The sequence below is a fragment of the Amaranthus tricolor genome, chromosome 4, assembly GCF_026212465.1.
Source record: "Amaranthus tricolor cultivar Red isolate AtriRed21 chromosome 4, ASM2621246v1, whole genome shotgun sequence".
Classification (NCBI taxonomy): Eukaryota; Viridiplantae; Streptophyta; class Magnoliopsida; order Caryophyllales; family Amaranthaceae; genus Amaranthus; species Amaranthus tricolor.
The window spans coordinates 31,635,439-31,779,617 of NC_080050.1; the positions used below are offsets into that span (position 1 = coordinate 31,635,439).

The window sequence follows — 144,179 nt, forward strand, 5'->3', positions numbered from 1 at the left end:
GATAGGAAACTTATAAGAATAGAAAAGTATAAATACCTTAGACCTCAGAAATAGTACACAACATTTAAAAATGGAATAAATTTTCACAGGTGACAAGGTGAGAAATTGATAATACATAACCGTATAATACAGCGTGCAACAATGTTATTAAGGACAAACATCATCATAATGGCTTTTAGCATTCCCTTCTATTTAAGGACAATTCCACATGACATTATGATGTTTGTATGTATTTCAACCATTGCATTTGCATTGCATGTATGAAACATAAGTAGTATGAGTTCGTATTACCCCACTCATGTTACATGTACTCCCAACGGCCAAGAGCCAAGAGCCAAGAACCAAAAGTTATTGAGGTAATGGCGTGTTTGTCAATTGCCTGTTGGCTTTTTAGTTGATTTGTTTGACTATTTAGAATTGTTAGCTTTTAAGCTAGCTGAAATAGCCAATTGTTTATGAAGGTGTTTGGTAAATTTAGACATTAATTGTGAGTTATTTATTAGAGAAAAAGTAGGTCAACAAACCAAAAGCCAATAAAAAAGCTAATTGGAACAACATTTTTATATTAACTTTAAATTCAGCTTTTCAGCTAGCTTTAATGGTCATTTATAAAATATTTTATTTGATGTTTAACCAACTAACAACCAAAAGCTAACTAAAAAACCAACATCTAAACACCCCCAGTATAGGGCAAAAACTTAATATACCATCATCATCATAGCCAGTGTCTCTCACAACTATGATCAGGGTCTTGGGAGGAAAAAAAGGCGTCAACTCATACTAATAAAGAAGAGTGCGGCCAAAGAATCCCTCGACTCAACAATATTCATTTTGTTTTTTACATGCTCTTATATTTGGGGTTCTTATATCCCATACAAAAATTGCTTAAATTTTAAAATAATATACACAATGCTTAAGGCAATATATCTATTGAAAAGTAATAATAACATAATGTGATTTGTTTTTAAATGCTGAAAAATATAAAAGAAAAAATTCATTTATTAATTATTATATTTCATACACATTATTTTCATAATTTTTACTACACATATGTAGTCTATTATGTGTTTATAATCAATTATTATATTAGAAATTGTATGTGCTAATCCAAAGTTATTGGCATCAATTCAAAATCATCGGTTGATCTAGTAGCTGAAAGTTTTTCTTTTACTTTTACTATAAGAATTTAATTTTCACCACCTACAGAAAAAAGTAATAATTAGTTCTTGAAACTGATTGACCCTTGCTTAAACTTAATTTTACATTTAATTTAATTGATACAAGAGATATTCATTTTATTATTTATTTTAATATTGTTTCTATTAATTTTTTTAACGTGTTAATTAAAAGAACGTGTTTAAAAAATTATTCTTTGAATTATCAATATATATATAGTATACATAATTGTTTAATTCCAATGTATTTTCTTTGTCTATTTGAATTTGACGTACTATTGTTAATATTTTTAACTGTTCTATTTCTATTTATTTGTCACACTTAGATAAAGATATAATAAATAATAACGTTGAACTTATACAACAGATTTTTCTAAAAGTGGTGTTTAAAACAGATCCGATAATCTAAAATTTACCCGACCTTGTAACCGAACTCGATTCAAATCGACTTTGAAAATGATCTACAATTCTGTAAAAAACAATATGAACAAAAAATCCAATTTCGAGCTAACCCAAAATACCTGACTCTAAATCAACCCGATTACCTAAATGAACACTTCTACGTATAAGTACTCTTATCAAAAAAATTGACAAGTATTTTTAACATATCCATAAATATATGGTGTATAGTGTATATTGTATAGTGTATAGTGTATAGTGCATATTAGAATAAAAAAATTTTAAGATTCCATTTCTTCTTCTTTTCCGAAAAGGATTGTCTCACGCTGTTTCTGTCACGTAATAATGATATTGTATTATGTATATGTACGGGTATAGCTAACCTAAAATATTACTCTATACTAAGATTAACAATAAAATTGAGTTAAACTTTATCATCCATTAATTAACTGTCACCATTTATTTAAAAATACAATTACAGAAATTATACTTGCCAATTGTAATTTGAATGTTATTACTTACTGTTTATTTAAAAATTCAATTATAAAAATTATACTTGCCAATTGTAATTTGAATGTTATTACTTTTCCGTTTTAATTTAGTGGTAACATTGAATTTAGTGGCAACATTTGAAATACTTGTACTATTTAATTATTTTTTTAATTTATGATTAATTTGTGATTTATAAGTTAAAACATAGTCAAGTAGGATCTTGTTGGATTCGTCTCGATGCAAAGATTATTAATATTATTTTTTTATAATTTTTTATTATACATAATTATAGATATTAAGAATTGAATTAGTGCATAATGTGCATTGGACCACGTGAAAAAAAAATGTTGCAATTATTTTGGAACGGAGGAAACATATATTAAACATAGATGACCAAAACATTATGAAAACGCAAATTGTTGTGAAAGACGGTCTATTCGAGAGACACATTACATGTATAGGCTAAATAGTCCAATTGATACAACTTAAAGAGGAAATAAGAATGTGGGCTTCGTGTTTTAAAGTCGTCTCTCTGAGAAACGGTATCTCACAAGAGTACCTGTTATGAAAAATGATACTTTGTAAGTTATTGAAGCCCTTTCTCCAATGCTTTATGGTTTTGTTGATTTGTTATTACAAATGGTAGGTCCAACATTTAGATGATGAACACATTTTATAAGTTATTAGAGCCAGTCTTCTTCCAATGCTATATGATTTTGAGATAGTATCTGCTTGATTTATAAAGTGTGCATCTTGTATTTTTTGATTATATACTGACATTGACAATAAGTATAGCCCAATTTATTATTACCAAAATAAAGTAAAGAAAGCAAGAAAATTTTAACACATGAATGGATGTACATTGTCAACATTGATATATCTCATATTAGAGAAAACAAAATACACTAAAAATTCCCAAGAACAAATTAAAATGAGTACTAAGTAACAATAATTGATGACAACTTAAAGATGAAATACATTAAAGTTGGATGTTGTTAATTTAAAATTAAATACATTCCCCCTTTAGAATAGATGTTGAAATTTTCTATTATTTGCATTTTATATTGATATTTATACTTTTGATTTACTACTTCTGAGTGTAGTTTCTTTGATATCTTTGCGATTTTGTAGAAGTATATATATTATTCTTTTTTTTTCAATTTAGTTTTTCTTTAACTTTTATAAATTGTATTACAATTGAAGTACATTTGAAAATAAATTGGTCAATAATGTTGTAATTTTGTAAGATACGATAATAATAGTCAATTATTATCAAATTTGACCCTAAGAATCCTTTTGACGTGAAAGGTGGGTAAACTTTATTGCAAAATTTAAGCTTTATCATTATTATGATATTTGACCCTAAAAATTAAATTTTGGCCAGAAAATAAAAGAAAACACAAAAATTGGGTTAGTTTTATCTTTTTTTGTCCCACGTCTCAATATTAAATCATATTTTTTTTAACAGAAATATATTACTATTAATTTTTGACACTATCTAAAATAAAATTTAATTTATAGTCCGCAACACAAACTTAGGACAAGTACGTGGAGTACTACTCTTTTCTCTTATTTTTTCTCGGCTTTTTAAATTTTTATATTGTGCGGCTATCTTCTTGTGAAAATGCTACATTTTTTTTCAACTTACCTTTTGATTTTCATTTATACGTTGAAGTTATCTTTTCGATTTACTATACATCTTCTTTAAACTCATGATAAAGTGTAATTAATTCGTTCACCCTTATACCGAAATTAGACATGATCAACCAATATTTAAAAAAAAAAAAATGTTACTCCCTCTAATTCACTATTAATATCTCATTTACTTTTTGGATGTTATTATTAATCTATAAGTTAAAATATAGTCAAGTGGGATATTGTTTGATTCGTCTCATTACAAGGATTATTTATATTAACTTTTCATAATTTTTTATTATGCACAATTAGAAATATTTAAAATTGAATAAGTGCATTGAATAGAATGTATAAAGCAAATAGGACATTAATAGTGAACCGGATGGAGTATATAAAAAGAGTACATAACAAATAACAATCATAATTTGATTTGATTAAATATACTTCATCTTATTAACATAATAATTTGCATCCAATTTTCTCACAGGGCAACATTACAACAAATCGCCAACCACCGTGAGAAAAAAATTACTCCTACTATTTAATAATAAAAACTAAAACCCAAAAAAAAACATGGAATTTTCCTCCAAATATTAAATTTACAAATTCCTCTCAAAACCCATGAAAAAACAAAAAATAATCTCCAAATGGGTTCCCTCTAATTAATCAAGATAATTTAAGAACTCGGAAATTATGGGTTAACCTACTAGCCGAAAAATGATTCCGCTTTCACCATCACTTGTTATACGTCGGGATTCTCCGGCCTTACTCCAATAAAAAAATTAAAAAAAACCCATGATTAATTAGTAGCTTGGATTAATTAATTAATAGAAAAACTATCTAAGAAGCATAGAAGTAAGAGATTCAAAAACATGTTCATCACAAGGGATGGTAAGACCCATTTCATGACAAAAACCAAATTCTTCTTCAGATTGGTGAAGTAAAGTTTGAAATTCAGGCCTACTTAATAAAGAAATTGGAACAATGTATCTTGTTCTATTGAACCCAACATAAACTGCAAAATGCCCTTTTGGTACATCTTCTGGGTACTCATTTTCTTGATTATAACCTTGTTTTTTGCCTAAACTTGAGCACCTTTTGAGTATTTGTTTAAGTACTGCGGTTTGTGGGAGTTTTGCTGGTTTTTTAATGGCCATTTTTGGTGGGGATTGAAGGGTTTTTTGGAGGTGTTATGAGATGAAGAAGGGATGTTTAATGGAGGGATTTTGGTGTTGAGGGAGAGGAAAAGAAGAGAAGGAGAAGTGTATATAAAGAAGAGAAGAGAGGAGAAAGACAGAAAACAGGAGCATGTGGGGTTGTGGGGGTAAAGGACAGACCACGGGTGGGTGGTTTTTGGGTACTTTGATGGCATGAGTTTTGCTTGGAAAATATTTCAACATTGAACAAAGATTTTTTTTTAATAATTAATATTATTAATTTAACATAGTGGAAAGAAAAAGGCAGAATTTATCGGGTTGATGATAATGCTGTTGTGGATATTAATTTATATATAGTAGACTGAGGGAATATATTACATGAGAAAATAGAGTTATTTAAAACAAATTTGATGATTCAATGTTTGTTCGACTTTGTAACTGAATTCGATTTAACTTGACTCAAAACACTTGATATGAAAATAATCTAATAAACACCTCGTGTGACAATCAAACTAAGGATACGTTTTAAACTACAATAGATTCGATTTTTAAAAGATTGAACAAAATAATTTTTCTTAATAAATTGATTTTTCAATTTAAAATTTGCTCATTCTCGATTAAGTTAAAGATGATACTCCTATGCCATATTTAGATCGTAACATTATGTATTTATATGTGGGTGGTTTTTAGATGAAATATTGCTGCTTTAATGAATCAAGGGGAGTATAATGAATTACAACATATATACATGCTTGGTAAATGCTTTCTTTTTAATGACTAGATTGTTTGACTGTTGACTTTTAGGTTATTAGCCGGTTAAAATTGTTAAAAAAAATACGTGTTGAAAATGGTTTTTAAGTTAGCTGATAAGTTGGTCAATGTGAAAAGTACGCTTAAAATACCATTTTTTTATTGGTTTTTAACTTAACTATATCTCTAATAAGTACTAGTTGATAACCAATAACTAATTTTACTATACAAATTCATTAACAATTGAGTTACACTACTAGCTTAACAACAAACAAACATAAAATTTTAACATAAAAAATACTAAAATAGACTAATTGGATGAGTAGAAGGGAATATATATTTAAAGAAAAAAGTTACAAGGGTGAAATTAAGTAATTAAATGAATGGGGAAGGGAGGATCATGAGAATTGAGATAGAGGAGCAAGTATATAGGGAGTGGTTATTGTGTCAAGGAATGTTCCCTTCCTCTAATTTGTTTTCTATTCTATTGGTTCATAATTCTATGAAATATCTAATATTCAATTTTTTGATAATGAAAATTACAAAAAAGGCCACTTTTCCGAATACTATTGGACACAATTTTAGAGTTTCAAGATACTAAGCTTGGATATTCGGTTTTGTCCGCTCTTTTTGTTTGGGATCATTTCCCAATTTGGAACTTTGTCTTTGGCAATTGGCATCCCAATTTACAAAAACTACCTTTAAAAATAAATAGGTTAAAATTAAAAAAAATAATTATAAAAATAGAGTGATAATTCTGATGATAAAGAAACACCTTTTGATGATATAATATATATTGCAGCCTTTTTTTTTGGTTTAGATGATTTTTTATATGGTATCAGAGGTTTATATCACGAATTTGAATTTTATATATACTCTTCTTATAGTGGACTTATTAGTGCTAAGTACCAACATACGCATTTTTAGCTTGAAGATGTACTCCTCTATCTCAGTCTAACAACTTCATTTAGTTTTGACACAAAAACTAAAAAATTGAGTAGAATGAATTAAAATAGTGAAAAAGAAAAAATATAGAGTACTGAAGTTATACCCAAAAAATACAAATAAAAGAAAATCAGCTAAATTACTAAAATAGAAAATAAAGCAAATAGAGCGAGATGGAGAAGGACTGAATTCAAGTGATCAAATAATATATAATTAGAGAAAGAGTTGAATATATTATCATAAAATAAGTTTGTATAAAAAAATAAATAGAGATTTAAGGAGGAGTAAAATCTACAAAGCCATAATAATAAATGTTAAATCCACAAATGGGCAGACTGACATGAATAAAGAGGTGGTCCATTAGATGAAAAAATAGAATGGGAGAAGTAATAAGATAGAAAAAGTAATAAGTAACTACAAACCACTTCTTACTTACTCCTCTCATCCTTTTCTGCTTAATTCAAGAATACAACATGAAGTGTACCTGAGTGTACCTCAACTTGTTCTGTTCTTCACTCTTGATGCTTGTGCATGTACTCTTATGCAACCTAACCTTGACTCTCGTTAGTGGTTCAAAATATACTTTGTATAATTTTCTTTTAACATACCTTAAATTTGAGACCATACATTTTATCAACCCTCAAAAATTATAACCATATTCAGATTAGACTTCCTTTCAACTCAAACACGCGGCTTATTGTATTATTAAATGTGGTGAAAATCAACTTTTAGAAAATACGAATCTTTTTATGGTTTTCACGTGGACTGAATGTATACTCTATTTATTATTGACATTGAAGTATATACCCTGAAAGATTGGAAATATAACCCCAGTATGATTTTCACGCAATTTTTATTTATAGTAATATAATATGAAAGTTACTTAAGTATTATAAAATGATCAAGCAAAGTTCACTTGTAAAAATAGTAGAAATAAAACATAATGTTTTCTTCTACAGATTCTAACTTGTTTTTAAAGAATTGTTTTGTCAGTGTGTAGACTGTAATTATTTTTTATTTTACTTGCGTATTAGCTATTTAATTAGCTCGTCTAGTTTAAAGTTCTGCATTCGTTGCTTTACCTCAATCCGCAATCACATGCTTTCTCTATCTCTATGAATTACCGTTCCTTTTAACTTTAAAATATTTACTTTTATGGAAATAATCTCACCACTTTCTTTTATTTTTTGTGTCTTAATATGACATCCACGTATACAAATTATATTTCTCCATCATTTCTTAATTTTTGTGTCATCTCTTTATTATTATGACTTATTGTGTGAGAAAATGTCACTATAAGTAGCAAGTAAAATGGAACATAGGTAATATTTATATGGTCAATTATGCATTCAAACTCATGAATACAAACCCTCCACGAAACACAAATTTTTACTTTTACCACTTGCAAATGAAGTAAGCTTATCTTTAATTAGGTAAAAAAATAAATAAATGGTAATGCAATTAAACATTCAGACCGATCAGGCATGCAAGTTCATAATAGGGACAGAACAAGCATTGACGCTCACATGTGCGTATATGTACCTAAAAGAAGAGACTTGGTGACCGGCCACATCTCTAAACAAATCTACTTAGAATTTAGAAATTGTGTATCTTCCCCCATACCCTACAATCCAGGGGACACTGACCTCTGTTGCAAGTCCACCCTTGTTACCTAGCTTGTTCATATACCACTAGAAGGATACCATCGTAACACGTATCCACAACAAACACTACGATGGACTTCCGAGGAAAAATAAGTGCTAGTTTCACGATGGAATCTGTGATGCCATTGCTCGTCGCAATATTTCACGATTGTGTTTGCGATAGAATAACCATAACGGATTTTCATCACAAGTCCATAGCTAAAGGCGTTTAGCGATGATCGCGAGGAAATCAAACGTCGCGCTATATGTTTGTTCTGTATATTGTAGTGTACTAATACATCTATACTACTAGTACTAATCATACGATACCATAAGCTATGTACGTGGTTTTGATTTAGGTTTGAATCTCGATTGTGTAATTTAATACTATTATTCATTTTTTTAATTGTTACACACTTACTAGCTTACACGTCTCTCTTTAAAGTAATTACTATCTATAAAAAGTGTAACGGTTTAAAAATCAAAGATATTATTAATGATCTGCTAATCACTTAGTAAGTCGAGTATTTAGTTATTGATATTTGTTTTGTTTTTAGGGATGGTACAAAACTTTCTTATAAATTGACATTATTAATTCCAAGTTAATTAAAAGTTTAAGTGATAATAGTAATTTCAATATACAAAATATATATATATATTCAATACAAATAGCTAGCTCTCCTAATAATATGACTTCTACTCTTGCACGCCTTAGATACGTGTGGCATCAAGTATTAGTCATTGTAGATCACCTAATTATATAATCCATACATTCTTCATATAACATTCCCCATGTGTTGCAAGTTGTATTTCCAAAACCATGAAGCATAGTCCATAAATGGATATATTGAATCAAATTATAAGGCTATTTTCTCTCAACAAACTTTTTTTGAATGTACGTGAAACTATAAAATGTATGAAATTTCCATGACATCACGGGAGGCAAAAGGGTTGTTCTTAGTTTAAGACTTGGATTGTAGTCCCAATATAAATTTGCATTACCACAAAAAATATTCCATATATGACATACCATGAACCTAGGTACCTCAATATGGGTTATATAGATATCTCTTTGATATGAGGCTTTAGGTTTAAACTAAGGAAGATAGTTGATTTCGATTTTTAATGGGCGTTTGACAAAAATAAAGTTATAATTTTATAAGTAGTGTTCTACATCATACACGACAACAATTCTGAATTGATGTATTGGACCTCTTTCTAATATTGAGCCCTATGCACATGTCTACTTTGCCTAGGATTACAAACGGCCATACCTCTTAGATTTTGCAAATGTTACCTCATGATCATCTGGGTTGAGCCGATTAATTCTCAGTTGGTTTAACCATTTGTGGTTCTTTGCCGGTTAAGATAATGGGTTTATCCAATGCAAAAGTTAGTTGTTTTTTTGATTTTTTTAGCTAGAAATGGCTAGGCATAAAACTTTAGCAAGCTGGTTTGTGAATTGTGATGACAATAACCAGAAGCATAGGAGGAAAAGCTTATCTAAATAGCAAGGAAGCCATCCACAAATTCAGTCCACCAAATATGTTTTGCCCAAGTATTTTTGAACCGTGTACCCGAATTGTTGATTTTGAACAATATTTTTGGTGGCCAACTTAATACAAAAATTAAATAATTTTAAAATTTTAAGAGAGTCGAATAATCATTTAAACTAGCTAAGGTTTTTTGCAAATAGACCTTATCGTGTAAATAATGTAAGTATGTAACATAAGTTTTGCTCTTAAGAGATTCTTTGTTATTGTAATAATTGTGTATTTCTGTATTTGTCTAGCTAATAGGTATAATTAATTTGTGTATTTTTTTTTTCTTAAAATTACTTATTAAGAGTTAATGTTTTGAATATTTGTTCATAAACACTAGAGACGGCCTTATATGTATACCGCCAATATTTAATTGATTGGTAACCGTTAATGTTGAATTCTTAATAAAAGCACAAAGAGAATGAAAGAAAATATTATTGTATTGATATTGAATTGTACAACGAACTTACATTTTGATATGAGGATACAACATATATATATATATATATATAGGAAACAGAAACAAACTGACTAAGGTATGCGGAGTTAGTTACACAGCTGTAACAAATTCTTACAATATAACAACCTATATACATCCTAACTAACTAAGGTAGAACTAAGATAGGTGAGTCAGCATTCTTAATCCCTTGAGTAAATGATGATCCTGCTTGTGTTTGATAAGCTCTTGATCTGCACGTGTCGTATGCAAGATGTAGAAGCACCTCAATGATCTATATCCTTAACCCCCCCCCCCCCCAAACTAGGATGGGGTGTAGTCATGCCTAGTTTGCCCAATAATTCTGAAAATTGGTATGAAGGTAAGATCTTAGTTAAGACATCAGCTAGTTGATGTCTGGTAGGTAAGTAGGATAGTTGAATTAATCCTTTCAAAACTTTGTCTCTTATAAAGTGGCAATCAATTTTAATGTGTTTCGTCCTATCATGAAAGACAGTGTTCTTTGCAATATATATTGCTGATTGATTGTCACAGTGAAGTATTATAGGGTTGAGGTTGTGAACTTCTAATTCAGTTAGGAGTCTTATTAGCCAAGAAACTTCTGCAGCTGCAGCTGCCATAGCTCTGTACTCTGCTTCAGAGCTAGACCTTAAAATATTGCTTTCTTTCTTGGATTACCAAGATATTGGAGACTGACCTAGGAGAAGAATGTATCCTGTGATTGACCTCCTAGTATCTGTACATGCTCCCCAATCACTATTAGAGAAGGCCTGTAGAGTTATTTGATTGGTGCTTTCAAGTCTAATCCCTTGTCCACAGGTTGCATAGACATAGTTTAATGTATGTTTGAGGGCTACCAAATGGGAATCCCTTGGTTCTTGCATGAATTTTGGCTTAAAGTTTGCACAATGAAGGACAAATCTGGCCTAGTGTTAGTTAGGAAATTTAGTTTTCCTACTAGGCTTATGTACTGTGTAGGATCATCGATTAGTTTCCCTTCTAAAGCAGATAGCTTTAGGTTGCTGGGTAGTGGTGTTACTAACTTTTAGAAATTCTGAAAGCCACTGTGTGCAAAGAGGTCTTTAGTAAATTCATTCTGATGTAAAACTACACCTGAATTTGTGTATGAAAGGATCATTCATGATTGGTGAATTTTCGATATTTGTTGGTAAAAAGAGTTATATTATAGCAAAATATTCTGATTTTTGATTTTCATAATGAAATGGGAAATGGTATTCATGAAACACCACATCTTTGGATACAGTGACTACCTTGGTTTGAAGGTTATAAACTTTGTATCCCTTTTTATCATTTTGATACCCAATAAAAACACTTCTTTGTGCTCTTTGCGTCAACTTGTGTCTATCTCTTTTCAAGGTGCTTATAAAGCATAAGCAACCAAATACTCTTAAATGACTAAGGTCTGGCTTTTAACCAAACAATTTTTCATAAGGAGTTTTTCCTTTTAATACCAACAAGTGCATTCTATTTATCAAATGTACAACACATTCTACACAATCTCCCTAAAATTTCATGGGTAGATTGGCTTGAAAAAACAATGTTCTAGCTGTTTCAAGGATGTGCCTTTGCTTCCTTTCTACCACCCCATTTTGTTAAGGTGTGTCAGTGCAGCTAGACTCATGTTTCATGCCTTTTTGGATGTAATACTGTACTGCCTCACCGTTAATTAGTTCTTGGGCATTATCAGTGCGTACTCCTTTGACATTCTTTCCTAGCTGTTTTTCTATGAAAGTTACAAATTGTATGAAGACATGTATGAACTCAGAGTTATGTTTAATAAGGTATATCCATGTCATTTTGCTGTAATCATCCACAATAGTTATAAACATATTACAATGTAATCTAGTATGGTATTTAAAGGGTCTCCATATATCAATATATAGGACATCCAAAGGTTTGAAAGATTTACAAAAGGATTTAGGATACACATTTCTGTTTTGTTTTGCCTAAGGAAAAATGGAGCATATATAATCCTCTTATTAACAGCCTTTCCATCTATATCAGGAAATAATAGACGTAATCTGTACATAGGTAGATGGCCTAATCTTAGATTCCAAAGTTTGGCTCTAGTGTCTTGTAATGCAGTTAGGATTGTCCCATTGAAGTCTTCTGTATGATGAGAAATGTCCTTTTTTGTTGTGTCTTGTAAGACATATAAGCCTGATCTTGGTTTACCAAGAAGCCAGGGCTTCTTCATCAACATTTCCTGAATGAAGCATCCATTATTATTGAAAGATATTGAGCATTTAAAGTCAAGGATAAGTTTATTCACAACACTTAAGTTGAATCTGAACTGAGGCACATAAAGAACGCTTTTAAGTACAATACCATTTCTAAGATTGATAGTACCTGTATATTTCACATCAATACTTCTACCATCAGGAATGGTAATAGTGTAACCTTGGTTATTAATCTTCTTGTGATCAGTAAAATTCTCAAGTAACACATATGATTAGAGGCTCCACTATCTATGATCCATTCATAATTATTAAGAGTAATTAGGCAAGTCATACCTGCTAGTTGTGTGGTATTGTCTGCTTGATTTCCTTGTTTATTTAAAAGGTCTAGCAACTGCTGGTACTGTGAGGTGGTGAATTTTGCAGTAATTAAACCATCCTCTCCATTATTCATGTTAGCATTTGACCTATCACCATTTCTTTTCCACGAATTATTCTTGAAATTTGTAGGATATCCTACAATCTTCCAACACTTATCTTTATTGTGTCCATTAATTTTGCACATATCACAGTAAAGATGTTGTTTCTTGGTTCTGTTACTATCAAAATCATTCTTCCTTGCACTTCTATCTTGATACTTTCTCTTCTCTACTCTGCAAGCCAATGTGTCATTGTTCTCCGCAGCACTTAGGCCTAGGTGAGTTTCTTCTTGTTGGAGAATTCTATAAGCCTGCGCAGATGTTGGTAGCTCTGCCATCATGATCATATTAGTGCATACCTGATTATATTTTTTTTTATCCAGCCTCATCAAGAAATTGATTGCCTATTGTTCTATTGCACCTTATAGCACTCCTTGGCTATTTCACATGTGCATGATGAAGCTGCAGCACAGGAGCAAACAAGAATGGGGTTTAAAGAATCCAATTCATCCCATATAGTTTTGATTTTGGTAAAAAATTCAGCTATCTTCATATTAGGTGTTTGCACAAGATTATTTAACTCTTCTTGGAGAGAATATAATTGTGCATTGGAGCTTTGCCCATATCTCTCATTCAACTCATTCCAAATGTCCTTTGTTGTTTTATAGAAAAGAACACTCTTGGCTATTGATTCTTCTTGTTTACCCTTTCCCAAGCACGTTCAGCAGAGTTCTGACTTAGTTTAGGCAAACTTCCATCAACAAAACCTAATTTGTTCTTCCATCTTAGGGTTATGATCTTAACCCTTTTCCAATCTACAAACCCAGAACCAAAAAAGGTGATGTTGATCAATTTTTTTCTTAAATCAGAGGGATGCAAGTAATATACTAATCCTGGATTCATAGTAGGATCTGTTGATGTCTGACCATTGTTGATATTGCTATTTACCATGGTGTGTTTACAGGAACGAAATAATATAAGGTTGAAGAAGGACAGAAGGGATGTTTCTTGAATTCTTTTTTACTGCTCTGATACCATGTTGAATTCTTGATAAAAGCACAGAGAGAATGAAAGAAAAGATTGTTGTATTGATATTGAATTGTATAATTTACATTTTGATATGAGGATACAACATATATATATATATATATATATATATATATATATATATATATATATATATATATATATATATATATATATATATATAGGAAATAGAAATAAACTGACTAAGCTATGAGGAGTTAGTTACACAGCTGTAACAAACTCTTACAATATAACAACCTATATCCTAACTAAGGTAGAACTAAGATAGGTGAGTCAACATTCTTGATCCCTTGAGTAAATGATGATCCTGCTTGTGTTTGATAAACTCTTGATCTGCACGTGTTGTGTGCAAGGTGTAGAAGCACCTCAATGATCTATATTCTTAATAGTTAACAAAACTGTCAATATTTGAAGGTATTTTTGTGGCAAGTTTTTGATTTTTATACAAAAAAAAGTATTTGACTTTAGACTTTATACAAGCAATTAATTAGTTGATCCAACGAGATGAGAAAACTAATATCTGAAAAAGAGAGATAGTGATTTATCTCTAACACGGATTTTGCTATACTTTCAACTTAATCCAACCCATGAGATCTGTTATATTTTATTTTTAGTCATGACCAATATTTTTTTAATTCTCATTCACATTGCTCTCACCTTCCTATAAAATATCAATTTTCTTGTTTTCTTTTGTATTTCACCGTATGTATTTGTAGCAAATTTTATGGGACGGATATCTAAGGGTATGATGAGCTTAAAGGTGCATTCGTACGTTGTAGGACTGGTCCATACGTTTGCGCACAAAAGCAGAAATCCCATGTTCTATGATTCATATTGTTTTGCAAATTCGTAGATAACAGTCGATAGAATAAGATAAAAAGAGTATCCCACCATTCCAACATGAACAAAAACATAACCACTACACATTTTGTACAGATTCTTTTTTCATTTTTTAATAGGAATTTTATTTTCATTTATTATTCTTCTTTAATTAGTTAGATTTATAATTTTATCTTAAATTTATATAAAAAAATGTGATAAATTGAATAAGAAGACAGAATTGTCATTTTATCTAACACCAATTTTGTTACTTTAACTGACTACAATTACAATTTTAATTCAAGTAATTTTACATTGAATTACTCAATCTTTAGGGGATCTTATGTCGTATATTAAAAGGGTCACGGTTATTATCCAAACAAACAAATTAAAAGGCATGGGTTCAAACTCTCAACCTCTTGTTTAGAATATTCTTCTATACTCTTCAATATTTACAATCTAAACCACATTTTTTTAATGTAAAATATATAATGTTTTAATTTTATAAAATGACCCAAAAAAATTTCAAGGGGTGGGCCTCTTCCGACCCCAAAGAAGAGCCACCCCTAAATATTCTCTAATATAACACATTGTCGAAAATTTACTGCTGAAAATAATCAACAACAAAAATAATGTCCAAGCATTAATCTCATAAGACTGTGGTTAGTTAATGAACTAATACATCGGTTTTAATGTAGAGAACGCCTCCATAAGAATCAATTTTAATTTGTAATCATAAAATATAACTAAGTTTTATTAAATTGGTCGACGGATGATGAAAAAATTGTGACATATATAAAAGGTAAAAAGATAAAACTTACTTTTAAAGCGAAAAATTTAGGATTGTTGCACATCACATGAAGCACCCATGTTACATTTGGATTTATTGAAGATGGTAAAAGTGCATGAGCAAATAAAAGACAACATAGTAACAACAACAATGAACAATAACCTTTTTGGCTTTGGCTATGTAATTTAACTACCCTTTATCTTCCTTTTGACTCAATTTTCCCTTTTGCTGATTCAACCAAGTAATGAAAAAAGGGCTATTTAGATGTCTAGTCTCTTAGCTTCTTTCTTGATCATATACGTATGCTCACATGCCCCTTACCTCAAAAGCAGAGGTATATAAAAAATATCTAATTATCCGACATTTACTCAATCTTATAATCGAAATCAATTCGACCCTATTTTAAATATAAATTTGTAGTTATGTAAAAAGCAACGTGGACACAAGGCTCGATTTTAAATCAATCCAAAATACCTGACCCGAAATCCACCGATGACACGAATGAACACATCTACTCAAAAGTGTTGCTACAATGAAAGCATTGTGTAACTAATTATAGCTTTGGAAGACGTTTTTGTTGTTACAAGGACTTATCATTTAGCTTTAATGGAATACTGTTTATCTTTTTAGTATGAGCGAGGATGACCACAATAGATATGTCACCGATAAACTTATGTATTCGATAGAAAATGAGCAAAATATGCAATAATATCTAAGTTATAATTTATTTTACATTTTTCTAAATTTTGAGGCCTAAAAAGCAACCTAAACAACTGAATAAAAGTAATGTAAACTAATGTTTAAGATCTATATTTTATAGCGTCGTGTACAATCAAATATTTTATATGTGTTCAGAACCAATCACGTCCACCAAATATGAATTTAAATTCAAAGAAGTATCTTTTAAATGTGTGTCCCTGATCAATAATTTAATGTAAAAGTAGGGACAAATAAGTGTAACTAAGAACTAAGTAGAAATAGTAGAATGGTTCAAGTGTTATGCTAGTAAGAGGCAAGATGGACCAAACCAGGGTGGATTATTGGTTGAAAAAGGGTACAAACCACACTGTTTATAATCTCAACCTTTGATTTTAGACACACAAAATTAATACTTATATAATGTGGACTGTTTTGAGCTGTCTTTGTCTTCAAATACCTTAATATCTACCTCCCAATTACCATCTTATTCTAATCTTTAGGATTATAGTTCCAGTAATGTGTTAAGGTTCATCTCTATTCTAATTATTTCTTCCGAAAACTGACTCGATAATCGACTATTTTGATTAGTATAGGCCTGATTTCAAAATCGGCTTTTATGTTGATTATTTGGCTGACTTTTGGTTTGTTTATTGGTCAAAAAGCGAAAAAACTTGTTTGAAGAATGAATTCTAAGCCAGAATGAAATTTTGTGTTAGAAAGCTTTTTCTCAAATATCTATGTTTATAACTTTAAATTTGCTATATTACATAAGAGCGCTTTTTGATGTAGCAAATTTCAAAAGACATATGAAGTAGCCAACAATAAAAAAGTTTAGAACTAATAAAAGTAATGCTTTTAGTTATTTAAACAAGTTAGGTGAATCGGCCAATAAATAACAATAAATGATCCTAGTCTCTTACTATTTTAAAGGAAAATTTGGTGACAATTAGATGTGGAGGTAGAGGATGAAAGCTACAAATCATGGACTCAAGCTGGGGACACTTGACAATTGAGAATAGTAATGTTGGGTCTTTGTGTTTTTTAAGGGTTTCCTAATTTTTGAGGCAATGCCAAATATAACAATAGTGACTAAACAGACAACTTAATAAAAATTTATATTAAAAGATTTTTGTAATTGCATAATTTTTGTGTGTTATTATTAATATACTTCTGAAATTTAATCTTAAAAGTTTTCACGTTAGTAATCTAAGTGGAACGGAGGAGTAAGATCACAACAAGCTATTGAAAGCAATAAATACTACTCCCTCCTATTCATCTTAAGTGTTTTATTTACTTTATGCACTCTATCCAATGCACTTATTCAATTCTTAATAAATCGAGTTATGTATAATTAAAAATTATAAAAAGTTGATATTAATAATCTTTACATCAAAACGAATCAAATAAGATCCCACATGACTATGTTAACTTATAGATTAATAATAAAATGCAATTTAAGAGTAATAAATGAACAGTATCTCAAAAGTAAATGGGACACCTAAGCTGAATAGGAGAGAGTATATTGTTATTGATATTGTGAATATTAACTTTTAACTTATTGCTGGTGAAACTGTACAAAAATGAGTTTAGTAAATGACTTTTAAGCTCGTTAAATAGTTCACTATTAAGCTAAACTCAAAAAGTTGATTGAAGAAGCCAACTACAACGACGATTACCAAACACCCCTATAATCATCGACTTTATCGAACAACAAAAATAAAAATGGAATGCCAACAACCAATCTCAATAATTGATATCTCTAGTAAAATTAAAATACATCAAAAAAATTAACAATTAAATCAAAATCAAATATCAATCAGCATTGAAGAACAACACATGCAAAAGCCGAGCTAGTCTCCGAGCAGAGGATTTCTCAACAACCTACGCTAGCTTAATCAACAAGAAAGCCTTTTATGGTTCGAGCAGTGTTGTTAAGGCGGTAACATTTGACGCATCTACGCAGATATGGTAGCAGGCTGCTTAGATTCCTCTTCTTGTAGACTCGCGTAATAATTGACCAATACCTTCCATCCTCCAGGGCACATAAAACCATCAGGCGGGTTCTCTCCCGTTCGTGCAAAAGTTCGCATCTGAAATATTACCGAAGTTGAACAAACAAGTTACAAGAATGAATAACAAGATATCAGGTAGTCAAGAGAGTTCTGAGCACCATTCCAACTCCGATAATGAGAAAGATTTCACCATTTTAACTGGCTAGTATCACAAACCATATCATTAGAAGAGTAGATTGAAAGAGAAAAATGGTCATTATGCTCCTAAAGAAATCCTCCCGAAAAGTGATTACCGATATCCCACAATTAAAAAAGCTTAATTTCAAAGATGAATGTGTTATCAAATAGCCTTGATTTCTAATCTTATGGCTCATGATATTTGCTATCAATGGTCAATCGAAATTACCTCTTTGATGTCACCAACAATGGTAAGATTGCATACATCTGACTCCCAACCCGCCTATGTAAGAGCCACTTAAAGGCATTGGGGTAACAGAATGTTGTTGTATTTATACTTATCAATGATATTTAAACTTATTTTGTGTCGGTACTGTGTCTACAAGCAAAAAGAAGCGGGACACCAAGATGAGAAACAGAAACATGTAAGGACAGATGATTCTAGCCTCACCTAAATAGTCCCACCTCACTTAAACTAAACACCCCACATATTTTTCTTTGCTTTTAATTAGGAAAGAAAATTAGAGCCATTATGGCTTTTATCATGCGAATCGAGTCAAATCTGCCTCCGTTAATCCACCTATCAATCTTATATTCGCCAAGAAAATTGATCTGCTGATTCAAAACAAATTCTATCTAAGCAGATTAGTGAGCTCCAAATTTTTTCTGAAGGTACGGCCCATTGACTAAGCTAAAATCCCAACTCACGCATTGACATAAGAAGCATTGCATCAGATAAGTCATTTCCGACAGTACTCGAGAAAGAGCATCCTTCACTAGGCCAAGATCAAGTATTACCATTTTACGACAGGTTTGGAAAATTACCTTGGTTCCAGAAATGAAGAGGAAATCTTTTGCACGAGAAGGTTCAAAGAACGACATTTTCTTTGCAACAGTATCATATGCTGCTACCTGCACGATGATTTACTCTTTAGAGGTCTGGTGAATCTAAAAAAATCATACATAATACAGCAAAATCATTTTATAATTATCAGCAAAATAGCCCCATACATCTCTTAGATAATAAAAATCAAAGAACATACTGCACAATTTTCAGACTGACCCAAAAAGACAGAAAAATGGGCCGGGGCCCGGTATATATACTGGCAGGAGCTACTTTTGTGAGAGATCGTTTCTCAGTGAGTCGACCTCAAAACAACAATCCCATATGCTAATATTTATGTTAGTTGGACTATTCCGTCTCACACAAGAATTTGTGTACAGGCAAAAGACAATTTGAGACATAAAATAGTACAAACAACAAAAACAAATAAGGCAAACTTCAAAGACCAAAATAGCAAGTTTTAATATTAAATCAAGGCAATAGCACACATGACATTTATGTATGCTTTCCGCTGCTGAAACAAAACATGGATCATTTTCTTATAGTTACCAACATGGGTCCAAAATGGCAGTTCAAACATATTATCGATAAACCGGCTTGTAGGGTGTTGGATCAGCATATACATTCAGTTTCGAAAAACATAAAGAAAAATCGGATGATGAAAAGACAATTTTAGCATGCCAATGGGAAAAACTTTTAAGACCACAGAATGTAGGAGAAAAATATAAATCTGACAGAAAAAAGCAAATCATGACCCACCCTGAAAGGTAGAATGTTCAACTTCTCGAGTCCAGGTGCCATGCTCAACACTTTCTTTCCGTGATCAGGATCATAGAGATCTCTCTTCTCTGTTGGGTGACCCATACCGGCAGGATCACGACCCACAATGTAAAAATTAGCGCCAGCATTAATCCGTGCTTTGGCGTGCCACTGTACTTCAGTTGGACCAGCGTAATGCATGGGAGATGGGAAAATGGACACAACAGTAGTCTCGGGATCAAGAACTCCATCTTCTAAAACCTAGATAAAAGGAATGACAAAAAACCTTCAGAAGATTAAAAAAACTGAGTATTATGTTCGCCAAGTGTATTGTCATCTTGTAAAATGTCAGTTGCACAAATCTCCGAACTTTAAACCTTCGTCTGCATAAACCAATAGATCATTTCTTGTGATCGTCCACTTGGGTAAGGGACACCCCCGCGAGTATTGATTTTTGGTTCATGGGATGTGACAAAGGTTTACTCGGACCGCTTACCCTCCTCCTTTATCCGGGCTAGGGACCGGCAATGAGTGACGAGCATAAGAAAACATTTAATAATTATGGCGTCAAAGCAGAATCAAATCGGTTGTGTACTACGTGCATTCTAATCCTACGGAAAAAAAAGAATGCAAGAGAAAAGATCCAAACTTGTACTCGAAGCATTACATGATTAAGGCCCAGTTTTCCTGAACACTTTGAGTATAAGCTTGGATTTTTACCGGGAGACTTGTTACCTTGCTATGTTGCTCCATTCGGACATCCAAGGGCACATCATCAGCCTTTGTGAAACCTCCCAAAGGATGCAACAAGAGAATTGGGTTCTTGTACCCCATATCCAACAGCCTTCTACGTGTATCATTCATCAACAATGCATGCCCATTATGAACTGGATTTCTAAGTTGAAAGGCAAAAACTGCATCGGCTTCACGTCTATCAAACTCCTTACGGAGAGCTTTAGGAGAAATCCTGTAGTGATCAAGACCATCATTGTATTTAATTTCTTTTAGTACTTCCAGGTCTCCGCCTATGAGCCAATTTCCAGCAGGCGTAATTACCTCCTCAACATAGGGCAACCCTGGAGCCGTTGTTCCCCAAGTTCTTGCTATTCTTTCCTCCTTATTGTGTTTGTAAATCTCAATGCTACAAAAAGTGACAATCAAACACTTAATTAGAAGGAACAATCAATGAATCAATAACAATGACAAAGGTAAATGTTTTCATCTCCGGTTGAAAGATGACAAAGGCATATGATGAGAGTTCGGTAAATAGCAAAAATAAGCTTCTTCCAATTTTTGTGGTTTATTAATTAAGCTTGCAATAACCCAAGTGTAGTGAGTTTTGATATAAATCCGTCACTAGGAACCCCATGTTAGCGTGAGTAGTTATGACTTTTTGGTCCTAGAAATCAGACATCCAAGCGAGAGGAAAAAAGCATTAAAGATCAAGCAACTGGAGCAGGGAATGAGTGGAACATCAATAGCGATTCATTTTTTTCGTCCAACGATAGCCGGTCTTAAAAGAGATGATTGAAGTGATGATTTTTCAATTTCTTTTGTATTTTGAATTTGCATCTAGCTCTATTATGACTTTGTCCTTATCTGTATCAGCTTAACATGAGAATATTAGAGTGATTAGTGAAGGAAAATAAACATCGAGTTTATCTTGAAATGAGTGTCTCAATACTTTGTCCTTAAAGCAACTATTAGTGTGTTTTAGTAGCTTTAAGATTCATAAACCAATTTGAATGTCTTATTTGGTTATATTAAATTTAAGACCATGAACCAAAACAAATTAACAAACAACATGTAAGATATAACAAAGCATATTTTCCAATCAACCCTATCTAGCATCATATCTACAAGACTACAATGTCGATAATGTCAAGTCCTTCATTCAACATATGAAGCCGGCTACATGAACCAAAGAGAATCGATGTGATAGATAGTTGGTACCAAAGGTTATACTTCATTTGACTCAATCTAATATTAATCTTTAACTAAGAAAATCAATTCTAATAATCATCCACAAATATTTTCTTTTATTCGTTCCTATTTATTGTCATTACTCTTGAAAATCCCAATTCTTTCTATCATTTTGACTTGACTCATGTACCTCTTCCTCCTATAAATTCCTCAAAATTCTAAACTTTAACTTTTCCAATTGGCGCATTTTCAATCATCTTTGCACGTGAACAAACCAAGAAACAATTTTCTCTCATAAATATGTCCAGTTGTCCACTTATCTATCTTAAGGCCTATTTAAATTAATTTTTAATAAAAAATTTTGTTCAAAGAAGTTTAATTCAAAAAAAATAAGATTAGAGATGTCGCTTACAAGAGTTGGAACAAATAACCTTAAGAAATCACTGTTGTACCACTAAGAAAATCATTTCTAATGATTGTCCACATACATTCTTCTCCTCCCTTCATTCCTACCTATTGCGATATCCATTCATTCCTAAATAAAAATTTTATTAAATTAATCTAGCACCTACATTATTTTACTTAGATCAAAAAGCATAATTTATTGTATTGACAGAACAATTAGTTTCAACCAGAATGATGCTTTAATTAGCCTATTAGTTTGATAAGGAGATAGTAAATTGTTCTCTAAATCACTCAGATTATCAAAATCAATCTAGCACCCACATTATTATACTTAATTTTAAAAAGCATATTTTAACGTATTGGCTGAATAATGAGTTTCGACCAGAGTAATAGTTGTTCTCAAAAGCACTTGCATCTAGAACTACTATCGAAGTTATTTCCTGGTAATACCTCATTTGCTGGCTCTCTTTTAACCCTTAGTCCAGAATACTCAGTCCATAGTGAAAACTATGAAGGACAAGATGCATGTCGAATGACAATCTGATTCCTAACTCAAGCATTTCAAATCACTTCTTGCAAACATACTATTAGTCGTCTTTGTTAGGAAAGTAAAGGTTACGAATTTATCAAGTGTGAGGTATCTCAAAAATTCTTAGAACCCTACATAATGCCACTGCAAAGTATAGCCAAAAACGGTTGTGAGTTATATAAACATGTCGTCTACGAATAAGGACAATGCCAACATGCAAAAGGTTTCAAAATTTTAACTACATACTAGCTTTCTCTAGTCAGAGTCTTGGCCTCAAGTCCCAGATGCAAAGATATGATTTCACTTTCAAAAGTTTTGTTTCCGTGTGTGGAAAAAACCCAATTTTGGTGTTTTGTAAAGATATGGTTGCATGTAGTATATGACTATTTGCAAGAATTCTAAAGTAATCATTGATTAGTCATTGCTCACAATACAATCATCCATCTCATAGATGCACTACCTTTAAAAGGAGAGAAACCCGAATCCCAACATTTGCAAACAAAAGAAGCCAATGCTAACTCAGCATACTTCAATTATATGAAAGGAAAAGGGGGTGCTAAGGGGTGAATAGTTGCACATAGTAACAATTTTTTGTCTTCTGTTGAGGGGCTGCATTCTGTTGTGCTGTGGGTACTTATCCACGACTTTCAAAATACTATGACAATACGATGGAGAAAAGACTCCGCCCCCTAACACTTTCAATTACAACAGAAGGTCATGACATAAATAATCCGAAAGGAGGTCAAGATAAAATAAACTGAATAAAATATCCAGAGGACTGTAAAGGACAATGAGTATTGGAACATCTAATGAACTCATAACCTGATTGTTCCACAGCAAGAGCACAACTCCTGTCATAGAATATTAGATTCATACTATTACCACAATTTTTCATGTAGTATAACAATCCCATCACTTTCAAATGCAAGTCGTTGAATTATTAAGTTCTTATCTGTCAAATGTTACATCATCCATCTTTTTTGTAACCATCAATTATCTTATTTGGAAAGCATATTCATGCCCATTAGTCAATTATCAAAGGCAAAAAATTCTAGATTTCAAAATCGATAAAGACAACATTTTTAACCAAAAACATACAACGATGAGCAAATTTACTCTAATGAGAATGAGATATAGTCCAAGCACATTTATTCAGAAAAACAAAAAAGGGCAAGACTATATCTTTTGGAAGAGAATGTTTAGTTATATGATTATATCTCCACTTACTTTTATAGCATTTAGGGCTCAATATTTAAAACAGAGATCTGGGTTGCGTTTCCATTTCGTTTCTCATATCAAATTGAATCTCGTTTTGTGTAACTGTGATCTGGGTATTCAAGTATGGGTGTGGAGTTGAAGCTATCCTCTTGTTCAAGAAGATTTTAGCTAATAAATAAAAAACTAATTGCTTCACTTATGAGTTATTATAGCATTATTGCTACCTGCACTCACGTCTTAGGGTGAGGAACCTCTTGAACAAGGATCAATAGTGCATGCTTGAATCAATGTGTTATCAAGCTTGGATATGCGGGTGCTTCTTTGATTTTCAATAGAGCAAAAACCTGATAAAATTGTCTACAAATCAATTGTTGTTTGATGCTGTCATAACCTCTAGAATGAAGATTGGACAGTAATGGTAGAAATCTGTTGTTTATGGTGAAAATTTGTTGGATGGTAATGGTGGACAGCATGGAAAAGAGTTTAATTACCCAATAAATTATTAATCAGCATCATCAATTCATCATCATCATCATCCCAATAAGTCCCGCCCAAGGCGAGGTCTAGGAAGGGCGGGAAAGAAGGCAGACCAATACCCTCATCACGAGGAGGTTCCAATCGATGGAAGCCCCTTAACTCGAGTTATTGATCAAAACACTTAATTAACACAAACTCTCAACAGGCCACAGCCAAGCTTCAACAATGAAATATACTTCTATAATATCAAATAGCAAGTTAATTATAATAAAAGGTTGACTTACCAACATCATCCGGAAGACATGCTAAGTAAGCAAATAAAAATTCAAACTTGACAATTATTAAAATAAAAAAATTCATGAAAAATAAAGCATAAACTAAGCACAAAAAACAAGCAGAAACCCCTGAAAGAATAAAAATGGAATAGAACAAGCAGAAACAAAAGTTACAAACCTTCTTAAAATGGCAACTAAATCTCCATTAGGGCCAACCAAAGAAACATTAGATGAAGAACCAATTTGCTCTTTTGTTTGATCATCAATGGCCAAAACAATGGGTAATGACATATTTACAATAGACCCATCTTGCATTCTCAAAGAATTAAAATGCAAACTTTGCAAATATTCATTTTCTCTCATAAATCCTTTTAGAGGACTAGCCCATCCTTCACTAAGAACATGAACCCATTCTAAATCAATCTTTGTTAAACTAACTTTAGGCAATGATTCAGCCTCTACAACCTTCAAATTTCTCCCAATTTCAGGCACCAAAAGATCAACCAATGAACCCCCATCTGGGTCAATCAAAGAACTTTTGATAACCATAGTTGAGTTTTGTGTTTGAGAGGTAGACATTGATGACATTTTCTTAGGAAAAACAACAAGGGGTCTTAATGGGTTTGTTTGGTATATGCAATTAGGGAGATTTTTGGTGGGATTTTGTAATTTGGGTTGAGAAAAATAACTTGGGTAGTTTGAAATGTGTAATCTAATGGTTAAAGACATGATTTTTTGTACCAAGATTGAAGCTTTGTTTGGAAAAATGGGGTATTTTGGGGTTGGAATGAAGAGAGAAGTACGAATTTGTTGGGATTATTGGGGAATGTAGAAGGGATTGTATTAAGTATAGATTCGCAAATGGGGTGACCATTTCTTTGTTTGTGGATGAATATGGCATATCAAAGGCTATCCACACATTGAATTTTGGTGGTTGTTTCCTTTAGCAAAGAAGAACCATATACCACTTTTAAAGTGCAGTAGATGCTTGTTGACCACTTGACTATAATCATTGTTGGGCCACTTCCACTTGTGTATACTCTTTGGTTTTCTATACTATTGCATCACCACAAACCACATAGATTTATGCTAGTGCACCTTTAGGAATACTTCCTTTCTTATGTGAAATTGTTATGTCAAATGTGCATACTACAAAATATAAATCGATTTATAAGGGATATAAAAAGGTTTAAAATCAAAAATTTTTAAAGATAAAGAACCGAAATGAACAGGAGTGCATGAGTAAAAAATAATATGAGTTATGATTTACAGGTTATGATGATTAAAAATCGAAATAAATGGAAAAATTATTATTGTGTGTGACCACGAAACTCGTACTAATTCATGTAACTATCTACAATCTTTTTTCGGTTAAGTTTTTGTGATTTTTCTTGGTAATGATGGCTGAAATAATAGAAGTACGATATAATAAACAAGTATAAAGAAAATTGCGAAGTTGACTTTAAAGTCGCTCAAAGTTTTAATCTTTGCCTTTGAGTCTTGAGATCTCCGTTATAACATGACATTTTAATAAGATTGGGCAAGATCTAGAAATTGGAGATTATTTTGTTTTACCACTAATCCGACTCAAATAAGTTGTTTAGCGAATAGATAATCTATTAATTAAATTAAGAGATATTGTCAATTATAAGAATATATCGAAATAAATGAATGATTTAAAATAAAGACTATTTTAAGGGATATCTATACAATGGATCCAACTAAATGATTAGTTGTTTTTTTTTTCATCCTATCAGCAATTCATGATTGTTAAATACAACCCCTTAAGCAAGTATTCCAAATTAAAACTGCTCTCAAAAATTTCTATGAATCTAACTCATACCCATAAAAAAATGAAAAGAATACATTTTAATCTTTCACTTTCAAACGGAATTTAATATTGCACAAAAAACCATCTTTAAATATAACTAATATATTATACATCAAATATTTGATAAAATTATACTCATATTTAACAAGAGAAACTTTTACATGATTTTTCATCTATATCTATAAGTTAAATTACATCCACGTGAGATATTGTTATATTCGTCTTGACATATAAAATTTAATTATGTTCTTTATATTTTTATGATTTTTTTTTTCAGATTTTGAGTCCTAAACACACATTTTAAAATTTGTAGAAAAAAGTAAAAAGAACATCAAGAGGAACGAATGGATTAGCAGCTATTAAGAAGTAGTTAAATATGGATAGATTTACCTTTTGTTTCATGTAACTGTATTGGTAAATTTAAGCTTATATTAAGCTTGTATAAATATAATATATTATCTTCATTTTTGAAATACTTGCACTTTATTATGTTATATTATATATGTGATAAAATGTCGCTATCAGTTACAAGTATAATAGAACGGAAAAAGTATAATACGACAAATAATGTCATTTTTTAACAATTGAATTAGCTAACAAATTCATTGTTGAAGGTGGTGGGATTTGATGTGAAGCGAATGTTGACGAATTTTTCAGCTAAATTATGATCCGAATCATTTGATATAAACTTTATTACTATTGAAGTGTGTAATTATATAAAAAGGAAAAAATTTATTTCAAATATATATATATATATATATATATATATATATAAAAGAAAGAAATGATAATAATGAATTAAGCTAAGCAGCATGCGTAGATAATAGGAGTAGTAGATATTATCCTATATTAATGCATTGGGTATGCCACTAATTATAAGTCTTGAAATCTCAAGGAAAAACAATGTAAAATTGTCATTTAAGGAATAATCAATTCCAGGATGCATGAATAATCAATGATATAATCATGGCTGATGGATCATATTGTATGTAACATTATCACATTCATCATATTTTTCCAAATCCAACATAGTTACATACTTAAAATAGATAGATTAGACTTTAAGTTAAGGTATATTTTTAATCTAGTCTCGTTTAAAAATTAATTTTTATTTAATTGAATTAAGTAGACAAAACATATGAGAAGAAAGAGCAATTAGTTAGATCAGGTAATGACCAATTAAAATAATGATTTTAATCGCCAATCATAAATAATTAAGTAAAGAAAAAACATAATAATAATATAAGTAAATACTATACTTATACATAAGACTAATTTATACACTCAATATACAAATTAAAAGGTACTATATAAAATTAAATGAAGTTCATAATTTAATTAATATAACAAACAATAATTTAAAGATTGAAATTATAAAAAATTTAGAAATCATTTTGTGAAACTTTAGCAATTTTTTTTTTAAATGAAAATGTAATTAAACATTGGGCCTTACAAAAGAGATAGATCCAAGGTTCAAAACTTAATTATTTTTTTCTTAAATTAAATAATCTTCATAAGCAACCTCAAGAAAATTGGCGGCAAAACAACGAACCCTTACATGACGTGGCAAGCTCTGATTGGATAGTCCATGTATATATGTACGTATGTATGATATGGAAAAAACCATCATGATGGAGATGATACATATACATAATACATAATAACATACCATTATCCTTTTCCCGCGCTATCTCATTGAAGATTCCAAAACAAGGCGTTCATTGAAGAGAGAGAAAACTTCATTGAAGTCTGAAGAGAGATAAAAAAACACATTAAAGAAGAAATTTTTTCTTCTTGAATTCCATTTTTACTCAAGGTAAGAATTTTTTTTAATTACATATTTCAATATTTTTCTCTCTTTTAGGGTTTACCGATTTTAGGGTTTTCAATTTTTAATTTTTTTGTGGATTGATCTACAAATTTGCGACATTGTCGGCGGTGAAATCGAAGAGATCTACACTTTTTTCTGTCTTGAAATTGTTGGTTTTTTTTTTTTAATTTTTATTTACTACATATCGATATTCTTATTGTTTATTTGAGGTTTTAGTTTATATTTTGATTTCACCTAATTTTTTGTGTATATTGGGTGTTACCTTTGTTCTAGGGTTTTGGTTCAAATTTTATGAGTCCATCTGTTGTAAAAATGGATGAATCGAAGACAGCATCAGTGAACTGTGTAAACAGTGGTGAAATCGAAACTCAATATGCTGAACTCTGCAAGGTTTTGTGCTTTTTCTGTTCTTTTTTATTTTATTTTTTAATTTCCCTATTTGATTTATGAAAATTGTTAAAAATAATCCAATATTTTACTCGTCCGCTGTGAATAATCTCACCTATTGATTATTTTCTAATAATTTCATCTTTAATATGTACTTGCTCCCAGCATACCCTATGGGTGAGGGAAGGGGTGGTGTTGTGGTGTTTTAGGGGGTGGGGTTATGGTGGTTTAGGTCATTGGATATGCTGGGAGATAAAACATACAAAAGGTTGGATTATTAGAAAATAATCCAAAGGTGGGATTATTTGCAGCGGATGAATGAAATGTCGGATTATTTTTGACAATTTTTCCTTTGATTTATTTTCTTTCTCTTTTAGTCTTGTAATATACTAGTAAATTGAATCTCTAATTGCTTTAGTCATTCAAAATTTTGTTCTTTTGTTGATGTTTGAATTAGTTTTATACCTGCTAATAAAAGCAAGTTTCAAAATTTAGGTCATTGAAGCTTAATTATTGGGGATTTTAAAACCTAATAATAATTTTTTTTTTGTTGTTAGTTTGTTAAATTCAAATATCAGGTTACTGAATGGTTTATTGTAGGATTTTAGAGTCTAACTTTATTTTGAAACTGTGTTTACAGAACCAGTTTTGCATTGATGGCAAAACGTTTTCGGAAGCCATGAAGCTTTTTACAGATAGCAAAAGTATTCTGCTGAATAATGTGTCAACTATGGGAAGCACATCGGTACATGATATTTAGTTAAAAAGAAAACTTTTGTTGGTCGATTGTGTTTGTTTGGAAGTGTAATTTTTTTATCTTTTCTGTCACCAGCCAGAAGAATTAGAGAAATATTTGTTCGCTTTTGTTCTTTACACTAGTAGGAGACTGAGTGAAAGAACTACAACTGATGCAAGTGAAGATCAAAGTGGTGTTACATTGTGCCAGATTTTAAAAGCTTTGAAATTGAAGTAATTTGTCGCCCCATGTTTTGTTTGAAACTATTTTTTTTCTGGACTGCTCTTGTCGTTTTGTATCTGATTTTTTTGTTTTTATTAATTGCAGCCTTATAGATTATCTCAAAGAGCTTCCTCAGTTTATCTTGAAGGTTGGTGCAATTTTAAGTAATATGTATGGTGCAGATTGGGAGAAGAGGCTGGAGGTAAGTCATTTATGTTTAAATATTTTCCCCCAATTGTTTCATTGCCCATTAAATTATTTTATAGTTGAATAATCATTTCAATTTTCATCTTGATCAGGCAAAGGAATTGCAAGCCAATTTCGTGCACTTGAGCTGTCTAAGCAAGTAGGTCCTCTTTCGATGCCTTGTGTAGCAGTTAGAAAAGCTCTTACAATTATGAAACTGTCTGCATGCTGTATTATTGTCAATATTACGGTTGATGTGCTCCTTGTTCCCAGATTTTACCATGCATTGCATGGATTTTTTTAGTTACAACTTTAAATTAAATTTGCTGTATTGATTTTGTTTTTCCTGTATCTGCTTGTAAAATTTACTTTTATTTAGGTTCACTCGGAAATAACCTCTTTGTTATAACAAAGTTAAGGTTGCCTACATGAGTTACATCCTACACTAAACCCTTCATAGGTGCGAATCACTTATTATTGTCATTGGTGTAATAAAATGATGTTCTAACTGCACAGAAAATTTATTGAAACTTTAATGGGATTTCAATTTGTACAATGGCTGCATATCAAGGCTCAGAAATCACAACATCTCAGACTTGTCAAATTTGTAATCTGCACTACCAATCAATGACTAGGTCAAATTGTAGTTCAAAATTGGTCTGCGAAGTTTTGTACTATGAATGCTGGAACATTTATTGTTTCCAATATTAACTTGTCAATTTCCCTTACTATATTATATTTTATAATTATTACTTTGGTTTATTTAAGCTGCTGTTTCTGGCAATATAGTGACTAAGTCTTATTGATTCCATTACTTTACAGGTACTACAAGAGAACATATCACGAATTTTTCAAAACCGAAGCTGATAAAATGTCTGGTGATGCAAGAAGTTGTTCTTCTGGTTGTGTTTCAGAGTATTATAGGTTTGGTTGGCTGCTGTTTTTGTCCCTTCGTGTCCATGCCTTCAGCAGGTTTAAGGACCTAGTAACCAGCACTACTGGAATAGTCTCTGTGTTGGTAAGTGACTATTGGTTTGGGCTGTAAAGTTTTTTGTTTTTGTAACTGCTAAATCAGTTTGATGAATCCTCTGACCCTTCTAAAAACCTTATCAGATGCAAGAAACATGATTGACATTTGCAATTATTTAGTGTCTGAGTTTTTATTGTGTAAACATATTTTCCGTTAGAGCATCGGGGTAATGGAATGTTGTAGTTATTTTGGTTTTTATTTCTATATTATTTTTGATTAGTTTAGTTTTCCTTCTATTGTGTATTTGATTCATTAAGTAGGAATCATGCTGCCATAGTAATACATTAAGTTTGTTGCAGGCCATCTTGATCATTCACATCCCTACTCATATGAGGAGCTTCAATGTTCTTGATTCGCCATTGTTTGGTACTGTTTATAATCTGTAGAGGCTCAATTTTTTTTGCTTATTTGATGCCCCCCTCCTGGCACTCTACTTTAAGGGGAGGGGAGATGTATCTTCTGAGAATAGCATACAAATATATGGATTTATTGTTGCAGAGAAGAAATCTGATAAAGGTGTGCACCTGGTTGCGTCACTTTGTCAAAAATACCACACCTCTGAAGATGAGGTGAAGGAAATGATACAGAAAGCGAATGAGCTAATTTCAAATATCTTGAAGAAAAAGTCATGCTCAGCTTCACAATGCAAAGCTGAAAACCTAGACAATATTGACCCGGGTGTGTGTGTGATCGTTTATGCATTTCTTACTGTTTTACAATATTTTAGGTTTGGCTCAATCAAATAATTTGTTAAATGCAGACGATTTGACTTACTTTGAAGATTTGTTGGAAGATTCATCACTTCCAACTTGTATCAGTTTGTTAGAGAAGGATTATGATGCTACAGTTGGGCACAAGGGTGATATAGATGAAAAAGTCTTTGTTAATGAGGATGACAGCTTACTAGGATCAGGGAGTCTTTCAGGTGGTGCAGTGAACATAAGTGGTTCCAAGGTAGTCATGTATACTTTGTTGTGCCATCTTATTAATTATATGACAACCCTGTGAATACCATATCTTAGGATTTATCCTTCTGGATTATTTCTCTCTATGCACTTATGAGTGTTTCTTTTGGGTGGTTACCGATTCACCTTTACCCATCAATTGCAATTTGCAAATATATGGAATAGGAACTATCTCTTCTATTGCAGAAAGTGAAAAAGGCATGAAATGACATGCTCACCTAACTTATTACTCCCTCCTATTCACCCAAAGTTTCCCATTAGACTTTTCACCATTTTTTAGGCGGTCAAATGAGACTACATGTGAAAGAGAGAGAGTGTAGTGTTTATAAATTTTGATAGGAGTAAAGTGGGGTTAATAAGTATAAAGGTATGAAAAGGTTAAGTTTAGTAGGGTAAATTGGTAACATTAACATTCCCAAAATTAAAATGTGACATTTAGGGTGATTTGACCTAATAAGAAAATGAGACACTTAAAGTGAATAGGAAGGAGTATTATATTGTTGTGATGCTTATCAAAATTTTAATATATTTTTCTCTCGTTTTAGAGAAAATTTGATGACATGTCCTCTCCAACAAAAACAATTACAAGTCCACTCTCGCCTTCTCGATCACCTTCACTACTGATAAATGGGGCTCGCAGTGGTATGAACATAAGAATAACATCTACTCCTGTAAGCACTGCAATGACAACTGCTAAGTGGCTTCGTACTGTTGTATCGCCGCTTCCATCGAAGCCATCTCCACAGCTGGAAAAGTATTTCATGTTATGTGATAGGAATATAAGTAATGAGGTTGTCCGTAGGGCTCATATAATTATGGAGGCGATCTTTCCAAATAGTGCTCTTGGGGAGAGATGTGTTGCTGGAAGTCTACCAAATTCCAACTTAACGGACAACATATGGGCTCAGCAAAGACGATTAGAAGCGCTGAAGCTGTACTACCGGGTATTGGAGGCAATGTGCACAGCTGAGTCTCAGTTGTTGCATGCTAATAATTTGACTTCTTTGCTAACTAATGAAAGGTTCCACAGATGCATGCTTGCATGCTCTGCAGAACTGGTGTTAGCCACTCATAAAACAGTCACAATGTTGTTTCCAGCGGTATTAGAGAAAACTGGGATCACAGCTTTTGATCTTAGCAAGGTGATTGAAAGTTTTATTAGACATGAAGATTCTCTTCCAAGAGAGCTTAGAAGGCATTTAAATTCCTTGGAAGAAAGGCTCTTGGAGAGCATGGTTTGGGAAAAAGGCTCTTCAATGTATAATTCTTTGATTATTGCAAGACCAGCTCTATCTACCGAAATAAATCGTTTTGGGCTACTGGCAGAACCAATGCCATCCCTAGATGCAATTGCTGCGTACATTAACATTTCTTGTGGAGGCTTGCCGCCTCTTCCATCATCACATAAACATGAGGCTGCAGCAGGTAACTCAATCTTCTTATCCTCTCTCCCCTCAAGGGGAAAAAATTAGTAGGTTTATCTCACTACTGCAAATTATTAATGTTCATCTTGAGCTTTCTGGATGTAGGAAAAGGGTCCTTATAGGCAATTACAAATTAGTAGTATATAATTCTCTCTATTGAGACAGTTTGGAGCAGGGTTGTGCCCCTTTGTGCTCTGTTAGAGTAGTTAACTATGGGAGAGTAAGGTATTAAGTAACTATGTAACTTGAGATCCTTTGAATGCATTTTTGCGAATTAATGTTTTGGATTTTTCATTGTGATGGATTTTGGTACCTTTTGTATCTATGTGAGGTTGCCCATACAACCGAGGACATGTTCAATAACTTGCAATGGGCTGAAATCCGTTACAATTGACCCCCCCATTAGTCCCAATGTCCTTTTTGGTCATGACTCACGACTACTTTTGGTTGCTGATGGCTTAACCCAAAAAAAAAATCAGGATTTCAGATTGTGGTGGATTCTAAATCCTATATTACGTGAAGTTACAACACGGTTAATGTGGGACAAGTTTCCCACACAACTGATTTGGGACAAGTCTCATAATTTGCAATCGACTTAAATCCATTACATATATCTATGTGTTGTGCTTATTCTATTGTATCTAAACAAGCATATATAATAGAACAGGCTCCTTTGCATGTTTTGTGGTTAGGGATTGTTGGATGATCAAACTTACCACTGGCCTGCTGGACATTAGGCTTCAGAAATGAAAATGAATTTTAGTGGTCTTTTTACTTAGATCTGTGTTCTAATGTTATTGCATTGTAAAAAAAATAAAATTTGTGTCATCATATGCAGGACAAAATGGTGATATGAGATCCCCGAAGAGAACTTTATCAGAGTATCGAAGTGTCCTAGTAGATCGCAATTCCTTTACATCACCGGTAAAGGAGCGATTGATAAACAATCTCAAGCAGAAGCTAACTCCTCCAGCTTTGCAGTCAGCTTTTGCAAGGTAATATATGCTAATGAATTAACTGTCACTTTTGAGGGCTTGGACTAATCTCGTTTTCATCTTTTTGGTATGGGGAAGGCTTCTTTTAATTTTTTTTAGAAGAATAACTTAAAAATTGGGTTTTTGTGCTTTCACAGTCCAACAAGGCTGAGTCCTGGAGGTGGAGGAGAAACATGTGCAGAGACTGGGGTAAATATATTTTTCAGCAAGGTAAGAGACATCAGTTGTTTTTGGCAGATTGAATGCTTGTTGGCAATTGGATGATGTCTCTGGTTTTTGAGTAACTGGATCATGATTTCATGCAATTTCCATAGAATTTGTATGGTTTCTAAGGATTTTGTTTTTAGGTAGGGGGGCTTGGAGAGTTTTTTTTTTTCTATAGAGACATTATTGTGGGAAACCAATTCTCTGGAACGTAAAGTGAGATTGGTGCTCCCTCATTTCTGGCTTGTAGGTCTAATGGTTTCAATCATGCATTGTTATACATTAATCTTATGAATTTCATTTTCTTTAGCAATCTCTGTTGTTTGCCCTCTGCATTGTCCATCATTTTCTCGATTTGGCTAGTTACACTTGGACCTTAATTTGGATGTTACTCGATGACTTGTGTAATCTTTTTAACTGTCAAGATAGCCATCACCTGCATGGCTCCCCCCTTATGGACCTGTTAAAAATAACTACAAAGGACAAATTAAACTCTTTGCTTGATTTTGCTGTCAGAAACCTTGTGTTAGAATCGCCACTGAGCCCTTTGGTATTGTATCAGATCATGAAGCTAGCTGCTGTCAGAATCAACGGTATGATTGAAAAGCTTGAGAAGAAATCTGAGAGTCCTCCATCACAAAAATCAAAAGCCAAAAGACAATCTCAGGAACAGCTGAGAGAGAGTGTATATTGCCTTTTTCAGAAAATTCTCAATCAAAGGACGTCCTTATTTTTTAATCGCCACATTGACCAAATAATCCTTTGCTCTTTGTATGGAGTTGCTAAGGTTTGTACTCTTTTTTCAAAGAACAGCTCAGAAATAAGTAAAAGCTCCTGAGCCATGCTTCATGAACTTGATGAATCTCTTTTTTTGTGCAGATTCTTCAATACCCCCTTCAGTTCAAGGAAATTATTTTGAACTACCGTAAGCAAACTCATTGTAAACCACAAGTTTTTCGAAGTGTATTTGTTGATTGGTCATCTCCACCTAGAAATGGAGTAAGTAATTTGTTATATCTGCTCAGAAATTTATTCTACTTCTCCGAAGGGCTAAAGCTTTTTGTGGTTTTCTAACAGAGACAAGGGCAGGATCATGTTGATATCATAACATTTTATAACGAGGTATTTATTCCTTCTGTAAAGCCTCTTCTCGTTGAGCTTGGCCCTCAAGGAGCTGGTGTGAAAACTGACTTGGTTCCTGATAGTAGTAATAACAAAAATGGTATGTTCTCATTGTGTTCACACATATTTTAAGAGTATTATATCGAAAATCACATATTTAAGTTGAGCAAGTTCCTGATATTGCAATATAATCGATGACTTAGGTCAATGCCCGGGGTCACCTAAAATATCTACATTCCCAAATCTTCCTGACATGTCCCCGAAGAAGGTGGCAACAAATGTCTACGTTTCTCCATTGCGGTCGTCAAAGGTACTCATTAGTTTCTTGATAGTGTTTAGATCTTTTTAAATTTGAATTGGAACTTAGAAGGCAGACTTTAGGACTATGTATGAAGCCAAGTGCTAATTACTCAGAGACTCAGACTCTTCATTTTAAGTCAAATGTCTGTCATATCCAGACTTTGACAAGTTACGGACACTTTTACACTTCATTCGGACCAAAATGAATGTATTTTTCCACAAGTATCTGATTCTGACATGTTGACACCTACCCGTGTTAAAAATGTGTTCCAAAGCTCAAGTATTTTAGGTCAATGGAGACTGGTTGTGGCTGAGGCTGTCTTTCCTGCATATTGTTGATAAAAAATACTAGTCGGGCTATAATGTAAATGTAGCTCGTGAATTCTCTGTTGATAACTTTGGAAATGTTTTGCTAGCCAAGGGTTTGCTGCTTCTTGACTAACATGAACTGCAAAGCAACTAATATAGCTATCTGATAGTATGATTTGGCTAATTACATGACTTGTTCACGGATCTGATGTTATTTTCTAATTTTCAACTGTAGATGGATGTTCTAATAACAAACAGCTCCAAGAGTTACTATGCTTGTGTAGGAGAAAGCACACATGCTTATCAAAGCCCATCAAAAGATTTGACGGCCATTAATGACCGCTTGAATAGGCATATGGTTGACACGAATGCTTATCAAAGCCCAACAAAAGATTTGATTGCCACTAATGACCACTCAAATAGGTATATAGTAGATGTAAATCTACTAGGTTCAATTTCCCTCGTGTCTTTGTAAAACGTATGCTATGATCCTGATTACACCATGCTATATTCACAGTAGTCGCAGAGTTAGGGGAGCTCTAAACTTCGAATCAGATCCAGATGTCGGCCTTGTAAGCGATTCTCTTGTGGCTAACAGCCTCTATCTTCAGAATGGAAACTGTACGAGAAACTCATCTCCAGTACCAATGAAAACCGAACAGCCCGATTCTTAGTTCGTTGACTCCTTGACTGTACATGAGCGATGTAAATTCTACTCATGTCTACGACCCTTTTCTTTCTCTGTAATTTCGTCTAAAATCTAGGCTTTAGACTACGAAAGTGAACGAGCAGTATGTTTTTCATATAGTTGCCATCACTTTCAGACAATTTTATATATCTATAGTTTCTAATAATGCCTTCATTTTTTTCATGTGTATTTCTGGGAAGGTGGTATTGCTTGTCTTGCTTTTCCTTACCTTAATGTACATTATCATCTAATTGTGCCACCCCTTTCTATTCATCATTTAAACTTGTCATATGACTGATTTTTTTCTGGTCGTTATATCTAAAAAAAGTTACTATATTACTCCCTTTTATTCAGCTTAGGTGTCCCATTTACTTTTGAGACACTGTTCATTTATCACTCTTAAATTGCATTTTATTATTAATCTATAAGTTAAAACATAGTCATGTGGGATCTTATTTGATTCGTTTTGATGTAAAGATTATTGATATCAATTTTTTATAATTTTTAATTATACATAACTCGATTTATTAAGAATTGAATAAGTGTATTGGATAGAGTGCATAAAGTAAATGAGACACTTAAGATGAATAGGAGGGAGTATTAAAAGAAAAAAAAAATATTCATTTTATAACAGTGACCCTGTGGATTAAATTTATTTGTTGTTTCTAAGAACCTTTTTGAGATTTGCAAATATTCCACGTAAGATGCAGTTTGGCCTCGAATTTTGGTTTAAGACTTTGTCATGACTCGTGTCATCCATTCAAGTATTACTTATTAAAAATAGTTGAAGTTGTTAATTTATAAATTATTATTGTTTAAAATTTTAGTCTTTTACAAGTTATACTCGCTAGTCGCTATAAATTAAAAAACACAAGCATTATAACTATTTTACCGTAATTTGGTCACCGGAAAACAAAATGACCTATGAACCTCGAAAAATAAACTTTAATCAAATCGATTTACTTATGACTCTTAACCCAACCAATTAAATTTAACTCATTTGTTCATTCTTTTGCAAATCAAAACCCCAATTGGCAACGACTGCATAATAGTCCGACAATTTGGTAAGCTCCATATTTGATCTATCGTGATAAATATCTTGTATAAACTTAATTCACACTAAAAATTACACATCTTGCCATTTAAATAGTATAATGATTTGAGTAGAAAATGTGTTCTTCATTCCCCAAATGCATTTGAGACGCTATGGAGGCAGGTTGGCAACAACACTTACACAAGAAATGATAGACCACATCCATGATCTTTCATAATGCCCATATTAAAAAATCGACAAACTTTTAGAAACGTAGAGAGTACTAAAAAACTTTCATGTGTATTCATTTGCGCAACATAAGCATACAAGACATGAAGGCAAACACTTCAAATACAACTTTCTTACAGTTTCAACAGTCTGAAACTGAACCAATCATTACAGCTTGTTAGATTTGAGGGTGAGTGAAGGAGGGATTACATAAAATCTCAGAATTTTGGGGTGTAAACATCATATACAGCAATTTCATACAAAATTTTAACATCCATATGAAGAACATGGCCAACTTCAAGTATGATTTTCTGAACCCTATTTCACATATGGAGAACTAGTAAAAATTTTGACCTCTGATATTCACTAGGACTTGGAAGAACTCAACAGATCAATCTGAATTTCAACACAAGATTCAGAAGTAACTATAATGAGTAAGTGAGTTGAATATTGTAACCTGCAGAAGAACCCAAGATCTATGTTTTCTGTCGTGTTGGAGTTTAATAGCCGATCTTACCCTTTGATGAGAAGAACCTGCTAAAACCGCGCGAGTGCTTTTCCGGTGTGGGAGTGGAAGAAGTGGAAGATCCAGACTTGGTGGGTCTGTGCCTTGCATTTTTCGAAATGGGTGATCTCAGGATATTTCCTTCGCTGTCTGATGTACTAAATGGTGCGTTGTAGAGATCCGAAGGTGAACCAGAACCTAGCCGTGATAGATGAGTGGAAGTGGCAGCATCCATCTCAACATGATCCAAATCCGTATTCTTCCTGCTTATAGTTGGCTCTTCTTCATCGAGGCTTTTACCTCTTTGGCTCCTCTCACTGATGGGAGAACCCATGAATTCCGAGTGGGGACGCATGGTTTTCAGTTGCTTGCTAAGAAGAAATATGGTTTCTTGGCACTCAGCTAGTTTCTCTGCTGCAGCCTCTAGTTCTTTTTCCTGTACATATATCGAAATAGAAGGTTTCGATAAATGAATTCAAAAACAATCAGATCTAAACAGAGCCACAGCACAAACTGTGCAATGAAGTATATAAGCTTGTCAAAATACAGTAATAGCCACAAATCAGATTTGACATCAAAAAGTGAAATATTTAAGGGATTAGCTTCGTACTTGTTTGGTTCTATCATCAACCTCAGCAGCGGAAGAGCACACTGTGCATTCCTCATTTCTATGAAAACACAAATGAACAAGTTAGTCACACAGAACATAGATGGGGATTGTGGGCATGGGGCTATTAAATATTTGCATCTCGAAATAAACCCGCAAAAAAGGCATGGAAAGGGAAGCAATAGGAAACACAGTAGAATGTTCATATCTAGGATTTATCTTCCTCAAGCTTTGTTTTGTTATTCTTCAAAATTAGCAACCAAAATATATTTTCAAAACTAACCTTTGTAGCTGTTCTTCGAGATCTTTACATCTGACTAGAGTGTCTTGATGATTTAGTTTTTCAGCCTCAAGTTCATTATCCAGAAATTCCAATTTCGACTTCAAAGTATTGACATCATTTTGTAGCTCTGCAGCTTGTTTTTCGAGCATCTTGTATGACTCTGCCATGCATTTAAGTTGAGTCTCAGCCAAGCTATTCATGTTCCGGGAAGATGCCAGCTCTGATTGGACATCTACCAGTTGTTTCTCCATTTCTCGTAACTGAGATTTCGCTGTTTCCAGATCTTGAGAGCATTGCGACAATTCCCTTTCCATGCTGTCTTTCTCCATTTTCAGCTGTTCATATTCTTCTATTGAGCATTTGTATGACCGTGACTCCAAGCCTGACATAACATTAGCATCCTGAGGAACCTCGGGATTTGAGGAACAGTCAGAGATATGACCACAGCCATTAAGATAACTCTCTCTTTGGAGTGATTTGTTTTCGGGCAATGCAATTTTGTCTATACAATCAGGACTGTTCGCTTCTACTTCATTACCCTTGTAGCCCAAGACACTAAAGCTAAGTTTGCTAGCTTTGGCCATCACATCCGAGAGCGCATAAACAAAATCTTCAAGGCTGATTTCATTGCACATTACTCTGTTGAAGATGATTGAAAACTCCTCAACTTTATGGCCTAGTGCATCTTTATCATCAGAGACAACGTGAACTGCTCGAGATTCCTTCCCGAGGAACAATACAAAATTGTGAATCTGAGATAAGGCTGCTGCTTGATCTTCATTTAGTTTCTCATATTTTCCATTGTCAGACAAATAAATTTCCTTTTCTGCAGTAGCCACAACAGCCTCTGGTACAGCTTGCTGATCAGCATCACCATCTGAGCAGTGCTTCTCCTCAAAGACACAGTTTATCGAGTTTGGACTAAGAGTATCGTGCACCTCTTGCACAACATGTCTAATATCGTCCAAAATTTTCACAACATCAGATTCCTTTGAGACAGATTCAAACACCTTGGATATTCTTGATTGCAAGTTCATCAAAGGCAATAGTTCCGTCTTAAGTTTTGAATCTCCCGAAGCGGAAGGTTTGGCTGGTGAATCTGATGCATGCACTTGCTTCGACGACATCATTGCACTGTTAACATCAGCATGGGCAACCTTACTGGGTGAACTGTCTGCAATGGACATCGAACCATTTGAATCTTCAGATAAACGGGCAAGTTTTTCCATTTCTTCGAAGTCATCCATAAGTTCCAAATGTTTTCCATTTTCAGTTTTCACATGTTTATCCTTGCTCTTATCTTTATTATGAGATAGTTCGGTGACTAGTGTGGAAGCCCATGACTCAGCGCAACTAACTGTATCATCATCTTTACCGTCTTCAGAAAAGGAAGTCATACTTGGAGGATTACTAGCATGTTGACTAAAAGAACGCTCAGCTTGAACGATTTCAGTTTTTGTAAAACCCTTTTGTGTATTGAACATTTGTACTTGTGCTTCCAGACTTTGAAGTTTACTAGCGGTCTTGGCACAAATACTCCTAGAAGTTTGCAATTCACTGTTGCGTTTCGCCAATGCTTCTTTCAGCATCTTTGTCTCTTCTTCCATGGCCAAAAGCCGCTCAGTTAGATACTCATTCTCCTTTTGGAAATTCTGGGAACCGTCAAGCGAGAATTCAGGTAGCGTAGACATGTGGGGACTTGATGAAAACTGAGGACTAGCAGGCCTAGCTGGAGACCTTCTCATACGAGTTTCTCCATGATCTCTACCAAGGCTTTCTACTTCTAGCTTCATTTGGGCCAGTGCAGCAGGGCCAGGCAACTTCTTTCGTACGAGACCACGTAATCTTTGGCACTCAGCTTCTAGCTTAGCAATTTTCTTCACACCTTCCATCTGCTGCTTGTTGGCTGCTTCGGCAGACTTGACACTCATATTCTTTTCTTCGTTACGAATTTCCAGCTCCTTGGAGACGATATGAAGTTCGTATTTCAACGAGTTAATTTCCCTCTCACAAGATTCAACATTGGTTTTCAAGAGCTCAATCTCTGCTTCAGCTCTAGACTTTTCTTCATTGACTTTAATAAGCATGTTCGAACGCTCCTGCAATGATCTGGAAAGAGCAGCACTCTCGCTTTCAGCCTGCATGAGCTCCTGATCCAAGCTAGCCATCTTTGTTTCCAGCTCATGTTTCATTCTGTCGTACTGCTTGTTCTTCGTTAGCGTAAGTTCTTGAAGCTTATGATCATTCTCTTCCTTCAGATTTCTTATCTGTCTCATGCATTCTTTCAAAGCACCATCCAAATGGGCAGCCCTATCTTCTGCTGCTAATTTTGCTAAAGTTACAGTCTCCAAATGATTCTTCAACGACAGAGCTTCTGCTTCCGCCTTCTCCCAACCTGCAGAAGAGCACGTACAGTGAGGATACGCACTTGTGAAACTTCAATAGAAACAAGAATTAAATCTGACACAAAAACTTGTATGCGGCCGCCTCACGCATGCGACCAAAAAAATTTTATGCTTGCCGAATTCAAGCCTTAGGACACACATTTCAAGACTTAAAAAGCCAAATCTAACACTTAAAAGTAAAAACCCCAACTCCAAGCCTGAATCTTCCTTCCCAGAGGCTTAATTTAATTTTTTAGCTATCGAGTTGAACCCTTAAAACACTCATTCCACCACTTAAAATGCCAATTCTAACTCTTAAAACCCCTACTCCAATCCTTAATCTTATATTTTACTTACCTACTCCAACTGTAAAATATCCATTATAAGACTTAGAATGTCCATTTCAATGGTTTAAAGTTTGGCAAATCCAATGCCTATTTCAAGGTCCAAAATATCCGTTCAAGCTTTAACATGGCAACTTCAAAATTATGGACTGGACCTATAAGTGGTCGCACGTACGCTGCCGTCTCACAGAAGATTTGTTGTTAATCTGATGCAATACTTGGTAATAAATTTAAGATAATTGCATCAAAATATTCCCAAGATATCTAACAAAATCAGATACCTGAAACGGCTTCTTCAGCCACCTTAGCATGCTGTTTGACAAGTTCTTCCTTGGTAGTTATCTCCGAATTAGCTGTCGAGAATTTCTCATTAAGTTCATTAATTTCATCCTCCATTGTTTTGACTTGATCTTCATAGGTCTTTACTTGGTCTTCATATACTTTCACTTGTTCCTCATACGTCTTCACCTGATTTTCCAATCCACTCAAATGCGTGTAAGACTCGATGGAAATCTGAACATAATTCGAGTTCTTGTGTTTATCTTGTCCCTGAGAAGAAATTATGGCAATAGCAAATTACCGAGAAGAATAATCGAGACAAAATTTGATTGGAATGAATCACATGCATTATATATTAGTTTTAGTATCATTTAGCAATAAACAGTGCTAAAAGACATTAATGCACAGAAGAGAATCTCATAACTGTTAATTTGTAAGAGACAAGAATTAATGTTCATCAAATTACCAATTACAGAAATTTTAATCAGAAGAATCTAACAGAACAATGAATAGCTATGTAAGCATTCAAAATACATAGCGAATACGAGTAGAACAACGGAATGTGAAAATAAAATACACAGCAATCCAACAAGAAGCAACCTTATCTGGATGAGATCCGCCAGAAGCCGAAGATGCCCCAGCAACAGAATCCAATGTAGCAATAACCTTCTCTGCAGCCGACTTATCGGATGATTTCTTCTTCCAAGGCCAACTCCGACGGTCCATGTTAGACTGCATTGAACCACAGAAAACAAGATATTAGTAAAACTAATTAATGCAAACTTGTAATTCTTTTGAGCATTAGCCATGGTGCAGAAACAAAGTTGCATTGTATTGTACCAGCTGGGTTGTACGGATTTTCAAATCTACATACTAGCTACATCATAAAGGTGTAAAAAAATGCATTTATACTGATTCAAGTGATATCTCAAAAGATTTGGCGGTAAGCCAGTAAGACAATCACATCACCCCTTACTACAACAACATGACCGATACCCATTCGCGACTAAAATTGTTTGATTAGGCTGGACTTATTGTGAATGTCAGCGTATTATCGGGGAAACACGAGATGCACACACTTCATAAGCCAAGGATATATACGTCCCAAAACCATATGGCAATGAGAAGAAGCTTATAAAATGTGCACACCATCTTTAATTTGTCGATGTGGGAAAAACATCCCAACAAAAATCACATTTAATCACTAAATATTAGCTGAAAGCAAACCTTCCTCAACAAAGCAATAATCAAAGCATTCATGGTGAAGACTTTCATTTCAATACTTTATCATGAAAAATGTGTGCAATCCATTGTAAAATCAGCCTAAAGCATTGGGTATATGAACTAAAAGAAAATGCAAAGGACCAACAAATATAAGTGCAAAGAAAAAGCAGCAAAGCTGAAAACTAAAAAGGTCAAAAAAATGTGCAAGTACTGAGGAGGGCAAGGTATCAAACCCTTTCCATTAGAGAACATGCAACATCAACAGAGTGGCTTTGGCTCATGTCAATTGTCACCTCCAAGATAAGGAAAAAAGTTTTTTTTTCTACTAACACACCCAAAAAAAAAAGATTTAATTTTTAGTAAATTTTTGCCCTCTTTTTGCCTTATTTCAGGCAAACTACTCCACTCAACAACCAGTGCTAACAATTACAAGCATGCTTCTTTATATCATGACTGAAATAAATTTAAGGGGATGCTTGGGAAAACAAACTGCACCAAGTACCAACTCTTACTATATGTTTATTGAATCTATACTCCACTCTATGCCAGTCTTTTTATGGTCCTCTCTTGACTATTAAAAAATATATGAAAACTTATATATAAGCATTAATTATTAATTTAATTATATCATCTAAAACAGTAGCTAGAAGAAACATTTTTCCTAAAAAAAACAAATATCATTTGCATTTTTTTAAAAAATAAATAGAAAATATATTTCCACAAACATTAAAATAGAAATTTGATAGTTTTTATGAATTACAACTAATAAAACTCAAAATCTCTCCAATCAAGAGGTACTTGATTCTTAGAAATTTGAAGTTTAAATCATGACTTAAAAGTATAATTAATATTTTAAATACTTTTTCACCTCCTTATATAGGATCCATATATGCTATAAATATCATTTTGCTTAAATTAAACTTTTGAAAATACATTAAAACAAGATCATACATGATACAATCAATAGATCATGGTTAGGAGAGCTCAGACAAGGAAAACAAAAACAGCACCAAAAGTTTAAATTTATGGGGACACAAAAGACAAAAACATTCAAAGCATTAAATTAAAGCCAATAATCATAAATGGGTGTTTGTTTTCTATTCTTATCTTTTTTCCTCGGGTAACTCAGCATCCAAACAGAGTATAACCTGCTCATGCTGCTTCCAAAACACTGTAATTTTATACTCTTACTCTCATAGAAATACCAAAACTATGTTTTAGATTCTCATTTTTTTATTTCTTTCTTTGGAAATCCAAACATACCATACTCAAGGTATAATCAAATCAAATCAAATCTACCATTTTTTTATCCCTAAATTTGAATTATATTTTCTAACATTTTGAAAAAATCCCACAAGATCTATGAAAAGACTAAAAACCCTTTACCTTGAAAACTACAATTCATCCAATCAAAATCCATTACTTCATAAAATTACTTGCATTAAGACCCACTAACCACAATTTATTTTTTTAATTATATAATAATAAAACTTAAATCTAGGTTAGCGGAAAATTCCTGATTAAGCAAAATCGGAAAGATAAAACTAATAAATTAAGCTTGTTAAAAGTTTTAAACAATATTCAATGATAGAGATTGAGGAGTGAGAGCCCAAAAATAAAAATAAATTAATTCCCAACATTATCAATTAGAAATCAACAAGAAAAATTGAAGTAATAAACAACGATCCAAATCGAGTAAGAACATATACTAAACAATTTTTAAAAAACCATACATTTACCAAATCAAGCACAGAAAAATCCAAAAAAAATAAATTAAAACCCGCATAATAAAAAAGAAAAGGAACAATGTGGAATCAATAATAAAGTGAAAATGGAACTTACCAGATAAAAAGAATTAGTGAAAAGATTAAGTTATGTTGTAATTAGAGTAATAAAGAATAAGATGAAAATATTGAGGAGATCTAGAAAAAATAAAGTGGAATGAAATTGTGGGTATGATAATGGAAGTGGAGATGAGGGGAGCATAAAGTATTGGGGATTTAGGGTTTTTTACAAAGGAGAGAGATTAGAGAAGATGGTAATGGAGTGGAGGAAATGGATGAAGGTGAAGAAGAAGAAGAAAGGAGAAAGGAAAAGAGTGAGAGAGGAATGAGAAAGGAAAGAAAGTGAAAAATATGAAGTATTTGGTGGTGTGTTTAGGTGTCACTTGAAAGGCTCCAAAATAGGACTACAAAGTTTTTTAAAAGGAATATTTAAATTTAAGAGAAGTAGAAATGAATAACAATTTCAAATAGTTTTTGTATTTAAGACTTGGGATGGTATTTTGAGTGTTAGGAATTAAAAAAAAAAAAAGAAAAAAAAAGGAGTGAGTGTTTGACAAACTATTAATATTAGATAGACTTAATTTGTAGTTTATAGTTGATTAAAATGACTGATTTGATTAGTTGATTTGCGAAATGATTTGATTTTGCTACTAGAATAGTTTGTTCGAAAAAATTTATTCATAATAATAAGTTATTTGAACCAATTAATTTACCAAACATTATAATTAAATTTTTTTACTACCTAGTTTTCTATTTATGCCGAATGAGCTAAAATTGTCTAATAATCAATTTTACCAAACATCCCTCTATAATTTTTGGGTTTTTTCTTTAAGAAATTTTTATATGGGACTGTCACCATGAAACATGTTTATACAATGAGTTCAAATTTAATACAATAAGCATTCTAATACTAAAAGTGTTAATTTTAACATTTAAAATGATATGTTAAACACTAAGGAATTACGGGTATTTAAAATATAAAGTTGATGTTCTAATATATTTAGTTGGCTTATTTTACCCAATTTAAGAGGACTCTCATTATGATCTCATATTAAATTAGAAGTTATGGGTTGAATTGGGAGTTAAAAGTATCCATTTTCAAAGGAGGTTTGTTTTTAAGGTTGTTATGTGATTTAGGGTATAGAAGCATTTTTCATAGTTAAAGTATGTATCACTTTTCTCATATAGGATATCGAATTTGATTTTTACCAACTTTCCCCTTCCATTTCCACGAAACTTCGTACTCCTAAAAAATGTATAAAGTATTTCCGAATTTTTAAATTGTCGTCGATATAAGTTTTTAGTTTGATTGATAAAGTACATTAAGTTATAGTGCTGACAATGTTTGATTTCATTTCCCCATGATTTGAGTCTTAGCAAAATAATAAATATGAAGTGTAGGTTTTAAAAGGACCGAGTACGCGGTACTAATAGTGTACACCAACTATAGAGTATAATTTAGTAAAAGATGATTAAGGAGTCTTAATACACAATATTTTATTGGGTAGTAAATCGATATGAGATTTATTCATGAATGTGACAATAACAAGTAAAACTTAAGTTGTTTTGATATGACTGATTTTGATAAATTAACTAAGTTAAAGTTAAAGGACTTGAAAACATGAACATGATCGACATCAATACTTACTTTATTTGGATTTATAGTAGAAGTGTAGAACTATCAAAAAGGTTTGGTGCAAGAATTCAATAGGAAAAAACGAACGGTACTTAATACTTGTAACATACTTCTATCTATATCAAATCAAACAAATTAAACCTGGCAAATAAATTTAAATAAGTTGAATATTATATTTTATTTTAATTAGAGCAAGTATTATGTTTTTCATATAAGATTTTCGATTCGCTTCTTATTTTAGTTCTAAAGAAAAGAGTACCAAGTTTAATGACTCTAGTCTCTAGAGTTCTAAATGAAATTAAAAGTTTGCACATTAAGTATTACGAATGTAGGGTTTTTACTCCATCTTTTCCATTTTAAGACCTAATTAAGTTTTAAATGAATTTATGGGCTGACCATATATTTTAAATGCGTTCAAAAAAATTTAACATAGATCAAAATAAATTTAAAATTAATTGAGTCGTAATTGAAGAAAATTTGAATTGAAATAATAAGTCTAATATAAGTCTATAGCAAGTTCGGATTGTGCTTAATTTAAAATTTTAGATTCAAACTCAAATTCTGAAATTAAATTCGAATCTAAATCGAGTAAAAAAAAAAAAGCCATATATTGATAACCATCCCTATTCCTAAAATGCATGCACAGTTCAAGTAAACCTAATTTATACTTGTATTTATAAAACTAGAAGTGTACAACTACAACTACATAAAGTTTCATTTACTGTAAAGTGTAAAGTATAATCATATCCTATGTAAGCTTTTATTCTTCCACTTTCTTTACCTTAATCTTTTGTTATCCCCTCCCTTTCACTACATCAATTATCGTAAAATCTTTACGTAATAAATGTTGAGTGGTTAAGAGTATCACAAAAAGAGTAACACACAAATGTACTTTCTCAATAATTAATTTGATATTTACTTAATATTTTATAGATATAGAATATTGCGGTCGATTTTCAAAAATAAAAATTGTTAAACTAAATTATTATGAAAAATTGAATTAAATTGAGTAAAATTGGATTGAACTAAATAAAAGTTTAATTGGACTGAAAAAGTTATTACTAACTCAACTGAAAAATTATATAGCTTATTGTTGCAGGAAACTAGCTAGCTTTTCAAAAAATTGAAGAAAAATTTCCATTTATCATAATTGGATGAATTACAAAGTATTTTTTCTCAACAATGACTTGTTTCATTAAATATATGTATTGAACCGATTTTCAAGCTAGTGTACTTATAAAATTTTCATTAGTGTTAATTTCTTATGTATGATGAAAAAGTTTGAAATTTAAATCGTGTTTGATACATATGACTTTATGATTTAATTATATTTATTTTGATATTTAATTTTCAAGCATCAAATTTTGGTAAACTTTATTATATTTCATGTAATTAAATGTATTAATTTATGCTTTAGAAATCAAACATAGCAAAATATGAAATATCTTATAGACTTGTTCTCCAAGTTCATACTTGAACATAAAGAGTTGTTTATTTTATAAAAATACAAATTTTTAAATGAGACAGTTTGGTAAACTTTACCACACTTCATGGTAACATCATCTCTATATATTGATGATACATGTATATTTAGCGTATCAAAATAATTATTTACAATTTTAAAATGCTCAACTACAAACATAAACTAGTTATATAAGTCTATAAAAAGACGATTTCATATAAACTTTTTGCCCATAAAAAATAAAAATCAGGTTAACCATCATAGGATACAAAAATTATTACATTTTCCAAAAAAATTAGCGTGTTTCTTTTTGGCAAAGGTAACCAGGTCAATTAGTCGTCTATTGTTGACTTATAATAAAATGACAAAATGTAAAGGCTTCAAACGAGCAGGTGTTACCGTGTTACGGTGTTAGTAATGTGAAGTTAACAAATCAACTTCAGGCACTTTTGTGATTTTACTTTATTTTTTTAGTTTTATTTATTTTATTATTATTATTATTTTATTTTTTTTATAGTAATTTATAAATTATGATGATTGATTAGAAATTTCTGTTTAATATATAAAAATAGAAGTAATCACTCTGTTAATCCGACGACTTTTGTTACAAATACAATTCTAATGAAAATTTGGTATAAAAAGAAAAAATATATTCTTTTTTTGAAAATTAAGAATACGGAAAATTACATAGTAAAAAAATGTCACCTATGAGAAAATAAGAGAAATTTGTATCTAAAGTGAAAATTTATATTAAATAAATTAATAATAAAATATAGACCGTAACCAAAAATAAAAACACAACAAATTTCATGTAAGAGGCTAAATGTGAAATTTTTGGTATTTTTTAGAATACTCCAACTTAAAATGATACTCCTACTAAAATCATAATTAATTACTCCTATTAAATTACATATTAATTAGTGTGATTATTTTTTGATATTTTCTCTTTTGGGGTACATAATAGGCTTAAAAAAGAGAAGAATTAGATAAAAGGCAGTGATAATCAAACTTCAGTTTTTCTTGAGAAAAGTTATATATATTTTAATAAAGACAAAAATTGATATTTTTATATTTATATTTTCTTTTTTATCTCTTTATGCATAGGAGCACAGCCATATGGATTAAAAATATCACTTTTCTTATTATTTATAAAATGTCTTTATTTAGATATTTTGACTTGTAGAAAAGTGCAAGTGTGTTGTAATATTAGGAGCGTTGATTATGTTCCAAATTATAAGTCATTGTCAACAAGGAAAGCATACCTTACCGAGTATTAGTAAGTACTATTTTTTCCAACAAAATTCAAGATTTTTCAAAAGAAACATGGTGGAAAGAACCTTGAACTACTAAATAATGACTAATAATAAAATTCATATACATGTAATAAAAAAGCAAAAATGGTTGTATATGTTAATTCTAGAAGACTTAAATAGTTTTCCTCAAGTGTATTTTCCAATGAAATTTTTTTTTATTTGTGAAATAAATAAAATAAGTTTTTACTTGTTTAAGAATGTATTCGGTGTAATAATTAAAGTAGTTGTTGGTCTTTTAGTAAAGTTAAAAACTATTTAAAACTATTATTAGTCGACAAATTAAGTAGTACTTAGTAGTACATAATGCTATAAATATAATGATACAACTTATTTTCTTTTTATAAAATCAAAATTAGTAATACTTACTCGGATTGTAATACTTAACACATTATTATTTTCTGTTTAAGATTTTCTCTATATTTTTCTCAACAAATTATTTTCTTTTTATCGGATTGTAATACTTAACACATTATTATTTTCTGTTTAAGATTTTCTCTATATTTTTCTCAACAAATTATTTTCTTTTTATCGGATTGTAATACTTAACACAAATAATTGAACATTTAAATACTACCTTATATCCTATTTAAATGCAACATCAAGATTTTCAGACAACCCAATTTAATACATATATTATTAATAATATTTTTCATTGCATAAATATTAGTATAAAAGTTCATATTTAGAAACTATATTTTAGACAAATTAACAAAATTAGATATGACTATATAGTTTCTTACAAATTACTAAGTAAAAAGCTATGACTAGTAAAAAAGTGCAAATAGTTTCACATTTGACTAAGATCAGGCAAGTATGTAACAACTATGATTATGCTACTACAGTACTCACAACTAACAACTACTTCGACAATTAAGAATTGTCTCACACTTAAATTACATATACAGGGTATTTATTCGGGTCATCAAGTCGATTTTAAGTTAACGGTTTCGTATCAGTTTAAAATTAGGTCTTGTATTCAAGTTGGTTTTTAGTTTTTACATAGTTGTGAATCTATTTTTAAAGCCGAGTCAAATACAAATTTATTTATAAAATCAGATAAATATTAGATTTTCGGTTGGTTCTAAAGCAAAATGATGCATCATGCATAAAGTACTATTTATAATGTTTTTTTGATAATACAATATGGATAATTAATTAATAGGAAAGTCATGGCTAAATGGTTAAATGGTTAGTAAATGAAATAAGAAAAAAGGTAGGACATAAAAAAAACGTTGGTGGATGGTGGTAATTGGCTAAAGTCATAGTCATAATTCAGAAATAAGAATCCCAAGCCAAGAGCTTGTGGTTGAAGTAACAACATCAACATGATGAGCTGTAATCAAATGTTTACATTCTCCCACTTTGGACCACCGTCGCTCCTTCCCACCCCATTTTGTTTTTTCTTTATTTCCATTTCTTCCATATTTATTCCATTTTATTGACTTTGCTATATTATTAATTAAATTAAAAATAAATTAACTAAAAAAAATACTAAGAATTGAATTTAAAATCTTAAGAAAAGAGCAGAATAAAATGTGATATAAATAAAATATTCTTCAACTTTAGGGTTTCTTTTTTGATCCGTGAATCTTAAGTTCAAAGACATCAGTAACACCAATATACAAGTTTTTACGCTGTTCACTCAATATATTGCAACTCAATAAGTATATAATCTCAATATCAATAGGGTACTATCACCGTGAACTAAAGCTAAGAAACTAAATCTTAGAAAATAGAGATTCAAACTAAAAATTAGAAAATTAAGAGTGCAACAAAATTTAAACATAATATAGCATTATTTCATCAATTAAACCATAAAAATCAACAACTCATGCGATTAACACACATACACATATACATATATATATATATATATATATATACATATATATATATATATATATATATATATATATATATATATATATATATATATATATATATATATATATATATATATATATAAATTATACAACTAACGTACGTACACAACAATATATATTTTTCTAACAATTTTTAAAATTTTGGAAATTTTTTATTAGATATATTACTTCATACAAATGTTAGTTTGTTGTTGTAAATATTAATTAAATGTGTGTACAGTGTACTCATTTAGATTTCATTCTATGCATAGATTTTTCAATATTTATTTATTTATCTAATATTCAAGAATTTGTGGTTAGGATTTCCTATTTATTTATTACTAAAATGGTTGACTTAGGAGTAATAGTGTATTCCCTACTTTCCTATTAATTTGCTTAACATATTTATCTTGAATCATCTCTTTTATTTTTCACAGTATTTATGTTTTGGGTAATATTTTCACCATTTTTTAAATTTTCTATACATTTTTTAAATCTTTCTTCCTTTTAATCCTATCCACACAATTATAGTATTCTGACTATTTTTTTAATTTTTATGTCATTCCACACTATATCAATTTTATGAGACATAAAAAGTATTAGGTTTTTAAAAGAAAAAATTGATCAATAATAATTATTTTTTAGGTATAATGAAGTCAAATCAAATCAAGCTAATATTCATATGAATAATATAAGTAAATCTTAGAAAAGAAATGGTTGTTAAACTAGACCATCTTTGATTGTCATGAAATAATTAGTTAGTAGAATTAGTTTATATCTTTGATTATTTTGGCCAATCAAACATCAATGGTGCTAAAAAAAGCCATTAAAAAAAGGGTAAAAAGTAAAAGAAAATGATGAATATGATAAGGTAAAACATGGAGTATCTTTAAATGGCTATGAAATGATTCTCATGTTTGGGAATTAGATGGTGGCTTTTTAGCTACTATTTTATTTCAAATAAAAATATGATTTTATTTTATTTATTCCTTCCTTGAATGTGCATGGCATATTGGCATAGATGTACACCTACACACTTTGTCTACACATGCACCCAAGAATGTTCCAAGTAAGTTTAGAAAGGGTGACCATGCTAACCTACAACACTAGAACATAGGAGTTATTATTCCAATTTAGAAGTATTTAAAGTTCTTAGAGCTATACTTTGTCTTTATACACGACCTAATATATTATTTTTATTATTCATATATTAAACTATCTACATTTAAAAATTATAAAAAGTTAATATTATAAAAGTATGTGATTAGACGACTAAAATAAGACTTTATTTAACTATACTTTACACATTAACCGCAATATATAAAATAAACTTGAATGATGAATAATACCAATAACCGTAATATAAAATAAATTTAAATATTGAATAATAATATTAATAATCATAATGTAACAAATATTTTCAGAACAATAACAAATATACATTTTGTTTTAGATACTACCATTTGACACGTTTCTTCATCTCTGTTGTCCCGCTAACTTTGTCTATAAGTGCTTGGTATCTTTCCTTGAATACGAGTAGCGAAGGAGGATACATGGGAATGTAGAAAGTTGGAACTTTTATAAAAACAGCTACTTTTGTATGAGATTGACTCTAGGTGAGACAATCTTAAATCAAAAGTCCTTATTTTTTTAATTTGTATTAATTAGATTATTTATATATTTCTCTTTTACTCATTTATATCTTATTATCTTTATTTTTATTTATTTCTATGTATTTTATTTTTATTTGTTGATTATTGTAAAGATAAATATGTGTTGAAAGTTGTAGGCTTCAGGATAGTTGCAGGCTTCACTCTCCTCAAAGATCTTCTTGAAGCGAGAGATTCTTTGACCGCACTCTTTTTTATGAATATGAGTTGTCGTCTTTCTTCCCTCTCCAGACTCTGATCATAATTTTTCTATGAACGGGATACATTGAATATGGTGATGATGATGGATCATTTAACCCATATATCGGACGGTCTTCCGGTGAAACCGTCTTTTACAACAAGTAAGATATAAAGATGAAGTGAAATACTGCAATTTGAAAGAAATTATTTTACCATGGCTTGTAGCCTGTAAGTGATCCATTTGGGCCTAGTCTGGTTGATTCAAAAGAAAATTTGAAATGTATAAGATAATTTATCAAAAAAATGAACAAAATAGTATAAATTTCAATTTTATTTTAACAGTAAGCGTGAAATTCCCAAACTTGAGGTTTGGAACTGTTCGCAGTTAGTAACCGCGAACAGGTCAAAAAAGACAAAATAGCTGTTCGCATTTACTAACTGCGAACAACTATTTGATCTGTTTTGAGCTGTTTGCAGTTAATAACTTCGAACAGCACAACCCCAAACTTTAAATTTGAAATTTTCACGCTTACTTTTAGAATAAAATTAAAATTTATATTATTTATTTATTTTTTTGATAAATTATCTTATAAATTTCAAATTTTCGATTCAAAACATGAGAGCCCAACAAATACATGGGTTTAACGGGCTGTTTGATGAATTGACGGGCCTATCAGCTTGAGTTAAACTTTTGGACTCCATTTATTTCCTTTTACAAACAGTTCAGGCTTGTAACTTTTTTAAGTCATAGATTTAACATCGTTACTATTTATTTTCCAAGTTTATTTCATATGTAGTGGCTATCGTGTAAGAAAAAATATATTCAAGTAGAATATTATTTGAATTGTTTGATCGCATATTTTTAAGATATATTAATTTTTTAGAAATTTTAGTTATGCATAATTCACTTTATAGATGAAAATAAACACGTTAAATTACGTAAAAAGTCAAATATAATAAGTATAATAGAATGATAAAAGAATTTTCTAGGCTTCTCGGTCTAAATAGGAGTAACAAATGGCACCATTTAGTATTTTTTTGCTCTCATTTATTCAAAATCAAAATTTTTTTTCTAATTAAACACAGGCCTATCTTGTATAAGATTGTTTCACGGTGAGATGACCTCAAAATAAAAAGCCTATAAGCTAAAAGTTTCTATTATTAGGTAATTTAACCCAAATATAAGACATATCTCACGGTGAGACCGTCTTATAGAAGAATTTGTCATTGAACAAATATAAGGTGTTTTCTTTCACAGCGAGTCTTATATGAGACTGTCTCACCGTGAGATAAGCCCTTATAAGCAGCCCATTATTAAAAAAACATTTAAAAATAATGAAATTTGAATTATATAGAACAATAGTTTTTTTTAAAGCATTTGGATTGACCCAATTAAGATCATCTCATAGTTAGACGACCACAATAAAAAATTAGTGTTTCTTTCAAGTGCTTCAATCGTGGGCCCATCTCATCATCCAACCAAAATTGCAGGAAAAAAAAAAAGAAAAATAAGAGAGAGAGAGAGAGTGAGAGAGAGAGAAGGGAGGAAGAGGAAAAAAAGGATAAAGCAAAGGCATTGAACCAAGCATTTTGAAGGGGCCAAAGCAAGATAACTATCCATGGTTACAACCACAACACTCGCAAGCTCATTGCATAACCTATCTTCAATTATTACTCTACAATCTCATCCACCAATATCTACCACCACCATAACCACCAATTCATTTGCTTGCCCTCTTTATTGCAATGGTTTAACCAACAATGGAAGAAGCAGACACCACCAATTCCATTTACAATTCACTACCAAAGTAGCATTCAATCCACAAGGCAACTATGATCTTTCTCTCCTTGATGATGATAACCTCCAAAGTAAGTTTTCTATTATTAATTTTTTTTTTGGTAAATTATACTGAATAATCTCATTTATTGCCTATTTGCTGTGAATAATTTTTAATTGAATATATCTAAATAATTCAACCTTTGTATATTTTATGCTGAGAACACCTCTTGTCATATTTTAATCGACTATTGTTATCTACTAGTTGTTACACTTATTTTTTTCTTCTTCCTTCTCCTTTTTTCGTTGGTCTACCTCTTTGGTGGTAAGTACGTAGTAACCGATTAAAATGTGTTAAGGAGCGTTGTCAAAAAATATATATAAATTTTAGATTATTTTAAAATAATTAATTGCAAATATTATTCACAACAAATGAGTAATGATACGTGAGATTATTGAGGATGATTTCTTTTTAAAAAAAAAGAAATTTAGTTTTTTAGTTTGGTTAATTGATTGATTGATGGTATAATGATACCCAAAAATGGAACGTTTAGCTAAAGTTGCAGAGCCAATGCCACCAAAAGAAGGAAGATTTGAGATTGTTGTAGACACTGATGATATTAGACGTCTAGACTTGTCCCCCTTTCAATCTGCTACTTCTATTGTTTCACCTTCTTCTGGTAAGTGGTAACTATATATACTTATTTCTTACCTATTCTATTCACACTTATAGCCCATTAAGTATTATGTGAGAATACTTGATAAAGTATACAAAATCATTTGGTTTCTTTTTTGTTAGAGTATATTATTGGGCCTTAACCATTATTTTAAGTTTTTAGTTGAGTTGGTTTCTTGATATGGTATTAGAAAAGTCAGTGTGATAAAAAATTACAAATTCAAATCTTTCTCAACCACCTCTCATTTAAAGTGGAATATTTATTGCCATGTATGAGAAGGGCATGTGCTAATAGTTATGAACTACGATAATGTTTCATATACTCTATCCTAAAACACTCTTGTCTAAAGGGGTATATTAGAATATATAATATTATAGAGCCTCAACCATCAATTTAAGATTTTAGTTGAGTTAATTTCTTGACATTTAAGCTAATAGTTATGAACTACGATAATGTTTCATATACTCTGATATCATTTTTCCTCAATTGATTTGATATATAGCAATACATAGAACCTTAATGAATATTATATATTAACACTGTATTATTTGTAGTTGAGCCCAATGAGTATTTAGAGCGTACAATTGGGTTCACTATAAAGTACATAAGGGAGGACACATATGATCAACGTGAGCTATCCGAATTACCAGATGTCAGACTATGGTTTGTACGGCTTGACGCGACTTATCCTTGGCTTCCTGTGTTACTCGACTGGCGTGCTGGTGAACTGGCTCGTTACGCCGCCATGCTTGTGCCACACCAGGTATATATATTATATATGTTGTCCAATATAAATCTGATAAATTTGGTAATAGGCTTGACACAATAAGACAATCAATTGGTATCATGAGGAGTAGCCCATTAAGTATATATGTTACCTAGTCGATCTCTATCAAATTGTTCGATGTAGGATCACATATGGGTTATTTTTCAACATTCCCCTTCATATTTAGCCTATTTTTTACATTCGGCGCGAATTCCATTCTTTTCGAACCTGCAAATTGTTTTTGTATGGAGGACCGATTTTTTTCTAATGGAACGAAAACCGTCGGCTCTAATACTATGATAAATTTGTTGTTGTGCTTGTACACAACAAGGCCCACATAAGAGAAAAGTTAGCTACTGCCTATACATAGAGGTGTTCATTCGGGTTATCTGGTCGATTTTGAGTCACCTGTTTCGAGTCGGTTCAAAATCGGGTTTTGAGTACACATTGGTTTTTGCATACTTTAAAATTCTTTTTGAACTCGAGTCAAGTCGAGCTCGGTTACAGGGTTGGGTAAATATCAGGTTATCAGTTCTGTTTTAAACACCTCTAGCTACACGCAAAACCGATAAGGTTCCATCCTAAAATCAATTGGCATTAAGAAGAATAGCTCATCGACCATATATGTTAGTCAATATCTTTCTAACTTTTCGGTGTAAGATTACATGTGGGTTATTTTTCGAAAATGTAATTTAACTCTCAACTTATATTCTGATGAAGTTAAAATTATGAAACAGATGAGTATGCGAATGGGCGTAGTGTTCAATCCAGAGGCACTAGAACTGTTTATAATGAAGAAAGTGTTTGTAATATATGCTTGGTTAAAGCAACAAGGAATATCCACTCCCAAGGCTAGATTGAAGACTAAAGACATGGCTCGAATGCTTGGTTTTGGAATTGGGGATGAATTGTTCGACTTTATTGATCAGAATCCTGTTAATTCCTAGATTTGTATTTCCAGGACTAAGGATTAAAACTATACTAATTGTCATCTTTGATATTTTATAAATCTTGTATATTATGTATACATATTAATTTCAAGCTTACTACTTTGATGCAATCTATTTGAACACCCAACTTGCAAATTGCTTTTTTATAACTTTTGGAATGGACTATTTTTTCTTCAAATTTCACACAAGGTAGATTATTGTTGGAAATATTATATATTATATAGGTTGATATAGTATAAGTGTTATGGGTCCAGCCCAATTGAAATAAAATGTTTCTTGTTTTGGTCCACTTAGTTGGTCCATTTTTTATTACATTTTACTAGCTTGGATTAAGTCTAATTTAGAGACTTAAGTTGTGATTTCCTCTAGAAGTTTTAAAGGGGTTATCTTGTGGTAAACATTTGACCAAGATAGGGTGAGTAGTTTTTAAGAACAGCACACACAAAATAGAGAAAAAAGGGAGGTTTTTATTTTCGGAGTTTTTAGGGCAGGCTTCAGTAATCTGTCTGTTGTCAGAAATTGCGCCGTTGGATCATCCTCAAATTTTGGCAGCTTGTTCCTAATATCAAGAGCTTCACTTTGAACGGTTGAATCGTTGTTTTGAGCTCTAATTTGGTCGCAGTTATCTCTGGACAGAAGTGCTTTTTTTGGGTGTTTTCTACTTCTCTTGCTCTCTAATTTCAATCTCTTATTGTTTATTGTTGTTAGTGGGCTGTAGATTGTTGTGAAATACATTGGGTTCATTTTACCCTTAATTTTATCATCAATAAGAGATATTAAGGGTGGACTCCTCAAGAGGTCCCATAGTTTTTATCCTTCACATCGAAGGAGTTTTCCACGTATAATTTTTGTGTGTTGCTTGCATCTTATTCCGCTTATTATTGATGGCTTATGACTGAAATATTGCTGTCCACATTTCATATTCTTGTTTGTGATATTTTGGGTTGATTGATTTGGATATTTGAAAAAATGTCTTGAGTTGATGATCTAGTGAAAGTCGTAGTGACCTCTTCCGTTCCTTACATTAAGTTGTATTTGGGCCATTATAATTTAGTTGAGCCCATGTGGCAGTAGGGTTAACATAAGTTGTATATATTAGTTGTAACCGCATTACTCTTTATTAACATCTCTTCTGTCTTAACATGACATCAGGCTATCTCCATTAACCCTCTGCATATACATATCTCTATTTAGTGGAGTGTCAACAACCGAAGCACATGAGTATTGCCGAGTATTTTGGTCAATTGCAACCATTGTGGGATGAACTCGCTACTTACAATTCATTGCCGAGTTGCAAATGTGGTAAGTGTACATGTGATATTGGAGCGCATCTACAAGTGAGGCTTGATGAAGTTCGCCTTCAAGATTTTTTGTTTGGAGTCAATGTTGATTTATATAGCCATATGAGGTCATCAATTCTATCCCAAGAACCTTTGCTCTCTCTAAATAGGGCTTACCAAATGTTCCTTCAAGAGGAATGACTACAAAGGGTTGCTAAATTACAATTAGAACAGCAGGAGGTCCGTGCTATGGCAGTGAAGTCGAATGCCTCCTTTCCATCCTATGACAAGTTGGGTGACAATGGATCCAAGTCTTATACTACTTTGTCTTGCACATATTTTCAACGTCGCGGCCATGATGAGGCAAATTGTTGGACTGATCATGGATATCCTAATCGGTGGGACTCTCGTTCTTCTCGTACCGGTGGACGTGGTACAAGTAGAGGAGGTTGTGGGTTCTCAAGAAATGTGCAGCCTAACAATGAAAAACGCAATAATAGAAATGATGTTCATGCCTCCGTTACCGTTGTTTTAAGCAATCTGGCTGCTGTTTCAAGAAATGAGGCTAGTGCACATGCATCACAACAATCTTCTTTGCCGAATATCACAAGTACTCAGTGGCAAAAACTTCTCGAGTTGTTGGGTAATTCTTCCTTGTAACCTAATGATCGTTTGAGTGGTAAGTCCATTGTAACCCGTATAGATTTTGGTGCTTCCCATCATGTGACTGGTAATTTAAATTTGTTACATAATGTGAATGTCATGACTGAGTGCACAGTAGGACTCCCCGATGGAAAACAAACGATCTCAACTATGCAGGATGAAGTACAGTCGACGCAGAATATTGTACTTCAAAATGTGTTCTATGTGCCACAGTTAAATTGCAATTTAATTTTCGTGACCCATCTTGCTGATGATATGAATTGCGCTATGCTATTTACTAAGACATTATGTGTTATACAAGACCAACAATTGAGGCTGATTGGAGTAGGTAAACGGAGAGAAGAACTTTATTACTTTCGGATGTTTCACAAATTTATGCAACACATGTTGTTGGCACTTCTTCTCCAGAGTTATGGCATAAAAGACTTGGTCATCCTTCTGATAAAGTTTTGCGGTCTCTTCCCTTTATTAATAAGTCAAGTAGCATATTAGAACAAGCTTGTGATGTGTGTCATCAAGCTAAACAGTCTAGAAATAAATTCCTTGTCAGTGACACTAGGGCTACTTTTTGTTTTAAATAATACATTGTGATCTTTGGGGACCTTATTTTTGATAAAACTGGCATTCTTTTTCAAACCTCTTGGGTTGATACCCCCAACAAAATGGCCGAGTAGAAAGAAAACATAGACATATTTTTAACGTTGCTCGAGCTTTACTTTTCAAGCTAATCTCCCTTTGCAGTTTTTGGGAGATTGTGCTTTAGTTGTTGGTTCCGTCATTAGTCGAACACCATCTCCTTTGTTAGATAATCAAACTTCTTATGAATTGTTGTTTGGTTCCCCACCTTCTTTTTCAGAGTTTCATGTATTTGGATGTTTACGTTATGCTTACAACCACAAGTCTAAACGAGATAAGTTTGCAAATAGAAGTCGTAAATGTGTGTTTGTCAGTTATCCTCAACGAAAGAAAGGGTGGAAGCTCTGATCTTGAAACGGGAACTTATTTTTTCTCTAGATATGCTAAATTTTATGAGAATGAATTTCCATTTGCTCAACTAATTATTTTTCCATCTTTTCTTCCTTTACCGTTGCTCCTAATTTTGACAATTTAGATGGTGATTATTTATATGATTTTTTAAATCCTCGTACAAATGAGGGTGAGCTTATTAGTCATGATGACATTAGTGGTAATCAAGGGCAAATTGATGATGTGACTAAAAGTAATGTATAGGATGTCATGGCCGAACAACGCGATAATGCTCATATAAGTGGTAATGAGAAGAGAGTGCGTAAGTTAGTAAATGCACACAATGAGGTTAACCATGGAGTAGGAGATATGTATGGTTTGATGAGGAAGGAGGCAGTAGCCACTTCTACTTTGCATACAGGGGAAGACGAAGGTAAAGGCAAACGTAAAAAATTTCCCTCAACAAAGTTGCGTGGATATGTCACTAACACCATACGATTTGTAAGTCCAGTCTCTCTGCTATCCTCATCTACTTCTAATCAGTCCTCGGGTATGTCCTATCCTATAACGCATTTCGTCAACTGTGATCGTTTTTTTGTGGGTCGTAAAAATTTTCTAGCAGCTATTTTCGTAGGTGCAGAACCCAAATCTTTTAAGGAGGCAATGACGGACGATCCTAGCTAGAAAGCAGCAATGCTAAAAGAAATTCAAGTCTGGAAGCTAATGGGACTTGGAGTATGGAGTCTTTGCCTCTCGGGAAGAAAACTCATGGTAGTCGTTGGGTATATAAAATTAAATATAACTCGGATGGGAGCATAGAAGACTTAAGGCACGTTTAGTTGTGTTCAGAAATCATCAAGTTGAAGGTATAGACTACAATGAAACTTTTGCTCCTGTTGCTAAGATGACCACTGTTCAGGTTTTCTTGGCTGTTACTGCTGCTAAGAACTGGGAGTTACATCAAATGGATGAGCACAATACTTTCTTATATGGGAATTTGTCTGAAGAGGTGTATATGAAAATCCCTCATGGTTTTCAAGGTGATAAACCTGATAAGGTTTGTAGATTGCAAAAATCACTTTATGGCTTGAAATAAGCCTTAAGATGTTGGTTTGCAAAGTTGGCTCAATCACTGGGGGAATATGGCTTTATCCAGTCATATTCGGATAATTTCTTATTTACTTGTCAAAAAGGTGCGATTCAACATAATATTCTTGTTTATGTTGATGATTTAATTATATATGGAAACTATTCCGCTGCTTTGTCTGCTTTAAAGAAGTATTTATGCTCATGTTTTCACATGAAATATCTTGGTGTTCTTAATTATTTTCTTGGTATTGAGGTTTCTCGAAATTCTGAAAGTATTTATTTGTGCCAACGAAAATACATTCTTGACATTATTGCTGAGGTTGGTAATTTAGGATCTAAGCTAATCAGTTTTCCCATGGAGCAAAATCATCAATTAGCACGTTCTATTAGTCCTTTGCTTGACAATGTTGAGCAGTATCGAAGGTTGGTTGGTCGACTCATTTATTTGGCATTTACTACATTTGATTTGGCATATTCTATTCACATATTATCTCAATTTCTTAATGCCCCTCGGCGTAATCATTGGAATGTTGCTATTTGTGTTGTTGGTACTTGAAAGGTTGTTCGGGACAAGGTATTCTTCTTCGTTCTGATTGTGATTTACCTTTAAGTGGTTGGTGTGTTTCTGATTAGGCTAGTTGTCCTCCTACTTGACGTTCTTTGTCGGGGTGGTTGGTTTTTCTTGGGAGTTCTCCTATTTCCTGGAAAACAAAGAAACAATTGACTGTCTCTAGCTCTTCTACTGAGGTAGAGTATCATTCTATGGCTGCTGTTACATGTGAGCTTAAATGGTTGAAAGGCTTGCTTTTGAGCTTGTGGGTTCGCCATCCAAAAGCTATGAATCTTTATTTTGACAGTCAATCTGATTATATCTAGCTGAAAATCCTGTGTTTTATGAATGCACCAAGCACATTGAGGTTGATTGTCACTACTTATGCGACTCCATACAAGATGGTACTATACATCCTTCCCACGTCCCTACTGATGCTCAATTGGCTGATATTTTTACTAAGGCTCTAGGCCATCGTCAGTTCATGTCTAAACTTCGCAAGTTGGGCATTTGTGATCTTCATGTTTCAACTTGAAGGGGTGTGTTGGGAATATTATATATTGTATAGGTTGATAGTGTATAAGTTGTATTTGGGCCATTGTTTTAATTTTTACTTTTTCAAGTTACTAAGCTTCCTTCAACAAAAGTGAGGTAACCTCAAGTAAACTTCCTTCCATCTCTATTGATAGAACTAAAATATATTATTATTCTAACATTACTAATATGTATTTATATATATAATAAGTATTATTATTAGGTTACTTTCGGACATAGTACTTTTAGTACTATTAGTATTACTATTATTATTCAGTACATTATTATTATTACTATTAGGATTACTTGTTAATTTTTGGTTGTATTTTAGAAACATTTTAAAAGAATTGTATATAAAACTGATATAAATGGAAAGCAAAGGAAGAGTAAATGAAAAATAAGGAAAATAAGTAAGTCACATGGTGAACCTAGCTAGCTCGTGTGACACGATCATGTTGTGTCCAGCAACCTAGCTCGTGCGGTGCGACTTCATTAAATTTCCAAAGCATAGCATTTTCCATGCAAATTACATGCTTCAGAATTGTTATTAGGTGGTGGGGAGGGGAGGAGACGTTGGTGGCTGATTTATTTTTTTCCAACTTTCTCAATTTTATTTTTGGACATATTATCGTTGAAGTGGTAACAAGTGTTATATCGATTCACCATAAGTACCTCTTAAAATTTGGATTATTTATGGTTAATCAAAAAGTAAGATTCTTATGAAAGAATGAAGGAAAGGTTATATTATTTCTAAATTATTTTTTCAATACATAATAATTGTAAATGACGAAGAAGTACAACTTAAAAAAAATCTTAATTTAATTTTTACTTAATTTTTTATCTACTCAACTTTTTCTTCCCACAACCTACCCACCATCCGTCAATGTAGTTTTAAAAAAAATTGCAAATCAACACTATAATAATAAATAAAAATTGAAAATAATTGATTACTTATAATTTTCAATTAGTTTGAATAAATCGCTCAATTTACAAAAGTGACCCTTCTCAATTGTGGGTCAACTTTACACTTTATTACAGTTTGTATCGCGAACAAATTTAACGGTGATTCACTCGCTCTAATTCAAACTCGGGACGACTCGGTGGTAGACTCAGTTCCATAACCACCTTTCCCGCCATCTCCACTCATTCTAAACTCGGAGTGAATCTCCCATTTGACTCAACTCAGTCACTCAGTATAAGAAAAGAAACTACCCTATTTGAAAAAATTGGCATCATACATTGATACATTTAATCAAACTCGTATGAGTCATATACCCGGGTCAACTCATTAACTCAACACAGCACCACGGGTTAAAATCAGATACATGATCCCGTCTCAAGCAACGGACGAGAATCCATAAGAGAAGAATGGAATCCAACGTGGCAATAAGAAGACCGTTGAAAATCCTCAAGATTAGCGAACCGGCCATTGGATTCAGAACGGTTCATTAACCGAAGAATTTCTTCGAACAGTTTCTCGTCACAAGGAATAGAGAGTGGACCGATTTGATTTGTAAACCCGTATTCTTCCTCGGCTTGAACCAACAATTTTCTAAAAACCGGATGGTTTAAGAAAGTAGTACGGACAATGAAACGGCGACGATTAGAACCAACGGTAACAGCGACGTGACCGGAGGGAACGTCGGAAGGAATACGGCGTTGTACTGCTTTGTTCCTCCAACGTCGTAGCATTTGACGGAGTCGTACAATGTGTCGGATTTTGTTGCATTTTGGAAATTTATTTCCGGAGCCGATCGACATTTTTAAAAAAATTTAATTGTAATGTGAAATTTTAAAAATAATTAAATTTGAATGTAAAATTTGAAACTGTTAAGAGAATAATGAAGAATGTTATTTGTGTGTAGGCAGGGAGAATAGAGAAGATGGGGTTGGGATTTGGGAGGGAGTGTGTTGATGGTTATATAGTTGGAAACTTAGGGAGATGGTAATTGTTTACTCCACTTGGTTATTATGGCCTATTGGGCTTGCATGGTATGATGGGTTATAATTTGGTAATATTGACCCATGATTTGAAAATGACCATACTTGAAAATCGAAAATAACTATGTGAAATGACAATCGTTTTGTTATTTTTTTTGAAGTTTTTTCGACTTTATAGTTTGAATTTTGAAGTCATTATTTTTAGTTGGAATTCAGTCACTTTTTGTATTTTGAGTGAATTTTTTTGTTGTAGACTTAAAATTGACATATTGGTCTTTTTTAACAAACCTACACACAAATCCGACATTTTTGATTTTTTGAATAAGCCAACAGAAAGTGACTCGATTTGAAGCCCGTTGACCAACTGCTTTGACTAGTCCTAGACTATTTGGTAATGCTCTATTTCACTGAAATTGTTATGCTTTTTTAACTCATACTTCCTTTGTTCCGTTTTAGTTGCAACATGAGATTATTGCACAAATTTTAAGATAATGCTTTTGAGTGTGCAAATGGACAATATTACCACATTCACATGGGTTGCTTTTCAGGAGATGGATGATGGTACAGTAACAGTACAATAGCTGGATTTTTTTAATGTAAATACAATGAAAATACCCTTTACAAAAGTAGTGCTAATTGTTCAAGGAATTCGGCTGCTGCAGGTACACTATGGGAAAAACATTAAATTTACAAAATTTTCCCACCAAAAGATGAAGATGAAGATGTCCCAAACAAGACCCGCGAAATCAGAAAATGACCACAAAATCAGAAGATGAAGATGTCCCAAAAAAGACCCATGAAATCACAAAACGAAATCATCTGCAAAACTGAACTAGAATGAACCAAAATGAAATCAAAAGCCAAATAAGAAACCACAAAACCACGAAATCAGATTTGAAAAATGAACCAAAATAAAATGCATGTTGGTTGATAGTGAGGGATAATCGAAATCATATGTTGAGATGGTAAAATAAGATCACAACATCAAGAGTTTTTGGAGAAATGAACACAAAAAGCAAGTGATGAGGGAGAGGAGAGTTGATAGGGAGAGGGAGAAGGAACCGTTTATGATAATAGCCGATTACCTTAGGGTTTATAGGAGCATCATGGAAATCAACGGCTGAGATGTATATTTAAGGAAAAATCAAGGGTCAAAAATTATTAAGGGGTTCTAGAACATTCAATGAAGAGTAGTTGGAAGGTTTGTGCCACTAATGCACTTAAAAGCTGATCTGAATTCTTTCAAAAGGTAGGGGGAAAAAATTGTATAATTAAAAGTAGATAGTTGATAGCGGGTAAATTAAATAACTAAAGGGATGATGTATGATTGTTGATTGATAGTAATATGTGGGGTAGGAATAAAGTAAGGGTAAAATAGAGAATTATATAGATTATTTTTGCCAAAAATAATAATTTTGCAAGTAATATAAAAAATACATAAAGGGTAAGTATTGCAAGTAAATTGGAGCGGAGGAAGTAATTAAATTAGCTTTGAGACAAATATGTGAAATGTAGCCATTTTAATGAGATGAAGAATTATCTATTTATCTTTTTGAATTTATTGAAATACGAAAACAGAATAGATATTTTTTGATGTAACAATGCAAATTAAGACAGACGAAAAAAAATTGGTTCGTAAGTGCTTGAGAAAATTTTAAGGGATAATTATTCTTAAAAAAAATACTTATGGGGTTTAAAAATTTAACTAGATAATTAGTTATTTAATATTTTCTATTTTAATTTTTATACATAATTTAAAATTTTAATTATTAATCTGGATCAAGAGTAGTTGAAGTAATCCAAATTAATTTCTCCTTATACCCTTAATGGTCCCACGTGTGTTATTAGGGTACATCCCCTTTCCCCTTAAGTCCAAGATGCCCCATTAAAGTGTCCCACTTGCTAGGATTTAAAGGATCAACTCATTTGTTTTGCAAATCTCGTAAATATTAAAACTAAACAAAATTAGTTGATTTACACAAACGAGCATAATATTGTTTGCCATTCCACCTGCATGCAAAATCCACATAAATCTGTCACTTTCTATGATTTTTTTTCTGTTTTTATTGCCAAAAAGAACTTTTTTTCTTGTTTTATTAAGGCAGGAATTATGCCTTTTCCAAAATATTAAGTGTATCAATAAAGACAAACTTCCTGCTCTTAACAAATTAAGTGTATACAGAATTTGGTTAATCACTAGGGAACATTATTATTGCTTGATTAATAATCTCACATGATATTCATAATTAATTTGAATGTGATCTGTGTTATACAATAACACTCCTTAAGTCCAATGATAACATCTTTTAATTACTTTGACAATCAGATCTTTTATTAGTCGAAAAGTAAGTATCTTTGAGTTCGATTCTCACCCTCAACCTACCTTGCATGTAATCTAAAAAACATTTTTCACTCCATATATTGTACATAGAATTCAGACAACCTAGACTAGTTTTTTGATGGTAGTATAAAATACTATCGGTAAGTATTTGAGTTCACCAGCTTTGAATGATTCGCATTAATATGAAATTTTTTGTTTTGTGATGATCCCGCACAAATTTGTTTTAATCACTTTTTCAAAAGGTTTTATACTTATTTGGAGTTGGACTACTTATTTGTTTGTCAATATTTTCTTTTTTATTTTTGATGTAAAACTTAAAATGTACACTGGATAGTATTAACAGTTTGTGATAGGTAAAAAAAAGTATTATTATAAGCTTAGTGTTTTATTGATATGATTATCAATCTTAGTGTTAATTAATTAATAGTATCTAGTACAAAATGGGAACAATTTTATAGTAAGGGTGTTTGGTAAAATAACTGATTAAATTAGTTATCAGTTATTAGTTATTAGTCGTTTGTCAAAGACCACATTATTTTTGTTTTGGGTAATGTCGTCAATCTCACCACTTATTTTCTCTCATTTTCTCTCCTTTTAATTTTGTCACACATTTAATATCCTCATCTTTATGCAAAGATGTCGAGCTTAATTACATCTACTCAATTAATAGTTCAGTCGTGTAACAATTGATGATTAGTTAATAAGCAGATATATACCATATTTTTTATATGTAATTGGTGAATAATAATTACATGGAATAAAAATTAATCTTCATGATTACATGGAATAAAAATTAATACTCCAATCAGATCAATAAATGAACAAAACAATGCCAACTGTGATATTGCATTAGATTCAAAAAATATCAAAGTCAATTTAATCCTAACGTGTATATAAATCATATCATCAAATGAGAAAATAGAAAAAAGAATTTAATACATAGATTGAATGAATCTCACCTATCATACAGTACCAAATAAATCTTAATAATCTTATATACTGAATACTGAATACTGATTACTGATGATGATTGATAATCAACCATCTAATTTAACTTATTTTAATAATTTAATTAAGTATTCACTCCGTTTCAGTTAGTTTGCATTAATTTTTATTTTAAGTTATTTCTTTAATTTGCATTATTTTCTTATCAGAAAATGGATCACACCACTCCCTTTTAATCTATTTAATATCATACATAAAATTCATCCTTTTTATTCATTTAATATCACAATTATTACACTAAATGTCAAAAAATTACAACTTCTCTTAAAAATCATTTTATTTCTCTTTAACTCAATTTTACTAAAATAAAAATACTATTTTTATCGCTTTAATTTTACTATACGATATTCAAAAACTCTATACTCAATGTACCAAAACCAAGGCCCCAAAGAGTAGTAAGTTAGTTGAATACATGTATCTTAACTCTTAACACTCATTAATAATCCATCATTTATTAGAATTGTAGGAAATAGATAAAATATATCACCCTCTAAAATGATGACACATAAAAATATTATGTTGTGGGGGCTACTAAGATCGAGATTCTACGGCGCCGTCAATGTCCGTATAGAAGTTTGTTGGTGTTTGGTTTCATTTCTTACACTACAATATGTCGTAGTTAATTAGACTAAGAAAAAATTACTCAGAATAATACGAATTTTCAATGATTTTTCAATAATAATACGAACTTTCAATTAACCACGAATAATACGAACTTTGATATATGTTTCCCGCTGGCATACCAATTTACCTGTTACTGGTAAACTTACTCATTCTTTTTAATTCTTTTTGTTGATAAAAATAAGTAAAGGAAACGGAAGCAGCTCCTTCTCCCTGACGCAGCCACTGCTTCTTCAATCATCTTTCTCAAGCTCGTGATTTCCATTGATTCTTCTCCCTCTCGTTCTCACGCATCAACTATACAGATATCATCTCATTCATGGTTAGTTAATTCTTCTCAATTGTAATATTAATCCCTAAATTTTGTTTTAATCCCAAAAATTAAGGCTTGTATCCATTTAGTCGAAAATGGATGAAATTCTGTGTCCATTTACTCGAAAATGGATGGATGTTTGTTTTCAATTTGTTAATCCATACATGATTATTGTTTGTTGTTGATTAAAAACTTTTATGCCTTTGAAAATAGATGTAATTTACTGGTTTTTATCCATTTAGTCGAAAATGGATGTAATTTACTGTTTTTTATCCATTTAGTCGAAAATGGATGAAATTCTCTATCCATTTACTCGAAAAGTTTAAACTTTTAGTTAAGTTGATTCATTGAGAATTTCGGTCGAGTCAGCAATCGCCACTAGCTTAAATTTCAAGTTTGATTTTGATGAATTTTTCATAATTAACGTCTAATTTCTTGATGGAAACTATGACAGAAAGAACACCCAAAAGAAGAGGTTGAAAGATTGATAATAGAAGCAGGAGGAGTGAAATCTCTGATAGGATGTCTTCATGGAGTGTCAGCCATTCACAAAGTGAGCAAATGAATTGGAAGAGCAAAGTGAGCAAATGAGGAAGATAAGGCTGCTGAAAAAAGTTGTCTATATACCCATCAAACTGATGAAGAAATGGGGAATTGACCGTTTCTCCAAGTAAAGAACCGGTCAAGTATGCCAGTGGGAAACACATATCAAAGTTTGTATTACTCATGGTTAATTGAAAGTTCGTATTATTGTTGGGAAATTAGTGAAAGTTTGTACGATTCAGGGTAATTTTTCCTTAATTTAATTAGTAATTGGTTTGCTCAAATGATTTTGAATAGTTTGTTAAAAATAGCTTTATAATAAATTGTTTTAATTGATTAATTTATCAAATATCAGTATTTAATATTTTGACAACTCAATCGTTTATTTTACCAAACACTTATAAAATACAATAATAAACAAAAATATCAAAAATCAATCTAGAAATTGAGGAGTTTTCCTTTTTTTTTTTTCTTTTATCATTAATTTAATTCTCATTACCTACAAAAATATTAAATGAACTAAAATTTAAAAACATTTATCAATTTATTAGTACTAGATAATTTGAAAACATCATCTTATTTTGTTGATTAGAGAACAAGCTAGCTTGAAATTCAATTAAGACAATACTCAATTCTCAGGATGATAATTAGGGTCAAGCACTAGCTTGAAATTCAATATACACATCACTTTAGATAGGTATTCCATTGCCAAATGGATCTCCTGGCCCTAAATATTTGTATGTATATACAATGGGCCAAACACAGGCCATGTCTTATTGGAAAGATTAAAGCCCGAACAAAAAAGACAAGGATTTTCTTTATGAGCTACAAAAGACTTGTAGGGAACACCATTTTTAAGTACAACCATGTATAAGGACATTAGATTCCCTAATCCCATGATCCACTCAATCATAAACTTTAAGGGTCCGTTTGGTTCAGTGAGCAGGATTGGAATGGTATGGAACCCCATACCAGGATGGTATGGATTCAGAACCCCATACCAGACTAAAACTGTTTGGTTCAATCCTGTAATAGATATTCAATCCATTCACACTGTTTGATTCAATTATGGAATGGATTCTCTGTCCAGTTTATATATATATATATAGATACATACATACATTTATTAAACACACAAATACATACACACATATTATATTTAAGTAAATTACAACCGAAATGTGTTTAAGTAAATACAAATTTGAAGAAGAAACATCCCCAAATCAAGCTACAATTAGAGACAAAACAATTCAAATAAAACATACTAGTTTTCCCTCCAACTTCACCAGCTCTAAATCTCAATTTCAGCTAACATTTAAACACAAGATTAGCACAAAATATTCCACAATCAGACAACATGTAGCACCCCGAGATTTTAATGACGTAATTATTTAATATTTTAATAGTTTTTAAAGATTTTACAATTATTATTTAATTATTTCCGAATTAGTTTTAATAAATTTCCTTCATATACGGATTTAAATGTCAACTTATATATATATAATATATATATATATATATATATATATATATAATATATATATATATATATAATATATATATATATATATAATATATATATATATATATATATATATATATATATATATATATATTAAAAATATAGTTACGATGTCTTAAATAAAGAGATTCGAACCAAAATGAGTATTTTATTAAAATGTGTAAGTCTCTTAGTTGGGCCTCGCAAGAAAAATAAACCGAGATAAAAATAAATAAATAAATAAACCTAATAATAATAATAATAATAATAATAATAATAATAATAAAAACAAGTATAAAAAGCCCATGAAACCCTAAACACTAAGCCAGCCGTCATTCTCCCCCCTTCTCCTCCTTTCTCTTCTTCTTCCTTCCTCCCTCACTCCCGCATCCTTTCCCTTCCCGCACAGCAACCCAGCCGCCCACAGAACACCACCAGCAACTCCCCGCATCCTTCCCACGCCGTAGCAGTTGCCGGCACCTCACCTCCGCCAGCAACCAGCCGCCAACAGCAACCAGCAGCAGGGTTGCGATTTCCATAATTAGGGTTGATATTAATTCTCCAAAATTTAAAGAAAATGAAAAATTTAGAGAATTTAAGACATACCCAAGTTGAAATTCAGTAAAAATTGGGCGTAATGAAATTTAAAAGCTCTCCTTTGAGATTAGGGTTTGAATATGGGATGGAATGGAGTTTGAAACTTGAGGGGGTAGGAGGGTATGGGATTCTAGAGGATTGGAATGGGATGAGAATCCAGAGGGTATGACATCCCAATGTAAAAATGCCTAACCAAACATTGGAATGGTTGTGATACCATTCCATACCATTAAAAATGAACCAAGCAAACATGCCCTAATACTTCCTTCGATTTTTAATAGTTGTTACAGTTTCTATAACAACTACTATTCATCAACTGATCTTATTTGGTATATATTTTTCCATATATAATATAAAACATAGTCTTCGTCTTAATGCATATTTTCATAATATTAAATTTTTAGTATCAATTCTATTTCAAACTTTCATATTGCATTAATAACATCTATTTTAATGGTGTTTTTTTTTTTACCATATTTTATTAATAAACAAACATTATATTGTCAACTATATGTGCATAGTAGTCAATAATTATTATAAGTAAAATTTGTCAGAAATTACCTTTTTATCAAAAATCATCAAAAAATTATCTATTTATTAAAAACTATCAATTAACTATAGACATTAAAATTTCAGTTAGGTGTATTATGTGCAAGTCAGGTGCAATTTATTTAAAAATAATTGGTAGTCTTTATCATTTAGGAAGAAATCCACCTTTTAGCCAATCTAAAAGTTAGTTATACAAAACATAATTTTTTTGTAATGTCTAATCAAATTGAAAAGTTAAAAACCAATTAAAAGCTACTTGCCTACTCCCTTTGTTTTATATAACTAGATAAGACTATAAGGTTATCTAATTTACTTAGCAATATTTTATCTTTTGGTAACAATTCCAAATATTCTCATTTAATAACATTAATAAATTTATCATCTCTTTTATTTTATCTAATTATTTATTCCGTCCATTTGTTATTTATCTAATATTCATCAACTATAATTTATACAACACAAATATGTGCAAATTAAGAAATAGAAAATGTAAAAGAAAAAATCATAATTTATACTCCCTCCTATTCAGTTTAAGTGTCCCATTTACTTTATGCATTCTATCCAATGCACTTATTCAATCCTTAATATATCGAGTTATGTATAATAAAAAATTATAAAAAGTTGATATTAATAATCTTTACATCAAAACGAATCAAATAAGATCCCACATGACTATGTTTTAACTTATAGATTAATAATAAAATGCAATTTAAAAGTGATAAATAAATAGTGTCTCAAAAGTAAATGAAACACTTAAGGTGAATAGGAGGGAGTATTATATAAGGTGATGATATGGTGACTTAGCAAGCTTGAAAAATCTACAGTGTAACAAGGCACTATTCACACGTCACTTAAAGTAACTACACATAGAATACTAGAATGGGTAAATGCATGCATGTACAATTGTACATGTTTCAACTCACGGCAAGTGAACATACGTAAAGAATAAGACAATTCACCAACATCACCATTTTTATTCCGGCAAAATTCCATGGACTAACAATAGAAATTAATTTTTTTTTCACTATTGGCCCGGAAGATGTTCAATCGCATAATTCCTTTACCATTAGTATTTTTTAACCCGTTTTATATGAGACTGTTACACCGTGAGACAAGTTCATACAAAAGGCCCATTAGTAAATATAAAGAAAAAAGAAAAAAAAACAATAAAAACTGAATTTTCACTTATACGGAACGCATTTTTTTAAATAATTTAGACTAACCTAATTAAATTCATTTCACGATGATGAGACGGTGTATACACAAAATTAATAATAAATTTATAGGAATCTTTGTTGTGTATAATCCATTATTTCATGTAAAATCATGCATTGAAGTTCATGATTGCTAATCAAATCATATGTTGGTAAGTTAGGAATAATGGATCTTTTTTGACTTATCTTAGGAAGTCTTTCACTTTGGCAAACTTATCATGTTTAGAAGCACTGGTCATTGAATTCTCAATACACAATCCTTAAACATCACTATTCTTTTTATTTTATCGTCACCTCTCCTTTAATAAATTTACGAATTTGCCTCTGAATGTAAAATTTCTTATATGTACTCCAGCCTCTCTAAATAACACCATTATCACTCTTAAAACATTAAATTACAACATAAAATTCATGAATCAAAAGCAAAGAAATTCAAACCGCAAACAAATAATCGAGGTAATTTTCATTTGAATTTAATTAAATTTAATTTTTAAGAAAAAAAGTGCATCGCACGCGACACGACCGCGGGTCAGTCGTAAGTTTTGTGCGACTGACCCACAGGCGACTCACCCAATTATTTTTTTTAAAATTTTTTTTTGTTATTATTATTATTATTATTGTTATTGTTATCATTATCATTATTTTTATTTTTATTATTATTATTATTATTATTATTATTATTATTATTATTATTGTTATTATTATTATTATTATTATTATTATTATTATTATTATTATTATTATTATTATTATTATTATTATTATTATTATTATAGTTATTATTGTTGATGTTATTACTATTATTTTTTTAAATTTTTTAAATACTAATATTATTATTATTATTATTATTATTATTATTATTATTATTATTATTATTATTATTATTATTGATTTTAATTTATTTTTTAAAATATTATTATTATTGTTACTATTATTATTATTATTATTATTATTATTATTAACTTTTTATTTTTCTTTTAAATACTATTTTTATTATTTTTGTTGGTGATGTTGTTGTTATTATTGTTATTCTTAGTAAAAATTTTTAATTTATTTTTTTAAATATTATTATTATTATTATTATTATTATTATTATTATTATTATTATTAACTTTTTATTTTTCTTTTAAATATTTTTATTATTTTTGTTGGTGGGTTTCTAATGATGATGATGATGATGATGATGAGTACCAAGGCGCAGTTGGTCGCCTAGTGGATTGGACTGTTGTTTGTGGGCTCGACGGTAAATTCACACGTGACGACCCTAGTTCTGCAGGCACATCTGAGCATGCCGGACATAGTCACGTTGATAATGAGTCGCCACAGAGGAGCAGACGCTCACAGTCCGCTAGAACGGACTGGATGATCACATCGCCCCAGCCTAGGGGGCCCACTGATACGTGGCTGATACCCAGCTATGGCGGGCACATAGCTAAAGTTATTTTTGAAGGCTCTGATCGTAAGCTTTCGATTCTGGAGTGCCGTAGTAGAAAGAACTCGTTGGAGGCGATCATCGGACTATGGAATATGACTGATGCGCTTTACGATGTTCAACCTGCCACTCCCCTCGGCTGGCTACCGTACATTATGCACCAGCACATTAATTGTGCTTTGATATCGGCCTTCGTGGAGAGGTTAATAAAACATTGTCCTATCTGTAAATTGAAAACCAATTCCTATTACTGTCTCATCGGCCCAACTATGTAATTCATCTACAGAATCAAATTTCCTATCTGTTACAAATCTACTAGAATAATCTACATTGTCCTCTAAGTTTTCATAGTTCTGCAAATTTAAAATATGAATAAACCATACATTAGGTTAATAAAACATTATACAAGCAAACATTAATAATAAAAATATTGAATATTATTTAAAAGTTAGAATTTACTTTAATAATTATTAATAAAATAATAATAATACAAATTAAAATTAAATAAAAAATATAATTTACTTTAATAATTAATAATAAAATAATAATAATACAAAATATAAAATAAAATAATTGTAACAATAAATAAAATACAAATTAATATTAAATAATAAGAAAATAATAATAATAAAAATAATATAAATTAATAATAATAATAATAATAATAATAATAATAATAATAATAACAATAATACTAATAATAAAAAAAAAATAATAATAAATTAAAAAATAATTACAAAATTATTTAAATAAACTAAATAATAATAATATAAATCAGAAAATAAAATAATTTACTACAACGTATATTATATAATAATAATATAAATTATAAAATAATTTACCTGATAATAATATAAATTACTAAATAAATAAAAAAATATTTATATTATTTACATAATAATAATGCAAATAATAAAAAATAAATAAATAAATAAATAAAATTATTGGGTCGCGTGCGACAAAACCGCGGTCTAGTCGCACGTTTTGTGCGACTCATCCGTGGTGCAGTCGCACGCGACCCAATATTTTTTAAAAAAAAACACCCATTCGAATCGATTAAAGTACGTACCCATTCAGATTCATAGTCGCTTTCGTTAGCCATTGTAAATGAATTCAAACTTTTAGCTTATTTAAAATCAGAGAACGTTTTTAGAGAGATAGTACCGTGTTTGAATTCGTATATTATGCAGCGGCACTACTGAAAATTCAATATATATAGGGTCGCGATAAAAATGTTCGAGATTACGTTTAAACTTTTAATTTAATGTTTTTTAAGTGATAATAGTGTTATTAAGTAAGATTTACGTATGTTAAACAGATTTAAAATTAAGAGGCATTTTCGTCATTTCATTAAAGTAGAGGTTGCGATAAAATAAAAAAGGTGACAATGAATAACAATGACTTTATCGATGCACTCTTTAGGGGAGTGTATTTGTCATTTTAACTTATTGCTACAATGATAATAGTATATTATTATATCCTTATAACATGTCAATGTTAATGGCAAATTCATAAAAAAAAAAAGCTGAATTAAATGAATTATTAGATTTTTATTTTTAAGTAGACAACATCATAAATGAAAAAAAAAAAAAAAAAACTGACACAATTTTGATTTATGGTGTATGCAGTAGCTTAACGAATGAGTTGAGTTATAGATGAACACATATAATCTTACATTAAAGAAATGTATAGAATATGTACAATTTGATGTGTTATGGGATAGAGCCATGGATTAGTCATAGAGGCAAGAGGGAATAACAAGTACGGTATGAATAGTAGTATTCTATTTAATTTGGCAAATTATGTCACATAATCATACTGTATATAATTTTGAATTTCTGTTTATACGACTAATTTTAACCACTTGATATATACAATCCTTATAACCGTATATAAGAGATGTTAAGAGAATCTTCAACAGAAACTAAATCAACTTTCATAGCTTCTAATAAATAAGTTATTAAAAGTGCTATATTTATTTATCTCTTCTTTGGAAATAAATTAACTTTAACTTCCCTCTTATTTTCTCTCTTAAGTATTTTTTTTCAGTATAAGATTCTAAAAAACTCACTTTTATATACGAACTTTCAAAGTATAGAATATCATTATTCTTATTTTAAAATTGGTGTATAAACTACTACACTTACCTGTATCATATTACAATTTGCAATACCCATTTATTTATTTTATCATTCATAGAGATAAGTATCGACTTATTTTACTTTTGTTATAATAAATTTGCTACAAAACCATTTAAAATTATGTGAATCAATATTTATATTCTAAGTTTTGATAGTAACCTTAAATTTTTTTTCACAATTTCATCCATAAAAGTATACAACTAAACATTATCCTTTAACATATTTACAATTTTTTTATTCATATATATTTTACAAATTGTTCTTACTAGTTGCTAACCGTAACACTTGTATAGTAATAATCTCTTATTACATTATTATAATCTTAACTATTTATAATGTTTACGCAACTAAAAATACAAAAATTTAAATTTCAAATTCACATATTAGATATTGAGAAAACAATATTATAACAACTAATAAAAATTAGAAGAATTATTTTTTTATATTACTTGTTAATAATTTACACATACCAAATTCCTTGTAACAACACAATAATATTTATTTTTTATCTCATCTTAACACCTCATACATTCTTACTACCTAACAATATATATAATACAGTACTCTATTTGTTTTTAAGAGATTGCAATAATGGCAATTGAGTCTGTTAAATCAATTAATAAGCCAATTAATTGTGTGAGATTGTGTGAGTATAATTAATGGTGAGACTACAAGAGAAGACAAATAAGATGTGATAATAAAACATAGAAAAAATAACCCAGAATAATTTAATATTTTTATGATTTTCCTACAATAATCCTATTTATTGATTAACTATAAAATAATCTCAATTTAAGCAGATATTTTCCTAGAATAATCCCGGTAACCGGATGACTTATTATAAAAATTTTTAATTAAAAAAAATTAAAATAAAATGTTGAAAGAAATATTAAAAAAATTTTGATTTTTTTTATTATTTAGAATTTTTTATGTAATTTTTAAAAATTTTTCTCTAATTTTTTTTTCAGTTTACTTTTTTTCTAAATTACCTAATGTAGCAGATCATCGGGTTAACTGAGCTTACTCTAGGCAAATACCCCTAAAGTTAAAATTATTCTTAATTAATCAATAAGGAGAATTATTATATAAAAATTATGAAAATATTAAATTATTCTAAATAGTTTTTCTTAAAAATATTATAAAATAAAAAATAAAATATTTCAAAGATAGTGGGAGTGTGGGAGGGAGTAGAGTATAGATACTCAATTTATTGCCTTTGTCTGTATTGGGTATACCGTCATCAAACAACAATTTCATTACTCCATATCATAATTTGTCCACCCAAATTATGGAGATTAGGAGAAGTACAATCATCAACAAGACCAGGATTAGTTTTATTTGGCATGTCATTTTCGATTTAGTTAGTAATTAAACAATTGTTACGTAGCTATTGCTGAAATTGTTGTTGATATTAAAATTTTATCATTATTATAATACCAAAATTTATTATGATTACGGCTTATTCTAGCACGCATGTAGTTTAGCACCAACTTGTTTGTTGCCGTTCTAGCTCGACATCAAGACAAAATCAACCAGATAAAATTTAGTTGATCTGATAACTAAATTTATTACTAGTAATAGATAAATAAAATATAAGAATATTTGTTATTGATGAGTTAAATCCCATTACGTTTTAATATTCAATGACTCTTCCTTCAATTATAACGACTTTTTTCTACAAATGCTATCTCATTTTTCTCAAACTATCACATAATTCATATTTTTTTTCTAATAATCTCTACTTGATGCTCTTATATATTATCATTGAAGTATTTCATTTACTATTTTACACTATTTATCAATTAATTTTAGTTTGTATTTTATTCTATATTATAAGTTAAAATATAATTAAGTAAAATTTCAATGATCTTTCTCTCAATGCAAATTTTATTTATGATAACTTTATTATAAATTTTAGAAATAATTGTCAAAAACTACTTATAAAATGATGATTTTTTGATAAAGATAACTTAGAATTTTCTGGGCAAAAACTACCACCAATAAAAACACAACTTTTTGTTAGAAATTACAAAGAATAAATTTTCATTTGTCAGAAACAACCTAAAAACCTGTTTTTTTAGTCAAACACTACCTACTAATAAAATAAGATATCTAATTTTCATTATTATGGACATGTATAAGTCACGTGTTTCTAATTTGCATAAGAAAATACCAAAAAAGATCGTATGTTTTTATTTAAACCAATTAATTCACTCTCCCTTTTCATTTCAGTAAAAATATATCCTATTAGTTTCTTAACCTTGCCAAAAAAATATAAATTTTCGATAGTTTTTGAAAAAAAAGTTATTCTAATTAGTATTTGACATAAATCTAAATAATTTTTGACAAATAAGTTTTAAATAAGTAAAAATTAATATATTTAATATATTTGATAGCGTGCAAAACTTAAGCCCTGTTTAGTTTATCTTAAAAATATAAAGTAATCAGTAAAAATTGATTACAATAAAAAAATCAGTTATAATCAGTTTCAATTAGTATAAATCAATTTTCATAAGTAAACAACAATTTACTTCAATAAAAATTAATTTTAATGAGTAAATTAATTACAATTAATAAAAATTAATCAAATCAGTAAAAATCAGATTAACTAAAAAAAACCTAAATTGGATATTTCAAAAAGAAATAAAGTACTCCCTAGTAAAATGAATAAAAAATTAAAAAAGGAAAAGACAAAACTAAAAAGAATAAAAATGAGAGAACCTTTATTATCCGATCAATGTAAAAGATCCTCGAAATCCATGTGATAAAATACGCCATCTTAACATTCTATTACCCTCCGGGTCTCCCATTTATTCCATGTTTTTTATTCAATTTTTTAGTTTTCTTTTAAATTTATAAATAATTTAAATATCTAAAAGTTTTTTTTAATAAAATTAATTACAATAAATAAATAAAGTAAATCACTAAATTTTTTTTACTAATTTATCCAATAATAAGCAGAAGTAATTTCGTGTAATCTTAACCTTCCTCATTTCTGCTCATTCCACTGTTTAAGGCTGCAAAGAAATCACCATTATCAAAAAAGCTTTGATTTTCAATTTTCAAACCTTAAAATTAATTATTTTTTCTTTATAAACCTACCATAGTTGAAAGGATCATAACTTTATCTAATTCTTACATATTTTGGTAGGCAAATTCCATTTTTTTAATATTTTGGTGGGGCAAAAATTTCCATGTTTGAAGAAAATAAGTGGGGAAAAACCCAGAAATGATGGGAATTTTTTTGTTTTGTTTGGTTTGATCATTGAAAGGTCGATTTCTTTTTGTGGGTACTTAGAATATCGAGAAAAGCTTTAATTTTTAAATTAAAATTAAAAAAAGTTTCACTTTTTATAATTTTTTATCTTTTCCATAAATTTTCATAATTTCCCAGGAAAAAACTGTGCAAGCTCACGCTTTGATACGCGTGCTTGAATTGATGAATGGAGTATGAATAGGGGATAGGCCCCTTTTCTTATGAAATTCTCTTATGAATCTCTTTTCCTTTTCTCCCCTTTTTCCCTCTCCTTTTCAATCTATTGGATTATTGTAAAATTGGCCCACTACAAATCACAGTAATTCCTTCTTTTGCAGGTTTTGTTCCTTCATTTTGGATGTTTTTATATCTATTTTGTCTGATTAAATTTGCTACCTTATAAAAATTAGAAAGAAAATTGTCTTTTTTTTTTGGGTTTTTAAGAGGGGGAGTAGTGCTAGATTCTCTATTGACAAGGAGGGTTGATGGAATTTGTTATGAACAAGTATTGGAATATATTTATGAACTGCTTATTTCTGATCATAAATTGAAAGTTCAGTTTTTTTGGGAAATGGGTACTTTTCTTCTATTTTTTTGCTTTGTATGGAGGAAAAATTGAAGGGTTTTGCTCATTTTGTATTGTGGGGTTGTATTATGGTGTTTTGAGTTTTCATGGTGGTTTAGAGAGAGAAAAAGGGGAGGAGAGAGAAAGTTAGAACTCTGATGGCTTCTTCTGTAATCGTAGTAGAACAGAAGGCTAAACCAGGAGGAGTAGTAGTAGGAAGTAATGTAGGGCCATCTTCATCAACTTTGCTTGAAGAAATGAAGGTATTGAAGGAAATGCAAGACCATTCTGGTTAGTTCTGTCTCTTTTATTATATCCTTCTTCATTTCATAGAAATTTTTGCATGTGTTGTTTTGATTCGAGGGTAAGCTAGTGAATACCTTACTAAAGTATATAACATATTCTGAGCTTTTAAGGTTTTGATTAAGTTGATTCTTAACATCTTATCAAAAGCCGGCGTGACAAGAGATCACGAGTTCAAATACCGATGACCCCTCAGCTGATAGTTGAGGCTCTGACATATGTTATCATTAATATACTCTAAGAGTCACTAGGGTTGATTACATTTTTCTTCAAAATGAAGTGAATGTTTATTTTTTGTACTAGTTTTTACTTGTAGTAGAAGTATGTCAAATATGATAGTCATGAAGTTTGATTTGTTTGTTTTATTGGTGGAGAGAATTAGAGTTTGATCAATTTGAAATAATCTTTTTCATTGAAATTAAGAGTTTAATGTTTGTATGTTCTAATTTTACTTTTATTACATGGTAATGACTAATGATACATTACGCTCTACATAAAATTTAACAAATTCTTTATATCATTAATAATTTTAAATTTTTAAGAGAGAATTAGAAATTAAATACAAGACTCTCGTTTCAACCTTACTAAAAAAAAAAAATTTCAAATACCATTGGCATCATTTTATACTAATAATCAAATTGCGATTTGATTTAATTGTAGGAGAATTGATTTGGGTTTGTTTGCAGGATCCAGGAAACCTTTAAACTCAGAGCTATGGCATGCCTGTGCTGGTCCACTAGTGTCTTTACCTCAAGTAGGAAGTCTTGTGTATTACTTCCCACAAGGCCATATTGAGCAGGTCTGAACTATGAATCAGATTTATTGTTTTATTTGTGCTTTTCCCTTTTTTCATGATATTAGGCGTTTCTCCATTTAGCTTTCCTTTTCTTGATATTTCATTATTTCCATATCAAGTAAATTTAGTAAGAAATGGGTGTTTATACTATGTAGTTGGGATTTCATCATCATCAAATAGTCTTCACCAAACTTTTGACATTCGGTGACTTGTATTTATGAATCCTAATACTCCCCTTTCCCTCTGGTTTTGCACAAGTTGCAAAATGGGTAAAATTTAGTGGGAATAGAAATTGAGTTTGAGAATGAGACAAATACAATTAGATTATAGAAATGAGCTGTTAAGATGAAAAAAACAATACAAGTTCGTGGATGAGATTAAAAGAAGGAAACTGACACCATCGACAAAAAAGGAAAGTGCGCAAAATTAGTGGGATAAACTAAAATGAAAAGTGATTTAAACTTGTCTTTAGATTATGTATCATGGTCTTAATTTAATTTATCTCAAGCATGTGTTTAGCAAAGTACGACCACATAAACTGATCTATCGGTTCATGTAGTCGGCCCTTAACTATTGAGATTACGGCTTTGGCATTGTTGTATATGTCGAGTATATTACTGGCCGTAATCTAGTGTTCTTATGTCGAGTATTTACATACTCGAGTCATTAAAGTTTGAGACTGTCATTACAGGTAGCGATATCCACAAAGCGCCCAGCAACATCGCAGATCCCTAACTATCCAAATCTTCCATCTCAATTGATGTGTCAAGTTCACAATGTTACACTTCATGTATGTATTTGTCCTTGGATATATACTTATATACTTAAGTTGTTGCTACTGTTTCTTACTGTTTATCTCGTGTCTTCTTTATTTTATAGGCAGATAAGGAAACCGATGAGATATTTGCTCAAATGAGTCTTCAGCCTGTCAAAGCTGTAAGTGCACATAAAGCTCACATACATTTTTAGCAAGTCGGATCATGCTAACAAAAGATGCCTCTTCTTCGATTTCAGGAGAAGGATGTTTACCCTATACCTGATTTTGGCCATAATACGAGCAAGCACCCAACCGAATTCTTTTGCAAAACGTTGACAGCAAGCGATACAAGTACTCATGGAGGTTTCTCTGTGCCTCGTCGAGCAGCAGAAAAGCTGTTTCCTCCTTTGGTAAGGCTTCTTTTTTCATTTATGATTGTTAGCGAGTAGACAAGTCTGAATTCGATGCCTGTACATCAGGAGCGTTATTGTATTTTATATCTGAAATGGTAAGTTTACAGGATTACACCATGCAACCTCCGTTCCAAGAGCTTGTTGTTAAAGACTTGCATGATAATACATGGACATTCCGTCATATCTATCGCGGTTCGTGCTCTTTCCCTTTTGCCCTCGTAATTTAAGTCTCAAATTGGTGAAAAGTGTCGTTAATATTAAAGTGCTCTTAGCTAACACTCCTTACTGCCTTTCAATTTGCTATACAACATCCGAAAATTTCTCACTTCGATCATTGTCATCCAGCAAATTCAAAGGGACAAAGGAGTAATAATCGATCCTTTTCTTCCTCATGCAGGGCAGCCCAAAAGACACCTTCTAACTACTGGGTGGAGTGTTTTTGTTGGCTCAAAGAGACTCCGTGCGGGTGATGCAGTTCTGTTTATTAGGTGAGACTCATAGACAAGTTCATCGTCTATATTACTTGGATGCTTTACTCATATATACCTTCGTTTTGATATAATTGCAACTGATTGTGATATGTTGTGTAATCTTTTGTTCAAACTCGAAAAAGTGTATTATTTACATGTCTTTATCTTTTTGTATAACCCGCTTTATTTTTATTTTTGCTCCCACAAGAGACGAGAAGGGTCACTTGATGATTGGTGTGAGGCGTGCAAATCGTGAGACAACAACCCTTCCATCGTCTGTTTTATCTGCTGACAGTATGCACATTGGCGTCCTTGCTGCTGCAGCACATGCTGCTGCCAACCGAACTCCATTCACAGTTTTCTACAACCCTCGGTAGATGTGACATTTTATATCTCAAATGTTCGTTCTTAAAAGTTTTTCTCGTAAAGAAAATTGGAATTAAAAGGTTACTGTTTCTTGTATGCTTTGATGTTTGTAGGGCATGTCCGACTGAATTTGTAATTCCTGCTAGTAAATTTCGGAAGGCAATATATGGAACACCCATTTCTGCAGGGATGAGGTTCGGTATGATGTTGGAGACAGAGGAATCTGGTAAAAGAAGGTAGATGCATTGTCGATGCTACACGCTAATCATAAAACAAAAACCATTAAACAAAGTGATTAATCTCGAAAAAACATAATTTTTCAGATATATGGGAACAATAGTTAGCATAAGTGACTTGGATCCATTGAGATGGCCTGGATCAAAATGGCGCAATATGCAGGTATTTGATCTTCTTGGCTCTAACCCTCGATTGAAGCCATCGGTGGTTTACTATACTGCTCGAAGCAATCTTCTGTCTGTCCGATGCCTAATGTATATGTATTTTATTTTCTGCCATGGACAGGTTGAATGGGACGAACCTGGATGTGGTGATAAGCAAAGCAGGGTGAATGCATGGGAAATCGAGACTCCTGAAAGTCTCTTCCTGTTTCCTTCTTTGACTTCGGGTTTTAAAAGACCCTTCCATCCTGGAATTTTCGGTGAGTTGATTACGTCTTCTCTAAACCAGTGTAACATAATTCACTAGCTAATTTGCCTTTTGAATTCGCAATTTGCTCAAAATGACCGTAAAATAGCCCACAACCAACCATAATTTGCTTTTTTGATTCGCGATTCACAAGAAGGTTAGTGAATCATGTGACAGTGCTTTGGACCATGGCACAGTATATCTCGCCCATGGAAAACATCATAGTTTTTTGCAATTTCTACAGGAGGAGAGTTTGATTGGGGAAATCCGACAAAGCGGCCGTTCGTTCAGTTCCCGGCAGATATTGCTGCTGCAAATCTCTCGTATGCAACACTACCAAATGTTTGGTCGGAACAGTTGGTTAAGGCGTTTATACGGCCAGAAAGTATGAGCTATCCTTCAATGCTGCCCTCGTCTATACCACTGCCCGTACAGCACGAAACAAAGACAAATGTTCAGACAGGAACACAACAAAAACCACATCTAGTTTCCTCGCAGAGTGTTTCGGTACAAAATTATGCTTCACAGCATATTAATGAACAAGATATAGGAAATGTATCACTAGTAGAGCAAACTAACAAGACAAACCAGCCCACAGTCGACGCCGATAAAACGAAGTCGGATCCTCTCTGTGGACCTAGTAATCTAAAGCAGGGTGCTTTGGGAGGTCACGTCAACGAGGAGACAGAGACGATCAATGCTTCAAATCCTCCCACCCAGCAGACCATTTATGCAGAACATAACAATCAGAAACTGATGCAACCACCAGCTGTGCCGTCTGTATTTAACTCTGCACTAACCGATATTTTGCCATCTGATCATTCGAGTTCAAACAATTTGTTTCCTTACCTGGATACGCCCGATTGGCTACCGTGTCCAACAACTATTCCAGAAGTGATTGATCCCTCATTGCCGTCACTTGGTCAAGACTTCTGGGATCAAAATCAAAGCCTGAAGTATCCAACACAATCAGATCGATTTGGTTCGTATTCTCAACTGTCGGATGAAACCAATAATCAGAGCGAGATATATAGCTGCATTGACATAGACATCGGAAATGGTGGGAATACGATGGTTAATCCATCCATTTCAAATGACGTGCTGAATAAATTGTGCCCGTCTAAGGAGGCCAGCTTGCAATATTCCTCTGATTGTTTAGTGGGCAACTTCAGTTCGAGCCAAGATTTTCAGTCTCAAATAACCTCAGCTAGCCTAGCTGATTCGCAGGCGTTTTTACACGATTTTCCTGATAACAATTCTGGTGGAACGTCTTCTAGCAACGTGGATTTCGACGAGAGTAGTCTTTTGCAAAACTCGTGGCAACAAGTGGTGCCTCCGATGCGTACATATACTAAGGTTTGTACTAAATTAGGGAAAGAGTTGGAATGGAAAATTGCTTGCTAAATATTTTCTGTAACATCTTGCTGTATTCGCTTATTCGACTGTGGTTTCTATCGATAGGTGCAAAAAGCAGGATCAGTTGGGAGATCAATCGACGTAACAAGCTTCAAGGACTATGATGAGCTGCACGCTGCTATTGAACGCATGTTCGGACTAGAGGGTCTGCTCAATGATCCTAGGGGATCAGCATGGAAGCTAGTTTACATAGACTTCGAGAATGATGTATTATTGGTTGGAGATGATCCGTGGGAGTAAGTCTCTATCTCTTCAACGCTTTTTTCCTAGAACACACTAAATTTACGCTACATGTAACTCCATGCTAGCAATAGAATACTTTGTTCAAAATTTAACAAATGAACAAACGATCAAATTTACATGAATCAGACCCAAGTTATTTGGTTAAAAACCCTATGAGTATTGAATTGTGTAACATATAAAAAAACAAAAATCGAGTATCCTATGAATTTTCTCTATGCAAACGATCAAATCTACGTGAATCAGACCCAGGTTATTTGATTAAAAACCCTATTAGTATTGAATTGCGTAATATATAACAAAGAAGAACGACAATCGAGTTGGCTCAACCCACATGCATAAATGAGTGTCCGGCCCATCCCACACTAGTATCCTAGATTCCGCCCTATACTAGTATTCTAGAATCCCTGTATAGTAAATAACTGAGTATTTTTATATGCACTACGTACTGATAAGTCGGGATTTTGTTATGATTCGAGCAGGGAGTTTGTGAGTTGTGTACGATGCATACGTATATTATCACCTGCAGAAGTTCAGCAGATGAGTGAAGAAGGAATGCAGCTTCTCAACAGCAATGCAATTCCAGGGATGAGCAATACCACTTAAGATATTAGAAATTAGTGCTTTGTTTTGCTAACCTTATTCTGACTTTTATGTAATGTAATGTAATTCAAATGTTTGAATGTATGGCATCATGTCTTAAACAAAAGGGGAAAGTGACAATTTTGTACCATAAGCTTAATTCTATCCATCACCAATTACTCAGAGTGTTGTTTAATTCTGCAATTTCCATTCATTATATTTTGAAAATTAATCTTCTAGTATGACCTAATAATAATATTTGAACTTTTATAAGATTGTCTCATCATGAAATAGATTTATGTAATTAGTTTATTTCCGAAACCATTCAATTTAATATTATAAGTCATCAATTTATCATGCCAAATGTACATAGGAGTAGTTCATTTTCCTCAATTATAACGGCGACGTTTTTCTACAAATGCTACCTCATCTTCCTTAAACTATCACATAATTTTTTTTTCCTAATAATCTCTACTTGATGCTTTTATATACTCACTCCGTTTTCTAATTTTTTTTTTCTCATTTGTAATATTTCATCTTAAGGAGAAACAAATTTTATTAATGTTTTTTACACATATTTTGAAGATAAAATATATCCATGTGAGATCTCATTAAATTTGTCTTAATGTATATATTTTTATTATTTATTTTTTACTATTTTTTATTATGTATCTTTTAGAATTTTTTATTATGTATATTTTAAGATATTAAGGTTTAAATTTTGCATTGAAAAGTGTGTAAATAGTAAATGAGAAGTACAAAAAGAAACGGATAAAGTATTATCATTGAAGTAGTTAATTTCTTTTTTTTATACTAGATCAATTAGTTTTAGTTTGTATTTTATTCTATATTATAATTTAAAATATAATCAAGTAAAATTTTGTTGATTTTTCTCTCAATGCAAATTATTTTAATAATAACTTTTAAAATAATTTTTAGAAAGAATCATCAAAACTACTTATAAATGATGATTTTTTTAAAAAATAACTTAGAATTTATCTGGACATAAACTACCACCAATAAAAACACAACTTTTTGCTAGAAATTACAAAGAATAAATTTTTTTTTGTTAGAAACAATCTAAAAACCTATTAGATTTGTCAAACAGTACCTACTAACAAAATAAGATATCTAATTTTTCATTATTATGGATATATATAAGTCATGTTTTTCTAATTTGCATGAAAAAATAACAAAAAGATCGTATGCTTTTATTTAAAGCAATGAATTCACTTTCCCTTTTCATTTCAGTAAAAAAAAAAAATACCATTTTAGTATGTTAAGCTTAACAAAAAATATAAAATTTTCTATTGTTTTTGAAAAAAGTTATTCTAGTTAGTATCTGATATAAATCAAAAAAAGTTTTGACAAATAAGTTTAAATAAGTAAAAATCAATATATTTAATATATTTGATAGCGTGCAAAACTTAGGCCCTATTTAGTTTATCTTAAAAATATAAAGTAATCAGTAAAAATAAATTAAAATAAGTAAAAATCAGAGTTGGCAAAAAATAAGTTACAATTAGTAAAAATTAATTACAATCAAGAAAAACCAGTTATAATCAGTACAACTCAATCATAATCAATAAAATGTACTAATAAATAAATGACTTGAGACATGTGTGGCACTGGCACTGTTATTAAAAATTTTATCCCCTTTTTTCTATTATTAACAAGAAAACTTTTGATATTTGACTTCATATTTAGAGAAATAATTAACTCATTTAAACATGTAATATTTTATGATTGATTGTAACTATATGTGATGATATATTGAAATACTATATTTCCTTACATAAACCAAAAGAATAATATACATGTAAATCTTTTTTTAAACCTAGATAATAAATCATGATCATATATGATAAGATAACTAATTTGGCTATTTTTTAAACTAAGTCCTTACTCATATTTATCATAGTTTAGGAATTTTTAAATTTTATTTGTCTCAATTATCAATATTTACTATGAGTATATGTTTTAATATTTTTGTATAATGAATATTTATTCACTTTGATAATAATAATATCATAATAAATACACAAGATTTTATAATTAAGTTTATGTTCATCTCAAAAAAAAAAATTAAGTTTATGTTCATCTCAGTAACATTTATAGCATCTGTGTTTTACATGGGAATCTGTCTAGTTTATTATTAAATTAAAATTTTAATCAATAAAAATTAGTTTCAATTAGTATTAATCAGTTTCCAAAAGTAAAAATCAAGTTAAATGAGTAAAAATTAATTTTAGCCGGTAAAAATTAGTTTCAATTAGTATTAATCAGTTTCCAAAAGTAAAAATCAATTACAATTACTAAAAATAATCAAATCATTAAAAATTAGATTGACTAAAAAAACCTAAATTGGATATTCCAAAAAGAAATAAAGATATATTGTCTAGTAAAATGAATTAAAAGAATTTAAAAAACAAAACTAAAAAGAATAAAAATGAGAGAACCTTTATCATCCGATCAATGTGAAAGATCCTCGAAATTCACGTGATAAAATACGCCATCCTAACATTCTATTTCTATTACCCTCCTGTGTCCTGTTCTTCCATGTACTTCGTGTTTTCGGACGTTATTATATTTCGTCATTTTTTTTATCGCCATCTTTTATATAGTAAAATTTTTAAAATCTTTAATTTCTAACATCTCACCAAATACTCTCTCCGAACACTCATTGAACTAATACAAGCTAAAACTAAAAATCGAATTACAATGGCCAACTAAAATGAACATCAATATGATTGCGGAATCAATATGATTGTGTTAAAATTTGATATATTTTCACTCTTTTGGCTATAACTTTAAATAGAAAAATCATATAATTTCAATGTTTGCGGCATTAGAACCTAGAATTCAAGATCTTTCCAATGATATATTATATGCCCAATTCCGATAAACGAGCAAGAAATAACGATCGTTTAAAGTTTGTTTGTACTGAAATTTGATACATGTTCAATCTTTTGGCAATAACGTTTTATAAAAGAAAATTGTATTAATACAAGGTTTGAGGCATTAGAAACTAGACTTCAAGAGCTTTCCAACGAAATATTATATGCCCAATTATGACAATCAAGCAAAAAATGACGACCGTTTAAATTTTGCAGTGAATTCTAACATTCAGTCGCGTGCGACGGGACCACGACATGGTCGCATAAGACGTGCACTTGATTATCAGAATTGGGCATATAATATGTTGTTGGAAAGCTCTTGAAGTCTAGTTTTCTAATGATGCAAATCTTGCATTAATACGATTATTCTGTACAACGTTATTGCCAAAAAATTGAACATATATCAAACTTCAGCACAAACAAACTTTAAAAGATCGTCATTTCTCACTCGGTTATCGGAGTTGGGCATATAATATATCATTGGAAAGATCTTGAAGTCTAGGTTCTAATGCCGCAAATATTGCAGTAATGTGATTTTCCTATCAAAAGTTTCGGCCAAAAGAGTGATTATGTATCAAATTTCAACACAAAACGTGTGATTAGGTTTATTTTCCGATTTAAAAAAATTATTTTCTTTTTTAAAATTAATATTTTTTATTTTAATTTAATTAATATTAATAAATTTAGTTTAGTAATAAAAATGGTTGATTTTATAATTAAAAATATATTTAAGGGCATTTTTGTATTCTTATTAAAAAGGGGTGACGATATAATGAATTGGTGAAGTTTAAGGATTGAGTTTTTTTATTCAATTTTTTAGTTTTCTTTTAAATATACATTAAAAAATTTAAATATCTAAAAGTTTTTTAATAAAATTATTTACAATCTTTCTAAATTAATAAAGGGAATCATTAAGGTTGTGTTTAGAAAAATGTATTTAATTTTATATTATACATTTCAATTCTGAATTCATTGATGAAGAATTTGAGAATGATAAGATTTTAAAAGTCATTCTCAAATTTTCATTGCTTAACTACTTTTATAATCATAGTAGATTTAACTTAAATCTAAATTTGAATATTTTTTATTTGACGACCACTAAATTTGAGTTAAATTTATATTTTCAAGTGAAATATTATTGGGTATTGTTATAATTCGCCACCCTTTTTATTTTATAGCCACCCCACTCCTAATAAAATTGCGAATTTGGCCATAGACTTTAAAAAATTATGAATTTGCCACTGGACTTAATAACACTATTATCAACTAAATTAATAAAAAAATTATTAATAAAAAATTAAAAATTAATTAACAACTAAATTTTAATTAATATATTATTATTTTATTAAAAATAATTAAACATTCAAATAAATTATTTAAATTCAAAACTAATTATTATAATAACATTATCATAATATAGTAATATATTAAAATAAAATAATTTATTACAACATTTATTTAAATAACAATAACTTAAAAAATAAATTAATTAAAAAAAAATATCAGTCGCACAAAAAGTGCGACTTGTATTATATTTATTTATTTATTTATTTATTTATTAATTTTATTTATATTATTATTGCTATTATTATTATTATTATTATTATTATTATTATTGTGATTGTTATTATTATTATTATAAAATTATTATTTTTGTTTTAGTTATTATATTTAATTTATTTTTTTAAATATTATTATTATTATTATTATCATCATTATTATTATTATTATTTAAATAACAATAACTTAAAAAATAAATTAATTAAACAAAAGAACTTTTATAATTCGAAATTCAAAAAATAAATTGTTGTCATTGTTGTTGTTATTATTATTATTAAATTTTTATTTTTGTTTTAATTATTTAATTTAATTTAATTTTCAAAATATTATTATTATTATTAGTATAAATAAGAAATTTTAAATTCAGTGGTAAAATTATAATTTTCTAAAGTTTAAAGACAAATTCGTAATTTTATTTAAGGGTCGACGATAAAATAAAAAAGTTGGCAAAAAATAAGATTGGGATATTATTCTCAAAACAATGCATGTTTTTTACTAATTTATCCAGTTTCTCACTTCAAAAAAAAAAAAAACAAAACCTTCCTCATTTCTGCTCTTTCCTATTGTATAAGGCTGCAAATAAATCACCATTATCAAAAAAGCTTTAATTTTCAATTTTCAAACCTTAAAATTAATTATTTTTTTCTTTATAAACCTACCATAGTTGAAACTTGAAAGGTTCATAACTTTATATAATTCTTACATTTTGGTAGGCAAATTCCATTTTTTAAATATTTTGGTGGGGCAAAAATTTTCAAGTATGAAGAAAATAAGTGGGGAAAAACCCAGAAATGATGGGAATTTTTTTGTTTTGTTTGGTTTGATCATTGAAAGGTCGATTTCTTTTTGTGGGTACTTAGAATATCGAGAAAAGCTTTAATTTTTACATTAAAATTAAAAAAAGTTTCACTTTTTATAATTTTTTATCTTTTCCATAAATTTTCATAATTTCCCAGGAAAAACTGTGCAAGCTCACGCTTTGATACGCGTGCTTGAATTGATGAATGGAGTATGAATAGGGGATAGGCCCCTTTTCTTATGAAATTCTCTTATGAATCTCTTTTCCTTTTCTCCCCTTTTTCCCTCTCCTTTTCAATCTATTGGATTATTGTAAAATTGGCCCACTACAAATCACAGTAATTCCTTCTTTTGCAGGTTTTGTTCCTTCATTTTGGATGTTTTTATATCTATTTTGTCTGATTAAATTTGCTACCATATAAAAATTAGAAAGAAAATTGTCTTTTTTTTTTTGGGTTTTTAAGAGGGGGAGTAGTGCTAGATTCTCTATTGACAAGGAGGGTTGATGGAATTTGTTATGAACAAGTATTGGAATATATTTATGAACTGCTTATTTCTGATCATAAATTGAAAGTTCAGTTTTTTTTGGGAAATGGGTACTTTTCTTCTATTTTTTTGCTTTGTATGGAGGAAAAATTGAAGGGTTTTGCTCATTTTGTATTGTGGGGTTGTATTATGGTGTTTTGAGTTTTCATGGTGGTTTAGAGAGAGAAAAAGGGGAGGAGAGAGAAAGTTAGAACTCTAATGGCTTCTTCTGTAGTCGTAGTAGAACAGAAGGCTAAACCAGGAGGAGTAGTAGTAGGAAGTAATGTAGGGCCATCTTCATCAACTTTGCTTGAAGAAATGAAGGTATTGAAGGAAATGCAAGACCATTCTGGTTAGTTCTGTCTCTTTTATTATATCCTTCTTCATTTCACAGAAATTTTTGCATGTATTGTTTTGATTCGAGGGTAAGCTAGTGAATATAACATATTCTGAGGTTTTTGATTAAGTTGAGTTTAAATGTCAACCATCCCTCTAAGAGTCACTAGGGTGATAAAATATACTAAGTGTAGTTGTGCTTCAATCATTATTTTGTTTTGTTTTGTTTTGTTTATGCAAGTATGATTACATTTTTCTTCAATGAAGTGAATGTTTATTTCTTGGACTAGTTTTTACTTGTAGTAGAAGTATGTCAAATATGATAGTAATGCAGTTTGATTTGTTTGTTTTATTGGTGGAGTGAATTAAAGTTTGATTAACTTGAAATAACCTTTTTCATTGAAAATAAGAGCATTTGGAAAATTTAATGTTCATATGTTCTAATTTTACTTTTATTACACTGTTAAAGAAGCTCTGAAATGGTAGATTGACTTTATGAATCAACTTTTCAACTTTACTTTGTTAATTAAATGAAGTCCCATTTAGTTGTTGATGAAGTTTAGATGTCATTTTCATAGTATGAAAATCTTATCTTTTAAACATGTATTTTTCTTCGTTTATTTCATTAACGCTAATACGACTTTTCAAGCGTTAATGGTTGGGAATGTTGGAATAAATTTAGTGAAAAATGATTAGCGTATGATAAGAATCATATAAACCTTGTTAAGTAATTTACTCCCCTAAATGACAAACATGGTGGTCGAAAGCTTTCTCTTTCGGTCCCACGTGGCAAAGTTTTCGATTTTCACTTGTACATGAAGAATTATTTTCATCTTCCACTTGTTTGTCAAAGATTTTCCAACCTTACTGATAGAGGTGTTCGTTCGGGTCACCGGATCTATTTTGGACCACATGTTGGATCGTTCAAAATCGGGTTTTGAGTACACACTGATTTTTACATAAATTTTAAATTTATTTTGAAGTCAGGTCAAGTCGGGTTCTGTTACAAGGTCGGGTAAATATTTGGTCATCAAATCTGTTTTGAACGCCTCTATTTACCAAACAAAAATTTTCAATACCATTGACATCATTTAGTACTAATAATCAAATTAGGGTTTGATTTATCAGCTAGTCTCTTTGAGAGACATATCTCAAGTCCAGTCCATTAAACATTAATACCTACTTACCCGTATTCTTAATGTCTACTTACATTATCCTTAATGCTTACTTTCCACATCCTTAATGCCTACTTTTAATATCTTAAATGTCTACTTACATTATTTTTAATGCCTACTTACAATATTTTGAAAATATATAATGGGCCGGCCCAGTTAGAGATGGTCTCTTAAAGAGACCGTCTCTCACAAGAATTTGTGTTGATTTATTTGTAAGAGAATTGATTTGGGTTTGTTTGCAGGAACCAGGAAAGCTTTAAACTCGGAGCTATGGCATGCCTGTGCTGGTCCTCTAGTATCTTTACCTCAAGTAGGAAGTCTTGTGTATTACTTCCCACAAGGCCATATTGAGCAGGTCTGAACTATGAAACAGATTTATTGTTTTATTTGTGCTCATCCCTTTTTTCATGATATTAGGCATTTCTCCATTTAGCTATGCATTTCTTGATATTTCATTATTTCTATATTAAGTAAATTTAGTGAGAAATGGGTGTTTGTACTATGTAGTTGGGATTTCATCATCATCAAATAATCTTCACCAAACTTTTGACATTATGTGACTTGTATTTATGAATCCTAATACTCCCTTTGTCCCTCTCGTTTTGCACAAGTTGCAAAATGTGTAAAATTTAGTGGGAACAGAAATCGAGTTTGAGAATGGGACAAATACAAGTAGATGATAGAAATGAGCTGTTAAAATGAAAAGACAATACAAGTTTGTGGATGAGATTAAAAGAAGGAAACTTACTCCATTGACAAAAAAGGAAAGTGATTAAAACTTGTCTTTAGATTATGTATCATGGTCTTAATTAAAATTATCTCAAGCATGCGTTTAGCAAAGTACGACCATTTGAACTGATCTATCGGTTTATGTAGTCAACTCCAATCTGTTGGGATTATATATGTTTAAAAGAACCCTTTTCCTCAACCACAAATTAACGACTGCATGACTGGCCGTAATCTAGTGTTCTTCTTATGTCGAGTACTGTATACTCGAGTCGTTAAAGTTTGAGACTGTCATTGCAGGTAGCGATATCCACAAAGCGCCCAGCAACTTCGCAGATCCCTAACTATCCGAATCTTCCATCTCAATTGATGTGTCAAGTTCACAATGTCACACTTCATGTATGCGTTTGTCCTCGGATGTATACTTATATACTTAGGTTTTAGCTACTGTTGCTTACTGTTTATCTCTCATCTTCATTATTATGTAGGCGGATAAGGAAACCGATGAGATATTTGCTCAAATGAGTCTTCAGCCTATCAAAACTGTAAGTGCGCGTAAAGCTCACATACATTTTTAGCAAGTCGGATCCTGTTAACAAACGATGCCTCTTCTTCGATTTCAGGAGAAGGATGTTTACCCTATACCTGATTTTGGCCATAAGACGAGCAAGCACCCAACAGAATTCTTTTGCAAAACGTTGACAGCGAGTGATACAAGTACTCATGGAGGTTTCTCTGTGCCTCGTCGAGCAGCAGAAAAACTCTTTCCTCCTTTGGTAAGGCTTATTCTTTTTACGTCTAAGATCGTTCGGGAGTAGACAAGTCGAAATTCGAGACTTGTACATCATCAGGGTTATTGTATTTTATATCTGAAATGCAAAGTTTACAGGATTACACCATGCAACCTCCATTCCAAGAGCTTGTTGTTAAGGACTTGCATGATAATACATGGACATTCCGCCATATCTATCGTGGTTCGTGTTCTTTCCCTTTTGCCCTCGTATTTTAAGTGTCAAATTGGTGAAAAGTATTGATATTGAAAGTGCTGTTAGCTAATACTCCTTCCTTGCCTTTCAATTTGCTACACAACATCCCAAAATTTCTTGCTTCGATCCGTGTCATCTAGCAAACTCACAGGGACAAAGGAGTGATAATTAATGCATTTTTTCCCCATGCAGGGCAGCCCAAAAGACACCTTCTAACTACGGGTTGGAGTGTTTTTGTTGGCTCAAAGAGACTCCGTGCAGGTGATGCAGTTCTGTTTATTAGGTGAGACTCAGACAACTTCATTGTCTATATTACTTGAATGCTTTAATCATATTTTACCTCCATTCTGAAATAATTGCAACTGATTGTGTATATTAAGTGAAAAATTGTTACTATCAGTTGCAAGTATAATCGATCGGATCGAGGAAGTACTAGATAATTATTAGTTCAAACTCGCAAAAGTCTTCAATTTCAAGACAATTTGCATTGAGTCATCTTGTTGAGTTACATTGGCCATAAACTGTCAACAACTAATGCACCTTTGTCCTAAAGTAGCTGTGCGGCTGTGCTAAAACACATATACTTTTGGCTGTAGTGTATTCTTCGCACGCCTTTATCTTTTTGCATAACCCACTTTCTTTTTTATTTTTGCTCCTACAAGAGACGAGAAGGGTCACTTGATGATCGGTGTGAGGCGTGCAAATCGTGAGACAACAACCCTTCCATCGTCTGTCTTATCTGCTGACAGTATGCACATTGGCGTCCTTGCTGCTGCAGCACATGCTGCTGCCAACCGAACTCCATTCACAGTTTTCTACAACCCTCGGTAGATGTGACATTTTATATCTCAAATGTTCGTTCTTAAAAGTTTTTCCCGTAAAGAAAATTGGAATTAAAAGTTTACTGTTTCTTGTATGCTTTGATGTTTGTAGGGCATGTCCGACTGAATTTGTAATTCCTGCTAGTAAATTTCGGAAGGCAATATATGGAACACCGGTTTCTGCAGGGATGAGGTTCGGTATGATGTTCGAGACAGAGGAATCCGGTAAAAGAAGGTAGATGCATTGTCGATTTGTCGTTGCTACATGCTAATCATAAAACAAAAAACCATTAAACAAAGTGATTAATCTCGAAATAACATAATTCTTTGCTTACTGTATTCACTATTTTTCCAGATATATGGGAACAATAGTTAGCATAAGTGACTTGGATCCGTTGAGATGGCCTGGATCAAAATGGCGCAATATGCAGGTATATTTGATTTTCTTGGCTCTAACCCTTGATTGAAGCCATCCGTTATTTATTATACTGCTCGAAGCAATCTCCTGTCTGTCCGATGCCTAATGTATGTGTATTTTATATTCTGCCACGGACAGGTTGAATGGGACGAACCTGGGTGTGGTGTTAAGCAAAGCAGGGTGAATGCATGGGAAATCGAGACTCCTGAAAGTCTCTTCCTGTTTCCTTCTTTGACTTCGGGTTTTAAAAGACCCTTTCATCCTGGATTCTTCGGTGAGTTGATTACGTCTTCCCGTGGCCATAGCACTGAAGTATATCTCACCGACGGATAAACATCATAGTTTTTTGCAATTTTTACAGGAGAATTTGATTGGGGAAATCCGTTAAAGAGGCCGTTCATTCAGTTCCCAGCAGATATTGCTGCTGCAAATCTCTCGTATGCAACACTTCCAAATGTTTGGTCGGAACAGTTGGTTAAGGCGTTTATACGGCCAGAAAGTATGAGCTATCCTTCGATGCTTCCCTCGTATATACCACTGCCCGTACAACATGAAACAAAGACAAATGTTGAGTCGGGAACACAACAAAAACCACACCTAGTTTCCTCGCAGAGTATTTCGGTTCAAAATTATGCTTCACAGCGTGTTATACAACAACATTTAGGAAATGTATCACTAGAAGAGCAAACTAACAAGACAAACCAGTCCCCAGTCGACGCCGATAAAACAAAGTCAGAACCTCTTTGTGGGCCTAGTAATCTAAACCAGGGTGCTTCGGGAGGTCACGTCAACGAGGAGAAAGAGACGAGCAATTCTTCAAATCCTCCCGCCCAACAGACCATTTACGCAGAACATAACAATCAGAAACTGATGCAACCACCAGCTATGCCGTCTGTATTTAACTCTGCACTAACCGATGTTTCGCCATCTGATCTTTCCAGTCTAAACAGTTTGTTTCCTTACCTGGATGCGCCCGATTGGCTACCGTGTCCTTCAACAACTATTCCAGAAGTAATTGACCCTTCATTGCCTCCACTTGGTCAAGACTTGTGGGATCAAAATCAAAGCCTGAAGTATCCAACACAATCGGATCGATTTGGTTCGTACTCCCAACTGTCTGATGAAACCAATAATCAGAGCGAGATATATAGCTGCATTGACATAGACATCGGAAATGGTGGTAATACAATGGTTAATCCATCTATTTCAAATGACGTGCTGAATAAATTGTGCCCGTCTAAGGAGGCCAGCTTGCAATATTCCTCTGATTGTTTAGTGGGCAACTTCAGTTCGAGCCAAGATTTTCAGTCTCAAATAACCTCAGCTAGCCTAGCTGATTCGCAGGCGTTTTTACACGATTTTCCTGATAACAATTCTGGTGGAACGTCTTCTAGCAACGTGGATTTCGATGAGAGTAGTCTTTTGCAAAACTCGTGGCAACAAGTGGTGCCTCCGATGCGTACATATACTAAGGTTTGTACTAAATTAGGGAAAGAGTTGGAATGGAAAATTGCTTGTTAAATATTTTCTGTAACATCTTGCTGAATCGCTTATTCGACTGTGGTTTCTATCGATAGGTGCAAAAAGCAGGATCAGTAGGGAGATCAATCGACGTAACAAGCTTCAAGGACTATGATGAGCTGCGCGCTGCTATTGAACGCATGTTCGGACTAGAGGGTCTGCTCAATGATCCTAGGGGATCAGCATGGAAGCTAGTTTACGTAGACTTCGAGAATGATGTATTATTGGTTGGAGATGATCCGTGGGAGTAAGTCTATCTCTTCAACGCTTTTTTCCTAGAACACACTAAATTTACGCTACATGTAACTCCATGCTAGCAATAGAATACTTCTTTCAAAATTTAACAAATGAACAAACGATCAAATCTACATGAATACCCGAGTTATTTGGTTAAAAACCCTATGAGTATTGAATTGTGTAACATAAAAAAGAACAAAAATTGAGTTGGCTCAACCCACATGCAGAGGTGAATGTCTGGTCTGTCCTACACTAGTATCCTATGAATTTTCTCTATGCAAACGATCAAATCTACGTGAATCAGACCCAGGTTATTTGATTAAAAACCCTATTAGTATTGAATTGCGTAATATATAACAAAGAAGAACGACAATCGAGTTGGCTCAACCCACATGCATAAATGAGTGTCCGGCCCATCCCACACTAGTATCCTAGATTCCGCCCTATACTAGTATTCTAGAATCCCTGTATAGTAAATAACTGAGTATTTTTATATGCACTACGTACTGATAAGTCGGGATTTTGTTATGATTCGAGCAGGGAGTTTGTGAGTTGTGTACGATGCATACGTATATTATCACCTGCAGAAGTTCAGCAGATGAGTGAAGAAGGAATGCAGCTTCTCAACAGCAATGCAATTCCAGGGATGAGCAATACCACTTAAGATATTAGAAATTAGTGCTTTGTTTTGCTAACCTTATTCTGACTTTTATGTAATGTAATGTAATTCAAATGTTTGAATGTATGGCATCATGTCTTAAACAAAAGGGGAAAGTGACAATTTTGTACCATAAGCTTAATTCTATCCATCACCAATTACTCAGAGTGTTGTTTAATTCTGCAATTTCCATTCATTATATTTTGAAAATTAATCTTCTAGTATGACCTAATAATAATATTTGAACTTTTATAAGATTGTCTCATCATGAAATAGATTTATGTAATTAGTTTATTTCCGAAACCATTCAATTTAATATTATAAGTCATCAATTTATCATGCCAAATGTATATAGGTCAGTCTAATAATTTCAATATAAAACTGTCTCCCCTTCTATTAACTTTGACAATGTTTCCTTGCAAAATGATTAATTGTTTTCCTTTTGAGTTTTATTGCGCAAATTAGAGTGAAAGTTATTTGGATATATTCACTCGGTCTTTATGAACATGTTGTGAAAGGAACTACTTTTTTTAACGGCAAATTCATAAAGACCGAAGTTGTGTAGTGTAATAGTTGAGTACTATATTTGTTTTAGCTTTTGCCTTAATGGGTATTGAATATTCCCTTAATGGAGTATAATTTTTGCTTGTCTATCACATATTTCTTACATTAACTTGTTTGCTTGTCTTATACTCCCATTAAAATCAAATATTTTTTTTAAAAGAAAAAACAAAATAAAAATGTTGCAATTAAAAAGGAAAAATAAGTTAAATGTAATAAACAAGGGGAAAAAAAAGCTTTATTGGTCGTAGTAGTGTAGACAATACTGAGGACACCAATTGGATAATTTAATAATTGATTACTTAAACAAAAGGTTTGATAAGGAGAACTCTAGATTTTGCTTAGATAAGAGATTATATTAAGGTGTCCAAACAATTTATTTACCACCGAAAATTTAATATTGATATTATGTTTTTACTAGCACACGTTTTACTATTGCAACAAAATACTTGAGAATATATCTCGTTTATCTCAAAATAAGGCTACATAGGATGTAAGCATTACAACGATTGCGTTTTGAAGATTTTCAAAAACTAAACTGATATGTTCTCATATTGTAATGATTTATAAAAATTACATATCTTAAGCTTTTAGACGATATTTGATCCTAACCGTATTCGCATGTATTCGTAACCCTTTGCAACCGATACCCTAATTTTGCACTCTCGAACCGCAGAATTCTTTGGCTGTATTCTCTTTTACAGGTATGGGTTGCTGCCTTCCTTCCTTTCTAGACCTTTATCATAGTTTTCTATGAGCGGAATATACTGAGTATGATGATGACGATGACCCTATTTTTGCACTATGGTCTGGGGTAAGATTGTGATATATAGTTTGCTGTCCTGAGTCTGATTTTGATGGTCAAAACTTTCAGCACAATCGACAGGTTATAACTCATCAGTCATCAAAATACTGGGTACAGCCGTGGAATTTTGCATCTAATTCCCACCTATTTACTAAGAGTACATTACTAACTGTAAAGCTATGTTGAAGAAGTATCATTTAAAGGTACTTGCCTGCCATTACCCTTTCCTATAATCAAAGCAAGATGGGTTTGAGCAAAACAGATGATTTACTATTAGGTTTCGGCTACGACACTCGAAGCCATAGCAATGGATCCGGGTGTTCGTTTCTCATTCCTTGTCCTTTAGACTCACCCATTCCATGGGGTGTTCAGTTTCACCTATATAGACCGGTGTTCAACACTTAGTGGGTTGTTCGGTTTCTAGTAATAATTACTAAAACCCGTGCTTTTCAGTTGGCTGCAGGCCTGCAGCCTGTAATGCATGTCCACACAATCTGATGATTCTTACTCGATAGCAAAGCCTGGTCGAATTATTGTTTTTTTGATTTAGGGGGTAAGGATATCCCGTAGGTGGGGGATGTAGGAAGTAAGGATCAAACCCGTGTCACAAGGATGAAAAAGAAAGCTTTTAACTAGAGGTGTTCAACAGGCGGGGTCGGGTCAAAATTTAAATGTACCGGGTCGGGTCAAAGCCCGTTTAAATACGACTCTCTTTGACCCGTTTTTTAAAAGTTCATAAATTAATTTCTTTTATTATACTTTATGGCCCGTTGGGTTAATTCAACTATATATATATATAATAATATCATATAAAAATATAAAAAAAAATGGTAAAATATTTTTTACAACGAATTTTTATAATTATCCGACCCGATCCTTTAGACAAATGTCCGCTAATGACCCGACCCTCTAATGACCCATTAAAATGTGACCCGACCCTTAACCCGTTAGGTCGACCTGCCCCGTTAAACACCTCTACTTTCAACCATTAGACCAACACATAATTCTTAAAAGCCTAGCCTTTAAATCAAAGTATACGTAAAGAGGAAAACAGCGAAGATAGAAAATCTAAGCAGAAGACTGGATTTGCGGGATCGTGCTGCTTACCAAGGAATACAGAAAGGCAAAACACAAAAGCTTGCAACCAAGGGCGTATCTAGACCTGGGCTGACTCATGAAAAATAAAGTAATATGTTAAACTGATGTTTAGTATTTGAATCCAGACGTTCTAGGTGCTTTGACAAAGGCGTTTCCAGCTAATTACACCATGCCAATGAGAGGTCATATAATATTGGTCCAGGTGATAAATTTTTTTGGATTCACCCGGCAACTATGTAGTGTTCTTGGCTTCTTGCCATTCTAAAGCAAACAAACATTTTCCATTACCGCAGTGTCATTAAGTGGCTCCCACTCAGGTGGGAATTCGAGTTAGATGTACGCAACTTTATCTCAGATCTAGAGATGGGTTAGCAACCAAATAAGCATCTTCCGAATGTATAAGCGCAATTACATCCAACACATTAGGAGTAAAATTACATAAAAGACTTGCCTATCTTAGAATCTCGAGATGGGATAGCAACCAAATTAGCATATGTCGAAGGTATGTACGCAATCACACAAACACATTACGAGTAAACGATACAAAAGACTTGTCTATTTCAATTTCTAGAGATGGGTTAGCATCCAAATCAACATCCATCGAGCGTACGAACGCTAAAAGATGCAAAAAAGAGCATCTACATTGACTGAAATTCACTAGTTTCTGAGTATACAACCATTTCAACACAGAAATACCTCAAAAGATATATAACCTAATTGCATAACAAATAACATATATCCTCTTCTATGACCATTGCTAAACATGAGAAACAATAACTAAATTTCATCTTTTCAAGTTTATTAGACACAAATATAAGATATCTTGAAAAAAAAACTAAAATTTTTGTGAACCATGCTGAAATTCAGTGGAAATTCTTGGAAATCATGCTCTTACAGGCTTCTCAAGAACAGCTGACAAATAAATCTCTGATTTTCCTGACCCAGATTTCTCTCCTACAACCCATTTCAACTTCTTATACCCAAATTTTTCAATCAATCTGGTTAGATCCCTCTTCTTCTCTTCAGTAGCACAATAGAAATTGTCCAACCAGAACAAACCACCAGCCCTCAAAACCCGATCAATATCGAACATCAAAAACTCGAGTTTCTCGGGTTTTCCACCAATATCCAATGAACTTCCAGCATGAATCAAATCAAACACATTATCATAGAAAGGTAACCTATGATCTAAGCTCATAAACAAAGGTAATAATCCCCTAGCAGCAATGAAATCATTAGATGGTGCTTCATTATTCAAGGTTTGGGTAATCACAGTTACATTCTTTTCAGCCATTCTAGCAGCAAAGGTTCCTGACCCACCAGCAATATCAAGTCCAATTCTAATTCCTTCACCCCCCATACCCAAAACATCATTAATCAAAAAATCATTCTTACCTTTAGCTTTAACAAATCTTTGATTTTCAAACCCATTAACCAAATCAAAACAACCAACACCACAATCTTTACCTAATTTCTTATTACTATTCAAACAAGTAAAATTCTTACAAGAAAGTCCACTCCAACTAACAATCTTATCACTAACAGATTTCCAAAGTGAAATAGGAAAAGGGTAAAGATTTGCTACCTTAGGTATTGTCTTAGCAAAACATCTTCTCCTGGGTAATGGCTCACATCCTTTAGCAATCAGCTTCTGGGCAATACTCAAATCATCTGGGCATTGTCCATTAACCTTATAGTTCATAAATTGAGACAACATATCCATAGATTTGCTACAAGTATGGCCCACAGAAGCTACCATTTCTGTGATCCCAGATTTTGAATCTTTCCCTAAAGGCAATGGATGCCTTTGTAAGAAGATTTTAAGCTCATTTGCTGTATTGGGTTTTGAAACATCAATAGTTTCATACCCAAGAAGCTCTTTTTCCATCTGGGCAAGCTTTTTTTGTGAAGATTCAATCTCTTTTGTGATAAGAGAGACTTGTTCTGTGATTAAAGATATGTTTTGGTGAGCTTGGTGAATTGGGTTTTGATGATTTGTGTTAGTATTTTTAGGGTTGTAAGTAAAAGCATAAAGAGCAAATAGATTTGTAGTAAGAACTGAAAAAAGCATCAATCCATTAACAGCTGATGTACAGATTGTTGCTCTTTTAAATCTTGCAGTTCCATCCCCAATTTTTAGGGAAACTGATCCCATTTTTATCTTACTAGTTGTTTCTAGCAAGAAGTATGAAAATGTTCTTGGGGGAGTGAAGAGGAAGTAGAGATCTAGAGTGACTACTAGTTGACAAAATAGTGAATTAAAGGGGATGGATTCAGATTCTTATTTTCTTTGACAAAAGTTGATTATGATTATGAGTGAAAATAATGCATGGGGTGTGTATTTAGTACTCATGATGACTATTCAAAGACCATATCTAAAGTTAAATGCATATTTAACCAATGTCTGACTCATTGATTGATTAAACGATCAAAATATATGTTTATTTATGATTTTTAAGCCAATTAAAAAGATGATTTTTATTTTATGCTAGGATTGAAGTAACTCTTAACAATTTTTTCATTTAGTTTGAACTATTTTTTATTAAATATATAGTCAATTAGAACTACTTAATTTTTAGAAATAAAGTGTTACGTAAAATAGTTTGTTGGACGATTTTAACTTATTTAGACATGATAGATGGTTGGGTTGGTCAAACCATCTAATGTTAATATTTGGTAAATTATCAAGCTGAAACAACTTTTTGTTATGAACAAACTATTTTCGAACAAGTTGCTATTAGCAACGTGTTCAAAATTAATTGATCAAACCAATTGTTAAAAACAATTGATCAAATTAGCTACTCCTATCAACTATTATCTATTAGCTATCAACAATTAGTCGTTTGCCAAAACACCTTTAAAATATCACTTTTGAATACTTATTTGATTAGTTTGATTTTTTCTTCCAATGACTAACCAACCAATAATAACTAATTTTTTCAAATTATCTTTTCTAATGGATGACTTAACAATAAACAAAGAAGCTAATTAAACAAGTGAATTAAAAATCTTACTGTGAAACACGCCCCATATATTAGTTAAATAGTTCAATTAATAAAAATAATAAAAATATAAACTCATTATTTTAAAGTCGTCTTACCGAAAAATGACCTGTAGCACAAACAACTAACGAACAACAATAACCAATTGCTAAACACCCCTAGTCTTGTGAGTTATAAGTGTCTGACTTATGGGGGTATTTGTCGGTTGTGACCTGTGATCTTTGATTCTGTGATTAAAGTGTTGATGATTCAGTTTGATAGCTTCATTTTATGATGATTAATCCAAAGGCTCACGTTTTCCTTCCTTATGTGATTGTGGTTTCACCTTGATGATGGACGGTTGATGATGTTAGATGTATTAGGATCCACGGTATGTTGATGATTAATCTATAATAAAGTATGATATTTCCATACTTAAGCATTAGTATTCAAGATTCTCCTCTTGGCAATTGGCATAGAAATCATTTGGGGTGTGTCGGTGACTATAACCTAGGAAGAACAATGGCAATTAATTAAATCAAGAACAAAACTAATAGAATGGTGCTAATTTTGCAAGTGTAGCAAATTGTTTTTAAGCTAATTAACATTATAATTGAACTATTATCTGCATTTGATTGAATGTTCTTGTTTTGAAGTCATCTCACCAAAAGACGCTCTCTTACAAGAGTAGCTATTTTAGTAATATCGAATACTATAAGATTGAGATCCGCTAACATCTCCATCTAACTTCATTCTCTTTGCACTCCGCATTTCTTGATACTACTATCCCATCGTTGGACTGACATATCATGTTGATTCACACAATTTGCTCCATGTCGACAACCCTTCGAACTATTGAAATACATACATGGCTTTATGATCTTACGTTTTGCATCCCTCGGTTTTGAGTTATTTACAACATCTTGATCTACACCCGAGTGATGGATGGAATGGGCAGAATACGGAGGTTGGAGTTGAGGGTCAACTAGCCTTTCTCCTCCGTGTTGCTGAATCAAGTTTTTGTAGTAGTTACGGTCCCTTAGATAAGAAGCCGGACCAGATACAGGGGACACCTGAGTGATGACTTCAGGCAACGGAGAGACCAGTTGCTGATGGCTCATCGGGCCAGTGCCGTTTGTGTAGGGGTACATTAACCCATTTGACATCATCCTCGACGAGGAGGATGATGATCCTTTCTCCATGTTAAATTGAACAGGAGCAAATGGGAGATCCATATTGAACACAGGTACTCCAAGTGATTGAGGCTTGGGTTTCGGCTGTGAACCTTCTGTTGGCTTTGGTAAAACAGATTGGGGCCCAGGGACAGAGCCTTGTTGTTTAACCAACTGTTTTAAAATAGTTGGATTACTGAGAATTTTTGCAAGCAGGACGTGGTCGATCTGCTCATTATTCTTCGCAGCAGCAGTGAGAGCAGCTTTTACTGCATTTTCCTGACCAGAACTCGGTAATCCAGTAGCTAACGTCCCACTGCTACGATTAGTGGAAATGCCTTCGGAAAAAGAGACTGTCCCTTGACCCACCAATGGATTTGAGCTCGTGGTAGCACTTACAGAAGCAGTATAATCAGACGAGAGATTTCCAGATAGGTCTTCTTCATCGACGACCGGAGTTAAGGGAACCGAAGGCAATGTTTGTTCATCCTGAACAGCACACTCTGCATCCGGTGCAACAGCTGGGCTGCAAATAAAATGGAGTGATACGGATCAACATATATACAAGCTATGTTACTTGTACTCGGGTACTGATGTTGGATACTGGTACGTGTCCAAATGTTGGATACGTCTAAATATTCAAAATATGCCTAAAATGAAGTCTCTAAGTGCCATACCAATGTCCGAGTATCAAGGATTGGACACGGGTACGTGAAGCAAAATGAAGAGTCCGAGTAACATAGTTAATACAAGCCATGATAAAGAGATAAGTTTTGCTATCAAGGACAAGAATCAAACTTGAGAGGAATTGCAGATTGGCGTGGATAATATGCTTCAAGCACTCCTAACTCTCTTTGACCTTAGATTTCCGTCTGTTTACTTTCTTTCCCGCCAACAACTTGCCACTTAACATCCAGTATAAACTATAAAACGCTAAACAAAAACGAGTTAGTTTCCACTTCTACATCTTCTGGTCAGTTAGATATTGTTCTATTAGAGAAATACTCGAAGAACAGTCACTTACTTTCGGTGGAGTCCGCCATTTGACGACAGGAATCTGCGTTAACCTGATATTCAGCTGATTTGTCGGATTAAAATTTTCAAATCCTGGCGGCAGATTGTCTTCTGTCGCTAATCCATTCACAGGCAAGCCAGATGTAGTCTTTTTCGCTTGAAGATGATCATGACCACATACACCGACTTGTGACGGAGATTCTTCTGAAAGAAAGAGCCTAAACTGTTCAAGACATCAGATCTATGTTATCCATACTTGAATTTCGGACAAGACATGAATACGAGAAGAAACAAACTTCATAACATGCTCAATCTGATGTTAATTTTTGTGAGTGACACAAGAAAAGATCAATACACAAACAAACTTCATAACGTGACCACAGTAATGTGTAAGATGTTCATAAATATATAAATATAAGATAATAATAGACTACTTTAGAACTGGAACTATTTCAATAAACCCAGAAATAAGCTAGGATAATACAAACACACTGAAAATAAAAGGCTACAGGGTAACCCTTACAACAATAAAATTATACAAAACTCAATTCTGGTTAATTATGGGTATGTTCTACTCAACTTATATAAATGAATTTTGGTAGAAAAAAAAAAGGTGTTCAATTCTGCAAGAGAATTGTGGTAAGGTTGATTCTTATAGCATACATTTAACACTATGTTTGGATAGTAAATTAGGAGAAAAGGAAGAGAAGGGGAAGGAAAGGAAGGGAAAGGAAGGGGAGGGGACGAGAGGGAAAGACTGCATTGTTTGTATAGAAAGGAAGGGGAGCCTTCCAAATCTTTCATCTTATGGAGCTAGTTAGTTCATAGAGGCAACAAGATAAGCAAAATAAGACATTAAGAAAAATTTCTAAAACATTAAGAAATGAAGGACTCATTTTGTAGAGAAGTTTAACCAATAAAGGAGCTAGTTAGTTCATAGAGGCAACAAGATAAGCATTCACATATGCCTTAAACCTCTAGTTGAAGCAAAATTTACTTGCACAGTGAACATAGGCAAAAAAACTTCATCCAGAATTCTCTAAAACAAAAGGTAAATTTAGGCACTCTCCTAGCCTTTACAAATGTAACCTATGTTACTTGGACTCGAGTACTGATGTTGGATACTGGTACGTGTCCAAGTGTTGGATACATCTAAATATTCAATTTTACGCTTGAAATGAAGTGTCTAAGTGCCAAATCAATGTCCGAACATCAAGGATCGGATACAGGTATGTGAAGCAAAATGAAGAGTCCGAGTAACACAGAATGTATCCATCTAAATTCCAATATACAAGTCTACAACAACCATAACAAAGTGAAACAAAACAATCCTAAATGGGTTTCTTTAGAAAAAAACATGTAGCTTGCCATGAAAACTTGTCCAGCAATCCAATGTCATATCTTTTGGGGGTACATGGTAGGCTGAGTGAAAGGGGAGCGCTAGAGAAGGGGGCAGAAATTATCGAACTCATATTCCACCCATGAAAAGTGGTACATGCTCCAACCGAGACCACACTCAATTCTAATCCAATGCCATATTTGAAACTTAAGTTTTAACATAAAACATTTAAAAAGGCCACAAAAATTTATACTAACCATTTATTTACAGAAAACAAAGATAAGTTCCAAGTGCATTTTCATATTTCTTGCGCATAAAGTAGTCCTTCAAATGTACCAAGCTTAGCAAAGTATTTGTAATTTCATAGTATACTCTATTTCAGTTCAAGCTTATTTCAATCAAACGTTTGATATTCAAAACTAAACCAACCAGTTTAGCATAAGGTAAATGCTTAAGCACATCAACTTAACCAGACAAATCACAGATTGAATCATTTCTACCAAATCCCAGCAATGTATTTCTTTATTTATCTGGGCTAATTCTAATTGCATGAAGAATGATAATTTGTGTAATTGTAGTACACTTTAGGCCTCTTTTAGGTTCAATAGTTCAAATCAAATTAATCAACATTGTTTCATATCAAATTCATTAGCTTTTTCTGTTTAATCACATTTTCGGTGAAAGTAATCAAATTAACAGAATTGATTATAATTTATAAACCTTATAGCACATTTCATTGATTTTCTCCGGTTAAACAATACCTGACAAAGATTTCCATCAGAAGCCCAAGAAACCCTTTTAGATTTCTGCGATCATTGCATGATAATCGGTCCAAAACGTTAAAAAAAATAAAAAGGGATCAACTTTATACAAAAATTTAATACAGGGAATACCAATCAGATCGATTGATTCAAAATCTTTGTAAACCTAACATATTCATATAAAGACCCAAAAGAACACAGTAAATCGATTAGTGAAAGAGGGGAGACAAAAAAATGGGGGAAATGACGAAGGATAACAGAGGTTCAAAAAACCCTAGATCCTCTAAAGCCTGTTTTGCTATATGCTCTTGGGTGAATTTCTGAATTGAACGATGATTGATCGATGGTGTGGTATAAATACGTTTGTTTTGCTATATAGAGGGGTATAAACATCCTTTTCATTTTATCGTCACCCCCTAATGAAATTACGAATTTGCCTCTAGACTTAAAATTTATTTAACAAATGTAAATCGTACTTAATAACACTATTATCACTTTAAAAACATTAAATTTAAAGTTTGAAAGTAATCCCGAATATTTTTATCGCGACTCTATATATATTGAATTTTCAGAGGCGTCCTTGTAGGATATACGAATTCAAACACGATAATATCTCTCTAAAACCTCTCTAAAAACGTTTTCCGATTTTAAACAAGCTGTTAGTTGGAATCGATTAACTATGGCTAACGAAAGCGACTATGAATCGGATCCAGTACGTACTTTAATCGATTTGAATCGGTGTATTTTTTTTTAAAAAAAGGAAGTAGCAAAAACTGGGCGAGTAGACCACGGTTCAGTCGCACGTTTTGTGCGACTGGTTTAATTTTTTTTATTTACATTATTGTTTAAATTATTATTATTAATATTATTATAATATTATTATTATTATTAATATTATTTGTATTTTTTTATTAGTTTTATTATTATTATTTTTATTTTTATTATTATTATTATTATTATTATTATTATTATTATTATTATTATTATTACTATTACTGTTATTATTACTATTATTATTATTATTATTATTATTATTATTATTATTATTATTATTATTATTATTATTATTATTAAGGGTGGTGATGTTTAAGGATTGGGATATCAAAATGGTCTATTACAAATTACAAAGCATCCTATCAAATAATTTTATGTGTATTGTTATCCAGTTAATTTTATAATTATATAGTTAATAATAATTGCTCGTCTTGTATAAGATCATTTCACTATGAGACGAACTTATATATTAGCCTATTTTTAATTGATTACTTTAAGATCGTGAGTGATTGTGTTAAGGTTATAAGTAATCACTCTAAAACTATAAAAAATGGTTATTTTAACCTGGAAAAAATCATAAAAATTACTTTATCTATAGGTTTATTTGTAAAAACTACTTTATGTATTTTTTTTGTGCAAAAAACTACCTAATATAATATATTTCTTTGCAAAAGACTACCACTTAACAGAAAACGTGAATTGACCGTTAAGTTTGAAAGTTTGCCAATTTAAGAGGTTAAGTTGTCTATATGGCAGTATCTCATTGGTCCTCGTACTTTTGAATAATTAAAAATTGAAACACATAAATTAACAAAAAATTAAAATAAAAGATATTTGACGTCATGCTTACCCATCATAACTATATTTTTTCAAATAAATGGACATCGCGATTACCCTTTTGGGATTACTCTTTCTATCGAAAAACCGGTTTAAACAAGTACGTATTCGCCTATTTTCCGACACATAACCGAAAAAGATTTTTAACGTCATTTTTACCCTACATAATGATATTTTTTCAAAAAACGGACGCCGCGATTATCCTTATGGGATAACTCTTTCAAAAATCCGAACAAACAAGTACTTATTTGCCTATTTTTCGACATGTAAACCGAAAAAATAATTAATGTCATTTTTACCTATCATAACGATGATTTTTCAAAAAACGGACGTCACAATTACCCTTATGAAATAACTTTGTAAAAATTCGGTTAAAACTAGTACTTATTCGCCTATTTTCCAACACATAAACAAAAAAAAATTTTTAACGTCATTTTTACTCATCATAATGATATCTTTTAAAAAAACAGACGTCTCGATTATCATTATGGGGTAGCTCTTTTGAAAATAAGTACTTGTTCCAACCAGATTTTCAAAAGAGTTGTTTCATAAAGATAACTGCGACGTCCATTTTTTGAAAAAAATACCATTATGATGAATAAAAATAACGTCAAATAACTTTTTTTTGTTTTAATTTATGTGTTTCAATTTTTAACTATTTAAAAATACGAGGACCAATGAGATATTGCCACATAGACAACTTAACTTCTCAAATCGGTCAAGCCCTCAAACTTAACGGTCAATTAACATTTTCAATTAAATGGTAGTCATTTGCAAAGAAATATATTACATTAGGTAGTTTTTTGCAAAAAAGAATATATAAGGTAGTTTTTTTGCAAATAGACATATAGATAAGGTAGTCTCTTATAATACAGAATGTGTGTATTGGGTCAGCCCAATAAAGATTGTCTCATCGTGAGACCGTCTCATTTAAGAATTTATTGTAATAATTATCTATACAATCATGTTATTAAAAACATTTTTTTTATCGATTATTGATAACGAATTTATGTAATTGCATATTTCTTTAAATTTTATATTTATTAGTAATTCTATATTAATAAACTTCATACATTGCACCTGTTTTTATATTAGTAGACATTTGAAAATCTTGATGGGTAAGGTTATGTTATGTTCTTAGTCTCACTAAATTTTTACTCAAATTCTCATTTCTCATATTTATGCACTTGAATCCTGAATCACAATAGTTACACTAAACAACAACAGAGTATCAAGTTTATTTTCCTATAAAGACGCAACAAAATTTAATTAGAGGAGACATTGTCATCATTGTTCTCTAATTTACATTCCCTATTCATTTAAATTAGTTATACGTTCTTTAACTTTGAAACATTTTCATTTATTGTGGTGTACGTATTATTTCTTAATCTTTGTGTCATTCTTATATGATGCAAGTTCGCGACAACAAAGAGAGCAACTAATAAAGCTGCATTTGAAAGCTACCCTTTCTTTTTACTGTCCGTTCTTTTAACTTTAAAACTTTTTCATTTCTTATGGTGTACTTATCTTTCCTTAATTTTTGTGTCATTTCTTTCATGTTGCAAATTCACGATGACAGAGAGAATAACTTATAAGGCAAAAAACCCAATACAAAGCATACCAATAAGCTGAAGTGGGAACCAAATCTTTCTTTTATTAATACATTAAAAATGGTGATTTCATGACAGTGTGCTAACTGTAGTTCCTAGAACCCACAAAAACTCCAACCAAGAACATATGGACATATGGTATCTGTAAGTCATTGTGAATACACTACAAAAGAAAAAAAGAAAAAAAATATTCACAAATGAGTGGGAAAATGAATTTTTTTCAACACATAAAAGCTTATAAAAAGACTTGATAATACATATATTTGGAATATACTAACAAATACAAATATATCATCTAGGACCCGAGAGTTCATCAGGGCGAAGGTTGAATGTGGAGTCTGGAATCCATTCGGCACCAGGGTGGTGAGGGTAGTTGTGGTTGATTTCCTGACGAAACGTTTCCTCCTTTTGCCATTCCTCCCATCTCTCCGCCAAGCCATCGCCTTCAAGCATTCTGACCACCTCTGACATCTTGGGTCGTTCCAACGGAGAGCCTTGTGTACAAAGCAAGGCAACTTTAATAAGCTGCTCAACTTCGGCATCAATATAATTTCCCTGCATATCAGCATCCACAAGGGTCTCCAATTTCTTCTCTTTTAGAAGCCCTTTCACCTGAAAAAACGAGTCAAAACGATCAGATTTGCATTACGGGCAGGTTTGACGTAGTTTTTTTTTTTGACAGTAATTTGAGTCGGGTTAGTTTCAGATTACAGGTCCAAAATCCCGACTTATAACCCACCGGTTTTCGGTCGGGTTTAGGTCATTTTCCGGGTAGGTCTACCAGCAGTTTAAGGTTGCCACACAAGTTATGGATATTTTATCCCAGTTGGAGATATCTTTCATTATTCAGCAAAAGGAAACTGTCTACATACCCAATCTAGCAACATAACGTCATCGTCATTGGCTAACCGAGCAAGATCGAAAGCCCTTTGCCCCGTGATGAGCTCTAGAAGCATAACGCCATAGCCAAACACATCAGTTTTCTCATTTGATTTTCCGGTTGAAAGATACTCCGGTGCTATATGTCCGATTGTGCCACGTACAGCAGTGGTAACATGTGTATCTTTGTAATCCATCAGTTTTGCCAGCCCAAAATCCCCCACCACTGCTTCATACTCCTCATCCAATAATATATTTGCTGCTTTTACATCACGATGAATAATCTTAGGGTCGCAATGATCATGCAAGTAAGCAAGCCCTCTAGCAGATCCTAAAGCAATTCGCTTCCTGATTTCCCAATTCAGTGGTGGTTGAGTTTCCGGGCGTTCTACAATGAAGTGAAACATAAGCTAACTATTAGTAATTATTAAAGAGATGTAAGCCAAAACTGTTCATACCATTGTCTTAATCATAGTTACCTGGAACGACATTCTGTTTGGAACGGGGAACGGGAACAAGGAAGGCAACCTAAATTGGCTAGGGAACGATTGGATACGTGATACATTATGTATAATAAATATATTTGAAAATAATATTAAATTAAAATGACTTTTTTTCTTTAGGAAATTGTTTATAAGTGGAAATTTTTACATTTTCTAGGTTTCTATCTCGTTTTTTCTTCCTTTTTCCTTTAATTTGTAAAATGAGGGTCAAAATACCTTTTAAAGCATGTTTTCTACACAGGGACGTCACCGTGAGTGATTTGGCCTTTCGTGGTGATTGGGGACAGACGTTCCCAAATCGTGGACCGCAGCTACGTTCCACGTTCCAAATTACTATGGTCTTAACTACTAGGGTTAACACTTTAACTAGCTTCTTAAGACGGCAAACATACCTCTCAAACATGATGCAACACTACCATTAGCCATGTATGGATAAACGAGCAATCTTTCTGTGGGTGTCATACAAAATCCGCGCAAACGGAGCAGATTTCGATGAACAGCCATGCTAATCATTTCAACTTCAGTTTGGAACTGGAGTTCTCCGCCTTGGTTGCGCTCCTCTTTGAGTCTCTTGACTGCCACAAGAGAACCGTCAGCCAAGCGTCCCTTGTAAACTTTTCCAAATCCACCTCGGCCAAGGATATTTTTGTGGCTAAAGTTGTCGGTGGCAACTTGTAGTTCACGAAGGGAGAATCTTTTTAGTTGTCCCAGATGAACTTCGGGATCTTCTTCAGCTGCAATCAGGGAAATACCAAAAACAGATTACTAAGTCGTGATCTTTCTGTCATAAAGCTATACTTTAGTAATTACACTGACCAGGAACATCAAAGAAATGCTCCTGAGGTTTCCTCCGTCGCCACCAAGCAAGGGCAATCGCAGGAGCTGCGAATAGCAGAGCTGCACCAGCAGCAACACCTCCAGCAATGGCTCCAGTAGCACTATTTGCACCTGAAAAGACAAACAAATGCATCAAGCACAGACTTCTCCACAAAATATCCGTCTTCGCCATTTTACAAATAAATTTTCAACTTAATTTACAAAAGGACAGATGGGAGAATAAGAAGCAATTCATGTCCAGTTAACAGTTATATATATGAACATAAACAACCTAAATTAGCTCCAAGAGAAGCAAAAGAAACACAACATTCCATTTTCCCAATGCAATTAAGTGATCCACGTAGGATCCCACCTAAGTGAGATTAGGGGTGTCTAATGTAAGCAACCTTATCCATGTCAAAACAAAGAGGTTGTTTCCGATTGACCCTGGCAACTTCACATGAATAAGATGTGTACATGATTTAGCAAGCTAAAAAAGAAGCTCAATTTGAGTTTATAAGAGGCAGTGGAGAATAAGCAGCTATTTCTGTTCAGTTAGCCAACATAAATCTGCTCCAAAGGCAATGAAAGGAAAAATTAATAATGATAAATTACAAAAAAGCTTAAAGGACTTGAACCGTCAAATTGAAATGTGTTTAACTGTTAATGCTAAAACCCATGCCTGTCACTTGAGCAAAGTTTAAGGAACAAAGGAATGGAAAACCACTTTTTTATGGAGTGTATGTTAAGAATTTAGAGCATTCGGGGATCAGTTTCCTAATAATTGATCTAACTTAGGTCAAGGGGATAAGAGTGCACAAATGTTGGGTCAAATGGAGCAATGTACAATTCCCTCCATTCCCATTTGATGTTCCCACAAAGAATGTTCTACTCAAGGAGAAAGAAACTTGTACATGATTTTTCATGGATATCTACAAGTTAAAATATATCCAAGTGAAATCTTGTTAGATTCATCTCGAAATATAGAACTTTATAATATAGTTTTTATGAAATGTATTTATAGATATTGACATTCGAACGTGCTTTGAAAATTGTGCAAAAAACGAATGGGAATATCAAATAGGAATGGAGGAATTACTAGGTTAAAAGTAGTGGAATATATTATAACGTAGAACACAAAAGGAAAATAAAGAAACAAATGTCAGAGGGTCAATGACCCATCGAGTACAAGCTTGAGCTCAACAATGTTTTTGTTTATTATTTTGTTGTTTAAAGAAAAATGAAGGAAAGAAAGCCAAGGGCTTGATGACCCATCGAGTCCAAGCTCGACCAATCACCAAGTCGCACTTTCAGAATTCTTCATTTGTTGATTTCATGCGGTATACAGATTTCTCCTCAAGTCTCTGATTAGGAAAGTAACAAATAGATCTAAGATATCTCTCTAAATACACAAGTTCTCCTTCGTAACTTTTCAAATCACTTTGGAGTTCAAGTTTGTCATTCTTCATCGTTCGATTCATACGTTTGATCTCTATCCTAAGTGGCTAAGTGCTAAGGATTGAGAATTTTTCTCTTTGTATCTCTTGAGCTATTTCTACTAAATTCCAAGCACCTCGTCGAAGAAATAAAGCTTAAGAAAAGACTTTGAGTTACGTGGAGAGAATCAGGTATTTCGAGTTTTTTCTGTTTTTATTTTATGTTTTCATCATGGTTATTTGAATGATTCTTGTCATTGGAGAAATATTGAGGGAGGTCTTCAAAAGATAAGTTTCTTATTCTTGTTATATTTATTTAGATTATCTTTTAGTTGTCATATGCTTATGGTGCTATTTTCCCTAACAATGTAAAACTTCTTGAGAACTTGTTATTTGTAAAAGAAATACATCAACGGATTGTTTGTTCTGAGGGAATGGAAATTGTAAGAATTATAGATGAGACTTGGGATGAGACTTTAGGTGAGACAAAAAATGTCTTATGTCTTTGTTTCGTAAGGGATGAAAATAAAATGAGAATTGGTTAAAAAAAAGAATACAAAATTACAAATTTAACCTTACTCATCCTATCTTCCTTTGCTTTCATTAATGGAAAATATGTATTTTTGCATAAACTCCAAGTCTCAACCCCAAATACCACCCTTCCCAAATACATTTTTTACAAGACTTTATCTTTCCTATTTCCCATTTCCCAACCTTCCCAGTCCCATTCCCTTTAAACAAAGAACAAACTTTTCAATCTCAACCTTAATAGTCATATTCCCACATTTATAATCTCATTCCCTTCAAACAAACGAGAAACTTTTCAATTTCAACCTTAAAGTCACATCCCCACATTAAAAGTCCCTCAAAACAAACACGTAGTTAGATTTAAGTTGGACAAAAATTATTGTTGACGAACCAAGTGATTAATAAGTAATCTGATAGCTAATCGATTTGAAATGGTTCGTGCAATTTGATGGGAAGACAGCTTTGGTGATTTTATAAGAAAATAGAACATGAAGATGGGAGTCAACATATAATGAAGAAAGCAATTCAGCATGTCCAATAATACAATAGCACCATCTGGTCAAAGGATAACCTGATTTTGAACTTGGCATAGTTGGAACTATAGTAGATGGAGTTGCTGGCATAACCAACTTTTTATTTCCATTAAAACTGAAAACAGGAAACAGAACCGTAAACATAAAGAAATTATATCGCAATAGTAAAATTTTGACAAATATAGAAGAAGGTAAATGACCTTATGGGAGTAAACATTGAAAAGGATCCATTGGTAGGGACAGTTCCTGATAAATGGTTAAATGACAAATCACTGCACTCCACATTGCAAGAAAATAAAATGTTAAGCACCTCTTGATAAGTGCTAGAGAAATATAGAGTAAAAAAATATTGCATATTGATGAATTGAAAAGATGGGTCTGAAGCTTACAGGACTTGCAATGTAGTGATAGCAGTTAATGATCTTGGTATTTGCCCAGACAAGCTGTTGTTGTTCAGCCGCCTATCCTTGCAGAAGAGTCATGAAACATAAACTTTTGGGATAAAACACTAGTATGATGCTATTAGTGGAATAAATTGAACAGTGTAGAACACCTATGACAGATAAAACAATTAAATATAAAGCAGCCGAGAAATCATAGTTTTTGATCTCTTTTGATACAACATTCCATTAATATTTCATTATCGCAATGCCATTCTGTGGGGTTTAAGGGTCGGATATACACAACATGACCCATGTTATTGAGCCACTCTGAACTCTTTTATTAAAGGGAAGTAATTCAATGCAAAGAAAGCACAAAAAGTATCTCTCGACCAACCACCAAAAAGGATTACAAATAACTTAATTTCTCTGTTTCTTAGCTCACACATAAGCTAAGTGATTCTATCCCACATTATATGGCTAATGTTTATTGTCCCCTTCACATATCTGAATTCTAACCCTGCAAACCCTAGCCACAAACACAGCAACATTTCTAACTTTCGGCGGTATTTGTTCTCCTTTAAGAAATCACCAAATATCTCCACCTCCAACACTCAAATCCAAAACCCAGACACAAACACAACACCGTACCTGAACCGTCCATAAAAATCACCACATCAACAGCTGCAAGCAAATCAATGAGAAAAAACCACAAGCAATATCCAATCCTGCTTGTAATTCATATCTTATTGGGCCAACTTTTGGCATTTTGGTGGGCCGAATGATCTCAATTGCCTGATCTCATAGCATAAGTCTAAGGTTGAAGTTGCTATAGATGAATTGGATGGAAGATGGTGGAGATTTGGTTCATGTTGGAAGAAGAGATGAGAAACACAGGAATATATAGTCGTCATCCCTTTAAATAACAGATGCCCAAGGATTTCCTTCTTTTTTTTCTTCCTGATCTTGATTCCTTTATGTTCCTTCCCTCTGAAATCAAACCCTTCAAGGCATTTGAGACATATGCAACCAAGTTTGTAACTATTTCCCAAAAGGTTACATTTGACAGTTTCAATGTGAAAGGTCAAAAGTAAACAATTTATTTGCAATCAGACTGGTAATCGGAAGGAGGAATAAGCCTATCTGCAATTGAGTGGCTCAGATGGTGATTGTAATGGTAATTGCAACGGCAAAACTTTGGTATAATAAATGAAAGAACAAACACTAGTAAACCCAGCACACTCTTATCATAATAATGATTATAGTAGCACTTCGAATAAAACCACAATGAAAACGCGTTGCAAACTACGCTCTTGATAATGCCAAACAAATAGATGAGAACTGACACTGAGATTATTTCATCACATCCACACAAGGATTAATCACAAATAAATAAAATGGAGATGAATAAAGTACTACAATGTCAACAGTTAAAAAAAGGTGAGATGTATTCATACAAGAACCGCAATCTTTGGAGCTTGCCCAGTGTTTCAGGAATGGGACCAGAAAGTTTGTTCAAGTAGAGATCCAAGCTCACTAAATTCATCAAATTTCCAAGTTCATTTGGTACTATACCACTTATATTATTACTGTAGAGCTCCCTGTTAAAGAGACCAAAACAAAAAATGTGTCAACAAAGCTTTTAAAAACTGTACCATACTGGAGAAAACAATAAAGATGTCAAAACTATAGCATGAAAAGGGATAAATTGACATTGGATTATCACATAAATGATGAACAGTCAGCGCAACTAAGTTCTCCGTCAAGAAACCAACATGTGTTTACACTCAAACTTTTTTTCATGATAAAGATAAAAAAATGCCACACTGGGTATCTAAGCATCTCACAGAGCCACAGTTGACTTAGGGCAAATGATGGGTGGACTCAACTAACACACTTCAAATCTTTGACTGGAGAAGTTCATTAGCCAAAAGCACTATTCATTCTAATAAAAGTAGTAATTGGAACCCAAAACCAAAAAGAGGGACTCTAAACACAAGGTCCAAGATGACACTATATGACAAAGTAGAATGTAGAGTGTTTTCCTTCAAAAGGAATCCAATCAAAATTAGCATAAAAGAATATCAATTGAAAACAATAATCAAGAAATGTTAGTCAACTCTAGGTCGATGCCAGATGTACGCTATTTATGATATGAATAGGTGGAAATTTCAGAAAATTAACTTGTGTTTGATGAGTAATACTTACAAGTACTGAAGATTTGAAAGTTGACCAAGTTGTTGAACAAGTTCCCCAGTTAAATTAGCATTCCCAAGATCACTGATAACATTTAATGATCAGTAAGTAGTTCAGTTCAGACAAATCCACAAGCCAACACATTATGCAATAAAAGGTTAGCTGCTCACACTCTAGTGACACTGTTATCACTGTTGCATGTAACATGGAACCATGTGCAAGGATTTACAAGGGTAGGATCCCAGCTTTGTAATACACCATTAGGATCAGCCAACCCGTTCTTGAGTGCATATAAAGCATCACCTATTTTACATACAACAAGATTCCCGTAAGTTGAGAAAATATCAAAACTTCATCAACAGCTTCTCTTAAAAACCAGTTGACAATAAGAAACCTAAAAATCTAGGAAGTGGATTCACTCGATTTCAGACTCAAAGTAACTATTGAAAACAAAACATAATTCTCTACAGTTCCTAATTACTTAAGAGATTCAAACTTTCCAAAACAAAATAACAACTAATCTTGTGAGAGACACTTCAAAACAAGAAGCCCACATTCTTATTTTCTCTTTAATTTGTATTTTGTATTAATTTAGGCTATTTAACACATATATCTAATGTGTCTCTCGGAAAGACCATCTCTCGTAACAATTTGTGAATAAACCTACGCTTGCCTAATCAATTAATTACCACAAACAAATTTGAGCGGGGCAAAGAAGCATTGAACATCTCACATTTAAACTCACTACAAATTCGCAAACTCCATAAATCAGATGATTCAGAACACAACTCGAAGTCTCGAACCATCTCGTTAATTTAAAGGAATAACATTAAAGTATCATGGAAAAACAAACTAATTAAGAGTTCACCTCACTCAACATTCCATAGTAGTTAATGGAAGCGCTTAACAACTTAAATAATCGGAATGGAGCAACTTCATACATCAATCTTTACATATACACAACCTACACAGCCTACCATTAAAGCTATTCGAACAACTAGCCCTCATATTGTCCTAAAAATCAAATTCATACTCAATGGTCATAAGAACTTTTAGTATCCAACTTCTCATCTTATCCTATGTGATTCACACTCTAATCAACCATCACAGTAACAAGTGTAATCGAATAATCCCAATTCATTTTTATAATAGCAACATATAAAAGATGGCAAAATAACAATTATTAAAAAATAAGAGCTTAATTACAAACCAATAATCAAACTTAATAAATGAAAATTAGAAAAGAAAGAGGAATACCTTCAGCATTTGGGGAGGCATGATGAAAGTAACTAAAGAGCAAAATCAAACACAAAGTGTGCCAAATTGAAGAAACCCCTTGTTCCATTTAGCTTACTGGATCTTCCACACATAACCCAACAAATAACATCCACCAAAACCCTAGATAGTAAAATACCCTCTTACTAAAACCCTTCAATTCAATTCCAATCACCAACCCAAAAAATTCTACCAAAAACTGATATAAATTAACAAGTAAATCAAAGGACTTCCCAGTCAACTCTCATTTATTTCTGCCTCTCTCTCTCTCTTTAGTCCTTAGCTTATTAACCTTGAACGATCAAAAACTGCAAATTAAGAGAAAAAAACTGGTGGGTATTAACTTAAATTAAATCAAATTCAATTTACTACTACAATAATTAATCAAACTTGAAGAACGAACTACCAAAATAAAATTGATAAAAATCAAAAATAAAATTGAATTAAAAAAGGGAAATCAGAAAGTTACGAGAAATAGAGGAAGCAGCAGCAGCAACGAGAAGGGAGTTTGCCTAAGGAAGAAGACGAATAAGAGGAGAGAGAAAGTAAGAGAGAGAAAATAGTCAACGATTTCTGGCTGGTCAGCGTATTCCTACTTCCATTTCTTCTTCTTCTTTCTTTCTTTTTTTTCCTTTTTTCTTTTTTTTTTCTGCCCCATTAATTGGATTTTACTTTTCTTTAATTGGTTGTATGCAATTTCCAATTATAGCCTTTGACTTTGTTTATTTTTAGTAGTGACAATTGCTATTTTTGGAGTATTTTTTATTTAGTAGGGGTATTTTAGTCATTTTAAATATTGTGTTTTAACGGTCTTTTTTTTTAACTCCTTGGATGTGGGTTGTGTTGTCTTTAATTATTGCCAATTCGTTTCATTCTTTGATTCTTTCTCATTTTGAATTGTAAACTTGTATGAATATTCCACCTCCTCTCCAAGGAGAACCGAGTTTTTTTGGTTGGAGAAGAAGTATTACTTTTTTAGAAATGTGTTTAATTTTACTTAACTCTTTTATTAATCTTGTATTCTAATGTAAATTCTGAAAATTTAATACATGTCTATCGTCGTTATTATCACGTCTAAAGTATTTTGTTCATTAAAAATTATGATAAAAATTTGTGAAGGATTGACTGATGATAAACTATACTCTTATCAAATGAGATAAAGAGGTAGCGATTGTGACCTAGCTCGAGAATTTAACGTATTTTTATAATACCCTCAAAATTATCACAAATCTCTAATACTCTCAAATTATTTTTGGATGGTAAATTGTTAAATTAAACCATTTAAACTCAAGTTGAGGATAATTCGTATTGATTTAATTCGAAAATGACACGTGTATTGTTGGTTGTTGATTGGTTGTTGGTTGTTGGTTGTTTTAAACGATAATCATTATCATTCAACCCAGTATATCTCGCTCATAGAAAAAACTATGGACAGGGTCCGGGGAGGGAAGAACGACGACAACTCATTATCATAGAGAACGCGACCAAAGGAGTCTCCCGGCTCGAAAAAGATACGGAAACGTAACTACACGGGAAAGATAAAAAGGCTTATAAACAAGTAGACCCACCTAAAAAAATAAAAGGGGGCAAAAAAAACTAATAAAGGAAACGAGTGGAGCAGGATGGTAAGAATACAGAGAGGTAATCTACGAGGACATCAGTAATCTAAAATATGGATATGATGCTTCCAACTACCTTTATCCCTAGTCAGGCCCTCGGAGAGGTTTAGCTCACGCAAGTCAACTTTTTTCTGCTCATCCCAAATTCTCATGGTCTTTCTTGACTCCTCTTACCCTCTACTATAATGCTTTCTACTCTCCTTATAGGGGTGGCGAGAGTCTTTCTCTGCACATGTCCAAACCATCTCAATCTATTTTCGCGCATTATTCCAGAAATAGGGGTACCCCTATTTTATCTCTAAACTCTTAATTCCTAATACGATCCATCAATATGTGCCTACACATCCACCTCAGTATACGCATTTTTATAACTTCCATCTTATGTTTATAAAAATCATAGATTAAAAATAGAAAAACAATGTATAAAGAACTCATAGCAACTCTTGGATTTTGACTTAGTCATATACTAAACACTTGTTTGGTTGTTTGCAAATCAAAAATACAAAAGCTAAAAAATCAATTTGCCTAACACGATCTACTGAAAATTATAAATATTTTTATTTGACAAGTACAATTAAGTACAATCATATTGATTGGCATATGTAAACCAACCTATGGAAGAATTTTACTTAAAACTAAGCCTAATCATTCATTTTTTTTTTTCCCATCAATTTGTATTTTATTTAATTCTTCAACCATAAATAATATTTATTCTATAAAAAGAGGAATAATTTTGTGGGGATAAAGAAAGTATTAAACTTAGTCTAATTTGAGTTTTCCATAATATAACTATTAAGAAATTAATTCAACTAATAACGTAAATGGATGTTTAAAATTCTTAAAAATATATATCCTTTTATCACTAACAAATATCACAAGAATCACATAATTAAGCAAAGGTGGAAGTGTAAATAGAGACATAAGAGAAAGTGACATTCAGAATTAGCGGAGGTATTGTATGAGTAGTGAAGACTAAAATCATCACACACACAAACACCCCAATTTACGGAAACTATTTTTAAAACTAAGTTAAGCTAATCTTATTTGGATCTTCTTGGACGGACCTAATAAGATTAAAACTAAGGAATTTGATGTCTCTTCGCACTAACTTTTGGTCATTTACCTAATAGGAACTTGTACAAGATTGACCGATGGAAGAACATGGCTAAAAAAAGATACACTGAAAATTAATTTTAAAATCTTATTCGAGAAAAGTTGTGTATCTTTTCAAAAAAAAAGTTATACATGTTCTAATAAAGATAAGGTCAATTCTCTATAGAAGTGATTAATTTATATTCCCTTTGTCTTCAATCAATATATTGTCATAGTTGTATATTGTATAAAAATTAAAAAGCAGGGTCGGCTATGTAGCAAGAGCTACACGAGCGTCGGTTCAGGGCCCCGTTTTTAAGGGCCCAATGTTGTAATATATACACTTTTTAATTCTATATTAAAATATTATTTTTATTTAAAAGAGCAACATGCGTAACACATATATAATTCATGTCAATAATTATCATAAACAATAGTTATTTATTACCTTGTTAATGACTTCATTGTAGTGTTTTTGATTGTTATTTTAGAATTTAGTTAATGGTTACCTCATATTATTTGGTATATTCTGGTTCAGAGAAAATTACTGAATTTAGGTATAAAAATATTATTAATTTATTATATTTTATTGGTTAATTGAGTTAAATTAGCAAATTAGGATTTTAATCGAAATATATCTCATTGATATTTAAAATATCTAAGATAATTCTGTTAAAAAGCAAACTATTTAAATTATGTAAAAATGTTAAAAGAGTGAGAATAAAAGAAAGTGACGAGGAAACAATATGACAATTTCTTAAGGGATGGGACCAAGTGATGGTTAGTCGATGATCCAAGTCAATGTAGCATTACTTTTCAACTTCTTTACGGAGTAGTTTATTAAGAGTGCGCCAACTTTAACCTTTCGCTATGCACATGGCTGCTTTCTTTCAATTAAAGATTGCCTCAATTTAGAATATTAGTATAAAGTAATTTAAATATTTATTATTTGTAATAAAATTTGCACATTATTTTTATATGTTAAAAAATTAAATATTAATTGAATTTTATAAATGATTCGAATTATGGTTAAGATAGATTGCGAATTAAGATTCTATATTTATGATTTTTTTAATCATATTAACCTTTAACATTATGTAAAGATTATTTCAATCAAAAATATAGTTAATATTTTAAAAAACTAATATTAATTTTTTATATTATCAATGATGATAGTTTTCTTTGAATTGTATACTAGTAAGTAGTAATTATTGATGATAGTTTTCTTTGTCAACAATTAGATTATCCTTTGAATTTTGATATAATATTGAAAACTATATTTTATACACTTGATTAAGTCATACTTTAGTTCGATACAATGCACATTTTGAAAATTCCATAAACGTGTTCCCCTTTCATACAAGTAATCATACATTATACTTTTATTAATATTACAATATTTTTATTATTAAATTCATTATATAATGAAAGACGGAAAAAAAGATAAAACATGCAAAGAGGAATATCTAATAAATAGATAAAGTGAGTTGTAGATAAAATAAAAAGATAGAATATGAAATCACTATCAGCATTTAGCGATGTTAGCTCCCATAAATAATGAATTTAACGCTAAGGTCTAGTGCCAAGAACAAAAGGGACAAAAGGAGTTTTTACTCCAAATGAGTTTTAAAAAATACTATTATGTGCACCGTGTATATAAACAATACCAAAACAAAAAGGGCATTTAGATACATTCAAAGATATGAACCAATAAAAAGTAGTATCATCTGGCACTAGACAATACAATAGGGGATAGATTAGAAGTCGAATCGAGAACCTGGATCACGTTAGAGTGATGAATGCGTTTTATTTTTTGAGCTAACATCTCCTCCTCTTGCCATTTCGCCCATCGCTCAGCAAAACCATCGCCTTCAAGCATCCTTACAACTTCGGACATCTTTGGACGTGCCATCGGACAAGTTTGCCTACAAAGTAGTGCAATTTGAATCAATTGTTCAACTTCTTCCTCAATGTAATTGTCTTGCATTTCGGGATCAACTAATTCCTCCAATTTCTTTTCGTCCAAAACTCCTTTCACCTAAAACATATTCAACATCGATCACACATTATTTTTCGTTGGAACTTGAATAGGAAGTACTCGATTTCTTTCGGGTTTTTCCTAATCATGCAAAGAGTTCATACATTATACACATACATATTACATATACATACCCATTCCAACCATGTTACATCCTGTTCATTATCGGGTGGAAGAAGATGAGACGCCTTTTGACCTGTGATTAGCTCTAGAAGCATCGCTCCATACCCGAAAACATCAGTTTTCTCCGAAGATTTTCCAGTCGAGAAATACTCAGGTGCAATATGGCCAACTGTGCCACATACTTTTGTTATAACATGAGTATGTTTGTAGTCCATAATTTTTGCTAAACCGAAGTCTCCAACAACTGCTTCGTACTCCTCATCTAAGAATATGTTATCGGTCTTCACATCACGATGGATGATTTTCGGGTCACAATGTTCGTGCAAATAAGCAAGTCCTCTAGCAACTCCCAATGCAATCCTCTTCCTCACTTCCCAACTAAGCGGTGGTTGTGATGTTAGGCGTTCTACAAGAGAATCAAACGATAACACTATCTAAGTTTTGGGGACGGAGTAAAGATTTTTCCCGGCATCTCATTGAGTTTGCCACACCGCCCACCAAAAGCTCTCGCGTTTCAAATCGCGGGAAGCTAACTCAAAGGAATGGAGGAGTGTGTCAAACAGAGCCATTACTCGGTATAGATAGTGAATGTATATACCTCTCAAACATGATGTTACACTTCCATTAGGCATCAAAGGATAGACGAGCAATCTCTCCACAGGCGTGGTGCAAAAACCGTACAAGCGAATCAAATTGCGGTGTATAGCAAGGCTAATCATTTCAACCTCGGTTTGAAACTGGATTTCTCCACCTTGTGCAGCTTCTTCTTTAAGTCTTTTGATTGCTACAATGGTACCGTCAGCCAAACGTCCCTTATAAACGTTAGCAAATCCACCTCGACCAATGAAGTTTTTGTTGCTAAAATTATCAGTTGCAATTTGTAATTCTTTGAAAGTGTATCTTTTCAGTTGTCCCTGACAAAGTTCCGGGTGTTCTTCATCTATGATCAATAGCATAACAAACAAGGCTCAGTATTTCAAACGCTATGTTACTCGGACTCGTGTAGTCGTGTCATGCCTCAATACTTAGACGTGGACATGACTTTTAAATGTTCAGTTTCGGCACTACGTGTTAGATATTAGTTCATGAGTACGAGTAGCACAGAACAACCATAGTAGTACCAAAATGAATCAAGTCACAACTGTACCGACATGTCGACTTACCAGGAATATCGATGAAATTTTCTTTGCGTTTTCTATTTTGCCTCTGCCTCCAAACAAGGGTACCTACCAGAATGGCGAAGAGAAGAATGACACCGGCAGCAATCCCTCCAACGATAGCTCCAATTGGATTACTTTTTCCTGAAAAAAATGTTCATAAGATTCCTTTGCAAACATAAATCTTTACAAAATTGCTCGACTTTTCTTCATCGAGGGTAAATACATAGAACTCTCGAGTCAAAAAACGCTCTATCAAAATATGTTTCATATGGAAACACAACCACTTAACCATCATCATGAAAGTACAAGGAAAGCAAACCTGATGGGATCCGAGATGGACTCGTAAGAGGCATCCTCAAATTTGGATTGCCAGCAAAACTGAAACAAGAAACATGATAACAGGACGTTTAAATCTTCTCAACACACCAACGTCATAACCTTAATCCAAACAATATGGATCAAAATCTCCCCAATGTTAGTTACATTTTGGGAAGTCAAAAACGAGCGAAAAACAATTAACCTTGAATTTGAGAGCTTTGCGAAAGATCCGTTGACAGGAACATCTCCGTTTAGCTGGTTGAAAGACAAATCACTATAAGAAAGTTACATTGTATACCTTTTGTAACTAATCCTACAAAAAGTTGTTCATGAAAGACTTACAATTCGTTTGGTTGTTAGTATTAAATGGTGTGAATAGAACTACTTACACGTGTTTAAGTTTGAAAGCTCTATTACCATGGAAATGACAACATATTTTATAAAAATTAAAACCAAAATTGATTTTATTACTATCATTTTATACTAATAACCAAACGGCCTGTTAATATATTATTCTAAAAGAAATAAAGAGAGGAAATAAACACTCACAGGTTAGTCAAACTTGGTATGACAGTCAATGACATAGGTATATTTCCGGACAGTTTATTGTAATTCAACTTTCTATCATTGTAAAACATACATAAAACAATATTGAGTTAGTCTGCTATGAACTGGTAATTTGGACTAAAACAGTAAAATAGAAATTGAAATGACAAAATGACAAAAGAGTAATATACTATTGATTGGACGATAAAAGAAAGTTTACAACCCTAAAAGCATAACAAGAAGCGATAGATCAAGCTATTCGAGACGCTTGAGATCTCCCATTGAGTATAAAACTCACCCACAATGTGTTTACTAATTTTCTTCATGATTATGGGTCTCTAATTCCCCTTATTTATAATAAACTAGTAACTTTTTCCCCAAGTCTTCCCTAACATGAAAATTATTATTTTACCCTTTCGTAAATCCAAATATCGTATCATTGCATAGTCACTTCAAAATAGGACAAGATCCTGAAAATGACTATTAATGATGAAAGGCATTTTAGAAAAGAAAAGAAACTGAAAATAAATGTATGTGCATGAGTGTAAATTGAGAACTATCCTTTTACTGTAAGCAAGTCTGCTAAACTACTAATATACACTTTGTTTATGTTCTTTTCTCCATTTTTCCCTTTTTGAAAGAGAAAAACACACAAAAATCAACTCAATGAATAGTTAACGCTAATGATTGTATCCTCATGACATGTTTTATTCTCTATCGCGCCCTCTTACACAAAGCCCTTTGGACTAGAGGTGTAGAGACAGCACATACTCTCCTTGTACCTGGCGGTAAAAATTCAACTTAAGTGACGGGTGAATGTGATTTACACCTGTGACTTTTTGTCCAATTGGCTTTTAATATCATGTTAAAAAACCAACTCGGCTAAAAGCTGAAACGGATGGTTGTAGCCCCACGATATGCTATACTCTATAAGTTCTATCGATCAGTGTTGTGGTTAATAATTAAGGGTGTTCAACAATTGAAATGTTAATCATGATACTAATAGATCTTAGATAACAACAAACTAACAATTACCAAGTATGGGACAAAGATGGGAATAGTAAGTCAGAGAGTTTCACCATATTAGAGTTTATAACATATTTTGGGGCTTTAACCATCAGCTTAAGCGATGGTTGAGATTCCAGAATATATTATATACTCTAACATACCATGCTAGCCACATCTTTTATTTATTGCAACAAATCACTAAGATTGAGAAGAAAACGCAACAAAATATACGAAAGAATGAATTCATACAAGTTTCGAAGTTTAAGGAGATTGCCCAACATATAAGGAATAGGACCGGTAAGATTGTTAAAACTGAGATCCAAACGTTCTAAGTTAACCAAATTCCCGAGTTCAGGAGGTATTATACCAGTTATACTGTTGTTGTAGAGTGCCCTGTAGAAGAATGGAAAGGCGAAACAAACATTAACATAGCTCAACCTGAAAACTAGCACAAAGTAAGATATGCTGTAACATTTGATCATCTTTTGAGATAACTTGAAGATCTCAAAACATGTTCTGAAAAGATCTCAATTCGACCATACATGATACATCACGGACATCAATCTAAGCATCAGAATTATAGTCGATTTTAGACTATTCTTGGGAAAATTTATGCGAATCGCGAATTCAAAAAATGAAATATCTAGTGAATTATGTTAATTAAACTTACAATCCTCGGAGATTTGGGAGCTGGCCAAGTTCAGGAGCAAGTGAACCAGATAGCTTCAAATTTCCAAGGCCACTGAAACAATAAAGCTTGATGAGCAATGCTATTATCAGCAAGAATCACAATTAAAAGTAGTACATTAGAGAACAGTGTCACATGATTCGCTACTCTCCTCATAAATTGCGAATCGAAAAAAGGAAATTATGATCGGTTTTAGGCTGTTCTTGGACAAATTTGAGCGAATCATGAATTTAAAAAGCAAATTAGCTAGCGAATCATGTTACACTGTTCTATTAGAATTATAAGTAAAACTTACAGTTCGACGACACTTTCATCTTTACAAATAACATAGTGCCATGAGCAAGGACTGACAAGGGCAGTATCCCAGTTGTCCAACATCCCATCAGGGTCAGCCAAATTGATTTTGAAAGCATATAAAGCTTGGACTGCATTATAGGTAACAAATCATCATTAAAAGCTACTACAATTAAGCAATGCCATAATATTGTAACGACCCATTTGATTGCTGATTTTAAAGGATCATATGAATGGTAATGAAAATTCATATGTAATTTGGATTAGTAAAACTACTTAACAAGGTGTATGATCATGATTGTTATACTCTAATTAATTTTTTCTTCATAATATTCATTCTCATTCGTTACTATTTGGAAAGGTGTCATTAAGTGGTAATAAGGGAAATAAATTGTTTAAATTGTTTGAGGGTAAGTGCTCCACTATCTTGGTAATGACATAACATATTTTTATGAAAATTAAAAGTGAAATTCATTTGTATGATCACCATTTAATATCAATAACCAAACCGGCCTGTAAGGACTAAGGAGACTAAGGAGGTTCCTAGGAAAAATCAGAAAATCTAGCAAACGTAAGTGTTATTGTTCATCTTTCCCTTCATCACTCAATCCTCTATAAGTCCCAATAATGACCCGCCTTATAGGTGTTTAAAACAAACCGATGATCTAATATTCACCTAACATTAGAACCAAATTCGATTCAACCCGATTTCAAAATGAATTTAAAATAATGTAAAAATCAATATGGACATAAAATCTGATTTTGATCCGACTCGAAACACCTAACCTGAAATTGACCCGATGACCTGAATGAACACCTCCCGCCTTATTATAAATATAGTTCAGCTCTCAATTTGTTGTCCGACTCGCCCCATTAACCACCTCTAATTATAACTCATGAAATTGCTATGTTGAGACCATACATCAAGAAGACCTCTCATCCAAACAAGCCCCTCAAAAAATAGGTTATCAACTTTGGAGCTCAAACTTGCCTACTTTAAGCATTTGATTAAAAACCTTCATAAAAATCAAATTGCATAGCCTATAACACAAAAGAATGGTTGGTTGACATATAGTTCGACCCATCCTAATCAAACAAAGATAAAAACCCAGAAAAAATAAAGAAGAAAAAAGACAATATCAACACCAAAAAAAAATCTTTAAAACCAAAAATCATAAAGAAAGTAAGACTAACCTTCATTTGCAGAAGTGTTGAGGAAAAAATAGGACACTAAAATGAAACACAGATAAAAACCCCTGTTGGAAATCACAATATACTCCATATTAGCAGCTTGAATATTGTTAAAAATGGGCAAAGCTTATTAATGTTTGATTTCATATGAATATTACATGAAAGCCTTTACTTTGACTTGGAACCAAAAAGTTATGTAAAATAGAAGAATTAGTGTGGGAACATAACAAATAAAAATCAGAAGCAGGAAACGGTAGGGATTTGGGATACTATTTTGGTCATTATACAAACAGTGGACGCGGTCGTTGACCGTTATTATTTTGTAGGAACTAGGAAGTATATATGTTTTCATTGGCTTTGGCCCCTTCGTGTTTCAACTCTTACTATATTTCCTCGGGGTACACCAAGTTGTAAACTTTTGGTGCAAAAGTGGGATAGATATGAGGAGGGGCGCAACAAAAAATAATAAAGTTTTTTGAGGTTCTGCGTAATTTTTAAAAATTATAATATTTTTCTAATAACTTTGTATCTTTAAATAATAAATTAATATTGAATCCCTTACTTTTTAGGGTCCTGTGCAATTGAATATATTAAACATACTCAGAATTTTCAATGGATATGAATCGTGAGAAGTATTTTGGACGTTATTGATAGTTCGTTGTTGGTTATTAACTAGTATTAGTTATTAGTAACAACTCAGATGTTACAGCTTACAAATATGTTTGACAAAATTTGTTGTTGGATGTCGTCCATTTATTTGAGAATAATTGTCAAATAATGTCAAAATGATATCAAAAGATAATGAAAAAGCTTTTATGATCATCTTTTGAGTTTTGCTTAAAAATCATTTATCAACGTAATTTTTGATTTTTTAACATCAAAAAGTCAAAAGTCAAAAAATATTTAAAAAAATAGTAAAAAAATCATATCAAACACCAAGTACACTACTATAGCTCGTTAACGACTAGATTTATAGAGAAAATGTACCTTAAAGATAACAAAAATATATATTTTTTTTAATTATGTATTTTATATGATTAATACTCCCTTTTATTTTTTTTACTTTCCCATTTGGTTTTGGCATATTTGTCAATGCATGTTTTCAATCTTAAATTTCTCTAATAGTGCTTGAGTAAAAATTATAAAAAGTTGATATTAATAAAATCTACAATAAGACGAATTAAACAAGATTCGCATAACTATGTTGTAACTTAGAACAAATCACATAATAAGAGTGATTGATAAATAGTGTTGAAAAACCAAATGGGACAAGTAAAGCGAATAGGAGGGAGGAGTACTAGTACTGTACTACTCATCGATTACTATGTATTTTAAAATCGAAATATTATATGCATTTAAAAATTATACATGAGAGATTGTTTGTAGTCCCTCTTCACATTTAGTTTGCATTAATTTCATTTGGGTTGTCTCACTCATTTTGTATTATTTTCTTAAGTAAAAATAAATCCTACGCCTTCTTTTAATCTTACCATATATTTAAATTCTTTTTTAATATCATCTACTACACAATTCAATCTTTCTCTTCATTTAATATTACATTTTTACATTTTCTCATACTTTCTTTAAAAATCACTATCTTTCTCCTTGATTCAATCCCAATAGAACGGAGGTATTATGCTTCTACTAGCTAGAAGCTTCAAAAAGAATTCATTGGTCAACTTTTGGGGAAATTTGAAATCTGTAGGCTAAAAAAAAAATTAATTAAATAAATTAAAAATCAAATTTATTCCAAAAGTAAGCGTGAAATTCCCAAACCTGAGGTTTGGGGCTGTTCGTAGTTAGTAACTGCGAACAGGTCAAAACAGACAAAATAGCTGTTCGCACTTACGAACTGCGAACAGAAAAAAATAAATTTTTTTTTTAGGTCAAATAGCTGTTCGCAGTTAGTAAGTGCGAACAGCTATTTTGATTTTTTTTTTTTAGGTCAAATAGCTGTTCGCAGTTAGTAAGTGCGAACAACTATTTTGTCTTTTTTGACCTGTTCACAGTTACTAACTGCGAACAGCCTCAAACCTTAGGTTTGGGAATTTTACGCTTACTTTTGGAATAAGTTTGATTCTTAGTTTATTTTGTTATTTTTTTTTATTTTTTCACTTATGTTTTTCAAATTTTCAACTTTTGGGATGATCATCCTAGACCAAGGCCCTTTTACTACGTTGCTGTTTAATGTGGAGCACAGCTTTGTTCAAGGTGTTTGGCTAAATATTCAATTGAGTTGAACAATTGGATTATATTTATATTTTCTTATCTTCATATTAGCCGCAAATATAAGTACTTTGAAATAAATAAATAATTATGCTTTCACATTAAAAGTATTTATGATACATAATTGAACCTTTTTCCCAAAATATTGTTCCGAGCTACACTCTTAGTGCCGTCCAAGGACGGAAGAGAAATTTTTTAGTAGGTTTCGTATTTGTTTTATAGACTCGACTCAACCTGGAGGTGACTAGCATCTTTCGCCGTCTACAAATATGGTTAACCCTTATGTTGAAATGTAGAATCCCCATTAGTTGGAAACTCTAGATTAAAGCACGATGAATTGGCTTTCATCAAAGATCGGAATCAAAATATAAGCATAACGAAAAATCGATATGAAGATTGAAGCATAACCCCTTACATAGAAGAAGACAAAGTCGTACAAACATGTGCACACCTTAATATCGAAATGTCGAAGTTAAAACTCAGTTGGATGAAAATTATGTGACTATAATGTACATTCAAAAGAATTAGATATCATATACTCATGTATATTCGACAAACCAAACTCACGCTTAATTGAATGATCTAGGCGAAAAGGCGAAAGGTTAAGTGCAAATGACGGTGTTTCTTGCATATTGAACTCGGTTACACCAATGGACTGTTCTTGACTTCTCGACGCATCCGTAAGGACTCAGCAGTAGCAAGGACAAATTATCTATCTTTGCAACGTCTTTTCATCTTAGCCATTTCCTCTCTGCATGGACAAACTACGTAGTTAACCGATTATGCTCTTTCTGAGTGAAAATAACAAAGAACATGAGGAAAAACTAACCGTTTGAAGGATTGGAGCCGTTTCCTTTTGCGCCTTGTGTTGATTGGGATGTTGATTGTTGAACATGAGGAGAACCGTGCCTCCCAGTTGCACCCGGGAGTGAATGCCTCTTCTTGGAATAAATCTCTTTATCGTGCACATCTGGGCTTGATCGAGGGGAACTTGCCTTGGCTCTGGCGGATTCTGTGGCTTGCATATAGCTAGGAAGAGAGCTACGACTACTATTATCTCCAGGCTCCTGACCTGCATTGTCGGTTTTTGTCGACCCGAAAGAATTCCTTCTCTTCCCACTTTTATGATCCTTGGGCAAATGCTCGGTACTAGTTCTTGCGCCCGAGTCAGTATTCGGGTTTGACAGTGACTTCTTTTCTGAAGATGGGGAATTGCGCTTTCTGTTAGATCCATGTTTATCAGCCTTATTCCTTTTACCCTTTACTGATACTTGACTAGAAGGTGTTCCTTGAGATTCCGGGACGGACCTATGGCTTATGGGTGAGGCCTCAGGTGAGGGTTTGTATGCTGGGCGATCGACAGCTGATCCGTGTTCTTGATGATTCGGGTCTACAGCCACAGTTGAGTCCACTTTGGTCACAGAACATTCCGGGGCAAAATCAGTTTGCACGTCAGATTCCTTCGACTCAACTTTGTGCTCCGCCCCAGGGCTGATCTCAGTTGAAACCGGATCAACAGATAAATTATCGACTCCATGGACCTCTTGCTGCTGAAATGTGACAGACTGTATATCAGTCATAGAACTGCCTGATATGTCGATATCTTCACGATCCAACTTCACTCCAACATCAGGTTGACAAGGTAAATCATCCAAGATCTGCGCTTTCGGCACAAGTTCTGCATTCTCTATATCAGATCTATCGGGTGAATCGAGAGTGGAAGAAATTGAGAGTTCGGTCCCACATTCAGATCCAGCCACATGAATCCGCGGATCAGAAGTACCAGACATTTCCATATCACCAGGTTTATCGGTTTTCTTGACACTTTCTTCAGGAGATTCAACTTCAACGTCTAAAAGGGAAGAACTATTTGCTCGTTCCGTATTTGCAGCTGAAGTCAGTTCTTCAAATTTTGATTGAGCAGCGATGAATGCAGGATTACTCGCCTTCCGTGATCCATACGAAAACTTTTTCCCTTCACCATTCAAGTCTGATGTTGCTGAACACTTTGTCGAAAGTTTGGGTTGTTGGGTTTCTGCGATCAACGAAGCGGGTTTACCTTCAGGCAATAATGGCTCGGCTTGGGTGTGAGAAGCTTCAAACACAAAAGTCTCGGTCTTTTCATAACCAATGTCCTTGTTACCTATTTCTTGCTCTTGAAGAAGACTTTGCTCGCTTACGTCGTTTTCAAACGAAATACTTAACCCACCATCCGTGGTGCGAATCTCATCGGTGATGATTTCCTCGATCTTCACAAAAGCTAGGTCCCCGTTTCCTATTTCTTGCTCTTGAAGATGAGTGCTTGACCCAACATCAGGGGTAAGAATCTCATCGGTAATGTGGTGTTCATCGTTTTCCATCAACTTTGCACCTCCCATTGTACTTAACATTGAATTTTTTGACTCGGAAAGAACCACCGAGGAAAACCCAGCATCTTCTTTAAGTGCAATTACCTGAACCTCATCTTTGGTCTCTGGTTCCACGCAAGGCTCGGAGTTTTTGACAGCTTCAGATGTTGACACGGCCATCCATCTTTCCAACCAACTCCAGGCTGAATCGGGTTTCATAGGATCACATCGAATATTTAGAGATTTAGGTCTTGGCATAGACTCCAACAACTGAACAATAACAATCAGCTTCCATAAGACAAAAAGTAAAGCCTAAAACCAGAAGAAATGGGTGGCTGAAGTTGTAGAAAAAACACAACAATTTACCTGGCGTGTAAAACTATTTTGAAACAGCTTAACAGTGGAAAATTGAGCGTCATTTGGTATATTTTTCCGGTCCTGAAGTAAAATTAAATATGTTATACGAGAAATTTTTCAGGCAACTAAGAAGGAAAAGTTTAAACGTTGGCGAGCAATGAAGAAAAGGATAGCATGTTCATAAAACACAGCAATTCATGACGAATTAGTCTCGATGTGAAATACAAGCTTAAGAGAAATAAAACATAAGCTTCAACGAATCTGGGAATGCGAATCGAGACACTGTCACATGATTCACTAATATCTTTGCGAAATGCAAATCAAAAAAAGCGAATTATGGTCGGTTTTGGGCTATTTTACGGTCATTTTGAGCGAATCGCGAATTCAAAAAGCGAATTAACTAGCGATTAAACATGAAAGCAATTCATACACAATTTCATATTAGAATAGTGCATTACCAAGCACTTGGAATTGCGAGCGCGAACTAGGGCCTGAACCTTGACAATGGCCCTGATACAATGCAGAGTTGCAATTGCATGTCTTCGCACTAAATGCCCACGAACAACTGCTTGAACTTTAACGACACTCTTTAATTGCGAAAATTTTCTCCGAGCCTGCCAAATTAGATTTGAAATATTTTACAAACGGGTTTTCAAAAATGAAAGGTATCAATTAAATTATCAACGGTGAGAAATTTGACAAATACCAGGAAGCCTCTCATAGCTGTTTGAATTATAACAGCAATGGTTTCATCCATAATATCACCAGCATCACAACCATCTACGGAAGCCAATCCCGACATGGAATCCTTAGTTTGTTGGGTTGTCGGGACGCTTTCGTCGTTTGAAATAAATGATTCGTTGGCGATACTTGAATCATCTGACGTTTCGTTGCTGTCAGCTTCAGAAACAACCGGCTCAACCGTTTTGCAATCAGCTGATGTTTTACTGTTAATTCTTTCTAAACCAACCTCATCCAGACTAACTTTCGATTCAGCACGTGCACCATTTTCTGAAGTGACCACCAGCACAGATGTCTTTGGTTCACTACGATTTTCAGTTACATTGACAGGTTTACGAATTTCATCGACAGGTTTACTAATTTCATCGACAGGTTTACTAATTTTGTCGACGGGTTTACTAATATCGTCAACAGGTTTAGGCAGTTGTGGCTTCTCATCGACACATATAGACTTAACTGGAGCTTGGAATTCAGTATCACCGCCTAGTGGGGTCTCTTTACCGGTAGAAGTGGTAGTTTCTGAACTGACATTGTTGCCAAGAACCCGATGCCTCCCAGATCTTTTCCTGAAACTCCACCCGCGTTTATCATTTGGCGTCTTAGCCTGTAGTTCAGATGCCAACATTAAAACACAAAATCTAAAAAGTGTCTGATTTGCTTAAGAAATACAATGCGGTCAATGCATTCCTCATGACCGAGTCTTAGGGCATTCAGGGTAGCCGACCGCCTAGGGCACCCAGAAATAAGGTCTTTAAATATTAAATGGTGTTATGGTGCAAACTCAAAGGTACAAAGAGTAACTACCAAAGAAACAAATGGTTACACGAACATCAAAGCAGATACTTCTATACGTGCTCTGTTTGATTGTGTTCTAGTTACTAACTGCAGAAGCAGGACAAAAACTCTTTGGCTACATTACTCACACTTGAAAGGGAAAATAAAAAGAAAAAACTAGAAAATGCACTTAACTCAAAGGAGCTCATAAATAGAAATAGCGTTAGATAATGTAGTAGCTAAATCAATATATTAGTTGGTAATGTTTGGTAAAAAGTAGATAAGGGTGGACCTAGTTTTTCCAATAAGCTAATATGAGCATATAGAAGAGTGGATATTCAATAAAATATTATCCTACCTATTACCCCTCCGAATTTTAATTGTTTATCTTTCTTTGAGTTTGAGTGATGTAAAACAAAAGCTTGCATTTTTACCTATCTTTATACGCATTCAATTGAAAATGCAAAGCAAGAACTTCAACATAATCGTCTATTATCAACTATCAACTATCAACTATCAACTATCAGTTGTTGCTAGTCAAAATATACTAATACGATATGCAATGCAATCTAGCAAGAACTTTTGTCTACGAGCATAACTTTTAACAATCATGTAATCTCCAAACAGGGATGAAGGTAGCAACTTTTAACAAGAATAATTATCATACTAATATTGAAAACCATCCCGAGTGAAACCGAGACAATGCAGATGATCTTTTGTTATTTCCTTCCATATTTTGTACTAAATCATTGTTCTCTACTTGCTAAAACCATGCTAAAACATTCTAAACATGAAACGGAACTATGAACAAGACATCTTGGATGCTCGGACATTGGTATGACACTTAGACACTTCATTTTATGCATAAAATTGTACATTTAGACGTATCCAACACTTGGACACGTAGCAGGATCCGACATGAGTACCCGAGTGCAAGTAATATAGTGCACAACAATCTAGCAAAATACAACAGGAATAATCTAAAAATAAATAACAATTCAGATGAGAAGAATTAAAGTTAATTTGGTCATACTTCTATATGACAATTTAAAGCTACAATAAACAAAAGAAGCATGGCTAAATCCTAGTATCTCATTAAAAAGTCCACACCAACTATACTTTATGCATAACTTCCCAAACCACCCACATAAAATGTATAGTTGCGGAACAAGTGTCCCACCAAAAATATTCTTGTACAAACTATGATGTAATCAAATATTTGTATTCAGTTAATTTAATACAATATTTATTTGAGTCCAACTATAAATTCGGTGTGCGTCCAAAACTTTTAACATAAAATTCATAAACACAAACTAAGAAAGTACTCAGATCCATTTACAGCACACATTAAGAGGCAAAATCTAACACTCCCTCCGTACCAGATATATGTTGCACCTTCCAACTTTTTATTCATACAAGTCTATTACTATAATCAAACACGTACATATAATCTCAAATCCATTAACTAATGAGCATAATTCCATCACAGTCCCACATGATCCTCCAATTGCCTTCTGAATTGCAAATTGATAAAAGTAAATTATGGTCGATTTTAGGTTAATTTTAAACCATTTGAAGCGAATTGATCTAAAAGGTGAACTAAGTAGCCAATTATATTCCCCTATCTATAATCCATAATAAAAAAAATGTAAAATTTATGGCATTTCTCTAAACCAACCAAAACCCATGAAGCAAAACCATGTTAACTGATTAAATTTTTCAATCAGATCATACTTTAAGCTTTGAACAATCAGATCTTACATAAATATGACTGAATCAAGAGCTGAAAACATCATTGATCACAAATTGAATCATTCCCAAAATAGAAAGTTAAAGAAAAACAGAAATCCACCAACTTAGCAACAAGTAAAGCAAGGGCAATTACATAAATCAAGGCACTTCAAAATTAAACATCAACTTAGAAGAAAGGGACACTTATTAGTTATTATCGCTCCTGAATTACTCAAAAAAGACATGATCTCACTAAATTCCAAAATCAGTATTTTTTGAAAAAAATACAAAAAATTAATAAATAAATTAATAAATAAACGCCTAATGCAGATTCAAAATAACCTGAGGAACTGAAAAGAATTTCTGGGTAACTAAATAAAAAATGAAGATTTTTGATTTGAATTTTTGGTGAAAATAACATATTTATGATTCAAAATAATCTGGGAAACTGAAAAAAAATTCTGGGCAACTCTGTAAATTAATAAAAATCAAGATTTTTTGTTTGTAGGAGTAAGAAAGAGTATGCATTATAGGAAATGAACTTAAAAAAAAAATTATAAAAAAAAAAGGGATTTTTACCTCAGAAGTATGAATTTCATCATCATTTTCAGCAGAATCACTACCACAAACAATGATCTTTAAACAGGAAGAAGAAGATTTTCCCATAATAATTTGATGATTTGTGGTTGAATGTCTCTCTAGGTTAGAGTTTCTCTCTCTAGAGAAGGTCACACAGAGTCTGAGAGTGAGTCAGAGTGAAAAGACAGAGAAAGAGCAGATTTGTAATTTGGGCAAATAGGGAATACTATTATTGGGAATTGCTCCTCAAAGAGGAATCAGTCAGTCTAAGTCATAACTATTTCATGTACAAGTAATATAGTCACTCTCTCCTATTTATTTTTCATAAATTCTCATTTTATTATTTTTATTTTTATTTTTAGATAATAGTTTACGACATTTTTTTAGAGGGTGTTTAGCTAACAGCTGATCGCTCGTTGTAGTCGATTATATTGACTGATATGACCAGTTGATTTTATTGACTAGTTTGACCAGCTAATTTTGAATCTGCTGCTATGAGTATATTGTTCAAAAACAACTTATTCATAACAATAAGTTGTTTCAACCGGTTAATTGTATTATATGGTTTGACCATCTAACCCTCTAATTATATCAAAATAATCTAAAATTGCATAATAAGGTATTTTTCCAAACACCTCTTAATCTCATTTATACATTTTAACTTTTTTTTAATTTTATCCACACAATTCACTTTCTCTCTTATTTATTACCAATATCCACTTTTTCTTATAAAACTCTCATTTTATCTTTGCTTCAATTATAATCGGACAGAGAAAGTATACTATTTTAATGTGTGCTAACACGTTAAACATATAAAAATATTAAATAATTTTCACTTGATAAATGATAAGTACAACGAAGTATAATTATTGGAAAATATTTGCTATTTTATAATTAATCCACAAAAATAGTATAAACCAAATCCATAAGACTTTTAGATTTTAATTTGCCCTCCTCAAAATTATAAAGTGGATATGTTTTAAATAAATAGCTTCAAATACAAATAGTGTATAAATCCAAAAAAAATGAATAAAATTGGTGAAAATTAAGTTTATACGAATGAAAATTAAAAAATTATAGGAGTATTAATAAAGATCATGGTTAAAAATGGAAAAAAGAAAATTATAAAGAGAAAAAAACTAATTCATTAAGACAAAAAAAAAATTGTTTAATTGGCTACATTTTTTTTCTATATTATGGGAATCAACATTCCCATATGAGTTTTTCTTATGTAATGTTGTACTTAAATTTATTTTTTCTTAATCCATTTTTTCCAACGCGGACCTCAACACAACTCGTAAAATACAGCTAAGTTTTAATCTTTGGAATCCGGATTATATTATTTGGATTTTTTATTTATGTACTTTTTCTGAGTGGTGTTTTAGAGCTTTCTCTTTTTCTGAGAAATTGTAAAATAATTATTAGGTTTGCAGATTGGTGCCCCAGACTGATAAACCGTTAGTCCCTTTAGAATAGGGGTGGGTTAAGAGAGAGAATGAAAAAGGAAGAAATGTCAGAGATCTTGTGCTACACTATACCTTTTTATCCTTGGGTTTTAGTTGGGGTGGTACACCTATAACCTCTAATACATTCTCTAATTAGTTCAATATTGAGTCATATTCCCAAAAATAAATAATTCTTTTCTTTCGATTTAGTTACGATGTTTATTTTTTTACTCAATCTAATACACTAATTCTATCCTTAATATCTCTAATTATGTATAATAAAAAAGTATAAAAATTTGAAATTAATAATCTTTGCAATGACGAATCAAACAAGATCTCACTTGACTATGTTTTAACCTATAGATTAAAAACCAATCACAAATTAAGAGTGATGAATAAATAGTGTCATTTTTCTAATGTTACGACTAATTTGAAATGGAGAAAGTAGCTTTTATGTTTAAGGGTCATACTTGTGTGATAAGATGCAGACTTGTGGAGTTGGCTTTCACGTCACTCAATCTTATTCATTGCTGAAATTTTTCCTAATCTTTCTCGAGTTGAGAGACTCTTTGACTGCGCTCTCCTTTATGAGTATGAGTTTCCGTCTTCCTTTCCTTTTCAAACCCTACTCATACACTAAGTATGGTGATGATGATGAGTAAAAGTGATAAAAATTAATTTTATGAAAAAAATTATAAAATGTATTATAAAATGAGAATGTAATTTAGATGTACAATAATAATTGAAGAAAATGTGTGAGTCATGATAAAAAAAATTGAAAATAATTTAATAGGACGTTTTTATAAGGAAAATAAGAACGATTCTTTGGGACAAATAGAGTATCACAATCTTACGGATGCTCGAATCGGTTACTGAGAGGATAGAAGTAATTAATTTATACCAATTATAGCATAGATGTTTATTCGGTTGTTTAGTTGGATTTTTGATATAATATTTTAGATCTGATGAATTTAGTATAGATATTTATTTCATTTATTAAATTAACTTTAAATCAAATATATTAAGTTAGTTTAAACTAAATCTTGTATTCGCATTAATATTTACACGTGTCTAATTCAATGGTACAAAGAGATAATCAAAGGTGAAAATTGAGAAGCATCTTATCTTAAGAAATAATTTAACAAGTAAAGAAGACTGACACGTATGATTGCACATGGTATCGTTTCATTTTCACAAAATTATGGTCCTCTCTGTAAATCATTGTGCTTCCTATGCCTTATGCCATGTTTGGGTGCAGCATTCTCATATGCCTTGTGGAATTTTCAATTATAAGCTTACATTGTATTATTGTCAACTGGGATTCATTGACAAATTGTAATGTAAGGAGTACATTTTATACTCTTATTGTATTTTTAGTTTTAAATATTGCTTTATTTCATTGAATTTGTAGTATTAAAATTTTAGCCCATCATCATCTGATATTGAATTTACTATATGATTTCTGAATTATACTTCTATTAAAAATTGATAAAAATACGAGTGTAAAATATTCTTAACTGATTAAAACTAATCAAAAACTATTACAATTAGAATCTAATTAGACAAAATTAAAGGTAGATAAAACCACTGCGTCGACAGCTAAATAAAATGAGGAATCCAAAAATTATTGTCTTAGAGTATTATAATGCATTAACCATTAATGCATTAATCCTGTAAATTATATGAAAATTATTAATATTAAAAATTAGAAGTAATACATATATCTAGGAAAAGTTATATAGAAATATTTTTATTTTTTATAAAACTAATAAAATGTCAGATTAGAGTTGTTTGATACTCTACGTACTTTCCAACATGTACCAACTGTATAGGAGCAGTTCATATACTTCTCAATTGACTTGATGCACATGGTACGTTTCAATTTGTGAACATTAGGCCCAATAATTATGTCATATTAATTAATTTGATTTTAATACAAATTGTTATACGATGCCGTCTCACTATAAAAATTGTCTTATATAAGAATAGGAGTTATTTGACTGTCCCTCGGTAAGGCGGATTGAAGACAAGTAGCTTATTTGCTAATAATTTATATTAGTTGAACTTTTTAACTCATATATGAAGCGCGACGTTTTTCTGTGAGACCATCTCATACAAAAATTTGTATAAATATAATACAAATAACGTGAATACGAGCTTCTTATTTTATGGTCATTTTATTAGGAGATGGTCTCTCATTAGATTATTTATAATGTTAAAACTTGATTATTTCATAATTGAACTTGATTAGATTTTAAATTATCTAACGATAAAGAATGTCAAAGTACAAGCGAGCATGCCAACAATTGGGTATTGTTGATAATAATGAAGTAACGGCTTACTCTTAGGTGTATTTCCATTTTATATTTTGTTTTTAGAAAAATTTGAATTCAAATATAAAAAATTTGTCATTACACTCATAGTGTATGCATTTAAATTTCTTAGATTATTTTGTTTGTATGTATGTATATTATTTTTTTAACTATTTTATTTGTTGTTACATCTTCCAAATTATAAATGTTTATATGTTAAAGGTTGAAATAAATGTTTAATTTAATATTTTGGACTTTTTTGAATTTCATGTATTAATTGGAATTTTATTCGGTCTGTTGAATATTAATGTGGTTTTTATATTTATTTTTATTTTCAAAGTTACATGATAATTGTCCTACAATGA

At 32.0% G+C, this 144,179-nt stretch overlaps 12 protein-coding genes and 1 pseudogene across 15 annotated transcripts; 4 read left to right on the forward strand and 9 right to left on the reverse strand.

Moving 5' to 3' along the window:
- Positions 1-4,399: 4,399 nt before the first annotated feature.
- On the reverse strand, positions 4,400-4,974 carry LOC130810400 (protein SMALL AUXIN UP-REGULATED RNA 51-like). Its single transcript, XM_057676443.1, has one exon. The coding sequence runs from the start codon at positions 4,856-4,858 to the stop codon at positions 4,538-4,540; it is 321 nt and encodes a 106-aa protein (XP_057532426.1). The 5' UTR covers positions 4,859-4,974; the 3' UTR covers positions 4,400-4,537.
- A 12,701-nt stretch (positions 4,975-17,675) lies between these two features.
- Positions 17,676-25,821, reverse strand: LOC130810356 (ATP sulfurylase 2). Its single transcript, XM_057676380.1, has 5 exons — positions 24,964-25,821; positions 20,694-21,099; positions 19,959-20,219; positions 19,181-19,267; positions 17,676-18,256 (listed from the first exon to the last, which is right to left on the reverse strand). The coding sequence occupies exons 1-5, from the start codon at positions 25,512-25,514 to the stop codon at positions 18,122-18,124; spliced, it is 1,440 nt and encodes a 479-aa protein (XP_057532363.1). The 5' UTR covers positions 25,515-25,821; the 3' UTR covers positions 17,676-18,121.
- Positions 25,822-28,257: 2,436 nt separating this feature from the next.
- On the forward strand, positions 28,258-37,324 carry LOC130811430 (retinoblastoma-related protein). Of its 2 annotated transcripts, none has more exons than XM_057677755.1 (19): positions 28,258-28,432; positions 28,721-28,837; positions 29,475-29,579; positions 29,667-29,803; positions 29,898-29,994; positions 30,092-30,138; positions 30,801-30,996; positions 31,308-31,374; positions 31,507-31,686; positions 31,769-31,962; positions 32,519-33,398; positions 34,236-34,392; positions 34,530-34,602; positions 35,159-35,383; positions 35,476-35,595; positions 35,674-35,818; positions 35,922-36,028; positions 36,563-36,750; positions 36,845-37,324. In XM_057677755.1, the coding sequence occupies exons 2-19, from the start codon at positions 28,739-28,741 to the stop codon at positions 36,999-37,001; spliced, it is 3,174 nt and encodes a 1,057-aa protein (XP_057533738.1). In that variant the 5' UTR covers positions 28,258-28,432; positions 28,721-28,738; the 3' UTR covers positions 37,002-37,324. The 2 variants fall into 2 exon arrangements, with proteins under 2 accessions (XP_057533738.1, XP_057533737.1); XM_057677754.1 differs by having other exon boundaries at positions 28,280-28,432; positions 36,848-37,324.
- A 1,005-nt stretch (positions 37,325-38,329) lies between these two features.
- On the reverse strand, positions 38,330-46,115 carry LOC130811429 (filament-like plant protein 4). The gene is made up of 6 exons (XM_057677753.1): positions 45,745-46,115; positions 43,279-43,410; positions 42,681-42,948; positions 39,672-42,066; positions 39,392-39,449; positions 38,330-39,217 (listed from the first exon to the last, which is right to left on the reverse strand). The coding sequence occupies exons 2-6, from the start codon at positions 43,402-43,404 to the stop codon at positions 38,777-38,779; spliced, it is 3,288 nt and encodes a 1,095-aa protein (XP_057533736.1). The 5' UTR covers positions 43,405-43,410; positions 45,745-46,115; the 3' UTR covers positions 38,330-38,776.
- A 9,140-nt stretch (positions 46,116-55,255) lies between these two features.
- On the forward strand, positions 55,256-58,089 carry LOC130811075 (protein CHLORORESPIRATORY REDUCTION 6, chloroplastic). Of its 3 annotated transcripts, none has more exons than XM_057677231.1 (4): positions 55,256-55,678; positions 56,141-56,266; positions 56,818-57,026; positions 57,767-58,089. In XM_057677231.1, exons 1-4 carry the CDS (start codon positions 55,429-55,431, stop codon positions 57,974-57,976), a joined length of 795 nt encoding a protein of 264 aa, XP_057533214.1. In that variant the 5' UTR covers positions 55,256-55,428; the 3' UTR covers positions 57,977-58,089. The 3 variants fall into 3 exon arrangements, with proteins under 3 accessions (XP_057533214.1, XP_057533216.1, XP_057533215.1); XM_057677232.1 differs by having other exon boundaries at positions 55,336-55,678; positions 56,914-57,026; XM_057677233.1 differs by lacking the exon at positions 56,141-56,266.
- Positions 58,090-64,046: 5,957 nt separating this feature from the next.
- On the reverse strand, positions 64,047-64,822 carry LOC130810957 (auxin-induced protein 10A5-like). The gene has a single exon (XM_057677075.1). It carries the CDS (start codon positions 64,820-64,822, stop codon positions 64,379-64,381), a length of 444 nt encoding a protein of 147 aa, XP_057533058.1. The 3' UTR covers positions 64,047-64,378.
- A 15,220-nt stretch (positions 64,823-80,042) lies between these two features.
- LOC130810572 (auxin response factor 5-like) lies at positions 80,043-87,251 on the forward strand. Its single transcript, XM_057676679.1, has 14 exons — positions 80,043-81,371; positions 82,070-82,182; positions 82,871-82,969; positions 83,059-83,115; positions 83,194-83,346; positions 83,457-83,541; positions 83,747-83,837; positions 84,028-84,192; positions 84,299-84,421; positions 84,509-84,584; positions 84,708-84,843; positions 85,075-86,186; positions 86,292-86,482; positions 86,969-87,251. The coding sequence occupies exons 1-14, from the start codon at positions 81,239-81,241 to the stop codon at positions 87,090-87,092; spliced, it is 2,658 nt and encodes an 885-aa protein (XP_057532662.1). The 5' UTR covers positions 80,043-81,238; the 3' UTR covers positions 87,093-87,251.
- Positions 87,252-92,068: 4,817 nt separating this feature from the next.
- LOC130811105 (auxin response factor 5-like) lies at positions 92,069-99,909 on the forward strand. The gene is made up of 14 exons (XM_057677280.1): positions 92,069-93,200; positions 94,602-94,714; positions 95,386-95,484; positions 95,574-95,630; positions 95,709-95,861; positions 95,975-96,059; positions 96,264-96,354; positions 96,734-96,898; positions 97,005-97,127; positions 97,248-97,323; positions 97,449-97,584; positions 97,672-98,783; positions 98,888-99,078; positions 99,609-99,909. The coding sequence occupies exons 1-14, from the start codon at positions 93,068-93,070 to the stop codon at positions 99,730-99,732; spliced, it is 2,658 nt and encodes an 885-aa protein (XP_057533263.1). The 5' UTR covers positions 92,069-93,067; the 3' UTR covers positions 99,733-99,909.
- Positions 99,910-102,790: 2,881 nt separating this feature from the next.
- On the reverse strand, positions 102,791-104,532 carry LOC130811106 (probable methyltransferase At1g29790). Its single transcript, XM_057677281.1, has one exon. The coding sequence runs from the start codon at positions 104,343-104,345 to the stop codon at positions 103,074-103,076; it is 1,272 nt and encodes a 423-aa protein (XP_057533264.1). The 5' UTR covers positions 104,346-104,532; the 3' UTR covers positions 102,791-103,073.
- Positions 104,533-105,739: 1,207 nt separating this feature from the next.
- Positions 105,740-109,517, reverse strand: LOC130811107 (zinc finger CCCH domain-containing protein 6-like; annotated as a pseudogene).
- A 3,149-nt stretch (positions 109,518-112,666) lies between these two features.
- Positions 112,667-121,851, reverse strand: LOC130811108 (BRASSINOSTEROID INSENSITIVE 1-associated receptor kinase 1-like). Its single transcript, XM_057677282.1, has 12 exons — positions 121,694-121,851; positions 121,207-121,532; positions 120,120-120,252; positions 119,962-120,033; positions 119,211-119,354; positions 117,763-117,834; positions 117,574-117,645; positions 117,412-117,488; positions 114,877-115,008; positions 114,453-114,794; positions 113,551-113,945; positions 112,667-113,290 (listed from the first exon to the last, which is right to left on the reverse strand). The coding sequence occupies exons 2-12, from the start codon at positions 121,292-121,294 to the stop codon at positions 112,970-112,972; spliced, it is 1,848 nt and encodes a 615-aa protein (XP_057533265.1). The 5' UTR covers positions 121,295-121,532; positions 121,694-121,851; the 3' UTR covers positions 112,667-112,969.
- Positions 121,852-125,272: 3,421 nt separating this feature from the next.
- On the reverse strand, positions 125,273-131,685 carry LOC130810588 (BRASSINOSTEROID INSENSITIVE 1-associated receptor kinase 1-like). Its single transcript, XM_057676702.1, has 12 exons — positions 131,460-131,685; positions 131,305-131,366; positions 130,112-130,241; positions 129,799-129,870; positions 129,378-129,521; positions 128,124-128,195; positions 127,777-127,848; positions 127,576-127,634; positions 127,260-127,397; positions 126,695-127,036; positions 126,108-126,502; positions 125,273-125,973 (listed from the first exon to the last, which is right to left on the reverse strand). Exons 1-12 carry the CDS (start codon positions 131,651-131,653, stop codon positions 125,659-125,661), a joined length of 1,995 nt encoding a protein of 664 aa, XP_057532685.1. The 5' UTR covers positions 131,654-131,685; the 3' UTR covers positions 125,273-125,658.
- A 2,232-nt stretch (positions 131,686-133,917) lies between these two features.
- On the reverse strand, positions 133,918-140,334 carry LOC130810415 (protein IQ-DOMAIN 32-like). Its single transcript, XM_057676465.1, has 6 exons — positions 140,058-140,334; positions 136,939-137,577; positions 136,691-136,846; positions 136,242-136,313; positions 134,357-136,145; positions 133,918-134,278 (listed from the first exon to the last, which is right to left on the reverse strand). The coding sequence occupies exons 1-6, from the start codon at positions 140,142-140,144 to the stop codon at positions 134,259-134,261; spliced, it is 2,763 nt and encodes a 920-aa protein (XP_057532448.1). The 5' UTR covers positions 140,145-140,334; the 3' UTR covers positions 133,918-134,258.
- Positions 140,335-144,179: the final 3,845 nt, after the last annotated feature.

Excerpts from the sequence above, each read along its gene's own strand:
- LOC130810400 (XM_057676443.1), bottom strand. The coding sequence starts at position 4,858 with ATGGCCATTAAAAAACCAGCAAAACTCCCACAAACCGCAGTACTTAAA.
- LOC130810356 (XM_057676380.1), bottom strand. The coding sequence starts at position 25,514 with ATGTCTTTAACCATTAGATTACACATTTCAAACTACCCAAGTTATTTT. Across the intron at positions 20,220-20,693 it reads GAATGGAGCAACATAGCAAG|GTTTTAGAAGATGGAGTTCT; the intron begins GTAACAAGTCTC and ends CCTTTTATCTAG. Across the intron at positions 19,268-19,958 it reads TGAACATTCTACCTTTCAGG|GTAGCAGCATATGATACTGT; the intron begins GTGGGTCATGAT and ends ATCATCGTGCAG.
- LOC130811430 (XM_057677755.1), top strand. The coding sequence starts at position 28,739 with ATGAGTCCATCTGTTGTAAAAATGGATGAATCGAAGACAGCATCAGTG. Across the intron at positions 29,580-29,666 it reads CAACTATGGGAAGCACATCG|CCAGAAGAATTAGAGAAATA; the intron begins GTACATGATATT and ends TTCTGTCACCAG. Across the intron at positions 34,603-35,158 it reads TAAATATATTTTTCAGCAAG|ATCATGAAGCTAGCTGCTGT; the intron begins GTAAGAGACATC and ends GTATTGTATCAG.
- LOC130811429 (XM_057677753.1), bottom strand. The coding sequence starts at position 43,404 with ATGGACCGTCGGAGTTGGCCTTGGAAGAAGAAATCATCCGATAAGTCG. Across the intron at positions 42,949-43,278 it reads GCGGATCTCATCCAGATAAG|GGACAAGATAAACACAAGAA; the intron begins GTTGCTTCTTGT and ends ATTTCTTCTCAG. Across the intron at positions 39,450-39,671 it reads CTCGAAGAACAGCTACAAAG|AAATGAGGAATGCACAGTGT; the intron begins GTTAGTTTTGAA and ends GTGTTTTCATAG.
- LOC130811075 (XM_057677231.1), top strand. The coding sequence starts at position 55,429 with ATGGTTACAACCACAACACTCGCAAGCTCATTGCATAACCTATCTTCA. Across the intron at positions 56,267-56,817 it reads TATTGTTTCACCTTCTTCTG|TTGAGCCCAATGAGTATTTA; the intron begins GTAAGTGGTAAC and ends TATTATTTGTAG. Across the intron at positions 57,027-57,766 it reads CCATGCTTGTGCCACACCAG|ATGAGTATGCGAATGGGCGT; the intron begins GTATATATATTA and ends ATTATGAAACAG.
- LOC130810957 (XM_057677075.1), bottom strand. The coding sequence starts at position 64,822 with ATGTCGATCGGCTCCGGAAATAAATTTCCAAAATGCAACAAAATCCGA.
- LOC130810572 (XM_057676679.1), top strand. The coding sequence starts at position 81,239 with ATGGCTTCTTCTGTAATCGTAGTAGAACAGAAGGCTAAACCAGGAGGA. Across the intron at positions 83,838-84,027 it reads GATGCAGTTCTGTTTATTAG|AGACGAGAAGGGTCACTTGA; the intron begins GTGAGACTCATA and ends TGCTCCCACAAG. Across the intron at positions 84,844-85,074 it reads CTTCCATCCTGGAATTTTCG|GAGGAGAGTTTGATTGGGGA; the intron begins GTGAGTTGATTA and ends CAATTTCTACAG.
- LOC130811105 (XM_057677280.1), top strand. The coding sequence starts at position 93,068 with ATGGCTTCTTCTGTAGTCGTAGTAGAACAGAAGGCTAAACCAGGAGGA. Across the intron at positions 96,060-96,263 it reads ATTCCGCCATATCTATCGTG|GGCAGCCCAAAAGACACCTT; the intron begins GTTCGTGTTCTT and ends TTCCCCATGCAG. Across the intron at positions 98,784-98,887 it reads CGATGCGTACATATACTAAG|GTGCAAAAAGCAGGATCAGT; the intron begins GTTTGTACTAAA and ends TTCTATCGATAG.
- LOC130811106 (XM_057677281.1), bottom strand. The coding sequence starts at position 104,345 with ATGGGATCAGTTTCCCTAAAAATTGGGGATGGAACTGCAAGATTTAAA.
- LOC130811108 (XM_057677282.1), bottom strand. The coding sequence starts at position 121,294 with ATGGAACAAGGGGTTTCTTCAATTTGGCACACTTTGTGTTTGATTTTG. Across the intron at positions 117,835-119,210 it reads CTCCAAAGATTGCGGTTCTT|GCGGCTGAACAACAACAGCT; the intron begins GTATGAATACAT and ends CTGCAAGGATAG. Across the intron at positions 114,795-114,876 it reads GCATTTCTTTGATGTTCCTG|CTGAAGAAGATCCCGAAGTT; the intron begins GTCAGTGTAATT and ends CCCTGATTGCAG.
- LOC130810588 (XM_057676702.1), bottom strand. The coding sequence starts at position 131,653 with ATGAAAACATATATACTTCCTAGTTCCTACAAAATAATAACGGTCAAC. Across the intron at positions 129,871-130,111 it reads GATGAAAGTGTCGTCGAACT|TGGCCTTGGAAATTTGAAGC; the intron begins GTAAGTTTTACT and ends TTATTGTTTCAG. Across the intron at positions 127,635-127,776 it reads GCAAAGCTCTCAAATTCAAG|TTTTGCTGGCAATCCAAATT; the intron begins GTTAATTGTTTT and ends TTCTTGTTTCAG.
- LOC130810415 (XM_057676465.1), bottom strand. The coding sequence starts at position 140,144 with ATGGGAAAATCTTCTTCTTCCTGTTTAAAGATCATTGTTTGTGGTAGT. Across the intron at positions 137,578-140,057 it reads ATGAAATTCATACTTCTGAG|GCTAAGACGCCAAATGATAA; the intron begins GTAAAAATCCCT and ends TCTGAACTACAG. Across the intron at positions 136,847-136,938 it reads CAGCTATGAGAGGCTTCCTG|GCTCGGAGAAAATTTTCGCA; the intron begins GTATTTGTCAAA and ends CTAATTTGGCAG.